The sequence below is a fragment of the Pelecanus crispus genome, chromosome 9 (assembly GCF_030463565.1).
Source record: "Pelecanus crispus isolate bPelCri1 chromosome 9, bPelCri1.pri, whole genome shotgun sequence".
NCBI lineage: Eukaryota > Metazoa > Chordata > Aves > Pelecaniformes > Pelecanidae > Pelecanus > Pelecanus crispus.
The window spans coordinates 13,855,506-13,999,282 of NC_134651.1; the positions used below are offsets into that span (position 1 = coordinate 13,855,506).

General features: G+C 48.3%; 2 protein-coding genes across 2 annotated transcripts; both read right to left on the minus strand.

Annotated features, from left to right (window-relative positions):
- Nucleotides 1–4,672: 4,672 nt before the first annotated feature.
- On the minus strand, nucleotides 4,673–79,611 carry P3H2 (prolyl 3-hydroxylase 2). The gene is made up of 15 exons (XM_075716555.1): nucleotides 79,159–79,611; nucleotides 20,258–20,404; nucleotides 19,108–19,297; nucleotides 16,163–16,294; nucleotides 14,845–14,987; nucleotides 13,302–13,391; nucleotides 12,769–12,809; nucleotides 12,173–12,267; nucleotides 9,144–9,271; nucleotides 8,450–8,545; nucleotides 8,206–8,356; nucleotides 7,559–7,676; nucleotides 6,956–7,031; nucleotides 5,908–6,048; nucleotides 4,673–4,765 (listed from the first exon to the last, which is right to left on the minus strand). Exons 1-15 carry the CDS (start codon nucleotides 79,609–79,611, stop codon nucleotides 4,673–4,675), a joined length of 2,094 nt encoding a protein of 697 aa, XP_075572670.1.
- Nucleotides 79,612–125,467: 45,856 nt separating this feature from the next.
- Nucleotides 125,468–136,178, minus strand: CLDN1 (claudin 1). The gene is made up of 4 exons (XM_075716505.1): nucleotides 135,956–136,178; nucleotides 126,700–126,864; nucleotides 126,131–126,215; nucleotides 125,468–125,664 (listed from the first exon to the last, which is right to left on the minus strand). The coding sequence occupies exons 1-4, from the start codon at nucleotides 136,176–136,178 to the stop codon at nucleotides 125,502–125,504; spliced, it is 636 nt and encodes a 211-aa protein (XP_075572620.1). The 3' UTR covers nucleotides 125,468–125,501.
- Between the last annotated feature and the right edge of the window lie 7,599 nt (nucleotides 136,179–143,777).

Here is a 143,777-nt window from a genome sequence, read left to right on the forward strand (position 1 = left end):
TGGCTGCTTGCAGGGTTTGTTGCTGGGTTTCCAAGGGTCATCAAAGCGGCTGTATTTTGGGCTGTCAGTCTAGCTCCTGGGAAATAAAGGGGACATACAAAGGTCCAACTACACCATATTTTATAAGCTTATCATGCCCCAGCTTGGAATCAATAGGCATTAGTCATCATGCAGTGGTGCTGCTGGAGACTGACTTGTCCACATGGTCCTAAGCCTCCACAGCAATGTTGGTGAGGTTCAGTTGCTTAAAATTAATGCCTTGAAAAGTCTCCCAGGCTAATGCCTATGGACATGCCCAGGTTTTTTTAGACTCTGGACATAAAGAGCTTTAGGTATTTCAGCCTTGACTGTGGATTCAGGAATTTGTAAATACCTGCAAGTCGTACTTTCAGGTGAGGTTTCAGGGATGAGCTTTTGGCTGAAGGGAAACTTCCAGAAGCCACTTGCAGTAAGGCATTTACAGCCCAAAGGGGCTCAGCTTCAGGCTTTCTACTGGCCCCCATTGGTGGTTCTTTCCTTGTACAAGGTATTTCCCATGCTCCTACCCTCTGCACAAGGCATCGGCTGCCTTGTTGGGCTACCGTGACCCCTGCTAGCCACTGCTCCCCATGCCTCGGTGCCTTCACTGCCGCCAGCTCTGCACGCTCTGCTGACACATCCCTGACTGCGAAGTGCAATGATTCATCTTCTCCTTAATGAAGGCATCCATTTAATCTGTACTTTTTCCTGAAACATTACTGAACTCCCCATTGCTGAAGGCATGCCTATGGCACAGACCAGGCTCCTCCAGCCCCCCCTGCAATGCCTAGCAGCAGCCCTGTGGAAAGGGCAACTAAACTTGGCTTGGCCCTGCTTGAATGTCAAAACAAAAAACAAAGCTCCTTGCTAGTAAAGATCCCCTGGCATTGAGTAACACTGTGCAGGGCTTCGCTTCAGAGCAACGGCCACACCCAAGCACGCGCACGCACACACACAGCCAACTCAGTTGTTAACTACTTTTTATTTCTATTACGTTTCCTTTATGAGTTCTTTTCTTTTTTTTCTCATTGAATGTCATAAATCAACCCTGCTAATCCCACCCTGCATATCTTATTAGTATTAGGAGGGGCACAGCAGAGTTAACAAAGGAACTAAGACACGGTTCAAGCATCTCCATCTCCAAACCACTCCCATTGCTGGTGATAGAACCAGGGCACATATAACAAATGGCCAACACGTAAGTAGGTTGTGGTTCCTTTTGGTGGCCAAGCCTTAGCTAGAGAAGCTCAGAACTGGCCCAGGAGCCATGAAGCTTGCTCTGAAATGCACATCAGTTTTATTCTCAGTGGTGTGACTTTGGGCACTGCCTCCTTGGGGAGCTGCTTCATGTAGGGGCTTTGGGAAGCAGCAATTACCAGACTGGCAGGGCAAAAGGGGAATAACCAACATGAGCCAAAGTAGCAGGAAGCAAAAATTTTAGTGGACCAGGTTGTCCCTGGGGGCTATTTGACCAAGGAGGAGTGTATACAGTTGGTGGTGGCTGTTGTGTTAGCTTTCTTTTTCCAGGGATGTTGGTGCCCTGCGGGCAGTCCGGATTTGACCCTGACAGCTCTGGCAGATGCCAGGCTGCTACATCAAATCTAAGAGTTAAAATTAATTTCTCAGAGGCCAAGCCACATTGGTGGCAACCCATCCCACTTGGATACAAAAGAGACTCAAAAGCCTACACTGTGTTTTGGTGCATGTCCCAAAAAGCTCTGCGACTTGCTCCTGCGAGGCTACAGTGTGCCAATAAACTTGGCAACCACCTCTGCTGTTGCAGCAGAAATACAGATCTACTTCTGAGCTAGACTTCGCCAGAGCAGAGAGCTGGAAAAACAAACAAACAGGAAAAGTGCCTTTGATTGCCTTTCTCTTTCCTTCAGCCTGGCATGGACCGCAGGCAGGTACTGGTGGCAGAGCTGCGTGGTGACTGGCACGGCCCAGGCGGCCCAGAGTCTTTCCCCTTCTTGGGGATTTGGGGTTCATGATTGCAGTTGAGTCCCAATATGCTGCGTCCTTCTGAGGCTGCTCCACCATTCCCCACCAAAGCTGTTGCTTCCCCAGGAGCCGGCCAGCGTCCCGCTTTGCTCCCCATCCTGCTGCACACCCCAGCATTGCACAGGGGCTGTGACACCCTCCTCCTGCTCTCCAAATTGCTTGAAATGTGCCAATGATACGTAAGTTATTAGGTGGCTGGATCTGTATCCAAGCAAAGGAGATGGACAGGCAGGCAAGAGTGCGCACACACAACCTTGCTTAATCCTGTCCACACCAGCGTCTCTGACGGTCCTCCAGCATGGGGAATGCGTGCATGTGCTCTAGGGATTGGGGCAGGAAACGCCAAAGGGAGAGGCACCATCATGAGACAAACCGCGTACTCCCCCAGTCTCCCTTTCTAGTACTTAGCGAAAGAAAGACAAAGACAGGCCCAGATGTTGTGTTTAGTTTATTTCCCCTGGATTTAGACACAGCTCTGGCTAACCACCACAGCAGCAAACGAACCATGACCGGTGCCAGCATCCCGCGCCTCCCCGCAGGAGGACCAGCTGGTGGGATCCCCGCAGCCCCGGGAGGGCAGGGGCTGCACTGAGCTGCTTGGAGGGGGCAGCTCTGCAGGATGCGCTCAGGCAGATGTGGTTGTCAGGGCGGGTAGCAGCACAAACTCACGCTGAAGGTGCAGGATGTAGGAGTCAAGCCTTGGATGCAATAGCATGGTGCAGACAGGACAACACAACCTGCATTTCAGCTCTCTAGCTGTCCTCCCCTTCTTCCCTCCAGCTTTTCCTCTGGCTCTTTTAAAAAAGAGGGGTTAAGCCGTTACAGAGGAGGCATTTAAACTGTGGGCAGTTCCCTGGGGAGCCAATAGGATCAATCTTTTCAACAGTCTATGAGGAAGGGAGATAGCCTCAAAGAAAAAAGCCACACTGGTGGCTCAGAAACACTGAGAGCTTTCTCTGCTGCAGATCTGACATTGGAGGATGTGCAGCAAATGACCCTTCTATCATTTTCGAGGTGGTAACAGTGCCCCCTTCACAGTCTGGGCATTTGTTTTTCCAAATGCACTGAGTTCCATTTTATCTTGCCCTGGACCAGCTTTTGAGGAGGTCTCTGCAGAAGGACCATCCTTCTCTCTGGCCTTTGCAGCCAGTGACTGGATGAGAAGAGGGTGCTGCTGAGCCTGTAAGATTCGGGTAGGCACCAGCTCTATGAACCAAGAGAAAAGACAATTCCCTATGGCAGATTTAAAGTCCTGGGAATGCTAAAGCTGGCAGAGGGGAGCAGAAAACGACTGAGAAAGTGCCAATGCAGCAGGGAGCTGAGCAAAGCTGCTCAGGGATGCAAACTCCAGCCAAGATCCCAACAGTGCTTTCTGGAGAAACAGCAGCCTTGCAGTAAATTCAACAGTAAAGATTGCTGCAACCTGTCTTTTAGGAACTGCTTTCTAGCAGCAGAAGCAGCTTTGGGTCAAAATAAAAGCTGTCCCTATGTCTGGAATGTGGGCAATTCTGTGACTTCAGTGCTCGTTCTGATTGAGATAGGGACTGCTCTGGTCCCATGCATGGGAGTTAATTTATTGGTGGTAGAGGGATGATTTACTAGCTTAGCAGTAGTTACTGGCATAGTAAATCTCTTGTGATTAGCAACACGTGCTTTCAATGCAACACCCTCAGACTGGGTCAGACATACTCCTGAGCAAATAGATGCTACCACACCATGAACATCTGCTGCTTCTGCACTGTCAGGATGGGACGATGCAGCCAGGACATCTGGAGTACAAAGCCGCACCATGATCATCCAACAACACAGCACTGGAACATCCCTGAGCCTTTCACCTGCTTCCCAACATGGACCTGGAAATGATGACTTTTAACCTTGGGTTTTACCAGCAGCAGCACTGGGCTGGAAGCTCAAAGGATGTGGTGTGAAGCAGTTTCTTTCACACATCCCAGGCCATTAGCAAGAACAGGGACAGAACATGAGTGACAGACCCTATTTCACCAGAGTCAGCTGCAAATTAAACCCCTTCTCACTTGTGCACAGCTCATGCCCCTGCCTAGCAGGTGAATTCTGGAAGCTCTGCTCAGAACTAATACCCAAACACCAGCTTTGCACGGCTACAGAGAGATATGCATTTTGCTAGGACATGGGTTTTGCTTTGGTTTTTTTTCCCTAAAAAGCACATTTCAAATGGTGAAGGGCTCTGAGATGGAAATAACTGACTTGTGCTCCAGTTTCCCTCAGGACAGCACTGCCCGTGGCTTCAGCCAGCACTTAGCAGGGGCAGGAAGACTGGTCAATTATCACAGCTGAGACATTTCTCTAGCAGAGGCTACAGAGAAGCAGCTATTTCTGGCTGAGGGAAAAAAAAAAAAGGGGTTCTCCAGGGGGGTAGAGTGGGCCTGAATAAGTCCTGAGAAGTGCTAGGGAAGGACAGGGAATCCCAGAGGCAGAGTCAGTGCCAGCAGGAGATGCTGGCACAGAGATGAGGGGTCCCAGCAAGAGCTGTGCTAAACACAGAAGAGGCACTCCTGAAACTCCACAATCATATTAACCTGTTAATTTATACAGTGGCTCTGTACAAAAATAGAAGGGTTCTAATAAGATTAACAATATTAAATAAATATTTAATAGAAAAAGTCTTTGGCCTAGTTCATAGCTCATCCTTTGGGTTGATACTCATTTCACTGGGTCCTAGATGCTCCTGGTCCAACATCGCGATCACTTCATCTGCCTGGATTCGCTCCTGCAAGAGGGGAAGGGAAGAAACCGTAACAGCAAAGCTTCAGTGCCTGCTCTCAGCTTATTCAGCGCAGCTCAGCCTGCTGGGAGGACCCACAGCAAGCAGTTCATCCAAGGACCAGCAGTGTAGTTGAGAGGACAGGGGACAGCCTGAGACTTGTGCGGGGGATTTCCTGACCAAAATTAATCAAATCACTTCAGAACTCAGTACCTAATTCCCTCCTCCCTGCAGGGGCTGCAATGCTTGGGGCAGAGCTGATGCATTGCTCTTCCCTTATCACACTTCACTAGCAGCCATTGCCACAGTGTACCCTCCTCCTGTCCCCTCCGCTTAACGTGCGTGTACCCTCCTCCTGTCCCCTCCGCTTAACATGCATTTCCAGCTCCCTGGGCAGGGCTGATCTGCTTCCACACATGCACTAAGCATGGAGGAATTTCAGCTAGTGCCAAAAAGCAGAGAGACAGTAAAGTGCATGTCTCAAAATAAGCTTCTCCCAAAACCTCACAGCCCACCTGCTTCACATGGCAAAGTGTTTTGCTTCCTCTCTCTTTCTGCATTTAGTTTTGCTTGGTCTTTTTATCTTTTGTTCTTATAGACTGGAATTACTATCAAAGGGAGACAGGGGCTGGTACACCAGGCTTTTAAAGCAGAATTTGGAGGTTGCCTGTTGAAAGGCACCACAGCCCAGATCTCCCAAGGCATCTAGGTGCCCAGACCCATGGACTTCAGGCTTCCAAACCACTTTTGAGGACCTGGCAGCGGCTGCACAGCACTCTGGCCTCTGAGCTGTGGATGGCTGTGGAGGACTTCCCCATTCATCAGGTTATTGCCACTAGGTGTCAGAAATGGCCAGCCCAGCCCTGCACAGAGCCCTCCTGCACCCTGCTCAGCACCCCACCCCAGCCCTGCACCCCACGGACCCAGGGTGATGGGTGCCCAGGAACATGACTGGCAGGGAAAACCATTTGGTCCCAGGGCCACCAGCTCATGTCCCTGTGGTGCAGCAGATGGGAACACTGCTGGGAGGCGGGGGGGGTGATGGGGGAAAAATAGATGTGCTGGGACTGGAGGCTGAAGATGGTCCAGGTTCCTCTGGGATGCTGGGTACCCCCCAGCTCCCCTCACATCATGATGGACGGACTCACCAGCTCTCTGTAAAGCGGGTCCAAGGTGAACCAGAGAGCCACGGCGCACCGCTGGCCTTTGGTAACTGCCTTCACCCCATGGGGGTTCTCGCCGCCTGATGAGAAGCTGATCATTCGCCCACACTTGGGCTTGATGGAGGCCTGTGGGAAAACAGGCGACACTGGGGTGGCAAGGAGCAGCAGGCTGCATGCACTGGCCATGTCTGGGCTTGTCATGGTCCAGGGCCTGGGAACTTACTGAGCATCTCTCTGCATCACCCCAGGACCCAGTGAGCTGCTCTGGAGGACATGCAGAGCTCTGGGCATAGCTGTAAAAATGTGTGGGGTAAATAGGGAGGTGTGACGCTTGGTCCTGCTGTGCAGACATTATGCAGAAAGGAGATGGTGGCATGGAGTCCTTGCAAAGCCTGCAGGTGACCACCTACAGCAAAACAGGGCCACGGCATAAATCCAGGGAGGTTCAGGCTAACCCTGGAATGGGCTGTGACACACCTCTTTCTCCTCTCTGTTGAGTCCACAACAGGTATCCTGCAGGACCTCAGGCAGAAGTGCCAACCAAATCAACCCTCTGGCACTGGTCTTAGGTAGATGCAATCTACCCTCCAGCATCTACTGGACTTCAGAGCCCCAGCATGGTGCCCAGATGCTCTATCCAACCATGGAGGGGATACCCAGCCTCCCAAACGGCCCCATGCAGAGGTAGGGGCTTAAGTCCAAGCCCCATCTCTGTCATGGACTAATGTCCACGACTGTGACCTGCCCTGGGCCAGACACTGCATATGTATAGAGGCATCGCTTCGTGTTTGGCCACGAGATGGGGTGGGAACTCAGCAGTCCTCCAGGCTGGGACGACTCTCAGCCATCCTGCTGATCTGCAGGTTTCCTCCTCGGTGCAGCCTCAGGGCAGGGCACAGAAGGTCTGTGCACCTCTGCCAGCAGGATTTTGTACGGGCTTTTTGCAAGGTAGAAGCCACAGGCTGCCTGGGGAAGCTCACAGCCCCAGCACAGGCTGCTGACGAACAGTGTTTGGTTCACAGCACCGACTTACCGTCACAGTTTTGGCATCCATCTCGGTGAAAATGAACTCGCCACCTTCGAAATCCGCATTCATGTACAGGAGGGCACTGGAGGAGGAAGTGGGAGACCCCAGTGAGGGGAGCAGCAGGGAGGGCTCGGGGCTGACCCCTGCCTCTGGAGCAGATCCTGCATCGCTCCACCGAGACGTGGGTAGGGGGGGACTGCTGGGCAGGAGCGATCCTGCTGTGGGGCTGGTTGGGGCCACCCAAGCTGCCCCCATTTTGGAGCCACAGCTGAGAACCAGCAGATCTCTCCTTGCCTAAGGAACCATTCTCAAAATGTCCCCTGGGTCCCAGCAGCTCTCATCCTCCCATTCTGCACCAAAAACACCTGACAGAGACAGAGCCCTGTGGGCCACAGCTGAGATCTCCCCACCCTAAAATATCACAGAGTCACTACAGTTAAACTCTGGCTTGAAGCTTAGCCACGGTGCTTGCTGCCACCAGAAACTACTTGCTGGATCTCACTTCTGCCATGGCTGGGATGTACCAGCTTTAGGTCTGTGGAGCAAGATTCCCTGCCTTGGGGAGGGTCCCCCAGCACCCTCGGGAGCAGCCCCCCCTTTTTTTCCTACCTGTAATCACGAAAGGTGTAGGCAGGAGGCTCCTTCCAGCACTCATTGGCCTCAGGGTCCAAGAGGCAGTTGTCAGCATGGATGGGGTGGCTCAGGTCGTTCCTCCTCTCCTGCTGGCCTAGGCAGGATCATGTGGAGCAATGGGAAAGGAGAAGGGGTGGATGAGATGGAAATGCCATGCTCTGTGGGGTCTGTCACGGTGGGGAGCCTGCCCTGACCCCACTCTGGGTGATGTTCACAGATGAGAGGAGGAAAGGAAAGGTTGGGGAGGGAAGGCAACATCTGAGGACTCAGATCTGCACAGCTCTGCTTGTTCCTTACTGCAGGGAAGTGAGATGGAAAGCTGGGAGGGGGGTGGAAAGGAGAAGGGACAATGAGAGGAGGCAAGAGAAGAGGGAGGAGAAAAGAGGAAGAGTTGGAGACATGAAAAACAAGAGACACCCCAGAAATGAGCTTCTTTGGGACAGCCCACCCTTTGCTGCTGTGGGGACGGTGACTTTGCCCAGCCCTTGGCCACCAGTTTAAGCATCAGGCAAAACAGAGCTACTCTCAGGCTTGGGTCCCCCACTCATAAACCCCCCCCATGGGGGACTGAACCCCTCCTGCCCTCCCAGCCCTGCCCTGCCACCGGCCCCCCCAGCCCTCACCAGAGAGGGCGGTGCGGCACACCAGGTGGGTGTAGGAGAAGTAGAGCGTAGAGTTCAGCATGAAGTAGGACTCGACGATCCTGCGAGCCTTCTCGCTGATGTCGTAGAAGAGCCGGGCGCTCTTCAGTGGGACGCGGCCCTCGTAGCCGTACTGGGCAAGGAGAAGGGGCGAGAGAGGGTCAGCGTTGTGTGGCAGCTGGGAGGGAGGGCATGGGAGAGGAGGAGGAGGAGGCAGGAGCTGTACCTTGAGGGCTTTGAGGACAGTAGCTCCTTCAAATCTCTCGTTTGGGGTGTGGGGGGAGGTTTTGCCCCTGTAACCATCTCCAGCCAACATGATCCCCTGAAAGACACAAACACAGGTGAGTGGTGAACTGGTTCCCCAGGAGAGGGGGAGCTGCAATGGAAGCATCTGGGATCCTCTTCCCCAAATCCCTCAGGGCTGTATTCACTGGGACAGGTGAGTTGGGTAGGAAGGTGCTGCAGCTCTCCATGAGCACGGTCCATTCTGAGGTGCTGGAAAACAGCCACCCACCTCCTGACTAGGGATGTTCAGGCACCCTCAGTCCCTTCCCAGGCTCAGCTGACAATAAATGAGAAGGCTGTCAGGCTTGTGGATGAGCATCCTTTGGGGTTGTGTATAACATGGGGCAAAGAGCTATTTGTGCACGGGCTCTGTCTTGCAGCATGTTTCTAAGAACAGCCCGAGACGGAGCAGCAGCTCCTGTGCTGCAGTTATGGGTGTCTTATGGGGATAAGCATCTGACTGCTCTCCACAGGCATCCTGGCATCTGTTGCAACTCTCAAGAGAGAGGCCTGAACCCAGAGCCTCTACAGGGGGTGAACACACATTCAGCTCTCACAAGCCAGATGCTGGGGAGAGCATCAGGCACTCAGCCCACGTGACAGTCATGTCCTCCCCAGGGGCATTGCCTACTCACGCTGGCCACTCTGTGAAGCTCTCGGCACTGCTCCTCCGAGATGACGTTATCCAGTAGTACTCGCTGGGTGCCATTCAGCTGCTGTGAGTTGTAGACAAACTTCACGTCACTGTAGAGAAGCGGACCCCCTGATGGAAAGAGAGACACAAAACAACCCTGCTGAACATGCCCTGGCCTCATTGACATCTTGTACTGTGGCTAAGGGCCAGCTGAAGTCATCCGGGTGTGCTGCCAGGGAAAGAGCTTCACAGCAGAGAGAGGACATCAGCAACAAAAGAAACAGAAGCAATGGAAACACCCAGAGATTAAATTAATTTGCTGCAAAAGCATCAGCATTTTCCACCTTCTCATTGTCTGCCTTGCAAACGCAGGGACCACAGCCTGAAAACGCCAAAACCCAATGGGACACAATGAGAGACATGGACACCAGCTAACCTGGCTCTCCTGCCCAGCAGCCAGCATCAATGGAGGCCATAAGTTTCCATTGCATTTGCGCTGTGTGGATCTTGCCAGCTTGGCACGCAAAGCTACTCTCTGCAGTTGTCACCAGTGGGGTTTTTTTGTCTTTTACACACATAGAAAACTTAATGCAGTGCTGAACTTGCAGCAAGCATCGCCTGTTCTCCACCAAGAAGAGGGGGTGGGAGTGGGTGAGCCAGAGGACCCTGAGGACAATCACCCTCCGCAGAGGCAAAGGAGCTGCTATGCCTTCCCTGCCATCCCTCACTCCCCCCTCCAAGCTGCCTCCCTCTGCCTGCAAGAAGCCAATGCCTTGGCTGTGATTTGGAGGTCCCAGGTAGCACCCCTGGGATGGGAATACAACTGTGGCTGGGTTTGCACATTGCTGGGCACATCCTGGTACGGAGTGACTGAGCCTTGTTACGTGCTGAGCAAACAGACAAGGAGAAGAGAGAGATTAGCTCTTTACAAAAAGGTTGGATCCATCCCCATCAAATTTGTGTGATCAGAAAAACATGGCAAGGCCACTAAATCACCATCTTCTGAAGCCTCTTCCCCTCATCTCCTCGAAGAGAGAGAATGAAAGAAATGGCAACAAGAAAACCTAAACCAGATGCTTCTCCAAGAGGAAGGTGAAATGCCTCTAAATTGTGGGAAAAATTATCTGTTGACACAGAGCCACAATAAAACAGAAGAAACAGAGCTGCAGAGCTCTTCTCACCATGTGGCACAAGGAAACTTCTCTGTTACACTGCTTTTACAATTACTACTTTTCCTGTCCTTTGAGGCACATTGTGTGTTTTTGTAAGGTCTCCTTGGCCTACGGAGGACACGTAACCCTGAGGGCAGAGCCCTGCCACTAGCCCACAACTTTATTTCTGAAGAGTTAGGTTTCGTGGAAACAAAAAAGATGGGACGTTCCTCATGTTCACTTTTCTGTTCTTGTTGCTCGATAATAGCATTTATTATAAATGCAGCTGCATCAGAAACAGGACTCTGATCCAAACTGCTGGCACACTCCAACTCAGGGCTGAGTTTTCCAGCTCAGATGTTGCTCTCCCCCAGCTGTAGGCACATGAGGGATCAACGTGGAAGGCATCACTCACCGCTTCCCCAGTTTCTTCTGTTCATCCCAGGGAACTAGCGGGGGCTGCCCTGTGCCGTGAACACTGAACACTTGTCCCACACCAGCAGTGTGCTCCCGCTGTCTTCCTCGTCCCCACTGCCTCTAAGTACCAGCAGAGAGACAGACTTGTTTCCCATGTGTATGCTCTGTGAAATACACCCCAGAGAAACCAGGGAATTCTTTGGACTTTTGGGAGTGAAGGAATTGGTGGAAAGGAGGAAGGGGGGAAGGAGAAAAGTACAGAAGAGTACAAAATTGTTGTACTCTTTTTTTTCTTTTTTCTCTTTTGGCCTTTTCTTTTTCCAAGTGAAAAGGGGGGGGGGGGGGAAGACAAGAGAGAAAGGAAGCATCTGGATGGACAAAAAAATCCCATTTTCTTTTTGAACAGTTTCAGTTTTCTTTGTAAACATGAAAACATTCTGCGACTAGACCAGAAAAAAAGCATAGAGAGAAGAAAAAACAGAGAAAGATGCACTCTGAAATTATTTGGTTATATAAGGCAAACAGGCCAACAAATATAAATCAACCAGCTCTTGGCTTAAGCAAGCTCTTCAGGATCTTCCTGTGGTATTCACCTATTTTATGTATGGCTAGAGAAGGGATAACAATATTCTGAAACAGACACTGAGCAGCTGGAGAGAACTTGGGCCGTGGAAAGCTGTGAAATTCCCAAAAAGCATGACCAACCATTGCATTACAGGGAGGTTTAATTGCCTGCTGCTGTGGAGCTGGCCTGCTAGAGACACAAGACACCTCCTGGCTTGAGATCCCCTTGTTTTGCAGCAAGGAGCACACTTTGGTATTCATCCACAATATAGTTTTTCAAAATTGTTATGGGGGAAATCTTGTCGTTAGTAGAAGATGTTATGATATTTTCTGTGGTTGCCAAAAATGTGCTGAAAACAGTTGAAATGCCTGTTGACAGGCCTTAAAACCAAGTGATTTGATGTAAGCCAAGACATGAAATCACAAGCCAGTCTGCAAACAAGAAAGGTTGCTAATATGGTGTGATCCAGTGCACTTAGCAAAGCATCAGGACTGGAGCTCCTAAAACCTCTTATCTCCAGCATCCATCTTTCTGCAGCCTGGACAACAGAGAACATTTTAATCTTAAAAGCACCTAAGGGAAAGACTACTGCTTGTTGGTGCCACCTTCCGCACGGTGAGGAGGACCCAGCCTCCCAGCTCTGCATCTCAGGTCTCTGCACTGAGCAGCTCAGCAGGTGGGAAAAGCAGGTGCAAGAGCAGAGCAGTGCTGGTGGAATCCACGGACCTAGAAATGCTGTGGCAGCATCAAAGACTTCTTTGTCTCTTAAACAAAACTTCAAACCCGCCCCCAGGTAGGATTGGCCCTCATTGCTCAGTTGCCAGCCTTTACAGTTTGCAGTCTCTAGCAATAGGGAAAAACCTTCTGATTTTGTTGAAACATCTTCATCAGACTTACCCTCCTTCCACTCTCGATCTGGTTTTGGCATGGGTTTCTTTGCCAGGGACAGCCGGGGCCCATCGTCTGGTTCACTGCTAATACTTGATGGGACACTGAGGAGCAAGATAGAAGAGGAACATCATGACTTTGGCCACAGGTCTCCAGTTCTGGGAATTGTGCTGGTTTGCACCCTTCGGAAACCAATACGTGAAAAAAAAAAGGGGCAAATTGGTATTTTGTACAAATGCCACAACTGTGCAAGTAGAAGCCCTCACCCTGTCCTGTGGAAACCCATATTTTTCTGGTAATGGGAACAATGTTTTCCACCAGCAAAGCACCAACACCAACAAACCTAAATAGCACCACCCGCCTCATCGACAAAGTTCCCTCTAGAACTTGAAAAATTGCTGGTTTTGAGGCACTCAGCTAAAACAAGGTGCTAGTGGGAATGTTTGTAATGGTAAGGGGCAAAGGACCCGAATTCTGCCATGACGGTGTGCCGGGGTGGATGGGCAGCACCCCCCAAGTGACAGGCTGGTACATGGGCACATCCCCTTCACCCTGCCGTGGGAACCGGCAAAGCTGCGGGTGCAGGCAGGGCAGCAGTGGCTCACCTGTGCTCATCCTGGCGGGCCCCGTACCTGTTCCAGTAGTTCTGCAGGAAAAGAGAGAGGTTGTGCTTCTTAATTTAATGCTCCAACCAAAGCCAAGGAGTGAGGCTCTGCCTCACATATGGGGACATCGGCCACCCTCTCTGGTGTGGATCCATCCCACACAACTGTGGGCAATTGCCTGGGGTGACCAAATGGAAAATTTACCCCAAACCCAAACTGGCATCTTACGATGAGTACAGGAGGCGGCCAGTTTGCCCAGCCCTCTCTGTCCCACCCCATCACCATGGCAGTGGCTGAGACACAGCCACACACCATGGCAGGAGAGCTGGACTAGGCTGTGTCTGCTTCTTCACCCCAGAACAGCTGCCTCCCTTGCTTTGCCATCACCCTTTTCCCATAGGGAACAAACCGGGCCAAGACCAAGCTCCTGAGTCACCTACATGGGACTTGCTTTACAGGAGAGAGGGCAGGGGAAGTTGGTCCTATAGCTGTGAACACCTAAAGGTCCTTGCCATAGCAGACCCAGGCATTACCGGCTCCGTGTAGGTGTATCCAAGGCCGGCTGCAGCCACCTGCAAGAGGTGAGATTCCAGCTTATGGCGCTGCAGCAACATTTTTGCTTCCTGAAAAGAAGAGGAGAAGGGGAATAGTTGCATGTGTAGTTTTCACAAGAGACAGTCAATGCACATCTGCTTCAACAGGGGTTTGCTTTTCACACAACACTGTAGACTCCTATGGGGCGAGGGATGCTTGGGTCATGCCTTGGAGCAACCCTGGACACAGGGCTGAGCCATTCACTACATTACAGAAGGGGAGGTGTTGAGCAACTCATTTGGGAAGCTTGAATCCCCAAAATACATGTGCATGCTGGCACAGAGTGCCAAGCACCTTGGAAAGCCTCTAAATATCTGGGCAAGAGGCTGACTGGAGAAACCCTGGCTGCAGAGCGGGGGAGGCAGGCTCAGGCTGGCAGAGCAGGGACCCTGGCTGAGCTGTGCCTCCACTCCCCATCTGCAACTCAGAGCCCATAGCCTGGCGGGGGGTGGGCTGCAGCATCACAGCCTGGGACGCACTCAGGGTGCTGGGATGGGGACCACAAAGCCCAGCCAGCTGGAAATAGTCCATCAAACAGGGGTTTTTTTTGAATGAAAAATATGTGAACAAAACACTGGGTTTTCTCCTGGAAAATTACTTTGCAAAGCAAAAAAATTTTTTACAGAAAACTTCAGAACACTAAAATGTTTTTGTCAACTTCAGTTTTTTCCTAGATTCATTTTGTGAGGAGAAACAACGATTGTTCTTGGCGCTTTTTATCATTTCCCTTTTCTTTTTTAGCATGTCACCAAATTCACCTTGATTTTCCTGGAAATCAAAGAATTCCCAAGGGAATGGAAAATTCAGTTCCTGGCCCCCCTGCTTATGGCACAAGGGGAATGAGCCTCAGCAGGGCTGTGATGGGAAGGGAGGAACTTCTCTTCTGCACTGTGAGAAAGGGAGCCCCAGGGCCGCAGATAAAGGGCTGCCTGGACTGGAGAGGAAGCCTGTCCCGCTGGGTGACTGAACACAGACTGTTTGGTTGCTTGACCCCAGCCTAACCCTGTGATAGCAAAGCTACTCCCCGCAGAACAGGCTGAGTGCTGAACTCCAAGCTCAGTGGCTTGAGGGTAACACTGACATCCCAGCCTCCCTTTGGGAAACGATTTCTCAGCCCTCTCTTAATGGAGGTTGCCCTCTGCTCAGTGCTTCATTGCATTCCTCCTCCGCATCTCCTCCAGAGCACTGAACGAGGGGAGGGTTTACATTGTTGAGGCACCCAGTCATCGCCCTCCCTGCCCTTGCTTGGGCTTTGCTAAGCTGAAGCCCCCATTTAAAGAAGCTCCTGCCCTCCAGCTTCTCCCCCACACCAGTGACTCTGCACTTATACCCTGACAATCAGCATCACCAGCTAGTCAAGCATCTCCACATCTGTTTTCAAAGTGCTCCCACAGTGGGAAAGCTGCCAAGCTGCTTTTATTTCCAGCTGATGCTTTTGTCAAAGCCTTCCACCAAGGGCTCTTAGGTGACGCTCACTCTCACCTTTCTGGGTTTGACGGTGTCTGGATCAACTGTACCTTCCAAGAGGCCCTCGTAATAACCTGCGTTCTCCAAGACATCTTCATCGTCCGGGTGGAAGAGGAGGTAGGACTTGGCACACTCCAGGGCTTTTGTGTAGTCACCAACTGGGAAGCAACACAACAGTTGTCAGAGGGGGCAGAGCGGGGCATGGCCCTGCCGGCTGGCAGTGCTGGGGGCTCACACGGAGCATGGCAGGGCAGAGCCGAGGAGGGGAGCCTGCAGAGAGGGAGGGCACAGCCTGAGCTCTCCATCAGCTGAAGGACAAGCCCAACGCTTCACGAGGCTCATTTGATGCAACTTTGTCTTAACTGCTCCGTTTCACTGTCAGGGAAACTGAGGCACAGAGACATGGCTCCTCTGTGGTCATGCACAGGTTGGGGATGGGATCCAAATGGATGAGCAGGGTGTGGATGCTGTCTGGCAGCAAAGTGCCTCTCTCATGTGCAGCATCTCTCAACGCTCCAGAGGTTTTTACCCACCACATTAAACTTCTAATTGGGAAGAGGGATAAAAAAGCCTGTACACCACACATGAAATGCTGCTGACTCCTCCAGCTTTCTTCCCATTGCACTGATGAATGAAGAAGCTTTAGGATTGAGTAGCAATTTTGATCCTCCCACATTCTGCCCTTTTCAGGAAAGAGCTCTTAGCACAAGCCTGACATAGCAGAATTCTGCCTTGATTTTCTTTTATGTAACAGAACATAATAAAATGCCATACAGGACCACACAACTGGCAATATTTTATAGCACTGCCAATTCCTGCTATTTTGCAATGTTGCCATCTCCTGCAACTTTACTGTGAATCTTAAAATATTTGGTAATTAGCAAAAATTGGCATCTTGGGATAAGCTTGGGCTAACTTCTATATCTGTTATATATCAACTTAGAAAATGTATCAATTGGTTCAGAAGAATGTGAAATATATAAATCCCCAGAACTCTATTATCAAAGGCAAATGAAAGGACCCTAAAAAAGCATGATTTATTTAAAGAATAATAATGTTTAAGGTAAAGGTTGGGCTTTTAAAACCTGACTGATGATTGAAAACACTTTTACAAAAATACTTAACTGTACATTTCAGTCAACCCGAAAGGTTTTCCTTTCAAAGAGACAATTTCCAATGTCCTTTGCTTCCTGACTCTTTCAGACCATGCCACTGTATCACTGTAGCACAGACATCATGGGGAAATATCCTGATTTCCACACAAAGCAATTCAAACATACAAAATGCAACAAAACTCAGCAAGTGCTAGGAGGAACAGAAAGACAGCCCTTACCTCTGTAATAGGCAAACTGCAAGTAGTCATAATGGAGCGGAAGGAAATTTTCGATGGGTGAGATACGGCCTGAACGTGTGGCAAGTTCTCGGACACAGTCGTGTTTGCAGGCCAGGACTTGCATGTAGTGATCTGCCAGGAAAAGAAGGAGAAGACTGTCTGAACTGAGAAGGATAGTGATGATGCTGAGACCAGGACAGACAAAGACTAAATCTCCCCAACTGAAGGACATGCAGCCCGTGCTGCTTTGGTCCTGCAGGTGACTGTGCACCTAGAGAAAAAGCTCAGGCTCCTTCCCAAAGCCAATGGAGAATTGCAGTCACATTTTTGTCCCCCTTGAGAAATGCCTTTCTCCTTCTGTCAACTGTAGAGGGAGCTTGAGCATCTCTTTTGTGTGCAGGGAGCTGCTGCTTCTGCCCAGGAAAGCTGGATGGGTGCAGGGACGTGCAGGTGGCAGGTAGCTCTTCAACCCCAAGAGCCAAACCAAAGGCGATGACACCCACAAAGCAAGTACAGATGTGAAGACAGGGTGGCCACATGTGCTGCCACACAAAAGCCATCTCCACACTCCCTTCCTTCAGCTCATCTTTAATCCTCTCCTTTCTGCAGCAAGAAAGCTCCCAAGGGCACAGGGAGGTTTAGATAAGAGGTATCGGTACAGCTTCTCAAGCATGGCTGAGCAAGGCTCCTGTGTCATGAGTCTGAAAGGTCTAAGGTGCAAATAGTGCCAGCAAAATCCCTGTGTTTGCTGCTTCTCAAAGATGAGATATCTCCCAGGGAAACATAAGCACGTGGTAAACATCGGCCATTAGCAGATAGGTTTCTTAGTTAGGGGGAGTCCACAATATAGGCGTTGTATCAGCTGTACAATTTCAAAGCCAACACTGACATATGATTCCAGTTTGGAGCCTTTGCGGCAATGTACTTACAAATCTACTTTGCTTGCTCTGTCTCTGTACACCATTAAAAACCTTAAGAAACAAACACAGGCTTGAAAAAAAAAATGTGCTCAGCTACCAAAGCATTTCTCAGAGCTGCCAAAAAAACAGCCTGAGGAATTTGAGATGAAATCAAGTGGAAACTCAAAACAGTCCCCATTTGCTCTGGGCAGGTAGTCTGAGCAGTTATCTGATTTACCATACACATCCAGGGTATTGCATTAAGGAAAGCAAGAAGGAAAAGGACATAAATAATTTTGTTGCAATTTAAACCTATTTAAGCATCCTAGACCTGGAATAATCCATCACTGAGAAGCACTGCTTTTTCTTCGTACTGTCAAAATGCCCTAGAAATAGGCTATATAGGCTGGAATCAATTCACTGAAATGCATCTGTCCCTGGGGTGGAGAGGTGAGAGCATTTCAACCCCATGCAGCAGCACAGCAAACCAGCCTGGGACTGAAAAGAGAAGAGAGTTATGAAAAAACTTAAACTCTCTTTTCTTGGTGTATTAGCGTTCCCACTCCCTGCTGAAACATCTGGGGCTGAGCACCCGTGGTCCAGGGGTAAACATTGAATTATGCTGCCCCATAATGAACCACTCCATTCCCTATAGGAAAGCAATTGCACTATATAGCTTATTTCCCTCTGTGTGCCCTCACTTCCCTGTTTCTTTGGGTGCCTGAACAGCCCTGGGTTTTGGAGTTGTTATTCCCAGGCATATCTGGCCAAGCCAAGTCACTGCACTTGCAGAGACCGTTTGGCTTGTCCTCACTCCCAGGTGACATGCTGGGCTCAGCACCACCACACCACAACCACGTCTGCACTCTGTATGGTCCAGCACAGAAGCACCTTCTCTGCTCGCTGGGGCTGCACTCGACTTGCACAGCACAGAAACAATTTAACAGAGACTAAAACCTGTTCGATGAGCAGCAGCTTTCAGTAAGAAGGAAGGTGGGTTTCCTTTGCCACTGAAGGCTGCTCTCTTGGAGGGCTTGATATGGCCCTTGGTGTTCCGGTCATGGCTTTAAAAGCAGGCATGATCAGCTGACAGTTATACTGGTACCAAGTCAGCCCTTGCAACACTCCTCATATTTTTTGCATGGGTAAATAGGCCCGACAAAGGAAGCTTCCCATCCGGTATGTTGGTGGTTTCTCATCTTAGTCATGTCAATTAGATTTCCTGTCTCGACACAAACAAAATTATGCAAAAACAAAAAACAATCTGCATCTGAGTGAAGTATTTTCCACACAAGAAGAAAAACTCCAGAGTTTGATGCAACTCCAAGACCGTGAGCAGATGAATAAGATTTCTGTCACCAAACTAACCTTAATATATTGGTCTTCTTTCCCTTACAACTAATTAAATGTAATCTTGTTTCTACTGAGAGCGAACCATTTTAATACCCTCTGGCTCAGAGCCACACATGCAAATCTGAATATTACATAGCAATGTTAAATTCTCTCCAGAGATTTCAGCGAAGATCATAATTAGGTGGGCCTTCACTAATGACAAATCCATCCCTTTGGACAGGGAGAAAATCTATGTTCTGAGCCTTTTTGGCAACTTTCCTGGCCATCTGGAGTGTGGCCAAGAGGACTCTGCTGCTCTCTTCATATGCACTAAAAAAACAGAGAAAATATAAACAGGGCCCAGCAACGTCTAGATTCCAGTGACGTATGTGAGACTGTGTACAGGGGGAAACCGAGGCAGTTTATGTTAAAGCACCTATACTTCCAGCTCTTAGAGAAAGCTGCAAATGCTCCACATATCTGGAAATGCAATTCTTCCAGCCCAGCTTCTATTCAGGACCAAAATGAGATGTTCTAGTCCTGTCCTCTGCATTTGCATCTTCTGGCCTTACAAGTGCCTCCTGCAGCATTACCCACCAGCAGCAGTGATGGAAGAGAAGACACTTCACCAAATCCAGCTGAAGGCCCAAACTCAATAATTAAAAATGTTGCAGGGCCAAGGGTGAGAACCCTGAAGATGCAAAAAGATCTCACCTGCAATAGCTTCATAGAGGCCAGCCTTATATTCCAGGTACTCATGCTCCTCAAATCTCTGCGGTCCCTCGCACATGATCTGGCAATCTTCATCCTCGGAGTAGTACCCTTTCAGCGCACGCTCCAGGAAGTCAATGGCCAGCTCATACTCCTCCTTGTCATAGTGCCTTACCCCGGCACTGTAGTCCTCCTGCAAAGTAGGTAGGCAGAAAACAAGACTGTGAGCAGGCTATGCTGCTCGGCCCACAGCATCCTGCCCTTGCCAGCTGCAGGTGATTTTCAAAAGAAGGTACAAGCAGGCAGGAGTAGAATGATCCCCCCGGTACCTACCAGACATAAGCGGTTGTACCAAACAAAGTTTAAGCCATCAATGGACTTTTGGACCAGTGGAACCTCGTAAACCTGCCTAAATGCTTTTCTGAACATTTCCGTACCTAGGGCATTCTCAGTGCCGCTGCTGGATTACGCATTATGTGAAAAACCAGTCCTTTTCTCTGTTTTAACTGAGAACTGCCAACTGTTTCTCTGTTGGGTAGGAACCCAACAGCACTGAATGCCAAGGGAAATGACTGCACTTGACCCAGGCAGATCTGTCTTAGAACCTCCATTAACTACACCAAATGGCCACTTCTCCTTCCTTGTGTCTTGTGAAATCAGAAAGTTGGGGGTGGCCCTGGCATTTGTGTTGGCCTTTCACTTTGGGGAGGTAGAAAGAGCTGACACTCTTCTGCCTGCCACCCTGTACCCTCACCAGCACAGTTATTCATGTGCATGTACCCTGCCCAGGTGGGAGAACCCAGCTCAAAAGAAACACAAGCGAGCCAAGATCTGTTTGTCAGTGCCCATGGAGGCATCCATCAAAGCTGCCCGCTGGTGTGTGTTCACAGCCACCGATTACCCTAGAGTTCCCTGAAAAGAAGGACCATGTTGGGGATGTAGCCATCAAGCAAACAGCAGAGAGTGCCTTGAAAAAGCAGGAGCTGGCTTGCCTTAAAGGAAAGCGCTGAAAGGGAGAGCTTGTTTTGCTGTATTGTAATACAGACCTCAGCAAGAACCTCCCCATTCATAGACATGGTCTCTTGGCCTCCTACACTTCTTCTCTCCAGACTGCCTGACATTGAACCTGGGCACCTCTTTAGCTCAGACTCACCATGTGCTGCTTGGCCTCCCGGTCAATCAAGCTGACCTTCCCTGCTGTGGTCTTGTAGTTCTCAATGTCCTGCTGTATCTCCATGTGCTCAGGGTTTGCCATGAAGAAGGTGTGAGCTGCATTTGCTGCCTCCTCCAGCTTGTTCAGCTGTAACAAGGTAAGAAAGACCAGCTGAGTTGGTGATGTAGGACAGTGAACACAGCAGTTTATGCTGCGCCCCGACACGTATACCTCTGACACCCTTTTGACACCACCGGGCTGGGCAGCGATGGGATAACCAAGGAAAACCTGAATGCAGAGGCTAAGGAAAACAGCTGAAATGAGAGGAAAGCCCAGTGTAAGGGAAATCGGAAGAGCCGGAGTTCCTGAGAGCCAGACAGGTCCCTTAATCTGTCTGCAACATGGTCTACTGGTGATGGGGTCCAGCCTCTTTTCCAGCTGCACATCCTCAGCTACTCCAGCCCCCTGCACAGCCCTGGATGGAGACATGCTCTCATGAGATATGAGACAGAGAGAGGATGGGAAAGCAGCTGCTGATACTGCTCTCTCTACAAGCGTTGGAGGCTGAGATATGTCCAGGCTAAGGGCTTCTGCTTGTAAATGGGGACTTGGGGCCATCTATTAAGCTCAGCTCTGCATAGGCAGACTCTGCTGATAGTGCCAGAGATATAAAGAGGAGTTTATCTTGGTATATCAAGTTACTTTGGATTTAGACATTCAGAACCCAGATAAGACATTAGTTTCACCCTGAAGAAAGCCTCCTAAACAAACAGAAATACTAGTGCTAAACACACCCACAGCAGCTGCTGGCAGTGCAGGGAGCAGGACAGATGTTCAGGTGAAACATCTGCATGACCTAGTAGGAGAGAGGTCACTTCCATGGCTAATGCACTTGCTCCTGAAAGAAAGCCAACACCACTGAGTACCAGCAAGGTGCAGAGTCAGGCCCCTGGGATACCTCTGCAGGCTGAGCAGGCTCACCCAAGCTTGTTAGCCAGGACCAGGCTAATGCTACCCCTGGCAAGGCTGTGTCCAAGTGTTTTCCTTGATAGCAAAGCCCACACTGAGCCCCGTGCCCCTGCTGCTAGGCTCCTCCTGAGGCACTGGAGCCAGCAAGCTCAAGCGTGTCTACACTACACTGCTGTCATGGTATGGCAGCTCACCTGAAGAAACCTGCACACTTACCCACCGGACAACCCGACCGGCAAAATGACAGGAACTGAAAAAGAGACCTGCAGAGAAGCATGAGCTTCACACCCTGTTATCCTACACCTGGGGCAGGGCAGAGAGGCCATGAGAGGTGAGGTGAGGTGAGGCCATGGCTGCCCTCAAAACCCTGCTCATCTCTGGGAGACAACAGCGGCTTCCTTTGGGCTCCTTAACACTGGATTAATACTTGGATGCACTTAATGAGCATCAACTATAGCTTGCCTTTCAGCCAAGCCATGAGAAACACCAAAAACCTCTTTCAGTGAGCCCTGTGAACTGCCTAGTACCCTGCATTTCTTGGGGGCTCAGAGAGGTCATACAAACACTCACCACCAGCCAGGCATATAATAAATAGTTTCATCTCTGACATATGATTATCTTCAGAGATGTGGCTGAACTGTCAGTTGTCTGAGCAGCCACCTCATCAGCAGGTTGCTTGTTACCTCTGCAGAATTGTTTGCAACCATCTTTAAAATTAAAATACACATCCAGTTAACACATGAACTCTTGTTGAACCAAGTGGGATTGACATCTGGGTGAAGTCATGGGGCCTTCTCCTCGAGGGATGCCCCTGCATACGTATATGCTACAGCAATTTTGCATGCGCGGCTTATGAAAGCTTTGTGGTGAAATACTAAGGGAAAAAAACGTGAAGGATTTGCTCAGGTCACTCAGTTGCAGCAACAGTATGGCAAAAAGTCTTTTTTTATGCCAAACACTGCTCTGAGATGGAATAGCCAGCATGGTGCAAGAGCAACAGCTTCGACTCAGCTGGACGAGAAGAGTCCCCCTGGAAGCACCGAGCCCGCACCAAATCACTTGGCAAATCTGTTCCTATTTGGAAAGTGGAGCTGTCTGCCAGCGTTAATAAAATACTCCAGTTGTTTAATTGGCAGAATGGTGCCTCCTTTCCTACCGCACATAAAGCTTGGCAAGACTCAGGAAACTACAGAGTGAAGACATGCACTATTTTTGCAAGGTAACCTTCCCTAATGGTGTGGACGGAGCGTGTTTCGGCTGCCGAGGAAGCAGCCAGAGCCCTTTGAATCTCCACTCTCAAACACAGTTTCCAAGTGGCAAGTATTAAAAAAATTACTGTACCAGGTTTCCTTTGGCTTTTCCTCAAAACAAGGTGGAATTAGAAAGTGCAGCAAGCTGCTGAAAACAATTTTTGCATTAAAAAAAGGAGATAGATAGATAGATGATAGTGATTGGGAGCCCAGCTTAAAGGTGTGGGAAGCAGGGAAGATGGGGAGCACAGCAGGACACACACTGAGCCTCCTGGCACACAGCGAATCCCCCAGAGAAGCGCCCCGCGCTTTCATCTGGGCTGTTTAGATTAGGATGAGTGCAAACACAGTCTGCAGAGCAAACAAGGGGGCTACCCTGAGTCAAACAGTGGCAAGTGGAGACATCACAGCTGTTGGAAATCACTGGCTGAGCTTGTCAGGGATGCCTGCGTGGTTCTGATAGGGAGACATTGAATGGGAGCAGACACCCAAATCTATCAAGGGGTTTGTGAAATTGGCACTTTTATATCAGACGAGCCGTTCCAGACACACTCTCACGTTGCTTGTTGGGGCATGAAGACATTTTGAAGCAGGTGCCTGGATACTTGAAGAGCTTTTGGAGGAAAAGACCAACCATTGCCGCAGGGCCGGACCCACACCAGGCGGGTGCTCTCCTAAATCCTGTCTGCTGCTCTGCTGTTCCAGCACAGCCAAAATTGTCTGTCCAGTTCCCAGAAAGGCCAGGGCAGAGCTGGCCAAAAAACCACGCATGAATACCCCTGAAAGGAAGATGAAAGCTCCGGTCAGACGGCATCTCAGCCTGATCCCCAGATCTGCCCTTTGAACACCAAAGCAATGCCCACAGAAACGCAAAAAATTTGCCTTGTGTAAACTTCAGAAGGTTTTCAAGATTAGCTCTGTCCTGACAACATATGCAGGGAAGCCAGCTTTTACTGCAAAAACAAGATCTATTCCAGTCCTTCACCTGGAGTTTTCCTAAGGACACCACTCTCCAGCACAACCCCTTGGCTTCCCAGCAGGTGAGCAAAATGACTGTAAGAATTTTTTATCCAGGACAGCACAAAAAAACCCCAAACCCCTTCAGTATAGAAATATTTTTTTTTAAAAAGACATTCCTATTCAGAAACATACTTCCCATATTGAAAAAGCTCGTCTCAACATAATCCCATTCTGGAAAAGCTCATTGCAGCTGGGCAGCATCTGATACAGGATAAAGGAGTGACCAGAGCATCTCACGATAGGAATTTTCAGGTCATGCTGAGTGTAGGTGGGACTGCCACTGCAGCCGGTAATTAGAGAGGTCGAGATGGGGCAAGAAGTTTGTTGGAGACTCATGAGCTGCTGACCTGATCCAGAGCACTGCTATTAAGCCACTATTTGAGCTACTCAGGAGAATTCCATTCTTCCACACCACACCACAGATTTCTATTCACAGGCAGCATCTTGCCTGTGCAGACTTAAAAGGGACCAAATGCATCTCAGCCATGGAACTGGTTCCTCAAGACGCAAGCTGCAATAGTCTGTTGTGGGATGTTCTTTTTTCCTTTGGTTCTAGATCCTTTTCAGAAAGCTGTCAAAAACTGTCACAGACCCTAGGATGGGCTTAGTTCTTCCTGGATAAAATCCACCCCTGCGAGATAGGAAGACTCTGATTTCTAGACACAACAGAAAATCCTTTTTCCATCCTTGAAACAAGGCTCATACTGTGTCTAGTCCTGCTGGCTCTTCACAGCAGAGATGACCTTTGGATTTTGCTAACTGCACTCAAAGCAGAACATTTCAACTCAACAGTTTTCAATTTATCAAGTCCCATATTTGCCTTAGAAACATTCAAGTAACGTAAGTAACACAAAGAAGCCAACAGCTGCTAAGTTTTGGGGAGTTTTAAGTGGATGCTTGTATATAAAAGCAAATTCCTAACTAGTAAGACACATTCAGAGACTAGCACTGACATTAATCATGAAACACTCTGGGGAAACTTTTGCCAAAACACTCTGAATTCGCAAGGAGCAGGATATTTTGGTGTTTAAAGGTCTGGACTGGGACTCAAGACACCTGGACTCAGTTCCTGGCCCTGTCACAATCTCACTGTGCAGCCATTGGAAAAAAACATTTTGTTTTCTTTGTGCCTGTTTTTCCATTGTTTTAAACGAATAACAATAAAAATAATAGCGTTTCTCCCACAGGGTAATAATTTTGTTTGTTTACATGGCAAGCAGCTCAGGGACCATAAGCATATGCAAGCATGTAACACAAAGGGATTCTGATCTTTGTACAACCATCACTGAATGAAAATCAGCAAGGAAAAAATGACAACTGTAGAAGCACAGCCTTAGTATATGCTCTAAGGTCTGCTTGTTCACCCCACGGGAATGAGATCGCTGGACTGTCGCTGCAGCTTTGCACCAAACCCTGTGTATTTCAGCCAGAGGACACACGAAAACAGAAAAACAGCACTGAGAGAGCCCCGGGAACACCCTGCCCATTTTGATCTTACCATGCCAAAGGCTAGAGCCAAGAAGGGGAAAACACAACATTTAAGTGCTTCTGGGTTTTGATGCTGAAAAGTTATTTTTTCCTCATTCAAATGTTAGGAGTGTTTCATTGCACAGAAAAACAGGAAAATTGTTTTAAGCAGAAAAACCTCAGATTAAAGAATTCCAGCAAATTGCAAATGCTCAGTTTCCTTCCCATCTGGGACAGTGCTCGCCTCGACTTCAATGGGACTGCGACTTCCAACCTGCAGTAGTGGCTTGGATTAGGGAGGCAGTTGAGAAAATCCTTTATGGAGCTTTCATGGGCTGCATGGTGAAACACATAATAAAATGTTAACAGTCCCTTAGTAGTTCATTGTCATTCTTGTACCTGTCAAACTATGTATCAGCCAGTAAACTCTGTGTCAAGCAATCTAATTTGTACCTGTAGGGCAACTGTCACCAACCTGCCATGGTTAGGAAGTAAACTGTCTTGTTGGAATACATCTAACTTGCTGTTTGATTTTATCACCACTTCGGCTGCTGCATCCCTCAAAGAGAAAAACAGAGGGATCACCTCACCGCTAATGCCCACCCGAAAACAGCTCAGACTGGCTCAGCTCCACGTGCAGGCACGTGCTCTGAATTCACACTTGCCCGCACTATTTGCCGAAGAATGAATTCTTACCAAAGTCTCTCTTGTGCCAAGATGCTCAGCTAGCTTGCATGAACCCCTAGCCCCTTCACTAGGGGATACACCACACAACAGCACCGTGGTTTTAGCTACAATGACCCTAAACTTGCAGTCCTTCAAGTTTGCACTCTGGTGCTTGGCAGTGGGGATAAAGAAGTGGAACAGGCATCGTGCCAGGTCTGTGAGACGAGCATTGCGCAGGTTTACAGTCTGCTCTCCCAGGCAGGGGCATGGTGCACCGTACCATCGCCGCTTTGCTTATGTTGAATACTGACATAGTGCCGTTTATGGGGGGAGCAGCTGTAGCCAGAACATCTACAGCTGCTCAGGTGCTCCCAGCTCACCCTGCAGTTTTCATGGCAAAAACAAGAATAAAAGAGGTCCAAAAGTCAGAGGATTTTAGAGAGAATGTAGCCAAAGCAATATTGATTCTGACTGCCTGAGACAAGGGGTCACAGGGCATGATATAACCAAGACCTCAGACTATTACTGATGATGAGTTCCCATTTCATTGAACGTATTATCAGGTATTGGCAACTGTCATGCATTCTCTGTGACTGTCGTAATCCAAACTGTTTCTATATTAAGGTATCTATCTTCAGCACCTAAGACATAATTTGAATTAAAACTTCTTTTTTGGGAGGGGAAGAGAAGTAAGGCTTATACATTGGAAAATGTGTCAGATCCCTCAAAACTCCAGCATTTCTTGCCATGCCAAGACTGGACCCACCTGCACATAACCTCCATTAATTGCTGAGTGCATGAGCCTGGCATGGAGCTTGTGAGAAAAAATTTCAAACCATTCAGCTGACCTAGAAACCAAAGTCTCAAATCTTCAGACAACTCCTGGTTTCCTGACAGATACTGGTTTTTTAAACTTTTCCATAGCTCCGCTGCTGCTGTGTTGTATCAAAGGCTTAGTGCACTGGGCTCTGCAGAGGAGGGAGGCTCTGGAGTCAGTAAGCACAGATAACAAGGGAAATAAAAGGTTCAGTGTCATGAAGGATTAATCTCATCATGTCTGCGCAGAGCTTACTGACTGGGCTAGTAGAAGCAAGTGGCAGTGAGATGGCTATAAATAGCATGTGACCTCATCTCAACTATTTTATTATTGCAAATATAGAAGGAAGAAATTCTCCAGAGAAGTTAATCAGGAAATTTTCCCTCTGCTGATGGGATCACACATTCACAGAAAGATGCTGGAGCTGTCTGCAACCCACATTGGCACCCACTGACCCCTCAGAAACACTATATCAGAGAGCAAGGTACGCATATGGCAGCAAAGGGCTTTAGCCAAGTGTAGGGAACAGGTACCAGGTGACGAAGATGTGAAACCTTTTAGTTCATTAACATACCATCCCCTGCTCTCCAAAGAGTTTACCAGTTCCTTGTCTTCCAACTCAAGATAAATAGGGTTGGTCCCCCCTCCTTGCTAATACTGTGACGGGGAGCGGTAGTGATGCCTTCCTGAAGGCTCCACATGCATCTTTTCAGAGGTCTTCTCCATTTTCAAAATGCAGACAACTTCCAGTGTGCTTTGGATGGTTCCTCTAAGACCACCCCAGCATGCCTCGCTGTGTGCTGCTGCTCACCAGTCACTCTAGTAGACCCAAATCCAAAACAGAAGAAATTTGGAGAACTGGCACAGGGAAAACTTCTCATGAGAAAGGAAACTTAGAAAGGATTTGGGTTTTTTTTGTTATTCCAACAAGCAATTTTTCAGTACACAAACATATGCGGATTGGTAGGTACATGGTCAAAATAGCTGACTAGACGTTGAATCAGTCTCCAGAAAGTGGCAGATACTTGGAAATTTAAAACTAAACTGAACAAACCACTTCAAGATTCTTCATGGAACAAATTCTTTCAAATAACCAAGAGAGAAATCAGATTCCTAATGAATCTCTCACTTGGGCCATGCTGGCAGTATTTTACTTAAGTGTACACGTGTATGTGCCGAGCAGGCTGACTCCATCCCCCACCTGAAAAGGCCATTTTGCATCAAGAAAGCAAATTAGACTGAGACACTTCTTTCTTTCCCTCTCTGATATGCTCCTCTTAAACTGTTCCCAAGCAAGTAAGGATGCAGATTTTCACACGTTTCTGGCTGTGCATTATATACTTCAGTGCACACAAGGTGTAGCAAATACTGCACAAGGAGCAGGGCATTACTCACAGCAAGGGACCTGGAAAACCACTTCCCAGCAGGAAAGGACCCTTCCCACATAAATCTAAACACACTGAGGCATCACAGGATTCATCTGCAGAGCAAGCAGTGGGGTTTACTGAATGTTCAATCTGACTGATTGTGAAAAACACCCTGAGCCAGATTTTGTCCTGTGTAAACACTCAGTTCTGTCTAACATGCTCTGATGACAGCTAAGTTGTGTGGGAAACAGTATTTTCAACAAGGAAAAATTCCTAGAATATGCAGCGTGGGCTCTCCTGGCAAAAACCAAAACGCCTAGAAATGGGTTTTTAAAGCTTGGGCAAGAAACCCTTGTAGATGGGATTCTTCCCTCTGTGGCAGGACACAACAGCTGAGATCACAGACAGGAGCTGGCAGTACATGGATTTCGGCACGCTACTCCGTACAAAAAAAAAGTCCCTTCTATCAGCAGATAGCTGGCCCCCTCCCTCCAGCTGCAAACACATGATGGCCACACCGCAGTCAGTGGTGCAAAACATCCTGCACCCTGGACCACGGGAAGTCTCTGAGCAGCTCTTCCAAAAGCTGTGTCTGGCTAGAATTGGGCTCCTTCTCTATTTTTAAGGATGCTAGCATAATTTGAAGGCTATGTAAGAGCTTCCCTTATAATTTTCCTTGGAAGAGGTGTGATGTATTCAGCCCTCAGGAATCTGTGCAGATGGTTACCCATGAGGCTCCTACACCCCAGAGTTTTCCTCAGTCAGGTAATTAGAGATGAGCCAGCGGCCCTTGGAGGTGAATAGCATGGGAGAAGCAATACACTTACAGGCTAATGGCAACAAGCAGTGCTAGATACTAGAAGGTGGGGGGTATAAAGCCAGCCAGGCTTTCCAGAGTGAAGGTTTTCTCATGCATGTCTTTCCTCCGGTTGTTACAGCATCCCTGTGGCAGCCCCAGTTGTTGCACACCTGGGGAAGTGTCAGTCAAAGATTAGCCTGTGCATTTTAAGCGAATGAAGTTGAGCAGCCGGAAACAAGCAGTACGTGACCCTCCCCTCCTCACAGACCACCAGCAAGAGTCCCGTGGGCCACAGCCTGTTAGACAAATAATGAGCTTTCATCTGATATATTGACTGATAACAGACAGAGAGGCAGGTGGTCCCCTGCAGAGAGTCCTGGAAATACCTGGGAGGAGAGAGGTGAATCTTGCTAACTCCACCGGCAAGGAGCAAGGGAGTCCTTTGCCCATGAGGGGAGGAAGGTCAAGGCAGGAATGCTTCCATCTGATTAAAGCTAAAACTGATCACATGCTTTTAGGGGAAAAACAGAACAAAACAAACTTGGCAGGCAGTTAAAAGGACTGGGGGGTGCATCATGTAAGCATGAGTCACAGGAGGAAGCAGACAGGGCACTCCCTCCAGCAGCAGAGATGCCATGGGAACATAGCAATATCCTACGTTTCCACAAAATCTTCCAACCTCAGGAACCCAAAGGCATTTGATTTGGGCCAGAAACAAAGCAAACTCAACTGTGATGAAAGAACTGAAGTGGTGACACAGATGGAATGGGGGATGCTTGGGAGAGGATCACTGCATGATGCTTTTGCACACAGTCTTACAGTGTCTAAGATCCTGACACAAAGTATAATCCACAACACAGAGTCATCGGCACAGAAACAAACTTAATAGTTTTTATTCTAAGGAGGATGAAGGCCAAAGCACGCTGCAGCACGTCTCTATCAAAAGACTTCCCATCAGTAAAGGATTTCATTAAAACAATGGCAACACACAACATCCTCTCCCAGTGAGGGGATGAGAGTTATACTCATGTGACTGAATTGATTAACAAATACTACACAAGCGATGGTGAATAACCTGGGGGCTGCGCGTAACAGGCTGATGCCATCCATGTGCTTACAAGAGTAAGGCAAAGCAGCTTTTTCTGGCAAACTTCTGGACATTGGTACTTCTGCCTGGAAAGGATCTATGGCATTTCTCTGGCATGTGTTGCAAGAATGCAGTAATGCAAGTTGGAGACTGGACCCAAAATTAGCAGACCTGTCACATATTTTCTGTTTTCCAGATTCTGTGCTTTTCCTGCTTTTATGTATCTTCCCTCTCTGAGACCCATCAAGCAGCAGCTTTACAGTTTAGATGTGAATTTTCTCTAGCATCCTGCCTCCCTAGACATCGCAGCTAGTCCAGCTGCACTGGTTGATAACATCAGGCACTAGGGCAGACTCCTAACCAAGCTGTCTCCACATTGATATCGCTATAGAAATAATTACTAAAACACTTAAGAAAAACACAACAGAAAAATCCAAGGCACAGAGAAAAATTCTTACAGCAGAAACTTTCCTCCCTTTCCAGGGCTTAGCAATGGCTCAGCACCTTTTAAAAGAGTCAGACATGATGAGCTGTTGAATGCCCTCCGGGAGCCAAAGTTTCCTGTGAAAATGCGTATGTTTGTCTGCTGTTACTCAACATCATCCAAACAGTGACTCTGTGCCCCTAGAAAACGCCTTTCTGAGAGGACGTGCTGATTACTCACGACCATCCCAGAGCCAGGAAGCCACACTGATCTGGTAATAAAATGACACTCCTTTTTTGCAGCCCTTTTCTGATATAAATAAGAGTTTTGTCAAATGGCTTATCTAAACCCTGTCCCAAGCCTGAAGACTGCCTCTCCCTACCTTTTCCCTGAGCAATAAAAAGGTCATCTCCTACAGAAGGTACCGACTGACCCTAACAGTGATTATGGTCGGTTTATTTTATTAACACCAGAGCGTTTGTTTGAAAAGCAGAGTCCATAGCCCTGAGGGTGGACTGCAAACAGGACCATGCTATCTGAGAAAGAGGTTGTTATCTCCCTCTGCCCTGAGCCACGATGGGACAGCAAAGGGAGAAGCAAACAAACCTTAAATCCCAAGGAGAAAACAGACTCATAGAATATTTATGCATCGTCCCCTCACACAAAATCCCTGACAGTCTTCAAGGAAATGTTTTTAATTACCATGCTTTTTCCAGACACAATGTTTCTGGAATATCTTTTCCAGGGCTCAACGAATCATGACTTGCAACTGCTGAATGCTTGGAAACCATCGTGATGGTGATGGACATTAGGGCACTGCAGATTTGATTAAATAAATCATCAGATCACCATTTCAATTCAACAAGCATGTTGCAAAGACTAAAGAAGATCTACAAATCAGGGGTGGGCTCTGTTGACTATGAGGGGAAATGACTGATGCCAAGGGGAAGCGAACTGAGTTTATGCCTTAGGTGACTTTGGAGAAAACTGCCATCTTTGAAAAGAAACTTGTATGCTGATCTGATAGATTCACCACTACTGGGCCAGCATTGAGGCACTGCATTTACTTTCTGCAAGGAAGCAATTCCTGTAGAGAAAGAGAGGGAAGTGAAAAAAATATCCATAGTTCTGCAATATAATCTCAGTTGGTCTGGAAAGCAAAGGACGGGTCTTACAAGGGGCACTACCTTTATGCACTGCCAAGCTAGTCCAGGCCAAAGGTTCATGTATCCCAGGAACCTTACTCCAGCAGTGGCCAGGGGTAGACACTTGTGGGCAGAGCGTAAGGACATGGCAGGTACACAGTGACCCTTGCACACAGGGTATCGTCAGCAAAAGCAGCAGCTTACAGGCTTCCTGAATCGGGATTTGCTTCTGGACCACTGTGCTTAAAAGCCGCTGATGGACCTATCCTCTGGGGAGCTGTGTAATCCTTTCTGGAACACATTTATACAAACTGCAATAAATAAGGGATTTGGGAGATTTTTAAGACATCAGTGTATTATTTTCACCAGAGTAGATGTGTGGCTGAGAAAGACCTACCACTAGGCTATGTTACAGTTTTCAGAAGATGTGGGGGTTACTGCAAAATGCACCTGCACACACATTTACACACCTGGAAGGCAAGAGCCATTGCAGCAGCACTGCAGACTTCCTCAGGTTCCTCCAACATTTGTAACACTAAAACTCCAAACCATCTGAGCATAACAGTAATGGGTTTTCCCACAAAAATGCATCTTCTGAAAGAAGGCAGATGAAACAGGGCAGGGGAGGGAGGCCGCAACCCACCATCTCATCCAGGACACTAAGAGCACATCAGGTCTCAAGGGTGCTCTCTTGGTGGGTAGGGTGAGTATGCTGACATGAGATGGACTGTGTTGATTTCACAGCATAGCAACTGCCGGACGTGTTCTCAGCAAAATCTGACTCTGCAAACTCTGGAGGATAGGTCCTCTTTCTTAAGAGCTTCTGGCTGCTGCAGCTGAGGTTGACACATGGAACAAAAGCACACTGAAGAACCCACCTTCATGCACTTCCACCTTCAGTTTACCCAGCACTACTGAAGAAACATGTATTTCATTTGGAGAGGATGTAATTCTACCCTTGCAAATGTGACTCTTACCCTACTCCAGCTCCCCAAACTTTGATGAGCACTGTTACTAATTTGAGAGAGGAATTACTGGCTTTGAGAGAAGAGTAACACCAGTCTTCAGAATGACACCTCCAACACTCAGCCCAGGGGCATGTTACAGACAGCATCCACTGCTGCTCAGGCTCTTGGTGCAGCTCCAGCGTCTCCTGTGGAGTTATACCAGGGCGAATTTGGCTCATGCTTGAGTGAGCGAGGCCACATCCCACTTGGACAATTGCCTCCATACATGACACACACCACAAGTCTCAGCTGGATTTGCCGCTTCTGAAATGAAAACACTTTGCTCGCTTTCCCCAGCCATAGCTTGGTAATCATTACTAAACACTTATCAACTAGACGGCCTTCATTTCCTGAGAGCCTGGACCTAATTACATCAGGAAACGCTCCGCTTTTTCTTCAGACACTGAGAAATGTTGGTTTCTGAGCCCTCCTCCTACAAAGTCAAACTTTGCTCTGATTAGTAGAGGGTAGGGGAGGGGAAAAAATGCAGTCAAATCTCAAAAGGCAAACTCCAGTGATTATTCACAGAGATGCCCTGGCTTCACTCTACATCATTAATAATAGCAATAAAATGTCACAGGTATTTCATCTCCCCTCCCTCCCTTGTTAATCTCAGCTGAGCCCTGCGAGGCCCCTGCAAAGAGGTATCATTTTCCCCAGCTTGCAGGTGAGGAGTCTGATGTCTTGCGGCAAATCAGAACCAGATCCTGGGGTCGCCAGCTCCTAACGCCATTCCTCCAAGGAGTGAAACAAGCCCCCTCAGCTCCGTTTCTTTATCACGACATTCAATCCAGCGGTGGGATGAAGGACCCTTTGCCAAATGCACTGCACACAGAGCAGCACTTTCAAATCCCTCCTTTGTGCCACGGGGCCAGCCGGGATGTTGAGTTACAATTGCCTGCTTGTAACAGAGCTCAGAATATCACCATCAAATCAAACTGATGGTTAGTGTATAAAAACCCCCTACGAATGCACAGTAATGGAGTGATAATGTCCGTAGCACCAAATCGCAAGATCTGCTCCAGCAGTGGCATTGGTTTTACCCTGTGAGCAGCCCAAGAGCTGCCACCCATCCCAGTGGGAGGCTGAGCAGCAGCCACCTACAGCAAACCTGCTTGAGGAAGAAAGGCAAGGAAGACTTGTGCTAAGGAGTTGTGCTTCTTCTGAACAAAGTTTCCAGGCAGTCTCACTAATCCTATTATCCTGGCTTGGGAAAGAGCCTACAGAAAGGCAGAGCAGAGCTGTGGGCCCTCCCAGTGCTGCAGTTTTCCCTTCGCAAGAGTTGGTGGAACGGCACAGGTAGAATGTGTCAGCTCCCAGTTTGGCCAGTGCACGTGTTGCCAAAGGGGTGACCCAGGAGGAAGTGGGCACGTGTCTCTCCTTGAGAGCAACCCAGAGATGTGCCCTTTGCAAAGGGCTGATCAACAGCACATCCCACATTTCTGACTCTGGGTTGCTCTCCTACCTTCATCTTTATTATTCCTTGCAGCCAAAAGCTGGAAATAAGACACAGACCTATTACCCTGGGCAAGAGCAGTCCATGGACTGGACTCCTGGGGACTGGTATAATCCAGAAGAGAAGCCAGAGCATCAGAGCCAGCACTTGCCATTGATCGCTCCAGCGTTGGTGACCAAGGACCAAACTGGAAACACCAAATGGCTTGAATGAAACAGCTGAGTTTTTCTGTACCACCATCCTCCCTGGCCTCTCTCACAAACACATTGCCAGTGATGCAGTTTATTTATGACCCACAGGACATAATGCACATGGCTTGGAGATTGCAAGCCTGTGCCTGTGTTTCCTTGGCATGCCTGCCTGGACTTTCCCTGCAGACCCAGAACACCAGGGAAGCGCTGCAGGCTCAGGGTGCTTGGGCAGAGCACCGCTTACCCCTGATATATATAAGGTCCAGACCCTCCAGCTTTGCCATGCTTGTAGCAACTTCTGTGGACCTTCAGCAACGTGGGCCTTCCCATTTCAGGCTGGCAGACGGCACTTTGGGGAGCGCCCTGCTTTGCGGTGGGGAAGAGCTCAGTCCTTGGGCAGGGAGGCTGCTGAGCCCCGACACCGTGTCCCACACGGGCTGCTGCTCAGGCACAGGGACATCTGCAACAGCTGCTTGCAGAACAGGACTTCAGAGAGGAGACTTGTGTTCACCACTGGAACAAACACAGAGACAAAATATACTGATATCTACCTCTGAGCAGATAAACACTTGGTCTGCACAGATTCCTGTACTGGGGGCAGATATGGATACCAGGCTGGACGCCAGCCACAACCTGGACAAACTTAAACACATAGTGTTCAGCTGCAACTTCTGACACCCTCATGGCCCTACTCACTGGAAACGCTGTAGAGACACACTCCTCCACAACCTTCTTCGCATCAGGGGCTCAAAAGCATCTGCGGTGGTGGATGATCTTCACTGGTCTCCTATCCAAGTGCTGGCTCCTCAGTTTCTCAGCTCTCACTAGCACCAGGAAGCAACATCCTAAAGGGTGCATGTGTCACTTGTAGGCACAACGCAGGTGTTTATTCCATCACTGCTTGCTTTGCTCTGCCTGCCTGAGACGGGGAAAGCAGCTGCTTGGTGCGGCTCCAGTGAAGGATGGCAGCCCTCCGGAGAGGGAGCCCCGCCAGCAATTGCGGGATGAACAGCAGCCCAGAGCCTGCGGGGAGCCGGACAGGAATATCGCGCAGCAGTGTACACAGGCGGTGGTGTCTCTCGCGGGGATGCTGGCAGGGATCCCCCCCGAGCACAGGCTGTTACTGCTCACAGCGCCGACACGTTCTGCATCCCGGCTGCCAGCTGCAGCCCCACCACTGACGTCACCCTGGCAGGCTGAGAGACGCTACCCGTCGTCTGGGGCAAAACCGTTTTCTAGTATGCAGAAAATGAGAAGCTGTCTGCCCTCGCTGAGGACACGGATGAAGTCATGCTCCTGCCAGAAGCCAGTGTTTTCCAAGCACTTCGGAAGGGAGTCTGGGTTTGTGCTTTTAATTCCTGGCTCTGGTTCTGACTTACTGGGAATTCCTCTACCAGTCACTAAGCATCTCCATGACTCAGTTTCCCTGTTAAACAGGAGCACGAACCTTCTGGCCCTGGCTGCTGGGAGGCTGAATGACAGCATTTACATACCTCGGATGACGTTTCAGGGCTTAAGACATTGCAAGATTTTTCTGTTGATCTTAAAATTATGCACCGGTCTCCTGTAAGAGCTCACTCAATCCTTACAAGTGGCTCTTTGTCACTGTTCCCATCCACACCCTGGTTCCTCTTTGAAAGGCAAATACCATAAAAGGCTGTTTATAGAGACTGAGATCTAGAAAGGAGAAGTCAAATAGGGTCAGGCTCACTACGGCTTTGCTGTCCTGAGCTGCGGCCAGGGAGGGGTGGGTTCCCGCTCCCTCTGCAATCCACGGGAAACAGCAGCCCATCTGTCCGAGCAGCCTCCAATGTGGGTGGGTGTCTCCTGCCCCTTCGCAAAGAACCGTTTCATCTCCAGTGGAAATAGCTAAGACGGAAAAGGCGGAGAGTAAGGGAATTAGGAAAATAGCAAGTGTCCCTAATCAATCATGCTTGGACAGTGAGGGTTTTATGTGCACAAAGACTTCGCTTAAATTCTTTTTTGCATTTATCCACAAGAAAGAAAAAAAAAATCTGGTGGCTAAGGAAATTGCCAGATGTTGATTCACCCTTGCTTTCTGCAAATGTTTCCATTTTGTTGAAAACCCAATTTGCAAACCCAGTAACCCTCAAAAAAGACTTTTGTTTTTTTTAGAAAGTAAAACCTGCAAGCAGCTCCAATGACAGCACATGATGTGAATGAAGGCAGAGGAACTCTGTCGTCTAGCAGACTTCATGCTGCTAACTTTTCCCTGGCCTGGAGCAGCAGAACCGTACCAGTCGCCCTCTTGCTGTCTGGTAGCAAGTCTGGGTTTTCCCTAGCAGGGAGAAGAGAATGCTTAAAGAAATAGACATGTCAGTGCAGGGATTTTTAAAAGAAAATATGGCTAACTATATTAATAAAACTTATTGGTAATGATCCTAATCATCATCTGGTTCACAAAGGTCCTTTAACTTGCTTAAAGATGACCCAGGGGCACAACTGAGAGGGGCAGAGACTGAAACAGAAGCCACAGAAGGCAGCGAGGTAGCCAGGATGCAATGGCACCCTGTGGGACTCACCCCAAATGCCTGAGTGGAAACCATAAGTCCTGAGAAATCCCATCACAACTAGTGAGAAGGATCTGCATCTCAGTCCAAAGAGTACAGTAGAGCAGCCCTTAGAAACAGCTCAGGGGTTATTCCCATATTAACTTTAAAAAGACATCACTTAGGAAATCATCTGTAACTTTGTGTCTCATCTCTCATAAGATCCAAAGCATGCTTGCTCAGCCTGAGTAATGTGCGAAACCTAGAGCCTAACCAGTAGCTCTGGCCTCCCAAAAAACCTAAACCTATGTTCTGGTCACAGCAGGCAACACACACCACAGACCATGCAGCGGACAGTGGGCTTCCCAGGCCTCGCACACCACCGCTCACTGCTAACAGCACCTCAGAGCATCCTGTGCTGCAGAGCACAGGAGCTGCACCACTTCCCAGCATTTCTGTTCTAAACATAAATTTACAGACAGCTATTAATGGATTAAATATGAGAGGGGAGACCAAGTCACAAGTCTATTGTCTCATTTACTCACTTATCTTCCTGGCACGTGCACCTATTGCATTTAATTTTGGTTTTGTTTTTAAAAAGAATCACTTTGGACTTACTTCCATAAAGTCCTTCTGTTTGATTTAGTACACAACAGCTGTTCATTTCAAGAAGCTGTTGGAGAAACATTCATCTGCTCCCAGCCCAGACTACTGTTAAAAAAGCAGAGCATACTTCTAAAATTAAAAAAAAAAAAAAAAGCTTTAAAAAGTACAAATATGAAGAACTTCTGACACATGTGTTTTGGTTGCTGCTGAGGCTAATTCAAAACATAAATCACCGCAGGTGTAACTTCACTGGAAACACACAGCTTTCCATCCAAAATAAATCTGGGCCACGGAATAAATTCCGCACAGCCTAAATGGTGACTCGGTTGGCAAACGGAGGCATGGACAGACTTGCATAGCTAGCACCAGTATTGCAGTCAGCCCTCTGGGTTATTATTTACAGATGCCTCCTATGATGACAGCATCCCTCCCCTCTTGCTCTTCGGGAGCACTTCCCTGGCACAGGATGCTCTTGAGCCTCTCCCTGCGTGGGGAAGCACGGCTCACCGAGCTGAAGCCGCGCCGCAAGCCCACGCAGCGGGGAACAGGGTGCAGGTCTCTCGGTTGCACTGCAAAGCCAGCAAAGCATGGCACAGCAGGGCTCAGCCCAGAGCCTGTTTCGGGGCCCAGGGCCGTACCCGCAAGCCCTCGAGGTCTGGCTGAGCGTGCTCCGCTCATGCTGCCAGGCTGCGGCACAGGCGCACACAGCAGAAACATCCCAGGAATGATGCAAATATAAAAGAAACTGGTTTCCAGTGACAGCAGCGCAAAGCTTTCTGGCTGCCAGACCACAAACAAGCTGGAGACATTTCCCTCCCTCATCTTACTTGACACAAGACCTGAGCCAAGCTCCTTCAGCAGCTCTCCAATGGGTTTAGCATGAGACCGTCCGTATGTCTGATTCCCAGTTGCACACAGACCTGTCCTTGCACTGGCAAGGTGAAAAAGCTCAGATTTAAGGGGCGCTGGCAGCAGCAAAAGCACTGTCTTGTGAGGAATCAGGAGGGATAATAGTGACCTCTGATTTTCCAGCAGCCCCAGGCTGGATTTTACAACAGCCCAACAACAGCAGCAGCAGCAGCTTTTGACTCCTCTGGAAAAAACAGAGATGCTTTGAGTGAAGCACCATGAAGGGCCAGAGCCCTAGCTGAGCTTCTCAATAGCCTGCGCACCTTGGTTTCGCTGGGTGCACGGGCAGGACGGGGTGGGCTTCTCACTGCAGTTCGAGATTCAAACTGTCCTTCAGGCATGGGCTGAGGGCTGCCCACTGTGCCTGGATACATCAAACCAGGGCTGCAAGGCAACTCCTGTATCTCACTCCTGTGCCATATCATGCACTTTTCTCTTGTGTCCAGCTGGCTTGCAAGCACTTCTAGTCCTAGGCTATGCAGGGAAAGAGGTCAGACTTACATGCCCATTAATTACACAGAAGAATAGTCCTCTTTATCAGCCCTCTGATGGAAAGGTTGTTACTTATGTATCTGATGACAGTGGTCCAAAGACCCAGCTCAGAGCTGGGCCCTCTATGCCAGCTGGCCAGTGCTTCTCTCATGCCCAAGTCAACTGGAGGCTTTAAGAAGCCCTCCACCCAGAGAGCTCATGAATGAGGTTAAGGGAAGGCATCAGAGACCAAGTCTAGAAGAGGAAGACAGTGAGGAGGAGAGGGATACAATAAAGCTTAGCTTTTGGAAAGCAGATGGGCCCAAATCATTCAAGAAGGCTTTACGATCCCTCAAGCAGGAAATAAGTGATGACATACTGTCATGTTGCTGTGTCAACAGCTGACACGATGCAACAGGATAATTTCACGGACTCCCACGTTATTTTAAAAGCTCTCCTCAAAACTGCAGAGCTAGGACAGAGAAGCCTCAAGCCTTGCAGAGCAATGGCTCTACAGAAGACCCGCTGCTGTGGGAGACCTCAGTCCCTTGGGAACCAGCCTGCACAGAGGAGCCGCAGCCAACTCTGCCATCCACAGAAGGCATCTGGGGTTCACCACAGACAGCTGCTGATACAAGACCAAAGCACCAGCCCCCCCTTCCCTTCCCCCCTCCAAGAAAACAGTACTCTGACCCAAAATGTGCTCAAAGGGTTCATTGTTGTCTGGCCAGCACACACAATGCTTGAAGCTAGCCTGGAAGTCCTCAAGGTTGGGGACAAAGTTCTGCATGTCTCAAGCAGGCTACAGCACTTCTGAGAGTCTCCTTTATCCTTAAGAGGGGCTTTTTGCTTACTTTTAACATTACGCACCAGAAACAAAACATTCCTCCCTCCTGCTGCTCTCCCTCTCTTTCTTGTCAGAAGCAGACGCTTGTATTTTCACCAACGCAATCGCCCAGCTGTTTTTCTAAGGGTCTGCATGCTTACTTTCTCTGCTTTTCTCCAGCAGTGCAATGCAGGAGCCAAATCCGTGAGGACTGGCCCACAGGGTCCTGCCATGCTGGAAACCAGGAGGGATATTTCCAGGAAACTTTGGATTTCATAGCGCTGCCAACTGGCACTGCGTTTCTGCTTCCAGCAGTGGGTTCGGCACAAGGCACATAGTCAACTATCAGCAGAAAGAACAAAACCCAAGTTCCCTACGAGCCTCATGGAAAGACTACCCTTATTCAGCCCAAATTCTGTAAAACCCGTTCCATCTCCAAGGAACAGCTTTGTTTACAATCTGGTTTTGTCTGCTGGCCCATGATGTTAGGGACAGCCTCTGTGTAGATGCATCTCCCACATGGTGTTGCTTTTCGGAGTGATCCTGCCTTTGGGAGAAGTTTGCTGGAGTTACCAAGTGAGCGTACACAACCCTCTCCCTTAAAAGCAACACATTAGGAAATGGTCTGGGCTCATACATCAGAGTAGGCATTTTTGCTTGTTAATCTATTCATTTCCTTGCACCAGCAAAGCCTTCTCCCTGCTCCAGGTTAGTGTTTCCATCCCCTGCAGCAAGCAGGTGCACACAAGCATCACCAGCAGGTCTGCTCTGAACCAGCCGCAGCGCTGCCGGCCAAAGCGGGAGGCAGGATCCCAGGCCATGGCTGTGACTCACCCTCCCAGCCCTGCCAAAGAAGTAGTTTTGGAGCAAGGAAGCAACAGGGAGACTTAAATTAGAAAGCTGGTGAAACAAAATGAAAGAAAATCCTCCTCAGCTCTCTTTGCCTGGGTGCAGCAGGGAAAAAGGGGAAAGTGTGTGCAAAGCATGAGAGGTGTCAGAGCACGGCATGGTGCTGCACCAACACAGACACAGGCTCTGGCCAAGCGACCTTTTCTTCTACGTGAGTGAAACACCCTTTTCAGCATTTCACCACCTGCTCTTGTGCAGTGATGACTGCGTCCGTGCTGCTGTTTGGCACACAGCATGCAAGCCGATGCACTGTACAGACATTACAACATCCTCTATAGGGTCCTGCTAACCACGCCAGTGCGGGGCGGGTTTCCCTCACTACCCTCTGCCGTAGAACATTAGAAGTAAAACATGCCCCAAATATTTCCCCCACCACTATATGTAAGGCTGAATGGTTTTGAGTCCACATACAGGTGCAGGAAAGCATAAAGACTCAGAACCTCTACAGTCAATGGCAAATCTCCTAGAGCTAAGGGGGACTCAAAATACAACCATAGGTCAAGTGGCCCAAAACACAGATGCTCCAGGTTTGCCTGTCCCTTCAGAGCCACTCCCCAAGCCCTCTCTCAATTTGGAAGATTAAATCCAGCTGTTTCTCTACATATTGGCTACACAGCTAGCTGCTGCGCTAGCTGGGCTGGCTCTCCCGCAGCAGCACAGACACAGGCACACAGAAGCAGACAGGGTGGTGCTCAGCCAGTGGCTCTGCTCCCCTCTAGCTCATGCTCCCGACTTCTTCAGCGCAGGGACCCTCCCGAGGAAGGGATGGCTGCCTCTGAGCATCACCACAGACAGGCAGGGTCAGGAGGGCCCCTACACACCTTCTGCCCTCTGTGGCCAAGGGTTACCTCCACAGCTTACTTAGTTATATCACATCTGCAGAGGGGGAGAGGGGAACTTCATAAGTTTCCTAGGGAGAAATCTGTATTTCTCTTACTGTACTATGAGCACTGTAATGAATGACCCTGACAAAACCCAAGCATGCATTTAGCTGGCAAGAAGGGGTCAGAGGTACAGCAAATCAGTGTGAAGCACAGCTCATAAATACTGATGGAAGAAATCTGAAACTAGGACGAGTGCCCTGCCCATAAATCATATTGCTGTGAAGCAAGCCGGAGGCATGGTGATGCTGGTTCAGGCTGGCATTAGACTTGTAAGATAATTTCCTGCCTTGTGTTGGTTTAAAGCAGACCCTATTTTTCTGGTCCCTCAGGCTGATGTCTGCTTAGGCAGGTTAAACATATAATGTGCTATTAATAAAGATTAGCAAAAAAGTAAGTCCCAGTGACTTGGACTTAGAGTCATCATACTGACCCAAGAGTCCACTGTGCTAGGACCCAGCCAGCCATGTCCACCAGCTCAGTGAGGACAGAGCTGAGAGCAGTGCCCGAGGCTGCAGTTGGCGCCGAGCATGATGCCACCCACAGCAGCACAGCTGTGGTACGCACAGTGCCAGGACACGTGCTGGTAAGCCCTAGGAGCTCTTCCAGCAGGACTTGGTCGCTTCAGCTCAGTGCCAGCGAGGACGATGCACAGAGCAAGCTCAGCCCTGGTTGGGGAAGTGCTGCGTCTCCTCACCTGCGCCAGCTCCCCACATAAATCTGGAACTCCAGCATTTGCCAGTATAACTTCTAGTTTAACATGCAAAAGAAACCACAACAAGCTAATTGCACCTCTAAGCATCTGCAGCCAGAGGTTCCAGCACAGAACCTCTCCTATTAATTCTCACAGCCAACTTTTAAGGTAAAAATCTGTTATTGGGACTGCTGGGAAATGGAGACAAATCACCTGGGTTGAATCTGTGAGCTGAGGAGAAAGCGGGTTTGGCCACGGGAATGGGCCTGGACCAGCTCTGAGCTGATGGAGTAAGCAGAGCCTTGCTTTTGGGGTTCACAGCCATTACAGGATACACATCCCAGAGCAGTTATAACCACAGCAAACCTGACCCCTCTTCCTGTGCTAATGTCCGTGATCCAGGACACCTCCTATAGGAAAATCCATTATATCCTGTCCCACACACACACTTTGCCCAAAAACCTTCTTTCCCAAGTTTGAGCCCACAGCTGAGATCTGATAGCCAAGTTAATAACGCAGGGAGGTGTCAGTTCAGAGCAAGGAGGATGACAAAGTCAGGCTCACTTTTTCCCACAGCCTTCCGTGCCTGGTAAGTGGGAACAGGAGGAGGATGCTGTGCCTCAGCCCTTGGGAAATCCCACTGCATGACCAGCCGGGCAGGCTGGATCAGCTCCCAGGCAGGCAGGGCAGATATTGTCAAGGAAAGAAAAGGTCTGATTAGGCCTTTCTACCACTAATAATATCAAAATAGCATATTGCTTTCATTGGCAGTCAAGCAGAAAATGAAACGGTGCAAAAAGGAGAAGCCGCAGGTGAAGTGGACTGGAATAATGTGGTGTCTGCAGAAACGACAGCCTTCAAGTGCCCTTAATAGTCGAGTTTTTCTCTTGCACATCGGGAGGTCTGTGAGGTACAAGCTATCAACTCCTACTCGCCACCCCATGGGAATCCTCCCACGCTCCTTTGTAAAGTGTTGCTGGTAAATTGGCAAGTGTCTCCTCCAAGCTACAGCAAGCCCCTGGGAAACGTGAGCCGGATGGTCCTCTCGCCCACTCTGGTGCGCTGGAGGAAGGACATCCCCACCTTCCACCTCCGAGAACCATTAAAGTGCACTTTCTTCAGCGCAAAGGGGAGCAAAAATGCTTTTAGCTGGCGTTTAACCCCAATATTGAATTGTGGCTCAAGAGTCTGACCCGTAGGCTCTCAGCTCCTAAATCAAAACCTGCAGAGGACATCTCCTTGCTGCTACACAGGATGACAGCTTAGACTTTGCCAGACTTCAATGCCTTGGCTCTCCTGCGCTGGGGTCCATTGCACCCCACCTGCCCCACAGCCTGGACAGAGCCTGGGCTCTCTGGGGCAGGGAGGGTTTGGAAACGTGCCTTTACACTGATTAACAAACTAAAGCACTGACCTTTTGTGACTCCCTGCTGCTATGGCAGCAAAAATAAATAAAAGCAGGAATACCAAAGAATTCATTGAAGCAACTTATTGGAACTGTCTAGAGTGTTCCTAAATTAACTTTTTTTTTTTTTCCCCCCTGCAGATCCTGTACAAATCCCAGAGCACACAATGGGAGGGAAGCAGCATGCATATGAGAGCACATACCTAGCAGGTACCCTGCAGTGGGGGATATGGGCTCTGTAAATCTTCAGGATGATGTTCCCAGCCCAGAGCTTCCTGAAAGCACTGAGCTCTTACCATCTAAACACACAAGCGTACTCATAGACAGCAGCAGGCATGTTGCAACAGCATGCAAACTGTGTACAACGTTTGTATAGACCTATATGCACTTATATACAATGCATGCATCATAACAAGGGCAAACTGTCTGCCTAGAGTCAAAGCTAGGCATAAAGGATCAGTTTAGAGGTGGTACGATACATCTCAGCTCCAGAATTCAAAGAGCTGGATAGAGTCCAAAGGTACTTTTCCTTTCTCCTCTCTGTGCTGTGTCTCCTCCCCCATCACCCTTACCCCCAGGAAAGGCTGCATATAAATTGTCTGCTAATTCACAAGAATAATGGAACAAACTGAGCTGCAGCAGGGCTTAACACGCTCCTGAGCTCAGCTGCCCTTCCACCCAAAACTAGCACCAGCAGGGCTCAAGAAAGCGACTGGAAACACCCAGGTTGCAAGGCTCAAACCTCAGCCTGCTTAGAGCTCTATTGAGCCAGCAGCCCAGCGACCGACGCAGGGGCTGGGATGGTGTGGGAAGGCTCAGGGCATGAACAACGCAAATCTGCCAGCCTTTGCAGGAAGGGGGTTACAAAGGGCCAAAGGCAGGGACACTGGTGGCTGTGGGTGAGCAGGATGATGGAGTTTGCAAACCCCTGAGCCCTCCCCTTCTCTGGGATGCTAAGACTGGGTGGCTTTTGCTGCTTTCAGTAGCCTGTGCAGAGAACAGATGCCTTTTCCATACACAAAATGAATTATTTCCTTGCTCTCAAGGAGACACTTCCCTCCCACACATCCATCTAGTTAATGTACATTTACAGCTTCTCAAGGGAAGGGAAAGACCAGGGACCCCCATCCCACCTCAGCTACTCGGCACTTTGCTTCCTACGAGAAAACAGCCCCTTTGCTGCTGGAGGGCAGCCCAGCAGAGCAGTTTCCTGGGAGGTGAATGGTAGCAATTGGGGCCAGGATTTGGGTCGAGCTGACTGCTGGCACCACTTCAGCTGGCTGTGCCAAAGAGAAAAAAAAAAGGGGGGGGGAGGGCTGGGGAGTTAATGTCATTAAGTATCTAACAGCTGGAAAATGTGAGCAGCCATTGTTTGCAGCCCCCCTACAGCTCCTCCTGCCAAACAAGTCTGCTGAAAGCAGCAGTAATAAAGTGTAAAAGCCAAGACTGGAAATACTGACTCCCCTCTCTGCCCTGCTGCTCCCACCAAGGCAACAGGATGGCTCTGAGTCCACCCCACCCCAGCTCGTAGGCCCATGGCTTCCCCACTCCCTCTGTCCCCTGCCCTCCTCCCCCCTTGCTGCTTTGAGGCAGCAGCTCCGGGATTCATGCTGAGAGGCCTGGGGAGGCCACAGCAGGAGCTTTCTCATCTTTCACCTGCTCAGAGCAGCTGTGCTCCAACTCCGCGCACAGCACTGATGTTGCTGCTGTCACCACGGCGGTGAGCAAACTGCTTTGAGCGCGGCTTCTGTCCCCGCTGAGCTACCGCGAGGAGGGATGGACCAAGCCAGCTGCACCCCACGTCACCAAAAACTGAGAAGCATTGCTCCTGCCCCTTCTCCCAGCTCCACTGATGGGAGATGCTAGAGACCCCAGGAGCTGCTGGCCACCAGCTGAAACAAAACTGGTCCTCTGCAGCCTGAGAAATACCTTTACACTGCTTCTTCAGTGTGCATGTTTAGTGTTGGCTGCATGAAAAGAGAAAGAAATGCACAGCTTAAGACACATGTATCATCTTCCACTAGCCAGCAGTGGCCAACAACTCTAGCAGTATCAACAGCTTATTTAACCCTTAACTTTCAGGCTACCTTCTCTTCTAGTACCTGAACCTGAGCCCATGCCACGTTCCCCATGCACAGGCTGGCCACTGACCTGGTCCCAGCAGCACCCTGAGCCTCCCTGAGTGTCAAACTGATCTGGTGCCATCCTGAGTGGGAACGTGCTGGAGGACACTGCAGGGAGAAACCTAGCTCTGGGGAGAAGATTTGATGGTAAGTTTTAGCTTTTTCCCTTTAAAGCTTCCAGAGGATTTTCATCAAAAAATCGTCACAGTCTTATTGCAAAAGTACTAAACTCAGGCACTGAAACTACATCCCACTTCACCTCCTAAAATGATGGGCAAACAAACCAAAGATTCAGTTCCAGGAGGTACTTTCAAGCAACTCCAGCTGCACAGATAGATATTCTGGGACTCCTTTTCCTAGGTCCATGTAGTGGGCTTCAGGTTTATATCTGATCACAGGCAGGCACCGGGCTCCACTGTCGCATCAGTCAAAGGACTAGAGGGAATTGCCACTGGTCCAGTTCAATGTACCCCACACTTCAACAAGAAATGAAGAATTGCCTTCATAGCAGCATGAGAATTAAAATTGACCTGTGTTCATACCTAGATGCTCCCTTTCACATCTTGATTGGGTCCTCCTGCATCACACATCAATAACAAACTCGCAACCTACCCACAATTTTTTCAATCCCCCCCCCACATGAAGGCAAGCAGCAGTTGCGAAGCAGCACTTCCAAGAGGTTTCCTTTTCTTGGTGGAAGCAAGCAGATTTGACTATTTTGTAATAACTAGCAGAAGAACAGACCTAAACCACATTGCCTGGGAAGGCATAACCACAGCTCCTTCCCTCTCACACCCCTGAAAACTCCTGTGGAAACACAGAGGACCTTGCATGGTGTGCAACTTCTGCATTACCAAAAGACATATTCCCTAGCACATCCTAAAGGAGACGGCAGGTAAAGGGATGTTCAGCTTAGGCTGAACCCACTGACAGGATACAGAAAGTACCCTCAAGTTTCAAAAAGTATCCTTAAAACACCTGATAGCATATCCACCTTCCAGGTTTCAAGCCAAACAGTGGTGTGAGTGATGATGTGATGGCCAGCCAGACACCCACTGCCGGTTGGTCACAGAGGAGGAATTATTTTTGGCCATGGCAGATTCTCCTCTGTCCTGCAAATCTGCTAACTGCTGGGTTCTTGGAAAAGACCAAGGTGGGATTATGCCTCTTCCTTGTGCTCAGATGCAGGTGCACATCCATTCTTGCATGCACCAAGGAACATGACTCTACTACAGCCCTCTAATTTGAAGGCTCAGTTGTTGTTTAACTGGAATGGCAAAAAGATGGGGTGAGAAAATAATTGAGAAGAAACCTAGTCTTTTTCACCTCATTGTGTCTCTGTGACCTGGCAGTGTCCTTTAGGAGTTTGGTGACCATGCTTCATAAGCAAGCAGTGTCCTGGAGTGATAACACACACACACACTGAGGTATCTCATTAGCTTACTCATGTGGGTCAAATCCTGTGAAACACTGAATGACACCAATGTCCGTTGACCTTAAGAGCTCTTTGCTCAGCACCTCATCAGGTGATACAACTGCAACAGATCTACAGCAATAGCACGACATGTACACACGCCCATGTACATGCAATAGCAATAACTGAGATCCCAGAGACATTAATTTTCTCACCGCTTCCCCTGCTGAGTCCCATACGCTTCCGCAATAAACACAAGGATTCTGATCAAGGCAATTCCCATGGGTATAAGCCACATTTTCCCTGGCATCTTCACTAGATACTCACTAACTCCAGAAAGAGCATCAGAGCACCTCACAGTAGCTTGTTTCAAAGCCTTTGTGCCTCCTTGCAGGCCAGCTGCCTTCCTCTCCCTTGCCTTTGTCCAACTGGGAAACACATTTAATTACATTCATTTATGTTCAAACAGGCCTACGGAAAAATAAGTGGATTAAAAGCTGGCCTGGAAAAATAATTAAACCCTATTGCGGCACAGCACAGCCAGCGTACTTGGGCTGCAATATAATGCAGGCAATGGGAATTCTCCCCTACGAGAGGCATTGGGAATTTAAAGTTGCAGCACAGCCAACCCCGCTACCTGCAATGCATTTAGCAGATGGCAGAGACCCACAGCCTCGTCTGTCTACCTTTGATCTTATGTTCTAGTCCTTCCTTCCAAGTCTGAACAGCCATTTAACCACTGGAGAGGCTCAGTGCATTTCTGCAGATGGATCTAAACTGTTCTCTGGACTCGAAGTGTAGTAGCTGTACATACTCCTCTCCAGGCAACGAAAGAATACACCCACTCATTCATACCCTCACTCACTTCACCGTCATCCCAGACCCACATATGGATATTCTGCTTGAACATGGCCTTTCCATTGCAGCAGACAGTTAATGCTATAAACAAGTTGACTGGGAGCTGGCTACTGAGTTTGAACATCAACACCTTCCTGTTTGCACTTCCCACTAGCAAGCGTAGCCAGGCCAGTGTTGCTCAGCCTCCAGCTTCCCAGAAGAGGACCCCACCGCAGGCAGCGAAGAGACCAAGACTGTGCAAGCCTTTCCTACCTCTAGACCTCAAAGTCCAGTAGCACAGGGTAGTAAAACACTACCAAAACACCCAAAAAACAAACCCAACCAACCAACCAACCAAAAAATCCTATGAAATTAGAGCCTAAGAGTCAAAATGGTGAAGTACCAGGCACGTCCATCCATGGGTGCAGAGACACCTGACTGTATGTAACACACACTAACCACAGACCTGGAAGCAGTGGGACTACTGCTCAGTCCAGACATCTAAGCAACACAACTGGGACAAAATAAGCACATTTCCAGGATGCTGTGCTGAAACAAGTTAAGTCCTGCCTGGAGCATTTCTCAGCTGAGGGCACAGCAGTATGCAAACACAGCTGTATTGTTTCCAGACCCATGCAGGTAACCCTGCATAGTGCCACACTGCTCCACACTGACTTGCTGGCCCAGGTGCTGGCTGCCACAGGACACCCACTTTCCTCATGCTCAAAGCAACCACGCCGAGAGCTAGAAACAAATCTCCAGGACTTGTTAAGCCCAATGCCTTCCCTCGCAATCTGTACCATACCAAGCTGCTGACTCTCGGAGTTGGCTCTGTGTGGGGAAGAAAAGAAAGGACAGGAGAAAGAAAAATTTGTAACAGCTTTTGCAGCCCAGTGAAAAAGTTCAGCAGCATTTGGCAGACCATTAAGTCCTGCACAAAACCACTTTGCTCCAGGCTTCCTCTGAGCTTTCCTCCTCCCAGCTTTGCTTGTCTCCCTTCCCTTTGCCTCCCTTTCCTAGCACAGCCAGAATGCAGAGCTGGCATGCTCTTTCATTTAATTAAGCAACAGCAATTAGGCAACACATTTTTAAGCGGTTGTCTCACAGCCAAGCTTTCTGTTCCTTGGGAAAAGGCTGGCTTCAGCACTAAACCAGCAGCTGTGTTCAAAGTGCCAAATCACTGGGTCAGAAAGAGGGAACTTGATATGTAAACAGCCTTGTCACTAATTACCCCATGCCTTTGAGTGAATTGCAGTGGCTTCCTTCCATTAGAGCCTTGACTTCCTCAGGGGCAGGGTGAGCAGGCAGGGATGCTGCAAGGAGCAGGAGTTTGTCTGATGGTTAAACCAGAGCCTGGGAGACGTAACAGGAACAGCCTCGCTGAATATTTAGTGTTGTACAAACCCAGCCACCAAAAACGAGTTACATGCCATGGTCCCTTTCAGCACAGGCTTGGAGGATTTACCGGTCTGTTCCACAGGCTCTGGGCTGACGTTTATCACAGCAGATCGCGCAGGAGAGAGGCTTTCCTTCCCAAGTCATTTGGAGCTGAATTCAGAGATTGGTCCTCAGAAACTCCTCAGGAGGGACCTAGCAGATCAGGGGGAAGGGGAGGACTCACACCGGCAGGGAATTGCACCCAGCTTTCCAGTGGGAGCCAGAGACTTCACGATCCACGTGGTGCTGAAAACATCTTACAAAATTCCTGAGAAAAATGCTGAGCAACCCTCACACAGACAGCATTCAGCAGCTGCAAAGTAAGCAATGCCTGAAGGACAGTGTCCGAGGCACCACGGCGGCTCTGGCTGTGATGCCCTGGGAAGCAGCACAGGTCCGCAGGCAGCACCACTGCTCTGTGTCTCCTTTGCCTCCTCTCCATGCTTTTGACTTTCACTGGGATGTAAGAGCAAAGCCATCTAATCTATGTGTTCAGGGAAGCCGCAAGCAAAATTTAAAACTATTTCCTGTTTTTTAAAAAAAAAAGTAATGGCTGTTGCTCCTCTGCTTCAATAAGGGCAAAGGTTGCCAACGACGGCCAGTAAATCCATCACACACATATGCTCCACTTCTCTCTCAGCTGAATATTTACAATTTCCGAAGTGCTGAACCTCTTCAAGCCATTCAGCTTCTGCTTTCATCTGTAATATCTATAGTGCTTCCAAGATTTTCCTGCAGATATCCTAGATTAATGAAGATCAGAAACTAGGTTTCAGCCATAACCCTAAAGGTCAATCACATCATTTTGCTTCAACATGCCAAACAGGCAAGAGGAAAACAAACATACAGAGTTTCCCAAAGGAAGATGAATGAAGAGCCCTGTCCCAAAGGAAAGCAAAAGCCCTAAACTAAGAAGGATAACTTAAAATTAGTAATTCCTATCTGTCTAGGTAGTGGCAACACATGCAACGCCTGGGTGCTCGCAAGATACACCAAGCTATGTGGGCTTTCCCTGTATTTCCAAGGGGTGGTAAAACATTCCTTGCTATTTTGGAAGAATGCCACCATAAAAATTTTGCATTCAAAATTAAATGCAGTTTTGCACACCTGAAGGGAGTTTGGCAGCCCCAGGACAGCCCCAAGAGGCTTCTTCCCAGTCCAGCCCACAACACCCGTGTTATGCTGAGAGCACAGCTGCCAGGGCAGGAATCCTACCCCAGGGAATGGGGAGGGCTTTACAGCCTGAAATTACTAAAACCACCAAATAGCAAGTTCTAGATTAAAAGTCACTTCACTGGGTAGCCCTGGTTCCACCAACGTGGGCAACAGCATGCACTGCATGTCCTGTGCTCCACAGGTTGCCCCATCTAGTACCCGTCTGGTACCGCTCCTTGGATTTGGTTCCCAAGGAGGCAATGGGCACTGGGAGCATGGAGGGCGTGCCTTATCTCTGAAATGATGGTGTGCAGACTCCCAGCTATCCAGGGGTGGGTGGGACATGCCCCACTATGTGCATTTCAAGGATCCATTACCAGCAAGGTGAAGGCAGAGCCACATCTCCAGCTATGAGACCAGCTATTTCTGCCCTTGCCACTTCTGCAGCCCAACAGGCTGTCACACTCCAAGGGAGATGTCAAAAGATCAAGTGAAGAGAAATATACGGTCACCAACAGTTCTACACATGAGTAACAGGGCTGGAGGACTGTCGTGGTTTAGCCCCAGCCAGCAACTAAGCACCATGCAGCCGCTCGCTCACTCCCCCTGCCCTGGTGGGATGGGGGAGAGAATCGGAGGAGTAAGAGTGAGAGAACTCCTGGGTTGAGATAAGAACAGTTTAATAATTGAAATAAAGTAAAATAGTAATGATAATAATAATATAATAATGAAGATGATGATGATAATAATAATAATAATAATATACAAAGCAAGTGATGCACAATGCAATTGCTCACCACCCGCTGACTGATACCCAGACAGTTTCCAAGCAGCGGTCGCTCCCCCCGGCCAATCCCCCTCAGTTTATATACTGAGCATGACATCATATGGTATGGAATAGCCCTTGGGTCAGTTTGGATCAACTATTCTGGCTGTGCCCCCTCCCAGTTTCTTGTGCACCTGGCAGAGCATGGGAAGCTGAAAAGTCCTTGGCTAGCACAAGCAGTACTTAGCAACAACTAAAACATCAGTGTGTTATCAGCATTCTTCTCCTACTAAATCCAAAACACAGCACTATGCCTGCTACTAGGAAGAAAATTAACTCCATCCCAGCCCAGGACAAGGATAAAGCACATCAAAACGAGTAATAGTGGTCTGAGGGGACTGCACACAGCTGGAAAGTTGAGTTTTCTTGCTGCTGCCAAGGCAGAAAAAATTCCAGCAACACTTGGCAGCTTCCAAAAGAGTCTCTTTTTCTAACCATTCCCATTTCCATCGACATGTGACTAGCAGGGAGAAGTCGCTGTGTGTCACCTCTCATGGCCCATAACCAGCACCCACTTCATTGCTCCAGACCCTGCGCAGAGACTCAGATCGCAATCCTCATAAGCATTGCTCAGGCTCTTGGTGCAAGATATGAAAGCATGCTCCAGGTGAAAGCAGACTATGGATTTAAATTACATGTTTGCAAGCTGTGTTTTCTCAGCAGTCGAAATAATCAAATATAAAGAAGCACCATGAGAGCTTCTCCAGGGACCTCCCTTTCTAGCCAGCCTTCAACTCTCAAAGCAACATCCCTCATTCCTAATTCATGTACTGCTTCATTGCCTTTAATAGCACTTTTCCCCAAATCTGCACTCTCTCTTCCGCCTAAAGCACTAATTTCCATTACCTCAAGAGGTATCAAATTCCAAACTTTTGCTGTAGCTTCAGGTTTTCACACTCTGGTTACAGACACCTCATTAGCCTCCCCCATCTGGTCCAGGCTACAAGGTGTTTGCTCTGCAACACGCCAGAATCAGTCAACACAACTGTCTGATTACATACAGGCTCCAAAATGTCTCATGTATAAAAAATAAAGAAGAAATTAAGCAGATGGCCTGCGGAGCACTGAGATTTGCAATTTTCTTCCTGGAAAACTTCTGGTAACCCCAGTTCCAAAAATAATACTAGGAATAACTGTCCATGTGGGAAGGAAGCATTTTGTAAAAACCTTTCATCTCTGTGTTCCAGAGGAGGGAACTGACACGTTAATTAGAACATACTGCTGAATGGGGTTGCTATCGCACACCATAGGGCAAAACCAAAGTGGGTATTTAAACGTTGGTGGCCAGCTCCTGATAGAAATTTACTGTGTTCGGGTTTTTTTCCCCAGGATCTTTTTTCAATCAACAAAGCAGGAACTTACCAGTTCAACTCTTCCATAATCCGTACTATCACCTCTCCCCTAAATCACTGTTCATCTCCTACTAAAAATTCTTTCCAACAGTTCTCACCCAGAATTTTATGCAGGTTTGTATCTGCCGTTTTTTAATAGGTATGTATTATAAGACTTTCCAAATATAATGAATTTATCTACGGCTACAAGCCTCATTTTACAAGCAAGGCACTGAAACACCGTGGAGCACAGGCGTGCACTTGGTGAGAACTTTGGTGGTTTACATGCAAGGGTTAAATCCAGGTAGTCGACACTCCAGCATGACACTGGAGTGTCCCAAAACAACCCAGGCTACATGTCACACCCACAAGTGCCCTCTTCCCCCCTAGGTTTCATTGCAAGCCAGAATTTACAGGAAAACCACCCTCCAGACCGGACCTCCTGCATGCACCCTCCTCTCCATGACTTGCCAGCACCCTCGGAGAACATCCATGGAGGACACCCATTCCTGTCCATCTCCTCCCTCAGTCTTTACCTAATGAGAGTGAAGGGCCCTTGTCATCTAATCCCTCTTTGTAAGGATGCTTCCTCATTTTGGAAACAGCATCTTCAAGTTATCACTGGCCCCTTCTTCCCGTACTCCAGCATCATCAGAGCCAAGTCCCCAGACACCGGAGTACGTTGCAGAGCTCACGTCCTCTTACGGAATTGCCTCTGTCTGTAGAGGCCACAAGCTGACAGCACTTGTTTGGATTCCTTTCTTGGATCAAACCTTGCTTGAAATACTGGATTTTCTCCACTTCTTCCACTTTCCTTCTGTAACATGAAGCAATACTTTTTCCCCTATAAAAACTGAAATTGGGAGCATACAACCTTAATTTCAAGGTATTTATAATTTTTGGCCCACGCAGTCTCAGCATCACCCTGCCAAGCATTACTTGCTGCTTGGAAGGCTGACAAAATGCTGTCAGCCATAAACAAATGAACTTTAACTCCACTACAGGACAGGACGGGACGGGACGGGACCAGAAAGGGAAGGGAAAGAGATAGGGAAAGGGAAAGGAAAGGAAAGGAAAGGAAAGGAAAGGAAAGGAAAAAGGACAGGACAGTTGAAATTCTATACTTTCTAACTAGAACTCTTTAACTCTGCTAAAACCAAATGCAAACAGAATAAAAAGGCTATATGTAAAGCTGTTCAAAATCAATACTACAAGGCGGTAGATGTATTAAGAGCAAATGGTATCAGACAACCTATCACTTTTGCTCTTTTGTGATGGCAAAGAATGATGACCCTGCTGCAGAGTCACAGCACACTTACGGACTGCTCTGCTATAGTCTATCGGCAGTTTATGGTAAGTATGAGGCCAGGATGAGGGGAAGACAGGCTATCAGCTCTCTTTGGAGTCCGAGATAACACAGTGAGGGACGAAAGGTGGAAAACACATCTCCAGTTTTCTAAAGAGAGCTCATCTAAGAGCTGTAGCCTGAAGGAGCACATATTCTGTGTGGCTTTATCCATAGACATGATTGTAATAGAGATGCATGGGCTGAGCTGCTTAGTGATGCTTACATCTGAGAAGGGATTTAGGAAAGCTGAAAGTCAGCTACCCAGTTTGGATAGTTGGAATTTGGCGTAGCAATCTGACCTATATTAAGTTTCCATCCACTTGAGTACTACTTGGAGGAGATTCTTAACCACTGTTCTTGTATCCTACGCTTAGTTTGTAAAACAAGTTAATTGACAAAGAATCTGAGTTACCTCAGAGGAGGAGAATGATGAGAGACTTCCTCTGTCTAGATCTGATAATTCGTTACCCAGTGGAGGCGAATTTGCTTGTAAGGGTGACCACAGGCAACTCAGTAAAACACTAAGGAACTCATTGTCTTCAACATTAGTTGCAGCTTCATGGTGCTGCGTAGCTGGCTCAGACCCTGTGCTATGACCTTATCCTGTCAACCAGCTCCCTGCAAGGCAGGAGGCTCCCCAAATGGCATCTGCTTCCAGAGCAATACCCTGCAGCTCTGCCCATGCTCTCTAGACCCCTCCTTATGAATTCAGCAGTGTTCTCCAATTTGATTGACAGGCATGTAGCATCTCCCATATCTGCTGTCATTGCAAAGCACACACGGTCATTGCACTGCACACCATTAAGCAAGGACTTAGTGCCATGAACTTTCTTGCCCTGGGAATCGGAGAATCCCACTGCAACACTGAACAACAGGAAGTATTAAATCAGCATCTCCTCTGTAAAAATACCGCAGGAAACCACCCACGGGACTCTGGCTCTTGCTCTTTTGGCCCTGAATGCAGCTTCCTCAGCAAATTAACCATCTCTAACAGGAAATGCTGCCTTTGTCCATCCTATTGCCTCCGAAACATCTGCTCATCTGAACATTCTGTCAGTGTTCTTGAGTAGGTGTCATGCCCCCTTGGTCTGTATCTGTGACAGATCTCTCAGTAGAAGAGCCCTTTCTACAAGCTCCAGGAAAAAATACCTCTTTAGCAGAATGTATTTTTAACCCAGTCTTGGACTTACAAACACAGAGGATACACCTGCACTGCAAATAATGAAGAATGTGGGCTGCTCTTGCAAACAGCGTATCTCACAACAGCATCAGTCTTAACAGTCCCATGGCAGGACACGAGCAGCAAGAAATGCAGAGTCTATGCTTTGGGAAAAGTGAACACAAGCTAAACAGAGTCAAGCAGAGTTGGGGAAAAGGAAAAAAAAAAAGAGAAAAGAGCTCTGTAAGGTCTGACCCAAGAGGGAGGGCTGAAAGCAGGGGTTTTCTCAAGATAGACTAGAAAAAACTGGGAGGGGAGCTGAAAACAGCCTTCAAATGTACAAAAGGCTGATCTATAAAAAGAAAGGTGATGAATAGTTCTCTATATTTGTTTATATAGGTCTATATTAGGGTCTATCCACTGGCTTAGTTTGTAGCATGTAAAAATGTTTATCTAGCTATCGGGGAAAAAAATCCCAACTCCAAGGATAGGCAATCTCCGGGACATTTTCCTTTCAGAATTTGGGATTCTCCTTCTCAAGAGGATTTTAAAAACACATAATCATGGCAGGTGGTTGGACTGGTAAGTTTTTAAACTGCCTTCCAACCCAACATTCACACGAATCTATGACTTTGCATAATTAATTTCAATTTCTAAAAGATCTTGAGCATCTTGAGCAAGTTCAGAAAATTTCCCAGGACATATGACTTGCCCTAGTTCTTAATGAATCACTGCAATTGGTAACTGCCCTTAATATTAGAAATAAGCATCCTGTTTGTGCTCTGATCTTGCCCAGTTTCAGCCCAGCAGACGCCATTGCGGGTTTGTTAGGTGGACCGCAGAGCCTTCTCCTGGCATTTTGATTTTCCCACATCGCCTTGTGACCCCTCCACCCCACCAACCTCCCCATCCTGCCTTCTTCCCCCACATAAATATACGTGCACATTTAGTAATACGGCACAGAAACCTATATGTCAATCATCTGCATGAAAGGACAATTTAAATAGCATCACCTACACAGTGACACTGCCCCCCCTTTTTTTTATTATTGTTTTTTCAAGAACTTCTCAACTTCTGAAGGACTTGAGTGAGTCACCAATAAATAAATACATCACAATGAGGGGCAACAAGAGGAAGCAGGAGGTGACAATTGCAGACCAAAGGCAAGGTGGCAAGTCTTCACACAGAGCATCATTACACTTTCAAGGAGGGGTGGATGGAAAACCTTTATGAAAGTTCAAAAGCAACCAGACAAATTCATAGAGGAAAAATCCAGTGGAGGCTCACACAGGCACAGACACCAACCTCAGAACCACCAGTTCTGGAGGCTAGGCAAGCATTTGAGGCCAGTGTCACAACATTTTCACTGTCTTCTATCCTTCCCTGAGTGCCCAGTGCTGGCCACTCTTAAGGACCTTTACTCTAACTGGATACAGCTGCTCTTGTCTCAGTTGCCTAAAAACAAAAAACAAAAACAAAACTCCCCCTCCCACCATACCATTAATCATCTGTTTTCTAGTGCACACACTGTTACTAAGAGTAACAACGGCAATAACAAAAAGTCTGGGACAAATACGTTTTCTCACTAGAAAATCCAAATGTCGTTTCTGTACTGCATGTCCATAATCTGTTATTGTGAGAAGCTTCAAAAGAGCAGAATTGCAGGGAAGAGTTTATGACACACCTGGTATGGGGCTCGAATTTATCTGGAAGGGAACTTAATTGAAACAGAAAAATCCTAATTAAGATTGGAATCCCTAACAACCTTCCCAGCACCCAAACAGGAAATTCCAGGTGAGAAACTGCTTCCCTTCCAACTTTGCCTCCTCCTGAAACCAGAAATCAAAGGAGCCCTGTGCTGGCCAGGCAGCATGTCACCTCCAGTTTCGTGCTGCTCCTTGGCACCCTACTGAACCCAAGAGTACAGACCAAGGAAAGAGGTAGATGAAAATAAGTCACTTGACTGACGTCATGGGTATCTCTGAAAACACACGATCAGAAAATCAATCCGTAGTGCAAGATCAGCGTGTCAAGCACAGGCAGGCAGCCACTCGTGCACCACTGCCTTCATCAGCCTTCTCCTCAGCTGGTACGTCAGGCTTAAGCCTAACTCACTGCTCTCCCCCAGAACACCCATAGAGCCTCTGATTGTTCCCTCATGCTGAGACATTTCAGCTAAAGCATCTATTGCGTGAGAAGCATCAACAAGTTGCTTGATGAAATTCAGATTAGCACTTCACACCTTTTAGGATATAAATAACCAAAGGAAACTCTGATTCATTCCAAAACACCCTAGACAATTGACATTAATCAGGGGATGATATACCTGTCTCATTCCCAATCCTTCACCTCCTCTTCTCCAGCAAGATAAATGGCAAAGAAAACAAACCAACACCCTCTACATTTTTCTTCTGCAAGGATCCAGTTTCCAGAGACCAGTCTGCCATGGCTATGAGCTGGAAAATAAACCAGAGCTCTGCTCTTTCTCAGGGGCCAAGAGGAAGAGGCTGTGTACAACCAAGAATGAAAAAGCCCATGACTCTCTACTTTTTCCAGGCTCCATTCCAAGCTTGTTGCTTATAACTGAGGTTATGAAAGAAGTATATCAACTCTCTTCCTGGAAACAATCTCTTTTGGACTAATGTCACAATATAGGCATCTACTAGCATCTTCCCCATCTGCCTTTCTGAATCGGCACCGCAGTAACTTCCCAGCCCAGCAAGGTTTCCCAGCTCCAGGTGCCACAGCAGCCAGCGCCACAGCCCAAAACATCACAGCCAGAAGGAGTCCTGACTCCCCAAGGTGGTAGCAAGAAGGCAATCAGCTCTCCAAGAGGCCAACACCAGCATTTGCCTCTGGAACTTCGGTGTGAGGCTCACAGCAACAGTCAGTGCTCAGGGCTTCTGAACACTTAGTTGCTCGCCTACAGGATGAGATGCCAAAGTGCAGGCTGCTGGTTTCAAAATCTTGTGACCAAATGGTTCTCAGTGAGGGTTTGGTCCATTCTGTGACTTTCCAGATAAAGCCATGTTGGTATTTCTACTCTGACCTATTCAATGTTGCTTCTGCTGACACAGCGCCAGTACAGCAACCCCCATATCCCAGTGAGGGGCTGTGAGTTGGAAGCAGTTCCTGGATTCCATACATCACAGGGTTTCAGGTAATGAGTTCCTGAAGCCATAGGATCAACCATGCTTCCTGCATGGAAAAGACATAAAAATCCAGGTCTTTCCTCTGCTCTTTCCCTGAAGGATGAATCAAGTCCCTTAAATTCTATTTTTGCCTGAAACCACAATGACCAACTGGGAGGTCTGCAAGGGTGGAAAAACCTGGAAAGTCTGAGATGCTACCTACATCATCTCTGGGCTGCATCTGCTTGACTCAGCAAGCTGTAAGGGAGTAAGACCAGCATCTGTGGTAACCGAGAGGCTCCTCCTCCCCTTGGAAAAATGTGCAATTGTGGCACAGCCAGATTCTTAGCAAGCAGTTTATTCAGAGGTGACAGGGAGGTGAAATAAAAATACTTTCCTTATCTAGCAGATTACAGCAAGACTTTCTCAGTAGGGAGTGTGAAATGTCAGCTGTCTCAGGGAAGCAGCTCCAGCAGCCATAGCTTTTATGGTAAAATGGTTTCATTGCCCTGTCTACTGCATAACACACTTGAGACAGCCAGAGAGGGACCCGGTGGCAACGTCAGCGTCCACTGAAAGACGTGGCAAACCTCCGTCTTGGGAATATTAAGGAAAGACCAAGAGTTGTTTCCCCCTCACACCCCACTTGCGGATTTGGTTACGTCTAACGAGAAGCACAGGGTGGAAACAAGTGGCTGTGCTGATGAACCAGATAGCATCTGGCGTGGGAAGGAGACACGGAAAAAACGCAACATGAATTGCAGGAGGCAATTCACACCTGTTGCCCCACAACAAGTTTAGATCAAACATTCACAGCTTGCTAATGAAGAGATAATTCTTGTCCACCTGCCAACACACACAGTTCAGCCCAATCCCCACAGTGCGGTGAAGCCTTCTTCCTTCTGCAGTTATCTGCAATGAAAACGTGTAGAGCAAAACCTCCCCACCTGTACATGAGTTTGAACAGCTGTACCTACATGATTAAAATTAATTTAAAAATGAAGAAAGAGGGATGGACTTCAGGTCACCAGAGAGACCCATACTGTCTAGAGCAGGGCACAGAGCAGCCCTGCTGGTCCATTTGCCATTCTGTCATACATGGCTTTTTCTTTTTTTTTTTTATTTTCTGCGGAAGGCAATTTACTGGGGCCTTTTAGTCTTCTAAACTGGATAATTCTAACAAGTCGTGGTGTGATCTGGGGCAAAGCACATGATCAAACTTCTAGCCTCTTCATATCTTTTAATTTTATTGGGGTGGTGGGTGTCTGATGCCCAGCAGATTCTGCCCACAATCACAAACAGAGAACAGGGAAATGTCATTCGTCCTTTCACCTTGCTGAACTTGTACACTCTCAGTAATTTATCTACCACATCAGTGCAAGCACTGCAGGCTGTTTGAGATGAAAGTCCATCAACTCCAGAAGTTTGTGCACCTGCTACTGGCTCTGAGCATCCCATTTGCTAGCATGGAGCAGAACCACACACTGGCTCTGTGCAGATTACACACGAAAAAATCATTAGCTGGAGGAAAAAAAAAAAGCCATCACCACCGTGAAAGAAGAAAGCTGTTAGATGAGCTTTGTGTGCTTATTTGCTCAGCCAAGGTAAGCTTCTTGCCTTGGACCCCCCGCAGCACAGACAGAAGTAACAGCTTTTTTTTCTCAGGACCGAGAAGTCTTCTCATCTTTTTCATATTCCAACAACTTTGTATAGGATATGAGCAAATAGCATCAATCATTTCTGCCTGATTGCTACCTTGCTGCTTAAGCAACAAATAATGTGATTAATGAAGCTCTGAAGCAGAAACAGAGGCTTTACTAAACATAAAACACCAGCTAAGCACTATGAACTTTTCTTAAATTCCATAAAAATGAAGAGCAGCTGCCTGGCACTGATTCCCCCAGCAGCAGTAACTGCAGCATTTGGAGAAACTCTGGATGCTTCTGAAAATAGGCATGATCTTGTGCCAAAGAAAATAATCCCTTAATTTTATAGGTGCATGAATAAAATTAAAAAAAAAAACAACAAAAAATGAGCGTGTCTAGGGAGACACATATAATGCATTGCCTGGTGTATCAAAAGGTCTTTTCCTTTGCCTCTCTCCAAGCGTCAGCAAGTGGAACTTGACCGGATTTAGACTGAGAGTTCAGGGGGTTCAAATCAGAAACCTTTTCACTTGATGTTCAGTTTGCCATTGATTTCAGTTGTTTGGGGTCAGGCCACTCAAAAAAAAAAAGGGGGGGGAGGCAACAATTAAAATCTTTCCCAATACTAAAGAGTCCTAGCAGTATCCCACAGCAAGAAAAGGTCCCCAGCACCTCTACGTATTGGCTGCTGGCAGAGGTTTGCCTAAAATTTTTAGGAGGAGATTTTAGGCTCTCTACATAGCAGGGGCATCCACTGTCACTGTTTCCTGGTGTGAAACCATCTGGGACAAAAAGCTAGGAAAAAAAAAATACATTTTTTGTTCCTGGGTAACTCTTCTGGTCTATGTTACCAGTAGCAGGAGGAGTCAGGTTGGAAGCAACCTTGATGGGGCTCAGTGGTGAACATGGGAAGGGGATGCTCATGCCGAGGAGGACATGTACCATTCTGGGGAGGGCTGAAGTCCCTCTGCCGGGAAATCTGCACCCAGGAGACAGAGTGATAGAGAAATCTTGTGACTGCCCATGCCACGATGCCCTGCTAACCCAGCGGTGAGTCACTGAAGCAACACATGAGCTTCTGGAACAACTTCTAGCGAGAAAGTGAGGAAAGCTCCCACCAGAGCAAAACACGAAGCTCTGGAGTTATTTAAAGCATGGAAAATACCAAGAATGGCCCATTTTGGGACTGGTCTTTTATAAGCTATTCTAAAGAAAGCACTGAATATCTTACTTATGTTGAAAATTATACAGGTTATCTTCCATATTTAGTGCAGAGTTGCACAGAGGTAGCCAGGAGACAAGACGCATTCATGCTCCGTCTTTAGCACGACTGCCACCCAGATCCATATGTGATCTTGGCCTTCTACCCTGTATTTAAACTACAACAAGCTGTGCTCTGCATTCAAGGAAAAAGAAAAAAAAAAAAAGAATCCAGACCTTTGTGGAGAAGGTTTCAGTGAAAAGGCTGGCTGCTTTTCTGTGGTTACTGAGGTAATGAAACTTCAACAGGGGCTTACACAATGTCAGAGTGGAAGAAATTCTAAGCATCTACTAGAAAAGTTTTAAGTTACTCAAAAGCCTTACTGATAGGATTTCAGAGCCAGCTACTCTATTTGGACACTAATGTGCAAGCAAACACGTCTTTCAAAACCACATGCGGCCAGGCTATTCATACTCCCAGTCTTGTTCCCTACCATTCATAAGTAGGAGTGTGAAGCAGCAGGGCAAATCAAATAAATGACCTCATTTCTCTGGGGATATGAGCAAATGTGAACAAAGAAGCAAACATTTAGAAATTCAGGATGCCATATTTTTGCCAAGTTTTCTTCCAGTGGGGAACTCTGAAGGATTCAAGGAATACAACTGCTGTCTTCTTTCCTAAAGCTCTGCGCCCATGAGTGGACATGAGTGCGTAGGGACAAGCAAGCTCTGAGACCTCCCAAATCCACAAGACTCCCTGCACAGCTCTGCGGAAGACATCACAGAGCAGTTTAATATACTAACACTTGTGGAACTGGATACAAAGACACATGTCTCAGGTAAAGGAGGGTTTGGAGTACTGCATCACATGCCAGGTAAGTGCATCCCTTTTGCTAAAGCAAAGGCCAAAAGCTCCTGGAAATCCTCAATTTGTAGTAGAAAGGGTGTTTATGAACAGGCTAAGATGCTCCAAATTGCTAACCTGGGAGCCATCAAAAGACCAGTCAGCTCTGTTGCGAATTTTCTTCTGTAACAATACATGTAACTGTAGTTCAGAAAAGAAATGTGTCTATGCTTGCTGCTGAAGACCAATGCCCTACAAAAGAAAGGTTATATTATAAATATGAAATCTTCTAGCAGGATCTAGAAAAAAAAAAAAATTACCAAATTTCAGACATAGTTCAGTGATGGAAAAACCTGACGTGCACTACCTGGGAGCAACGCTGGTTAAACCTCTCCGGCTACCTGGAGGACCTGTCCCTCCTGGGGGAAGGACCAAATCCCCCATGTGACAGTGCTGGCTTTGCCTGACACTTGGCACACAGGCTTTACAGGGGTGAAGCAAAGCTACACAGCCTTCAAAACTGTGATGCAGACAAGATACCTGACAAGTTAAAAGACACAAACAACAGCCATTTGTTTTGTGCAGGGTCGAGACCCTCTGAGACATTACCATCAGCTCCCTCTTTCCCAGCTGCAGCGGAGCCTGCCTGCCTGCTTCAGCCCCAGCATGAACTCTTGCTCCAGTTTTCTGCACAAAGTTGTTCAAATCCAACCTTTATGCAAATTCCTCTTTTCAAACCAAACCAAACCCATCACTACTCGTCCTCCTCAAAACTTGCTACAGGTGAGTGCCCCACAACACAACAGCATCCCCATGACCTCCTCTGGTTTGGCACAGGAGCCTGCCAAGCACATTTGACGCTGTGACTCATTTCCCCCAATTCCTCTGCCATTTCTGTTCCCTGCCCCACTTTTCTCACTTACATTTCTCTTTTGACTCTCCCATGGGAGGAAGACAAACTGAAACATGCTCCACAGCTGAAATTACAGTTCACTTCATGGATTTGAAATTAAGCAGAATATCGACTTTCCAAAAAACTCTCAATGGATGTTGAAATAATTATTTTTCCAGCAGTGATTTTTTTTTTCTTTTAAAGCAAAGCAACATGAAAAATAGATAAAAGTCTTGCTCCAAAGGGAGAGTCACTCTCGGCAACTCTCCTCAAGCAGCAGAGCTGGAGACAGGACAAGCTGTCAGCCCTGCTCAGCCCCACAGCTGTTTGGGCTATGAAGATGGGTCTAACTCTCCTTGCACTAGCTCGTGCTGATTGTAGGGGTTTTGCTGATGAGGTTCAGCAGAAAGAAACACAGAGGTGTGCAGAGCAGATTCCCAGGAGAATCTGTGGTGTGAAGATAGGATGGGATTTATGGCATGGTGTGGTGATGTGACAGACAGATGGGATTGGGTTCAGGACATTGAGGACCTCCACTTCACCTTTCATCCTCAGCCAGATGTGTCTTGCTCTGTGAAATGAAAGCTGTTTCCCTTGGACAAGGCAGCTGGCTTTCCAGACTCAGTCCAGGTCCCAACCAGAAAGTGTCTGTAACTCAGGAACCACTCCAAAAAAACCCCTTGAGTCACATTTCCTACAGTGATCCTATCAGGCTTTAAAGGCCCAAAACAAGGAGAACCATTATTCTGTAGCCTGGTAATAATTTAGGGCTCCCACTCATCTGAGATGCTTGATTTCCCCCAGATCCCAGGGATGTCATCAGGTTCTGAGGGCCCTTTAAACAGCAGCAGCAGCAGCAGCAGCTCAGGGAAAAACATCTGGAATAAAATATACTGACGGTCCCAAAGTCAAAAAGATCTCTGCAAAGGTAATAAGGAATACCTAACCACAAATGTTTGCTGTATGGAGTCCTGTGCCGCTGAAACACAGACACTGTACTGTTCCCTGCGAAGGAGCTTTACCAAACGGTCATGTGTGAAGCTGACCTGTCCTGGACCTGCATGGCTGTCATGTACGTCTCCTCTTTCATGCAGGACTGTTGTGACTGTCCGTACTGCTGTACGACTGGCTTCCACTGAGAGGACAGTTAGCTCATGCTCTGCTAATAAGCCAGGCCACTACTGACTCTGAGCAAACAACTTCCATAACTGGGCTTTTCTCTTGCAGTACAGGACATCTTTAATTAATCTGCTACTGTTTATGCATGCTATTCCTGTCGGAGCTCAGTTGCAGTGCACAGACATCATGCAGCACATCTGACACTCTCCAAACATGTGATGGCAGTTATGCCTTACAATGCCGAATGCCTGGTGTATCATTACTGCACATCAAACTCATTCCACAGATGGGCAAATCAGGGCATGGAGTGCTGGGCTGGACCAAACCCAGACATTTCTGTCCTGCCTCACAAACCGTTGCTGCTGGCCACAGCAGCACTTGTCTGGGTCACACACTCCCAAACAAAACACAGTTGGGACCATCAGGCAGTTGCTACGTATAAGCATGAAGTCTGCCAGATTGCACCTGAGCACTGCAAGGAATGAAAAACGCAACATGCTGGATTCAAAATACATGGTTCAACGCACAATGCAGTTGTTGTGCTTTAGAAAGTCATCAGGCATCAACCCAAGCCATTAGAACTGATCTAAGTCCACAGCAAGTATAGGTACCAACTCAGCTAACTCTTTGTCTTTCTGCATAAGCTCAGTCACACTCCCTTCCATTTATACTAACAACCTCCAGCTCAGTGCTTTCAGATTAAAGGACAAATACCTTTACATTGTATGTATGTCATTACACAGTATAAAACTGCAAGTTTTACAGCTAATATCATCAGATTTCAAATCCAGACACCTATAAGGACACTCTGCTAAATCCATCACCAACTTACAGTGCAGTCTGGCAGTCAGAGCAGTTGTCCTTAGGATGGACCAAGAACAAAGTGTGTAACTCAGGAGGCTCCAAGCCCTGCTATTTTCAGCAGCATTGGTACATACCTCTGCCTGAAATTCCCTAGCGCTGACGTCCTTCTGTTGTCACTGGTCACTGGCGGGACAAAGTCTCCACTTGCACTGAGCAGCATCGTGGCTCTGAAACAAGAGATAGCTGAGCACTGCTTCATGACTGCTAATGCTAAGTAAAAGCAGATCTAGCTCTCCATGCTCAGGACTGCTAAAGCACTAAGTGTATATAAGAGCACAGGGCAAAGCTTGCTGGCACATAAAAGGGAGCGTGTAGCACAGCCTATATCTACTACAGTTTTGCAACAGGAGAATCTACAAGGATAACCTCCAAAAGGCCTGATGGTCCTCCTGGCACATAGGAAACACCATGAAAAGAGAAGCAGCTGCTCCCTTCCTTGTCTTTCGCCAAACTCTACCTTTCCTAACCTAGGCCCCAAGAGCAAACAGAGCAAAATTAAATATGGTTGAGAGCTCAGCTGTCAGGGCTTAGCTCTTCTCCCCCAGTAGTAGAGGACAACCTCCAAACTTGCCATTAAGTAGCTTAAATAAGATGGACAGCAAAGCGGTTCATATAACACACTATTGACCCACCTGTACCATTGCACCTGGAAGCACTGATAGCTACACCAGTGGACTGCTTCCCTTGGCACAGTAATCCTGATCACTTCCCAAAGACGCTTCTTTCTAGGCTTGCGTACATTCTTACCCCAGTGAAATAATCCCTTACTCACGGGGCCAAGCGTTGCTGGCTCTTACACCTGAGAAGCCCCTCCTGTCTCAGGCGTGCAGCACAGGCAAACGTCAGTAGGGTTTTCCTGTTTGTCATCTCAGCTCCATGCATATCTGTGCACATGAGAAGAGCCTATGATGCGCACCTAGAGCATGCAAGAGCACAAGTGTCAATCCTACTTAGCAGGACACTGCTATTCGGCACAGGCTGGCTGCAATACCAAAGCAACCCCAAAGAGCAGCACAGAAGATCCCTAAGGACCTGGAGCCCTTTCTGAGCAGGGCTCTACCGCCTGACTCTGCTGGCAATTCCACTTGGGAGCAGAACTGTAACATCCACTGCATAAAATAACAGCAAAGGAACGGGAATGTTAACAATAAGCCTGAAACATGCAAACCTTTCCTATCTAATACTTCTCAAAAGCATCATGAAGGACAGTATGGTTTCTGCACTGCATTTTCCAAGATAACTGAGCGCACTGATTACTGGCAGGTCAGTGACAGCTTTAAGTGCTGTAACTTTCAAAGAAAAAGTCCAGGCAAATTATTTTTCAGGTGTCTCTACCTGGTTTGGTTTGATTCAAAAAACATTAGAGGCTAAAAATGGTTTACTTGGGAGTCTATAATCTAGCTACATTTCACAGCAAGGATCCAAAAATAGATTTGGAAAACAGAAGTTCACTGATTAAAATAACAGTGATTTGGAGTTACAAACACCACTGCAGGAAGCCTTGTGCTATGGCGCAAAAGTCGCTTTCCATTGACTGTTTTGTTGAACATCTAAAACCCAAACAGTAATCAGGCTGGAGTGAGTCTCCCAAGATGGGAAAATCTTTTTTCTTAAGCTCAGTCTTGAGCTTGGGAACATTCAAAAAATCACAGAATGATAGAATAGTTCAGCTCCCAGAGCTTCAGCTGTCACACTGGAGCGGCCAGCTGCCAAAACTGAAACTCTCCTGCACATCTCAGGCAGCGGGGAGCTACAAGCCTTGTCTGCTACAAACCACTGCCTTGCAGAGCGGCCTCCCCCAGGCACCTCCTCTCACGCTGCTCACTGCAGCCTTCCCATCATCCAGGCTTGCACTACCCACTCGGGCACTGGGGAACAACCAGGCACTGATGTCACATGTTGTGCCTTAGTTACACCCAAGTCATTGAGGCTACTGGAATGAGACCCTAATCCAGCATTAAAGCACTGAGTACGTATAGGATCTGCCCCTTTATACAGTGATGAGTCAGGTCTAGGGATGCTCAGGTCACAGCAAGAAAGATTCAGCCAGTTTGGGTGGCAGAGAGCAACCCCCAGCAGCAGGAAGGATGGCTGGGAAAGCACTACAGAAACAGAAGTGGCAGGAGAGCACGAGGATCATGCTGATGGGAGCCAGGGGTGCAACACCTTCAGCTCCCCCATGCAGGCAAAAGTGCTGCATGAAGCCTGCCCAAGCCAGGCTTCAGCTGTAACCAACTGAAGGCTACGGGCCAGGCATGGACATTACCTGGGGAAGGAGCTCTGCGGCAAACAGTTAGCTGCCTAGAGCTGAATAAGTGCCTAGTGGATGCACACACGGATAAAACACGGCACTGCTGGTCGGCAGACACCAGCCAGGCGGAGGGGACCACAGGATGCATGGGCAGCTCAGATGCAAGCAATTTGGAGAGGCACTGCTGGAGCTGACCACCTGATGCAAAGAGGGGTGGGAGCCTGAGGATGTCCTTTGCATCCTTACAACACACAGAACACGCTTGCAGAGAGCTACCAGAAGCTTGCAGCACAGCCTGGGCTGTACAGAAGAGACACACAGTTGACAGCCGCTGAGTGAACTCTGCTTCCTAAAGCAGCGCACTGCTGTTTTATTCGCTATTTGCCTGCCTTATAAAAGGATCCAGTCTGAAATCAAGTTTTATTAGCAGTACCCTAGTGAGCCAAGGTGGCTGGCTGGAGGAAGAGACAAACCTGAACAGGCAGTCACAGCCAGCGAGTCCGCAACTGACCCCGGAGAGCCGCCTCCGGAGAAGCAGCAGAGCCACCAGCATCTGGACACCAGGATGCAATGCTTATGTTAAAGGTAATGGAGTGAGACTGCCAACCAAGGGATGAGGGGAAGCAGCAGCTGCCAAGAGACATTAGTATTTTAAAGCAAAGGGAACAGAAGTGACCAAACATGAGAACAATTCAACTCTTTCTGTCAGAAAGCTGTGCTTGCCGTCAGGTGCCCTGGTCCACACCCATGCCAGTGATGCTGGTGCTGGGGGCTGTATTTTGGCCCATTCATCTCCCAGCTGGGCCCATTTGGAGACAACCTGGGGGGACTTAACCCCTTCTGCACCATGACGACCAGCCTCACGGCTGCACAGAGCTGTGTGAAATGGGTACCCTCTGCCTGCCCCAGGGGTGGGAGTGCTGGAGCAGTCCTGAGAGGCTGCATATCAGCTTCCCCAGCAGCCCACAATGGGGATTTGCAGTCACTGCAGCACCCCGAAGTGCCTATGCACAGCCTGCTGACTCTGCGCCACAGTAATTCATAGCACAAGATGCACCAGCACCACTCGCTCGAGTTGCAGCAAACCCTGCCCCAACCTCCTGCTCTCAGCAGGAGAGATCAGCAGGACTCGGGAACACCATCAAGCAATAAAAGCCCTTCCCAAAAGCGACATGAGTCCCCTCTAAACAAACGGCCTTCCCTCACCCACCCCTGGAGATCAGAGCATCTCACAACTCTTGTTTTACAGTCTGCAAACACTTCCCCACAATCAGTGCTGCTGTCCTGGTTTTGGCTGGCATAGAGTTAATTTTCTTCCTAATAGCAGGCATAGTGCTGTGTTTTGGATTTAGGAGGAGAACAATGTTGATAACACACTGATGTTTTAATTGTTGTTAAGTACTGCTTACACTAGTCAAGGACTTTTCAGCTTCCCATGCTCTGCCAGGTGCACAAGAAACTGGGAGGGGGCACAGCCAGAATAGTTGATCCAAACTGACCCAAGGGCTATTCCATACCATATGACGTCATGCTCAGTATAGAAACTGGGGGGGATTGGCCGGGGAGCAGCGATCGCTGCTTGGGAACTGTCTGGGTATCAGTCGGCGGGTGGTGAGCAATTGCATTGTGCATCACCTGCTTTGTGTATTATTATTATTATTACCATTATTATATTGTTATTATTATCATCACTATTTTACTTTATTTCAATCATTAAACTGTTCTTATCCCAACCCAGGAGTGTTTCTTGCTCTTACTCCTCCGATTCTCTCCCCCGTCCCATCGGGGCAGGGGGAGTGAGCGAGCGGCTGCGTGGTGCTTAGCTGCTGGCTGGGGCTAAACCACGACAGCTGCCCACATGTGAAACAACTCCTGTCCATTCTCAGCCGCTGCGACACAGAGACCAGCAGTCCTGGCAGATAGGATGCTTTGCAACACACCTGAAAGGGACATGGGTGAGGTGAACTCTCTGAAAATAATGGGTTTTAACTAATTCTAGCTTCCTTAAAACAGAATTATATTTAATAGAGACCTTAAAGAAAACCAATCCCTTATCACCTACCTACACATCTCCAAGATTATCCCTAGAAAGATTCTCAAGGACAGAATTAAATGTTTTGTTCAATGAAGCATCTCAGGAATACCAGTGCATAACAAAATCTACTTATCACACAGCTCTGTAAGAAACAAAAATGGGGACAAGACACAACGCATTTTCCTCCCCATCACTAAAATATTTTCCTCAATCACAGATACTTTGTGTGAGGCTGGCAGCCCTGGACAGGGAATTGTTTTCCAGCAGCAGTGCAGTGCAACGTACCGCAAGTCAGTGTTCTTTCTTTCAGACTACTTCAATGAAACTTTGCAGTTTCTCATCTGCTTCCAAAGAGACAGAGTAACTCAGGACGTGGATGCCCCAGAATAAATTTAAGCCTTAGAACAGGCAGTGCCTTGGCAAAAAACACTTTAAAAACAGAGCTTTCTTAAGCAAGGGAACCAACAGACTCTGCTTCAGTCCCTGGGCAGTCACAGCAACACCTTCAGCAAATATTATGAAGGATATTTTCCAAGCTCTTTCTCTCTGTACCACACTGATCTTTTCTGGGAAGGGATACGACTGGCTCCATCTTCAAAAGAAGTTGCACCCACAGCCCTGGGCTATGAACTTCAGTACATCTCCCCATCACACCCTCGGGAGTCCAGCCCTGACCTCAAAGAGTTGTGGGTTTATGCAGTGCCCTACCTGCAGTACTCTCATGCAGGATTTGCCCACCCTTGGTTGTTGCAGCAAAGCTGCAGGCAGAAGGCCCTCCAGATTCAAGTGCTCCTGCCTGTAACCTTGACAGGACACAGCACGGCCTCAGGCTCACCTTTCTACAGGGACACGATGTGAGATCAAGGCCACCACTGCAGCTGGTTTGGAAAAAAACATAGTGAAAAGCAGCATGTTGGTGCCTAACAACCATTTTTTGCGATTTTTCTGATTTTTTTTTTTTGTTTAAATTCCGTTGCAAAATCCCCATGTGCTGGGAGGGAGAGGAGCACATGCAAGACCCCGGGTGGCTTTGCACCAAAGAGGAGCAGAGGACCTGGCAAAGTGTCTCTATGCAAAGAAAGGAGCGATGCCACTTGGGAAGGTGGCAAGCAAAGGTTTGGCTCTGCCAGGGTAGAAACCCACCAGGCTTGTGTGGGTCAGCAAGCAGCCACGTTAGCATCAAGTGCCATTTATTGCAGCCACAGCTATTCCTGATGGCCGTGTCGTGTCCAGCCCCACTTACACCAGCTCTGTGCTGTAGTACCCGCACTCACAACGCTACAAAGAGCTCGGACACGCACATGCCAGAGAGCAACTGCACACAGCATGGTATCGCCCCGAACAAACTCGGTGATGGGAGAGAAGCAGCAGAGCACCTCGCACTGCTCCCTGGAACCAACAGCATCCCCAAAACATGCTTCTGATCTGCTACCAAATTTTAACTCCATACCCTAAGTATGCAATTTGCCGTAGTGGAAACAAGACTTTTTTAAAGGCGCAAATGGGAGCTTGGCTTTGGACCTAAATCCCAGGTTTTGAGCACTGAACGCATCTCCCATAGGAGCCCCTGTCATTCAGCACGTTCAAGGAAACTGTTCACTGCACAAATCTGATACTAGTGCCTTGGCATGAAACTCTGGGGACAGAGGTACGTTTTGGTGGTGCAGACAGTCCATTTCTGACAATGTCACTTCCTATTCTGCTCCTTCACGTATTTTCTGCCACCTCCCAGATCTTCTCCCCACCTTTACTAAAACCTTTAGCGCTCAAAGACAGAAATTTCTCCTGCCCATGGCTACCCCACATTTAAAACCTCCCGGCTGCCCTGCACCCCTGGTGCTAATGACACTGTCCCAAGCAGCCCGTCTGCAAACTCTGCCTGACCTGAGAACCAGCATCAGGGCAGGGAGCGGAGGGCGGTGGCAGCTGCCACCAGACCACCTCTCCAGGGGCAGCCTGTCACCTCCGTGCTGTGAGGGGACCCCTTCCTCGGTGTGACAGCATGGTCAGCGTGCTGTCCCGCACCCTATCTGCTTCCCATCTCAGCAGGCGCACAGACTCAGCCTTTCATCCAATCCTGAAAGAACGTGTTTTTCTTTTTTTTTTTTTCTTTTTTTTTTTTTTTTAAGTGAACAAGAAGCTACAGGCGAGTATTTGGTCTTCACAACCGATGGGCTGCAGCCAAACTCTGCCATATGTTCCAGCTAATACATGTGGGCTTTGCTTCCCATCCAAGAAAGGTAAAAAAGGACATTTACGAGCCGGGATTCAGCAGCAGCATGTGGGAAGGAAGGGGTGGGGAGGGATGCTATTTTTGTTGCTGTAATTATTCGGTGGCCAAATCCCTGACCCTTGACGTCAGCTCTGGAGGGTCTGTTTAACTGACCAGTTGTCATGGAAAGGAGGAGGACTGGTTGGGATGCACAGGCTGACAAGGAACAGCTCTTTGCTGCCTGAACCCACACACAGGCAGACCCCCTGCCTTCATTAGTCATCACCAGCTCACGGCCAAGAAATAAAAATGTCAATACCTTATTGCCGATACATTGGCTGGGAACAAAAGCATCCAGGCTACTTTGCACCCTCCTTCCTGCCATTGGTTACTGTTAAAAAGCACAGGCCAAATCCTGATCTCAGCTTCACCAGTGTAAAGGCAGAGAAACTCCACAGCCCTCACCTGGGTCACCCCGGGTTCACATCAATGTATCCAAACTCAGCCCGACCTCAGACCAGACTACACACATGGAAATATGCCATGTGCAGAGTACAGGAGTCCCCACTCCTCAGGAACAAACCCAATCACAATGACTAATTCATACCACCTCCAAAGCAAAAAGCTAAGATAAATAACCCCTGAATCCCTTGCTCCAGATGTCAAGCACTGCCTCGAGCCCTGAGTCCTGCTAGCAAGGCTCCTGCAACGCTCAGGAGGTTGGCAGCAAATGGCTCGGTTACTGACACGATGGTTTATCATTACTGCACACGCCATCCACGATGAAATCACCAGTTGTATGAGGAAATGGGAATAATCCTTGTCAAAACCTCAGGCACAGCTAGTGAGTACTGGTCATAAGTTTGCTAAGCAGGGCTAAATTGCATTGCTCATTCACATGCAGTTCATTATCAACTGCCATTAGTTATTCCTGTGGCCAAGGACAACAAAAGGACTCGGCAGAAGCCAAAGCAGAGCTCGCTAGGACATATGGATGAGAATTAACAGGCAGCGCAAAAAGCCATTTAACAAATCCCAGTGCAACCCAGCACATGGACAGGGCAGTTCAGCAGAAAGGCTCTGCCAAGGAGCAGCCAGTGGAGAAAGCTGTCATGAGATGAGTGATGAGCAAGGTGCAAAAAACCACAGGAAACTAAGGAGATAAAAGAACAGGGAAGGGGCAGGTTCCCAGGTTACAGCACAGCAGCAGGAGTCTGTTCTCCAAAGCCAGTGGGCTCTCCTGCACTATCGGTACCCAGTTTTTCCCGAGTTGGGATGTTAACCTAGTTCATGCATTGGGATGCCTTTAGATCAAGACCTCAAAAGATCCATTGAAATCCTGTGAGTCACAGTACTATCTTCTCCAGCCACGGCACCAGGGATTGCCAAGAAATAAGAGGAATCCAGGCTTACCTTTTTTTCTCCAAAAGATGTGAAATTTTGCAGGCTGGGAACTGCCGCCAGTATATTTTGGAGCCCTGGCATGACTGCATAGCTATGAGGTGAGAAAGAGGAATCTGGCAAGACAAAAAAAGTAGCCATAGCCATCAAATGGCTGATTACTAGCCCGTATGAAATTAGCTTAGCGGGTCTAAGACTAGTTTGTGCTAACTGCTTGTGTCCTGATTTGCAGCAGTGCTGAGCAGGGCTGTGCTAATTTACTATCAGTTGAAATGATGTGGAAATCTGCAAACACCATAGTTTTGCTTTTGGATTTGCTCTATTGAAAAAAAACAAACCAAACCAAACAAAAAAAAAAAAAACAACCCACCCCAAAACCCAGCAGAGTCACTACAACCATCTAGTCTAAACTTTTAGTACAGCACCAGCCCAGAGTCAAGCCCAAAAAGTCAAGACTGAGTTTCCTGTGAAGACAGTGAGGGAGTCCAGTGTAATTCTTGGTACACTGGTTTCAACTGCTAGCTCACTTTCACCACAAAAACATGTGCATTTGCTAGTGTCAGTATTGAACCACTGGGTCACCTCTTTCCCTCTCCGATAATACTTTCAACTCAAAATGAAACATTTTCAGAAACATTACAGTTGAAGTGGTCAGCAAGAACATGGGCAGCGGCAGTTGGGTCAGTGTCCTGGGTTTAGGGCAAGATATTTAGTCCTGTCCTAAACCCAGGACACTGACCCAGCCATCAAGACTCAGAGTTTTCCATCCCATAAACTGAGTTTATTTTTTTCTATGTAATTTTAACTTTCTGAGCACTAACATTTAATCTCTGGTGAAGACTAGGAATGCTCTCTCAGAAAATCTAAACAAAGAGACATTCCAAGACATTAGTTCTGGGATCTATTTATTTATCCAGTATCTGAGTAATATCAGTTCTCAAGATTAAGGATAAATAAACACTGTTAGTAGTAATAATCCAAATAATAATGATTATCTGACAGTTCTACTATATGGGATGTCTCTCATAAATCCTACGAAAACAAGACCAACTGATGGGGCAGACCTCACAGGACAGGTGGTGGCTGTGGTGAGAAATGGCCTCAGTAGGCTCCCACAAAGACTTTCTATTAGTGTGATTTTGCACATTATTCTGTGTCACTACCCATGAGACGCTGTAAGTGAAATCACCACCGTTCCCGCAAAGGCTGCGGTTCACCCCAGGACAGGACACTACTATCCACTTAAGCCCATGCAGCATTACAGCATAAAGGAAAACGGAACAAAACGTTCATGGAAAGTATCAACCCTTGAGTGAAACAAACCAAATTCTCAAAGCAACTACACTGGTGTGAATCCAGAGTTACTCCGTGATCCCTAGGTAGGTAATCCAGATGTCTGTCAAGGAAACAAAAGACTCTGGCCCAGTGCAACAGCGCAGAGATGGGCAGCAGCAAGTAGTTACTCGAGGTGGAAAGAATTTGGTGGAGATGTCTTAAGAACCATCCTGTTGTCTCACAAAGGGAGTTCATTACCTGGTGTGCAACAATCCAATCCACACACTGAGTTGAGATATCGATCTTTTTTCATTTCTGCACAAGGATGGGTGCTAGGTGGTAATTCCACAAAGCTAGCACACCGCAGAAGACTTTCTGTGCCTTATTTATACACAAAACTTACAGAGTTAGTAATCGTTCTTTTTACGATGATTGGTTAGTAATTACCATCCTATCTGCTCTTGGTCAACTATATTCTAATTAGCCTTGCTTGCTATGTAAATTAGCATGCATGCCCCTTATGGGTAGGGGGCCAAATCCTTTCAGTCCTAAATTGAGTCAGTGGTCGTGATCTCCCCCTGCCATAATTACCTGTCCCCCAGTTACTGTTATTCAGCAATCGTCCAGTTTTTCTCGCACCTGCTGGGGTAGGATGTTCCCTTTTATCAGGTTGTCAGTACTTCTTCAAGGTCTAGTTGCCCCAGGATGTCTTTGATTAAAGGATACTGAATGTTTGCTGCTGATTAGGGATGGTTAAGTGTCCTTTACTTGCCAGCTTACAAAAACATCTTGGCCTGATACGATGTTAGCTAAGTTTCAGAGTTAGTCTTCAACAATCCTGAGGCTTGCTACAGGCGCTCAGAGACAGATGCCCAAGCATGGCCGGTGATAAAGCTCACATAAGCACTGACACAAGACAGAACGACCAGCCTGGAGTGGTTAGAGGCCTGGTTTTATATACACAAGTCTCCTCCCTTGAGTTTGGATTCCCATAAATAGGGAGTTTTCAAAGGCAGAACTGGAATAGGGCAATAATCTGTATCACAAAGGCTTCTGCAAGTGTGGGCTCCCTGCTCTGTTTCAGTTTTTTTCTCTCCTGTGGTCTTTTATCAAGTTATCATTGCGTCTGTATTGCATTTCAGCAATCCTGGTGGCATGAGTGGGCAGGAGAGCACAGTGCAATGCAAGGACACGCTCCCAGCAGTGCCTCCAGCGCTGCCCCATCAGCTGCAGCATGGAAGACCCAGCAGAGAAGATAACAGCACAAAGTCAGTGTTCTCCCCAAACAAGACCACTAGAAAGATTAAGCTGCTCGTATAAAGTTTGTATGACCAGAAAAATATTATTATTTTTGGACCAGGCTGACTTGCAGGAGTCAACACCAGAACTGGAAGCGATGCTCTGTCACAGGGTTCCGTGGCAGACCATCCGCAGCAAGCTCCAACACGGCTACTGAGTCAGCAGCTCGCAGCCAGCAAACGCTTGCATAGCGTATATAGTTTTCTCCTTCTCCACTAGCTCTCAGAGCTAGAAAACCCCCAAAAAGGGTGGGTTAGAAACATCATGGCCTGCAGGCTAGGTTTTAACAGAAACAAGATGACTAAGGCAGCAAAGAGATGAGGATGTGATTAATAAAATATTTAAGATGGCAAAGACCCACACCCACCTGCCGAGCCTAGAGGGTATTTCACTGACAAAGACCAAGCAGCCAGCACACAGCGGAGAGCCACCAGCATAAGGCAAACTGCTCGTCTGCCCATGTGACATGACATCAGAAACCCACCAAAGGACCTCTTCTCTGCAGGCTGGAGAGCCCACTACATGCACTACAAGAGTTAAATCTCCTTCTTGTCCTCATCACTAACCTCACAGAAGGTTCTCATCACCTTCTGTGTTTCCACATCTTCTCAAAACCGATCCCTCTCTAACTGCCTCAGCTAGCTGTACCCAGTATATTTCTAAATTACCTGAAAACATCAGCTATCCTAGGAAAAGGAGGAGTCTTCCTGCTACAATACATATTTGGAAGCTGCAAAGAAGACTTGCAAGGCATTTGGACTTGGGCTGCTTGTTCAAAGCAATTTGTCTACAGTCACTGTAGAGGCTGCAGTCAACCTCAGAGGCCTGATCCAGAGACCAAAGTCCACAGAAACCTTCAGCTGAATGCACAAGCTGTCCCATGTCCTGCAGTGCACCACAGTCTCCCCTCACATCATGCTAGAGTCACCAAAAAGACTCTGATTGCATCTGTGAAACAGAACAGTGGTCTTCAGAAGACCACTGTTTCTATCTCTGAAAAGTACAGAGAAAAAAATAAAATTAGGAAATAATTTAGGGAACTGATAGCATGACATGGATTTAGAGGCTGATGGGACATGTTCTTACAGAGGGATACCGTCGGCATTTAACCTAACCCCATCACCACCTTCGTGCACCTCTGCTGTGCTCTGTGAAGGAGAATCTTGAGCATCTGCTCAGAAGCAGGAGCAACGCAGCCCCGGGCAGCCACTGCTATGGTCCAGTATGCAGCAAAGAAACTCCCAAACCTCCAATTCTAATATCAGTTTTCCACCATTTCACTGCAGAGACTAATTCATGTCGCCACAACTGGGTCACACTGTGCTGGTGCTTGCTCTGCAGTGGGAAACCAGAGGCATAGGCAGACCCCAGCCTGGCCCCAGGGCACACGGGGTGGCTCCGCTGCTCCAAAAGCGGCAAAGGCACACAAGGTGCTGGTCAACATTTGGCCTGTGCATCTGTCCAGCAGGATTAAAAGCCTTTGCTTTTCATACCCCACAGGAGTGTTGCAAGGATTAGCTCATGTTTATGCAGCACCATTTTTCAAAGCACTGCACAAGAGCCAAACCCTTCGATTTTTTTTAATCTATTCCTTGCTTTGTCACTCCCTCCTGAAGGGATGCGTTTCTCCCCTCCTGAGAAACAAACAAGCACGAGGTCAGCAGGAGTGGGAGGTGGGAAGCACGTTCCAGGCTGCTCCTCCTCTCTCAAACCACAAATGCCACCAACCTCTGCAGCCTGTCCAGCCTGGCACCCCACGCAAGTGCCCACCATCCAGGCCTCCCGACGCAGCCCAGGGAAGGGCCGAACATGATCCACAGCAGGATGTTTGACCTCATCTCATTTCCTTTCGGGTTTCAAGGAGCAAAACAGGGGGGTCAAACAGCCACCCCTGGGGCCGTGCAGCCTGCCCACGCACCGACAGCAAGGCTGGGGGGTTCTGCACAAGCCCCACTTTGCAGCTTCCCCTTCTCAGATGAAAAGCCAAGCAGATGCTGCAGCCAAGGTCTCCCTGGAGGGTGCGCGTGCCGATGCATCCCAACCCTCAGGGAACATGCCAAAGCCTTGGCACTCAGCCTTGGCACGAAGGGATGGTTCACATCCGAGCGTATGTAAGTGCTAGACATTAGACCTCGTGTTTTGTGCAAGCGCAGGCAAACCCGATGCAGGGCATTTTCTTCCGCGTGCAGACACTTTGAGCTGGATCAAAAGAGCAACCCTGGGAACAGAGCTCACGCACAGGCGGCAGCAGGGTGAGGATGTGGACAAACTACTACAGGTTGCTCTGCAGAACAAAGCTCATCAGAGCGCTGCTTACAAAACCCAAGAGCATCCAAAAGGGTTAAAGCAAAAGGTATTAAAAACATAAACAGCTCTATTCAAAGAGTACCTTCCCTTGGGTACAGTGCCCAAAACCTGGGCATCCATGCAGATAGCAAGAACATCCGCTACTCCATCAGAGAGCAGCAAAATCAAAGTGTTAGCATGAATATAAAATCTCTAGACGTTGCAAAAGCAAACTAACATGAGTCACATGTAACAAAAAACTGTTTTCACCACACTGCTTTGATAAGTTTACAATGTATTTTTAAATGAGGAAAATAAAAACCTCAGACCCAGCAGAAGCAGAAATGGGAGAATAGACCATATTTTCCCAAATCATCTGGATTTTTGTACATCGATTTCACTGGAATGGGAGACAAAAACCCATTCCCTAATTCCAAGGAAAGTTCTTCAATGAGCTTGATGTGAGCAAACCTTTGTGACTCTGGGAGAGGCTTTGAATTCAGAAGAAGAAATCACTTAATTTTTTAGCATGGCACATTTAGTGTCACTTCCCACAGACGGTGACATTAGACAGAGCACCTTTAAGGGTAAGGACCACAGGAAAATTCTGCCAGCTTCACTGGGATTGCATATGAGCCAAATTATAGTCCCAGTTCACTCCCAGGATTTCTTTCAGGAACTCAATGCAGCACACGGACACTAGAGTTTAAGCCAATGCAGTTCTAGTCCCTGACTAGTAAAAATGGCATTAAAGCAATAACATAAGAGGAAGTATAGAAAAAGCAACATAGCTATGATTTTCCAAAAGGTTTTAAAACGCAGTAGCTGATTTTGCCTCCTGCTGCTGCTGCTGTGTAAGCACTGGCACTGCCTAAGACAGATGTTTGCTTCTCCAACTGGAAATGGATCTCAGCAGAATCACCTCCCCATGCTCCGCTGTGCAGGTCTTCACCTATTAAGTTGCCTATAGCAACTAAAAGGTTATGAATGTACTCAAATAAAGCAGAAATCCAGAGGGAAATGTTCCAGAAATGTTTTAAACATTCAGCTTGGCATGAAATAAAATTCCCACAGTTCCTGTCCTTACTAGGCATGAACAGGAAGACTTACTACAGGTACCTGGCTTGACAGAACACAAGTCTTGAACTAAAAGAAAAATACCATTAACTGTCCTGGCATGGGTTGTGTTTTGGGGTTTTTTTTGTGTGTGTTGGGGTTTTTTTTGGTGTGTGGTGAGTTTTTCTTCTTCTTTTTGGCAAGGAAATTCAAAGAATAACATCAATTTACTCAGGGAAGGTAACGGCTACAAGGCAGAAGTTACTGGGATAAGAGGATGATACTCAAGATGTCAGCGGCTGCTAAATACTGACTGGACAGTGTTATGCAAAGTATCCCGTATCACACAACAGGACAAAGACCATCAGATACCAGTAGCAGGGGTTATATACCTCCCAGCTTTGCACACACTGCCAGCTCCTGGAACACAGCATCAGTTCAGTTTGTCTGAAAGGGAAACAACTCTGGCAGAAGGCATCGGGGTGTTACTGGGCGGGGGGAGAGGCTCTGGGGGCTTTTCTCTGCGAACTGTCCACGGAAGACAGACCATTTTCAGAATGACACTGTGTTACGCCAAAAGACAAACAAAACCATCACTCCCCCAAAACAGAAAACGAAACAGGAGCAGCACAGGTAAGGCAAGGCTGGACAGAGTCCGAGCTGCCATCCAGGATGCTCCGCGTCGGGAAGAGGCCGTGGCCGCTGGCCGTACCCAGCGCTGAGAAGCGGGGGGAAGACACCGTACCTGGGCGGCTGGGAGGGACGGAAGGGGGGGGACCGCACCTGGGGCGTTTTGGGAGGATGGAAGATAGCCTTTTGGAGGGGGGCGGCTGGGAGGGACGGGGCGGGGGGGAGCGCTGCCCGGGGGGGCGGGCGGTGCCTACCTGGATGTAGGCGCGCTGCAGGTAGCTGTAGGGCACCCTGCGCTGGAAGTCGGCGCGCACCTCCTCGGCGGCGCGGTGGCGGGAGGCGGCTCCCAGGCGCGGCTCCTCGCAGCGCCGCACGCAGCCGGCGCGCCGCAGCACCGAGCCGAAGAAGGGCAGGTCACCGCCGGCGCCCGGGCCCGGCGCCGCCAGCCGCACCTGCCCGCGGCAGCGCCGCCGGCACCGCAACCGCGCGGCCCGCAGCTCCCGCCGGCTGCGCAGCGCCCGCTCCAGGCACCGCGCCGCGCCCGCGAAGTCGCCGCCGTAGTACGCCTCCACGCCGCTGGCGTACAGCGCGTCGAAGGGCTCCAGCGGGCCGCCCTCCCCCGCGCACCCGCCGCCCGCCCGGCACGCCGCCGGCAGCAGCAGCGGCAGCAGCAGCAGTGCCGCCCAGGGCCGGCTCCCGGCTGCCATGCCCGCCGTACCGGCGGTGCGGGCGATGGGGCCCGGTGCGGCGCCGGGGTCCGCCCAGTGGAGGGGGGGGGGGGGCGCCGGGTAGTGGGGCTCGGTGCGACGGGGTCCGGAGGTCGGGCTGCAATAGGGGGCCGTGCGGGGGGGCCCGGGGGTCCACCGCGGTGGGGTCCGGGGGTCCGTGCGACGGGAGCCGGGCACCGTGCAAGGGATCTCGGCGTAGTGGGGTCCGGGGGTCCGTGCGACGGGAGCCGGGCACCGTGCAAGGGATCTCGGTGCGATAGGGTCCGGGGGTCCGTGCGACGGGAGCCGGGCACCGTGCAGTGGATCTCGGTGTAGTGGGGTCCGGGGGTCCGTGCGACGGGAGCCGGGCACCGTGCAAGGGATCTCGGTGTAGTGGGGTCCGGGGGTCCGTGCGACGGGAGCCGGGCACCGTGCAGTGGATCTCGGTGCGATAGGGTCCGGGGGTCCGTGCGACGGGAGCCGGGCACCGTGCAGTGGATCTCGGTGCGATAGGGTCCGGGGGTCCGTGCGACGGGAGCCGGGCACCGTGCAGTGGATCTCGGTGTAGTGGGGTCCGGGGGTCCGTGCAGTGGGGCGGGCAGAGCCCGGGGATCCGTGCAAGGGATCTCGGTGCAGCGGGGTCCGGGGGCCGCTGCGATGGGCTCCGCTGCGGCTCTGCCCTAGGCGGTGGCGGGGCCGCGGCACGGCTCCCTGCACGCCCGGCCCTGTGCCGCCCTCCCGCGCCGCCGGCACCTCTTAAAGGGCCCCGCGCCGCCGGCCCGGCCCGGCCCGGCCCGCCCCGCCCGCCAGGCCCCGGCCCCGGCCCCCGCCCCGCAGCGCGGTGCATGGGGGGGGGCGTGTACACGCAAGCACCGTCCGGGCGCCGCTCGGAGCATCCCCGCTCCGCGGCTCGCCCCGGGGCTGCAGGGATTTTGTGAATTACGTCGTGAAATTTAAATTGCCCCCGGGGTGATTTAAAGCGCGGCAGCAGCCTTTGCTCCTTCTTTTCCCTTCCGTGCTCCGCGCCTCCTCCTGCTTCCCCACGTCCCCGCGGCTGGCGTCGTGACTCGCAGGATGCGTGGTTTTGCCCCTCTGGGAGGCTGTTGCTTGGAGCCGTCTTTCGCTGGGTTCTCCCCCCCCTAGCCCCTCTTGTCTCAACAGCCTCTCGCCGCTGGGAATTCTGCAAATAAAACATCTGGGATGGGCACAGTGAGTGGCTGGTGAAGCCTTTTCAGCTCCCAGCTGTATGTTTGTCTCGCTTCCTCCAAGGCTTCTCTCTTCCAATGCTGCAAAGCCCTGGCCTGCCAAAAATCTTACTTTTTTTTTATTATTATTATTATTATTAATTTTAAGGCATTCTTGTGACAAGACATTTGGCAATGCAGCCTAGTGACACATGAAAAAAAAAAAAATCTTAGTTGGCATTTTAAATAATCTCACTGTTGAACACCTGTCAGCAAGAAGTTTTTCACATTAATGCAGTTAATTTGGCTGAAATCAGCTGTTCCTGAGTGAGAGGGAATGGGCAAATCCTGGATGCCATTAAGCGTTTTACTGTAAGCTGTTCTGGACTCGAGTACTCCAAAGTCCGTGTGTACAGCACTGTGCTCGGTAGGGTTTCTCACCAGTGATTGTGACCTTAGTTATTTCAGACATTTCAGGAATACCTCTATAGCTGTTGGCTATCTTTTCACACACTAAAATAGCTGCAAATGGGAGATGCTTGAAACCCACGGATTTTGTTATTGCATCAAGCCAGATGTTCCCCACAGTCATGCTGGGCTTTCCCCTCTGCTGCTTTAGTGGCTTTGATCAAATTGTGCCTCGTTTATGCTGCTGTGTCCGGGACCAGAAACAGGGCTCAACACCCTCTCTTTGGGCAAGTGATCAAATTATGGAGTCTGGTTTACAACAGTTTCACATAAGGGCAGTTTTTTCTCACATGGCTGGAGACCTACTAGAATTCTTGGTGAAGAGCTTTCCTATCTGGCAGATTTTATAACAATCTTCCTTGTTGCTTTCTTGCAAATTGGCACAAAATGTTTTAAAGGTTTGCGTGTCCCTCCATTCTTCTGCCCTGCCAGGCTGGCGTGCTGGGGAGAGCACTCATAACGGAGGAACCAAACACACTGAAGAGAGATCTCCAGAGGGAGAGGTACGTGCTGTAACCACTTGCCCATGCGATACGAGTTCTCAGGTCCAGATAAAGCCTTTTGCAAGGGAAGGGTTATCAGCACTCCTGGGAACGGAGGCGACATTACGGGAGGGCTACTTCAACGTTCTCAAGGGTCACTTGAGGATTTGCTGCCTAGAATATAAGACAGAGGTGCCACTAGTGACTGCACAAGTTCGGAGTGGGAGTCAGCTCTGCTGCAAATCACAGCGATAAAGCACCCAGCTCCTTGGGTGCACTTTCCGAAGGATGTACCTCAGATGATCTATTTGCAGAAGTACTGTATGTGATGCCACATTGTTTCCAAGTCAGCAACATCTGTGCGCGTGCAGTGATAACATTGAGGCCCTGTGTCGGAAGGAATGCAGAAAGTACATGAATGACTGGAGAGAATGAAGTCAAACAAAATGTTTTATTTCAGACAGTCGTGTTTTCTGATCCAGATGTTTCTTTCATTAAAAATCCTTTTTGAAACAGTAAAGAAAAGGTTTGTAGTTCTGACACCCTGCAGCCCAATTCTGCTGCACTTCCTCCAGGAGTTTCTCTGTAGGCACCCACTCACTCTTGGGACCAGACTGCCACTACCCACCCCTCTTTGCAGTCCTCCTGCCTAGGGTCATGCTTTCTTTGTTCACAAAAGTCTGTGCTTTCCATCACCTTGATGCTTTGTTGCTACCTAATTGCAGCAAAGAGCTCAAAAAGAGTTGCCACATAAAAGGCACTCGATCCAGGGGTCTCTGGGGCATTCCAGTGCAGTTGCTTGAGCAACCACCCTTCTTTCTATGCCCCTGCTCACTGCCTAAATGAAAAGGCAACTGCCAGATGGAAAGAAGTTTGCTGGTCCTCTGATTGGGGTTCTTGTTCTTGCAGAAGATCTGAACCACAACAATTCAGCAATGCAGCTGCTACAGCCAACAGCACACTAAGCAAGGTGGGCTTGCCTTATTACAGTTGGAAAGGAGCTGGGTTATAAGCCTTGCACGCATAAAGGCAGGATTTCACCCAGCAGAGCAGTTACTAGTTTAGGATGTTACAACTCTGAATCAGGCCCCAGGATGCCTGAGATATCCCTCATGCCTCTAATGAAAGGAATAATTCTAAAAATGTAACAACTCAGCCCGTGTTCAGATGTTGATCCTGGCCCCCGTGCAGTTGTTTTGAAAGACCTTTTCCTACGTAAATAGATTCATCTGAAGCCTTTTCTTTTTTTTTTTCTTGAGGAAAACTCTGATATGTGGGTCAAACCACTGATGATTTGGCAACAAGATAAGAGCAAATTTTAGAATGCCTTTCAAAATGGCTTTTCAACATGCACTTTACAAGCAGACCTAAGTTTCAAGCCCTCTCTGTTTCATTTGCAGGCTTCCCTTCATATTTAAGTCATGGACAAACTTTATAATTCCCAAATCAAACACAGGTGACCTCTTCAGCCTTGTACCTTGGTGAGAGAGCGAGCTTTGAATCAGATGGAAAAGTACAACATACCCTCACTGAAGGGCCTTGCTCCTTGCTCATGTACAAAAGCACAGGTTTATTGAATATATCAAAATCATGACTGAAGTACTTCATGATTTAGATCTGAATCCAGACCTGAATTCTGTAGAATGCTTCCATCTACCCATCACCTTTTTTATTCAAGGAGGGGTGGGAGTGATTGTGAATGTCAGTGGATGACAGGAGGTGAATACCAAATAAATAGATGTGCTGCAATAATAACTCTTCGTCGCATTTTGGGACTCTCCTAGGAAAAATCCATCATAAGAGTCACATAAAACTAGTCAAGTCTCAGGAAGGATGAAAGGATCAGTGACCAAGGAAGAATTTTCTCTGGAAATTATTATTCTTGCTACAGCAAGATGTAGCATATTGCAACAGAGCAGGATATTAATGGAGAGAATATGAGGTGCATGCTGGGGGTGCCATCCCATCTGCTCCAGGTTGTACCTGTTGTTTCTTTGCTGCTGACTTACAAAGCTGCTTCCCCACAGCTGTTCCACTGTACATTTGAGCCTGTCTCTGACACATTGCTCCAGATGGGTTGCTGACAACTTGAGGTCAGCACAGGTGAACAGGAGGTCTTTAATTTTTCTTCCTAAACCTCAACTTTTAGTTCCTTCTAGCAATATTTCTGTAGGCTCAGGACCTGGGAGCAGCTGACTATCCTTTTCGCCCAGAAATCTGACCTGTGATCAAATGCTGTATGTTCTTCTTCCCCAACACAATCGCAAGAACCTGGGATGTCCTCTGTCCTAGCAGGCCTCTATCCTGACATTTCTCCAAGGCATGTCCATTTCATATCTTCCTCTTTTTTTATTACTTCCTCTTGACATCTGCAGAGACATTACCTCTGCAGATGAACTGCAAAATGATTGCCAGCAAAGCTTTGCTTACAATGTTGCTCTAAGTGCATCACTCACTTGTGTATCCTTCCTCACATACACTGTCAAGGTCACCTCATATCCTCCTTTGCAGCATCTAGTAAAGTTGACTTGGCCCATGCAGAAGACACATGCTTGTCCACATCTTTCTCTGCTACACTCCATCATTAATACCAGCCTTGACAGCTCATTCTTTTCTTTGTCCTGGTCTGGCCTGTCTCTCTGCTTCGTTTCATGGGACTTACTGTATCTCTGCCTGTTTTGGACAAAGTTTTGTGCTCTAGAATTTGCCATTGCTTCTATTCTGCAGTACAAACCAAAAATAACTCCCCAAAGCCATCTCTGCAATGATCCCTCCATTGTGCCTCTCAAGGCTTTGAACATGTGCTTTAGTTTGCAGGTGCTTTGTGATAGACAGAAACCCCTGTGCTGGATCTGTTATAAAAACCTTAATACAAGAGCACAGACAAGTAGAGCACAAGGCTCGCTGTTGACACTCAGCAGAGAAATACAGTCATATAACTCACATAAGCAGAAGATTCTTGTGTCTTCCCATGTGTAGGCGACAATATAACTTTATTAATTTCAGGTGTCTATAAACTTTGTTTACTTGGAAACTTGGACAGCACTTTACTGCCATTATAAATTAAAAAACAATGGAAATAAAGTTCAAAAAGTACAAAATACACAAGCACAGGCACACCGGTGTCTTGGAAGGGTTGGGCACATGCCTGTATCTTTGAGCTTGGGTTCAAAATACCTCCATGGCCTATAGTTTTTAAGATGGCAACAATTAATAACACTAAGGAATTATTATATTGTGCTCTACATAGCACTTTTCCTACACTGACAACACAAAAAATTTTGCATGTTTAGAAAGAGCTGCTGTTATGAACAGGAAGGTACCTATAAATGACATAAACTGAGAAAATTTAATCATAGACTCATATGACACAGTTATTTTCAACACATAGTCTAGAGTTAATGAGATGTGTGAATGCTTTCATTGTATAACAGTCTGAACTTTAGCTGTAAGCTGTGGCAGTTTCAGTTTCAGAGGGTGAATAGGGTCCAATTCATGACTGCTGTAATTGGACCGAAGTCGGTGACATTGCCAAAATGATGGGTCAAGTGTAGAGCGTGTGCACGCACAGCCAGAGTCTGGCTGTAGCTCTAGGAGGTCCTACACACAGTGAATGGATGGGGGTGGGACAGGCTAGATGAAGTGCCCTGTTTGAGTAAGGTTTGAAGGACATGAAATTCATCTAGGACGGGTAGACCCAAAGGTGATGCTTCTCTCTGACGTGACTACAGTACCCTGTGGTGGTGTGTGAAGGGAGAAGAAAGACAGGGGATGGAGGGGACACACCACACATAGCAAACCTCCTCTTCTGCCCCAAAATGAGGTTGTTGGTGGAGATGAGAGTGTGTGGATTGAGTGGCCCAGGCTCCCATGCAGCCGGCATGGATGTTTGATGAGTCACCACCTCTCCAGGGAAGAGCTCCCCAATAAAACGATGACCATAAAAACCTTCGGGGTAAACATCTGGTGGATTTGACTCCCAGGTTTCCTTGTGCTGGCAGCTCTGTTGCCTGCAACAGGGCTGTTCATGCTGGAAGTGTGAGGACTGAGCTGCTGTTGAGCAACATGGGAGAATCACAGTTTGTGAAAGCAAGATGTGGCCACTGAAGTGGGACAATAGGGAAAATATTCAAGGACCCCTCAAGAGCTGTCTGAAGCAGTTTGTATCTTTTAGTGGAAACGTCAAATGAACCCCCATTAAAGTGAATATCAAATGTCAAATCAACCCCCAAATCCAGTATGGCCATATTTTCCTCTGCATGACCTCGTGCTTATCTTTCCTACACATTAACTCATAATTAACTCATAATCTGGGCACCTTGATGCATTTATTACTTTTATCATTCCCTTTATCAGTCTCTGTCTGGTCTCAAAATATCATTCAGCACTTAGAAAACACGTGAAAGCCACAGGGCTGCTGAACCACCTCAGGTAGATGCTGCATCCCACCTCGAAACGTAACCAGCAAACAGCAAGGTTTTATCCAGAGATCTTTCTCCCCGAGTTGCCCCACAGTGAGACTGGGTCTCCAAGAGTAAATATTTCCTTTCCCCACAGAGCAGTCCACATGAGCCAGACCCCGACTTATTGTGGGAAGAAATAAGAAAATATCAGGCAGAGGGAAGAGGCCTACTAGGAGGGTAAGCCGACGGGAGAGAAAGGAGACTTGTCGCATGGGGAAACCCAAGGTCATACCCATGAAATCAGAGGGGAGAGAGCTGCAGGGGAAGTCCAAGAGGCAGAGAAACTCCACTGAGGAAATGAAAAACAAATTTGGCAATGGTAGGACACATGCTGCAGAGAGGAGCTCCCTGGAAGGGGCATGACTGAGCACCAGCAGTGACAACAGGGAGCAGCCCTTGGCAGGACCATGGCAAACACCGGTGGGTCTCACCACCAGTGCCATGGCAGACAGGGAGGCTCTCATGTTGCCAGTCTTTCCCAGTTTTAATTTTTATGATACAGTGAAATGGCGGTGGGCTGAGAGACTATAGAATACATTGAGCTCTCTTTGGCTTCCCTGTGGCTTCCCTTTCACAGTCCATCTTTCTTGTACATTAATGCAGTTCTGACTAATCCGACTGAAAGGTGTAGATCAAAATCCACAGCCTGATCATCTGCAACACAAGGGAAACTGGAAGAAATGGTGTGCAGTTAAGTATAAGTCAGTGTAGCTGTGTACCTGCTCCCTGCTCTCCTCAAAGAGCTGCCCTGGTTAAAAGTCAGAAATTTCACAAGGGTGAAGTGATGTTGGGAGCAGATCATGGACACACTGCGCATGCAGAGATAGAGGCCCAGAGTTGGTTAAAACTAAATATACTCCAAAGTGCATTTGGCAGAATAATTTTTACTGCAAGGTGCTAGGTTTATATGGCAGTAGTTTTCATCCTAGAGAATCCTAAAATGCTCTGCTAATGCTATACGCATAAAACTCACTTCACTACAGCTGCTAGGCAGACAAGTTGCTGGCACACTGCTTCCCACCCAGATGTGGGAAGGGAATAACCAACCCAGTACATCTCAGCAAAATCCTGTCTTAAGGGAAATTACCCCTGGGAAAGGAAGCAGAACTTGAATTCTTAACATTTCGTGTAATATGTAGACCTCTGGGGATCCTAGTTTCTCCTCACAGATGTAATTCTGGAGGCAGAACACTGAAGACAACTGTGTGGCCCTGGGGCAAATGAGAGGAAAAACCAAGATTTCAGAGTTGGGCTGTGAGTGTGCAATGGACCAAGCCTGGATTTAGCTGGGGGTGTGTCCATAGCAGCTACTCTGTGGTGCTTGGTAACACACAGCAGCGGGGGTACCTCCTGGCTCCCAGCGCACAAGAAACTTCCCAACACTTGATCAGCCCCAACCAAAAAGCCCAGCCGAAGGGAATCAGGGGATTGAGGGTCTGTGGCCAGCCGGGGCATGCAGGAGATTGCATTCATCCTCTTACCCCATCTTTTGTACCTGTATCAATAACTGGGGAAGGCTGGACGCTGCACAGGTACTACTCAGGACCCTTCCTGCTAGAGGAAGGTCTGGGAGGGCTGGAAGGGGTGAGTGGAGGAAGGAGACTGGAATGGGTGGCTGAATAACGCCGTTATTTGCAGAACTGCTGCAGGCCAGTGGAAAACATTCACATTGAGAACAATTCTGCCAATCCAAGCAATGACATGTTCCCTCATTCCCTTTTCTCTTTCCTTCTCTTCCCCCATGGCCAATTTTTAGGTTTTGTTAAAGCTGAAGTAAAGCTGGACGAATTCCCCTGCAACAGCATATTTACTCTGGTTTCACAGTGGTATGAATTATAGAAAAGTTGGGTATTGAAACTGTGGGATATGGTGGAACAGTGGTGTAAGGATGCACTTAAGGTGTAAGAGTGACTCCAGTTTGCTCAAGATCAACACTGAAACCTGTGAGATCAGAATCTGCCTTGAGCTCCCCTGTGCCACTCTCTCTTTCCCTTCTAAGGGATGCCAAGCGCCAGGGACGCCAGCTGCACACCAGCCGGCGGTGGCACTGCAGAGGGTGACTGTAACATCAGCTGGGGAACATATGGCAAGAGCAGCAAATCCAGATGGTGATAATGAAGTGGAGAGGAGCAAATATCCTGTCTCATTGAAGTGTTCCCTATAATTAGAGAAATTGCAGAAGAGAAACACTGCTGAAGAATGGGAAGGGAAATTGCCTCTATGTTCCCTGTGGTGTAGTGCTCTGTGAAAGCTGATGTTGCTGTGATTAGCGGCTGCTTCTCCAAGGGGAGCAGGAGAAGGCTTTGGAAGGAGCAGATTCCCAACACACAAGGTGCTGTGCACCCAGGCAGGGAAGCAAACAGCCTGAAATCACTCAGGACAGAAGCAGCAGCTCTCCTGACTCTCCTCCCTGAGACCTCGCATGGGGACACCCTTTGCTAGGTCAGGCACCGAAGGCAGGCGCCCCAGCAGAGAGCGTGTCACTGGCACAGGCTGCTCACTACAGCTTCAGTAGTTTCTCCAGGGCCTTTTTTGGCTGAGGGTGGATTGGGGGGGGGGGAGCAGATCTCAGCCTTACTGTAATCACTAAAAATAGACCCTAGTGTGCATTTGCTCCCTCTCTCCTAGATTGCATTACCTTTGGGACTTGTCCAAAAAAAGATTTAGGAGGGTAGCCAAGAGGAGAAGATCTCTGAATACAGCAGCAGGGACTCCGTTTTCCTTAATTTTCTAGTTTCTGTAATATAGCTTCTAGTGAAAAATAAGTAAGCCACAGACAGTACTGCTTTTGTATCTGCTTCTTGCATTGAAGATCTCAGCTGTTAGAAATTAGAGTGCGGTTACTTCTTTGACCCCTGTAATTTCTGCAGAGAACAGTGATCTGGTCTCACAAGCATCCCCCTGGCCAAGCCTTCAGGACTAGGAGTGAAATTTGCTCAGTATGCCAGGCCAAGGGTGCTTTTTGAAGTATATGCCCAGAGAAGGAGAGCTAAAAGCTTCAGCAACCTTTTGCTGCATTAATTCATCATACTCCGACAAGCAGATGGCTCGAACAGGCTGGATCCTTTACAGAACGAGCAGGGAGGTTTCTCACGAGAAGTGGGATTTTAATGGCAAAAGAGATATGCAAAAGCTTTAATCTTTGTGCCAGGGTGCGTTTCTGTTTAAAAAGATTCTGACCTTATCATTTGTCAGGAAAGATTGCTGTGAACCTGGCTTTGCAACTGGCCGGACTGTATATTTATTTCTTTAAACAGCCTCTGTTGTTATAAGCCAGGAGGGTCACTCTGAGCAGCAGCTGCTGAAGAGGCTGGCAGGCGCTCCGAAGCAAAGGTCAGGAGAGCATTTCCAAGCAGGGTGTAGGGCATTTCCAAGGGATTAGAAGCCAGTTGGGTGGAGATGCAGTCCTAAAAAGCATCTCAGAAGGTCCTTGGCCACAGCTGGATGCTGATCTGGGGGTGCCTCATGCCAATAGGGCTAGAGCTGTTATGAATGAATACAAACTTTTGAAACAACGCATGCTTGGAAATGCTGGGTTTGATGGTTTTTGAAAGCGGCTGCACGAACAGCCCCAGAGAGTGTGTTTCCCCACTGGCTCACAGCAGTAACCAAGGGCAGCATTTCTATCATGCTTTTTGCCACCCTGTGCTTCAGGACCTCAGTTCAGCTGGCACCTGAAAAGGCAGAATTGAGCCTTTATTTATCAGTGGTGCCCCTGCTGCCCTACCAAACAGCAACACTGATAGTGCAAATTGCTGCATATAGGCAAAATATAAAGCTCAGGCTTCATTGTGGCATTTCCCACTGGAACAGCCAGCAGAAACCCTTTTCTGCCAAGATTAAGCAGGATGTGAGAACAAAAGGGGGTCTGTACCCCATTTTGAGCTCAGACCTCTTCTTGCCACTTTAGTGAAGACAGAACTTGAAACCTCTTCTCTATAGCAGTCCCTGAAGGGGCAGGGCAGAGCATCCTTATGGCTAGGAGGTCTGTCAGATGGAGCTCCAGGCAGGCTTTTGAAACTCAGGACCCAAATTGAGGCAAGACACATGACAGCACGCTTCTGGGGGAGCAGGGCTCTTACTTCCCTGCTAGCATCAGTCTCAATGGGACACAAGTGCTTGCTGTGACACGGGTAGACTCCAAAATCCTCCTTTGCCACTATGGTAGAAGCAGACAAGGCAACAAGAGGCCACTCCGAGGGCTCAGGGATGCTCTCAGCCCTTGGATAGAGGTAGGCAGAAAAGCCATTCAGAGGGCAGAAGGACAGAAAAGCCTCCAAAATTTTCTGAATGCCAGTGTAGAAAATGCCATCAAATGCCTGAGCCCTGCAGCAGAGCGGGTAAAGAGGCAAATCATTACATCAGATGGGGTCCTACAGCATTTCGCACAACCAGACAAGGCTCTAAAAGTGACAGAGCCCAAAGAGAAAAGAAATCAGGGACAATGGAGTATGTGATCAAACCTATGCCCCTTTGGAAGTCTTAATGAGTAGTCAGTCTGCTGTTTTGCAGACAGGAATGTACCTTGGGACAAATTATGCTGATACGTTACAGGATTTTCAAGCGCATCTTGTGCTAATTTTCCAAACTTCTGGGAAAAGGAGAGCATATGGGGGATTTTGTACCTAGTTAATTTTATGGAGTGCACTGAGTAAGGGTGGATTTATTTTCTGAGCTAGACATCATTTCAAACATTGCTTTGTGTTTCTTCATTGGGGACGCAGGGTACTGTTTTATTGCCTTGTATAAATTGCTTGTTGTTTTATTGAAGCATAAAAACACTTGGCAAGGCTACAGTGTCCCATTATCTTTCAATTGGGTGAGCAATAATTCCTTAAACAAACACAAAACCTTATTAAACTCTCAAATACCTAGAAATCAAAACAACTTAAAAACAGGGATGCCCAATATGCTGCAGGTAATGAAGAAATGAATGGGCTTTTTAACTATTGAATACAATTAAATGTGGAAAACCACCTTGAAAGCTAAAATAAAAGCAAGTCTGATGTTAGTGTTGCCTGCTCCTTGTTTTTCTTCCTGCTTCCATCTCTGCCTGTAAACACACTACATTGCTGGTTATTAGCTCTGACCAAATCTCAAGGAACTGCTGGTACTTCTGCTTCCAGACAAGCTTGAAGATACTAATCCAGTAGGGAGAGATGGGGAAGGAGAGGCTGGCAGAGCTTCTTGTGTTTGCTCAGCCCTTGGAGAGGGATGCGCGCCCGTGCTGGACCCTGCACGGGGGCTGTTGCTGGTGCCTCTTCATACACACATGGGATGGAGACCAAGTCAACAGCTAATCTCCTGCAGCATTTGTGCTTCATGAAAGCTGACCTCATCTCAGACAAGCCTCAGCACATTCATCACCAGGAATTTGTGAGTCATCCCTGGGAAACTTTTCTCCCTCTGCACTAACCATCTGAGTGGAACAGCTCATACTGCATTGGCCAGAGCTTGGCTGCCAGGTAGGCCTTCAGGGGATTTTCTCTTGACTTGCCATGAAAGCAGCTTGCCTATCAGGATCCTGCATATCAGTGGCACATGGAGAGGCTGTGCCCACAGCTTTTTCTCCAACCCCTCTCTTCCCAGAGAGTGGCATCCTGGTAGAGATGCAAGGGTCAGTCCCTAGGCCAGGTGGGATGGCTCATGGACAGCACAGCAACTACAGACACAGCCTGAGGAGAGAAGACAGCAAAATCCAGCTGTGATGACAGTGCTGAGGGTTGCCATTGACAGCAGGGTCAGTGCCAGCTAGCAGTGAGCAAGGGCATGTCGCCAGGCCTGTGGTCTTGGTGAGCCACTGTCAACTCCCCAGCTGCTTAAAAACTGCCACCACCTTTGGCTCCTGTCCTCAGCATGGCACATCACCAGCCGGAGGTTACATGGGAGCGAAGAAGCCCATTTTGAGCATCACTCCCCAGACATGAAGAGTCAGTAAGATCTACCAGGAGCCCAGTGCCCCAGCTGAAATGAAAGGCAGCACTGATTTTTCAAGCTCATGATGGTCAGATTGACGGGAACACCAAAGGTCTGTGACCCTCTTCCTCCCCCATAAATTGTGGCAGGCTCTGCAGCACATTAACCATGGCTTTGCAGAGGCCCCAGAGGCCCCCTGCCCTAAGAACAGAAGGTGCAGATGGAGACTGAAGAAGGACCTACGTAAAAGCATACTTCAGCTCCAGGACAAACTGAGCATTAGATTGACAGGAAGAGATGAACAAGCAAGTAGAGAACCTAAGGCAAGATAACACTGCCCATGTTACAGTGGGGGAGATAGCAAATCACACAGCCCATCTGCTGGTGCTAGATTTTCCCTAATTGGCGCTGTATCCATTGCACACAGAGTTTGTGCTTCCATGAGGGGAAACACTGCCTGCTAAAGGAGCCCAAGGGAGGTGTTTGGTTTTCTAGGAGGGCTTGAGCTAGCATGTTTATTTTAAGAGACAGCCTTCGATATTTGAACCCATTCCCATGGGCATCTGCAGAGAGGGCCTGCTCAGTCAGATGTCTTCCCCACATTTAGCATTTAGGAAAAAGGAGACTAATTCCTTCTTCCAGATAGGAGGATGGTGTGGAAGGAATTCAGGCAGCTGGAGGAAATGGCAGTAAAGGCGTTAGGAATTTTCATAAATCATCTGTGAGCATTTGGATGCTTCATTTTATGCTTATGCCAACATGCTCACTTTCTGGGCCAAACATCACTGATTTTGTTGGAGTTTCCCCAATGAGGCTTGGCCAGGAGAAAATGGGACCTTTTTTCTTTAACTGTGTGTCCACTTTTTCATCACAAAACATCACAACAACTCATTCTTCCCTACGCTGCACTCCCAGGTTTGCATGCATACAAACATTTCTGGGTGAATAGTGAGCTTCTGTGCTCAAGAAAGCATTACTTGAGGTTTGCATGTGTCCAGCTGAAAAGGTATGTCAAGGCTGAGTTCCCTCCCTGAACACAGAGCAGGGTCAATACAGAAATGGGCAGAATTAGCCCCAAATACAAGGGAAATCAGCTACCGGTGCCAGGAGCACTTCATCTCTCTGCAGTGGTTTGGCCATGGAGATTTCTGCTGCACTTGGCACAACAAAACTAGAGACTGAGACATTTCAGTGACATTCAGCAATCTGACACTGAGACAATAAATCCTTGCATTTGAGAACTAAGACTCAGCCTTTCTTCATATCAAAGGGGAAGCACCTGGGCAGACACCCATGAATATAGACCACCATCTTCTACCCCCATGCCTCCAACCATCCTATTTATCTTATATGTCTTACCTATTTTTTTTTTTTCTCCTCCTTTATCCAAACAGCTGGGAGAGAAAAGATCAAGGTGTCCCTCCCCTAAACATATTTTGAGCCAAATTTTTATATCAGTGCTACCTATTTATTTCAAAGTGGTTTCTGCTGATTTCCAGCACAGTCCATAAGGTCAGTGAAGCACAGAGTTGAGATCAGGTCCTCAGGGCAGCCACTTCCCCCTGAGGGACTGAGAGTTCGTAAGAGATAACCAGCACTGCCCAGTACCAAAATGATCTCTCATAGTGACAGGTGCATGTGAGAAAATTCAGACAGAACTCTCTAGCCACATGTAATATTTCAGTGACTGTATAGCAATCCTGCTACCACAGGACAAGAACCGGGCAGCTATGTTGGTTTACACTAGCTGTAGAGCTGGTCCAAGCATTAGATATATAGGTTAATCGTGCATCTCATCATGAGGCCAGGAAGCAACATAACCTATTATACACACAGGAGTTTTTAGAATATATGTGTTACGGCAGCACTCAGGACTTGTGCAAAGTGCTGTACAAATGCAGAATAATCAAGATCGCACAACATAAAACCAGAATGCAACTAGACACAGAAAAAAGTAGATAAAAAAGGAACATGATGCCTAAGAAAAACCCCACCAGCATTCATCTGATTTACTCACCACATTGATTGGCACCCATTTTCTTGGGTCTGCAGTCAGGTCTAGTTTCACAGGATGGCTGCTAGCTGGTGAGAGCAGGTATTTTGGTTGAGAGCATTGTGTAGGGACTCACCTCAGGGTGTTATTTAAATGCACAGACTAGGGACACTGAAAGGTGGAGAGCAAAATCTTTTTAGGAATACTTTTAGGATGAGACCTAACTTAGTAGTATAGCCATCAAATATCAAGTCTTAAACGAACAGTTTTCTATAGGGTTGTACCACAAAAGGAAACAAAGATCTTCCAGACTCTCTAAGGAAAATAAAGCTGCTGCAACAGGGCTGACTAGATTAGTGGCTGCTAACTGAAGGCTGCTGCTCTCTGTGCCACACCTGCTGTGATTACACAGTCTGGCATGAGCTGGGAAAAGGAAGATCATGGTTATATGGAAAAGTGTGCTACGTGCATCTGAGCTGGCAGGAGAGCACAGACTCAGGGCCAGGTCTCTGCATGAGCCTCTTACCTCTCTGGAGCACCATTCCCAGGACTCTGATAATGTTTGAGTAGCACTTTGAAGGTTGCAGGTGCTACATATGTGCTAAACGCTGTTTCTAATTGGAAGCCAATAGGTGTGATACTGCCTGCATTTGTGCCAAAAAGCATAAGGGTTTGCATGACTTCCACACTAACCTATAAATCAGCCCAGGCTCTTTGGGAGCTTAATGTGAACTTACTCAAAACTTGGCCTGCCTTTAGAGAAGGTGGGTGAAAGGTTTGCAATCCAGACTCATGGGTTCATGATGACAAACAAACCAAGGGAAATCTCCCTTTTTCCATTACCCCACCCAGTCCTGAGTAATGGAGAAGGGTTGCAGCCTCCAGCTGCCTTCCCTCCCCTTGGTCCGAACCTGGCATCTCAGGGTGGGGGGAGAGAAATGCACCCACAGTCAGTTATAAATTAGGTGGTTTTGACATTCATCTAGTTTACTAGAAAGCTGAAGAGACATCAAGATTGAGCCTGGCCAGGTTTCTGAAAGAGGTATAGGACCTCAGAGATCCACAGGATTAATGCAAGCCTGAGGGAGGTCAAAGAGCTGGTGATACTGAAGGCAAACCACAAATAAATGGCTTTATCACATCATGCAAGGAAGTTTTCTGTTCGTAAATTGGCTAAGCAAAACAAAGGATAATTTTTCTCCATCCCACAGTAATCCAAAAGCCTGGGAGTAATTTATTATGAAAATAAACTTAATGTTGTGCAAAGGTGGCTTCTTTGTGGGAGAGACCTAGTCAGGGCTCTCATGAGGAGAGGAGAAACAGAATGGAGACCCATCTTTGCAGACACACACCTAGAGTGGATTTTTAGGGTGAATATAGTGATGGAAGACTAATGGGTTTTATACATCTCCAGACAAGCAAATATTTTCAGGAGGCATAAGCAAAAAGTTTTGACTGTATATATTCACTGAATTGATCAATGGGCCACAGACAATTGTATAAGGTTCAACAAGGCCAAGTGCTGGGTCCTGCACTTGGGTCAAAACAACCCCATGCAATACTACAGTCCTGGGGAAGAGTAGCTGGAAAGTTGCCCTGCAGAAAAGGACTTGGGGGTATTGGTCAACAGCCAGCTGAACATGAGCCAGCAGTATGCCCAGGTGGCCAAGAAGGCCAACAGCATCCTGGCTTGTATCAGGAATAGTGTGGCCAGCAGGAGCAGGGAAGTGATTGTCCCCCTGTACTCGGCGCTGGTGAGGCTGCACCTGGAATACCGTGTCCAGTTTTGGTCCCCTCACTACAAGAAAGACATTGAGGTGCTGGAGCATGTCCAGAGAAGGGCAACAAAGCTGGTGAAGGGTCTAGAGCACAAGTCCTACGAGAGCAGTTGAGGGAAGTGGGGTTGTTGAGCCTGGAGAAAAGGAGGCTCAAGGGAAGACCTTATTGCTCTCTACAACTACCTGAAAGGAGGTTGTAGTGAGGTGGGTGTCAGTCTCTTCTCCCAAGTAACAATCAATAGGACAAGAGAAAATGGCCTCAAGTTGTGCCAGGGGAGGTTTAGATTGGATACGAGGAAAAATTTGTTCACCAAAAGGGTTGTCAAGCTTTGGAACAGGCTGCCCAGGGAAGTGGTTGAGTAGCCATCCCTGGAGGTATTTAAAAGATGTGTAGACATGATGCTTAGGGACATGGATTAGTGGTGGACTTGGCAGTGCTAGATTAACAGTTGGGCTCGATGATCTTAAAAGTCTTTTCCAACCTAAACAATTCTATGATTCTATGAATAAAAAAAGGAAAATATTATGAGACTGACAGTTGTACTGCCTAACACTCTGAAATTAGGGGGGATCAGAGCTAAGGCTGTTTTGCTTCCTGCTGTACCCATGAGATGAAGGCACTACAGGAGGCTTCCAGGGCATATTGTTCAGTATTTACTCCTTCTGCCTCCTTCCCCCTCAGCATTGTGGTTTGCTCAGACCCCAGAGTAGACATTCATGTCGTTTGAAATAATTTCGTGTTTTGTATTCTCCTCATTCTTCAGCATGCAGCTTCAGGTCTTATTCAGTGCAAGCATTTAAATATTGCTCTGAGGATACAACTTCACTTTAAGCTTTTCTCTGACTGTTTTATGCTGCCCCAAAATGCTGCTCTGCCATTCATTAATTTCTTTGTGCAAGAAGGAAATACTATTAGCTCCATGTTAGGTGTATAAAATTAATCCACACAAAATGAAGATGAAATATAGCAACAAATTTTGGTGTACCTTCTGAGGCATCAATATGCTGATTTTTCAGGGTATGGCATATTTAATATATCTAGGACACAATTTCTATTAACATCAGCCACATCAGTGAGCATCCACAAGCACCACCATCATCCTCAGCAAGTTCTACCAGAAGGTTTTCAGACACCTGTAACTCAGCCAATTTGGGGAAAGCAGCAAACCTCCCACTCAAGGTGGCACCTCTTGCCAAACCTCCAGGCCTGGGCAGCACTTTGTTTTCTCAACAAGCCAGAGACAAGAGTGCTCAAAACTATGTATGTGTCCCAAATCTTAGCCACAGAGAATAGGATAATTATAGCTGAAACTTTCCAAAAACACGGAAATGTCTGAGGCGGACAGACCACATGGAAACCTTTAGCTCAGAATGTGTGACAGAGTTGTAGAGGAAGGTCTTCTGCTGGGAGATGCTGCCCAGAAGTGCAAGTGGGCACCCAGCCCATGCCCTGTGCCTATGGTGCCTATAGGGGCAATGCCACAGCCATCACCAGGGCTGACCCTGCTGAGGGATGGGGTCTTGCATCATGGCTAAGCTCTGGCATCTCTCTCAAGCCAGATGTTCCCGCACTACTGCCCCTTGCTGAGACAGAGCCTTGACAAGCATGGTTAAACCTCATTAAAAGCAGCATGAGTAGGAGGTGGCAGTGGAGGCCCTGTACAGCCTCTGTATTCTCCTCCACTGATGCTGAACAGAAGGCCGGATGGATTATTTTCAATATCAACAACTATTTACTGGTCTGGGAGGGACTCTGCAGGATTGCAGCACAAGCTTTCTTGTCACAGCATCCAGTCCCTGCTCCAGTGAATAATGAAAGAGCAACAGCCAGAAAGAGGGAGAAAAAATGCAGCGTAGCAGAGGCTGGTGTGCAGCACGCTGAGCCAGGGCCACCGCTCCTGGCAGGGGCTGTGCTGGGTGGCCTGGTGTCCAGCTACTGTACTACGGGAGATACACAAAAGGTTGTGCTGGACCAAGGCCTTGGCATGGATTTAGAGGGGCTGTAGGACTAGACATGCCATTTTGCCCTGAAATGTAAAACAACTTCTGGCCATTTTTACTCATTTGAAATAGCAAGTGTTTGAGTGCTGGGCAAATTCCAGGTCAGATAGCATCATTATGCCTAGTTAAATGGTCATGGTGTTTTTTAATTAAACTCATAATTCTTTTTGATTGCCCTCTCCAGGCTTTTGTGCAACATCATCAGACACTAATAGACAAGTGTGAGATGGGATGTAAAAAGCTCTGAGATCCCCACAGCTATGCTGTAATTGTCATTGCTATGGTACCTTTTACAGCCAGGTTAACTGTCACTAAATCATTTGCACAGCAGATGTTGGCTATTCTGACTGCAAGCAGGTGCATCTGCCAGGATGGTTACTCTTCTCCAATGAAATCTGAAGGATGGTGGCTCCAGAGCAAGGGTAATAAGCTGTTAGGAGTCCAGCTTGGACCGTCCTTGCTCTGGCTTGCCTAGAAGTATAGAGAAAAGACAGCAAAAATTAAACTGGTGGGTGGGTATGTATATAGATCTCAGATCCATTGATGGCACTTGAGTCCAGAAAGACAGAGGTTCAGCACAGTTTCCTGCACAGTATGCATCTTCATTACCCGGGGTCAATGCTGGGTTGGGTAGGCCCATCTCATGATCCACTCAGTCACCGGCTTTACTGCTGGGACTGCCCTCAAGCAGCCAGGTTCGTTATTATTCCCTGGGCAAGGGGAGCTGCTGCATGGCACAAGACTGAAACCATCAGGCTTATTTTGCAGAGCAAGCACTTGACTTCTTCCTGATGATGGTCTTACACAATGGTTCCCTTGGAGCTCCCCAAGGACAGGCAACTCAGGACACCATAAACACAGAGCACTTGAGATAGCCCTTCCCCTTCCCCACCCTGGATGGATTGCAAGTAATCTAACTAATGTCCAGGCACTGTGAGGTTCACGGCACCGCTTTCTAAAAGAAGCCTGCTTGATGCATGGTACATTTGGGGCTGTGGAAAAATTTATGAAGTGTGCTGTGCTTGACAGCTTTTTCCAGGAGGGCTTTGAGTCAATTTTCTTCCAAGAGTCTGCATTCAGTTATAGTTCGGAATATGTGATCTCATGGTGTTTGTATTTATACCTCTCACAAAACCTTTTTTACAGCATCAGTATCTATAGGTTACTGTGAGGCACCAAGTGAAGTCATTGTAAGGTCATGCACAGGATACTGCCTCCTACATGGAGCACATCAGTTTGGCTGCAGGATAGCTACAGCTGAAGTTACTTTCTGTAGCTATGAACTGAAGAAATACAAGCAAGGGATATTAAAGTGATGAAATAACACAATAAAAAGGGAAAACATGCTACGGGGAAAACACTCCCCTGGCTGGGGACAGCTATAAGGATTTGATAATGGAAGGGGGCTTTTCCATCACCTATTCCCACATTAGGAAAACGTGTAGTTCTATGAGCAACAAGCTCAAAGGGCTGTTTCTTTCATGACTTCTTTAAAGAGCCCCTGATGTCTCATGAATGAACAAAATTTCCATACCGAGATATTTCTGTATCTCAACCAAGATTCCTAAGCTCTCCTGGGAACATCACCCCCATCATGCAGGTGACACCCTTGTTACCTATCAGTGTAATAGGAGGAGGCAAATCAGCTTCATGCCATGCAAGAGGTTTGGCTCTTGCATGGAGGGCTTTTCTTCCCTCTTCTCAACCCATTTTCAGAGGGAAAAAAGTAACCTCCTTATTGGAGAAAGGGAAAGCATGGCACAGACCAGAAGAAAAAAAGGTGCAGCAAAGGTTTGAATCTCAGCCTTTCACTCTGAGGTTGCAACCTTTCCTGGGTAGTTGAGGAGAAGACACAGCCTCTGTGAGTCCAACATGTGAGCTGGTGGCAGGAAACATCCAAGATGTGGGAAAGAAGCATCCCATGGGCAGTGTGGAGCTCCTGGAAATCTCCACCTCAGAGGTCCTCCAGAAATGAGCTCTGCTGCATACACAGCTGCATGAGTCTGCGGAGTGGGACTTGGACCTTGCTGTGCCATAGGAGTGTGATAAACATAGGTCTTTTGGGTAGTTTGCTGGATAAGCTTTTTGCTCAGAACAGAAATATCAGGTTGTCTGACCCAGGCTGCATATTCCTGTAACAAACTGAGGTTAAGAAACACCCTGATTTCCAAACCAGTCAGTGCTCTAAGGTGACTCACAATGCTCTGAATGCCCAGAGCTTTTAAGAAAAAAAAAATCCTTTTTTCCTCTTTTTCCTGCACTCAGGACTTTTTTTTTTTTCATGAAAGACACCTAAGTGATAACACAACCATTTCCAAAGCTCACTGCTGCTGATTATTTTATCCAGTGGAAAACCTAAGCCCTCTTTTACTCACTAGCTCAGATGCATTCCAGCACCCACTGGAAGTGGTAGTAGCTTTCCCACTGACTTCAGTGGGCACAAAATATTCTCAAGACTGGAAACCCTAAATTACCTGCATCTGTTCTGCACATTTCTGAAGCCTTCCAACTACTAACAAGACCATCATGTTGCAAGAATAAGTACAGCTATGTGAAACATTAGCGAGATTGTGTGTCGGTCTAAAACCTGGTATACTCCAGTTGATTGGAAAACTGCCATAAATAAATCAGGATTTGGCCTCAAGTGTGCTGAAAACTAAGGCCAGGTTCTTCAGCATGCTGCATGCGCAAGGAGCAGACCTTGGCTTTGCGTGCACGGGATAGTATTATTGAATGTTATGATTTCTGTAGGGAGGGGAGTTTGAATGCTTCCCACCCACCTTGTCCTCAGTCGCGTGGCTATGATGGGTGCAGGGGGGAGAAGGAGGATACACCATCCTGTAAACTGGAGCAGTGGGGGTGGCTTCCCTTTTCTCCTTGGAATGGGGAGTAGGACGAGAATGGGAGTATAGAAGTATTACAGAGACAGTATAGGACTATATCGGGAGTATTTGGGGAGTTGCTGGTGGATGTGGAGGGTAGCAGGCAAGCAAGGAGTCTGTATTACAGAAGAAATTTGGGATGCAATGAGATGCAGTGATGGGGGGGGGGGGGCATGGCAGGAGAATGAACCACTGGAGAGAAGTTATGGTCTCCCTGGTCTTTCTCTTCCCTAACTCCTGCCCCAGCTCCCTGTATCCCCACCCTGCTGCCCTCCTCCCATCTCTTCCTCTGGGGCTGGAGTGCAAGGGAGGATTGCTGAAAACTGATGCCAGAGCAGAGGAGAGACAAGGATGGCCAAGAGGAATGTGTGAAGGTCATGCTGGCTGCAGGCAAACCCAAGGGGACACAGAAAGCCTAGGGTGTCACAGGCAGGAGATGACCATGAAGGAGACCTCCCCACTTCTAGGTGTAAGGGTGCTTGCCCAGGCTCCCATCCTGGGAGAATTTAAGGCTCTAAAAAATAGGATCAAAAAATACCAGCCCATGGTAGGAAGTCCCTCCTTTCCCCTTCCCATGCACTTGTCCCACCCAGCACTGCCCCATCCTGCCAGATTGGTAACATGTCCAGGAGACACGCTGCTGCCCCTTGCATCCCCCTGCTCTCTGGTATCTCATCCACTCCCACAGAAACACAGCGGTGCCTTGGTACTGAATTCATCCCCTCTTGGAGGAGTAAGATGACTCCTTGCTGCCTGGGAAGCGTCTCAATTTAATAGGGAAATATAAAAAGGAAAATTAATTTGGTGGAAGGATAAAGATTAAGTTTGCGTAATTCTTGCGTAACAGAGCTAGATGCTGTATGAGGCAAACAAAACCCGAGGAAAAGAGGAGTGATAGCGCAGGCGAGGCAGAGAGAGGTTGAGCCTATTTTGACATCTGAAGTTACAGCTGGCAGCCTCTTGAAAAGGCCAGTCAGCATTTTGGGGACAAAGCTGCCTGGCTGTACTGAGGAGGCAGAAAACATGGTTTGAGCCCAAAGTTACGCCTTTTATTGACAAGTGTCAGCTCAAGGGGATTAACAGGATACAATACCTCCCTTCTGATTCACTCGCTGGCGTTTCATTCCCTGCAAGGCGGGTAAGCAGCCGCCCCTGCGTTCAAGCAGGGAAGAAAGGGGCAATGGTAGGAAGGTCAGCTGGCTCGCAGGCGAATTCCTCCCTCCTTCCTCCGCACGGTCACTCAGCTAGAGGCTGGGTAACAAATGCCGGGGACCCAGCAGAACAAAGACCGGCTGTAAGCAGCACACATGGGGTTGTTTGGGATACGGTGGACTTTTGGGACTCTGGGCTTCTTGTAGCTGAGGGCACAGGGCTCTGCATGGCAGGATTTTGGGCTGAGGGCCCTGTAACCCGGGCAATAGCTTCTGTTCCCCTCACAATGATCCATCTTCGCTCTATCAGCGCCGTACCGAAGAGGTGCCAAGATCATACCACCATCTACTGGCCTTTCCTCACCGCACAGCTGCTGCAGCAGTGCTGGTGGGTCCCTCTGCAGCCCGGCTCAGCCCGGCTAGCTGCCTCTCCCTAGGCACCCTCCTGGCTCCTTGGCAATGCCAAGAAAGCCACCCTGCCAACTGCACGAAGCTGTCCCAGGGCTAGTAAGCAGCTCCAGATCCCTCGGGTTTCTCAGAGACAGAGATTGTCTTTAGTCTGTTGGCTTTCCCAGCTGTGTGCAACAGCTGTTTTCCCATCGCATGGTATCACATGGTACCTTCCAAATTGCCCTCTTCTAGTTTTGAAGCAATCAAGGCGCGCTCTGCTCCAGACTGTACTGCTTGGAATTACCATGTGTGAAAGTGTAAGTGGATTGATGCTATTTATGTGCTTCTTGCCAGCTTACTCGGTATAGAGAGCTTGTGAACCTGAAGGTGAAGCCAGGCCAACAGCAGCCCAGCTGTGCCAAGAAAGGCACCAGGCTTGGTCCAGGGGCGTGAAATCTCACGCATTGGTCTCTGCATCAGACAAACGAGCTGATGAAAGAATCACGTTTGACTGCTAAAAAAATGAACAGGATCATGGCAGTTTATTTCACGCAGACTGGTCACATCAGCCCTGACAATATCATATACACAAAAGGCTGCAAAAACTCTTCTGGGAGTCTTAAAGAGTGTAGTCAGCTTTAAGTTCTCAAATGAAGTGAACATTGCTTGTCTGCGTGGAAGGCAGTAATATTAACATGGCATTTCAGATGTCTACAGCACTTTGCAGGGATTAACTAGTTAATCCCCATAACAGCTCTAATCAACCTTTGCTGAGGCATCATTTTACATATAACAGGTGGTGGGATTTCTCCAAACCTAAATTTCAGAGCCAGCAGCTCCCAGACTCTGGGCTGGTGGTCAGTTTAACTGTCCCTACTGCTGTCTTCTCCAGGTGGATGGATGAGCAAGGGCTGTGCACGTAGGCACAAAAGATGGGGTGCAAAGCACTTGGCTGGCTGAAAGGAGGGACCATGCTCATGCTTTCTTAGGTAAATGGGATCAACACACACCCCATGAGCAGCCCAGCCTGAATGCTTTGCTTCAAACTGAGCTGGAATCCGGATGAACTGACCATGTCTGGCTCATTTCGTCAGCTTTGTTTTCCTGTACCAAGGAAAACTGTTGAGTTAAAAGCCTTGTAGGCCAGTGCTCCTGTTTATCTTGTAATCTTGTACAACAACAGCAGCCACCATGAAATCTAACTTGACAGTGAGTCAGCCCTGGGCTGAGGAGCCTCTTTCTTCCTGGGCAGTTTTTCCACAGTCTGCTCCAGTATCTCGACATTCTCACCTGTGGAGAGTCTGCCGAGCTCTGCCACAGACATCTCAGGGCAGGTGCCTTTCACAACACACAGCAAACTGCACACAAATTGCATATGCAAGCCCCACGCTAGGTTTTATAGGATTGCTGTTAAAAAGCTTTGCATTGCTGTTATTAATAATGCAAGACCAGAAGCCCCCTCCTCAGTCATGGCTGCTCCCAGTATATTGGTTTTAGTTGCAGATGAGCATGTTTAAGGTCTTCCCGATCTTCATATCCCCTCCTTGTAGAGTGCTAATCAGATCATACACTGCGTGGGTCAATGCAGTAACCAAATGGCTGTGGTTTCAAAGGTGTGCAGAGCCACCACCACAACCATTGCAGCCACCAAAGGAGCAGTGAGAGCTGCTCCAGTCTTTGGATGATGCGGGCTCTCCCTTTGACCACCAGTGGGCAAAGGGACCGGCCACAGACCTGCACGGAGCTGGGAGCAGGCTGCCACAGTCCCCTGCGTGTCCTGAAGAGCACCAAGTGAAGAGGGACACCAGGATGATGAAATGTTGTTATAGGCTCTGGCTTAACTGTGGACAGACTTTGCACTGAGGCCAAATGCACCTTCCTGCCTGCTCCAGGGACAGTTGCATGTGGCAGGGGGTAACATGGGCAGATGGGGACAGGAACACCTGCCTGTTCCTCAGACCACCTTCCCAGGACTTGCTGCCCATGGCTTTGTGGTCCTGTTTCTCCAGAGAAACCCAGCAGTGAGCAGAACAACTGCTGGAAAGTTTAAAAATGTGGATGTCAGCAAATGGTTCACATCACACCAGCCTGTGTCCCAGCAGGGACTGGAGCCAAAGACAGGGCCACACACGCTTCTCCTCCTCATAGCTAGATGATGAATTTCTCCTGTGTCCCAGTGAAATCCTGTCTCTAGGGAAGATCTGAAGGAGGATAAGAAGGATCTTACAGACTTCCTTCAGAGTCTGGAGGGCGAAGCATCAGAACACACTGCGTGGTGGGGCAGACAGTGGGGCAGCCGGTGGAGCGGCACCCCGGTGCCGCAATGAAGGGCAGGAACCCGACGGAAAGGGCCAGACAGCAAGGGGCTGTGCAAGCCCAGCATGACCAACGCAGCCTGGCTGGAAATCCAGGCTGCGGGGAGCTGAGCTCTGTGCAGGCACAGCCTGGGCTGAGCACCTGCAGATGGAGCTGCGAGAGCGGCTCCCGCGCAGCAGCAGCCAGCGGGCTGCAGGCAGCACCCGCCCTGCCTGCAAAGCGTGGGTGGGTGGTGGGTGAAGCAGGCAGCAGGGCAGGGGTGGAGGGGAGCACATAGACCCTCACCTGGCTGCAGAGTTTGGCACAGGAAGGTCGGGGCTCACCAGGCTGGGAGTCAGTCTTTGTGTTTGGAGGAATCCGGCAATGCTTTGCAAGCGGTTTTGTAGATAGGGTAGGAGAGAAATCCTAGCGATAGTGAGAAGAGGCCCTGACAACAGCACAAGTACCCAAACAGCAGCCACTAACCCAAATATCAGGCTATTTGCTTAAAAAACAGGCTGAAATTCATGTTCTGCACAGTTTAAGGCAGGGAGTGGGACTACCACCACAAGGAGCTGCAGAGGCAGCCTTCGCCTTGCCAGGCTTTTCAATTAGCATAAATACTCAACATCCACTGACCCAGAAATACTGACCCTGTCCCCAGGGTCTGGCTACCGGAGATCCTGCTAGACTCTCCTTAGATTTGTCTTTTCCTGCAAAAACTCCTTCCTGACCCGTAGAAATTTTCCCAAGAGAAAAACCTAAATGCCACCTATTGCCATGAAACACTCTGCAAAGTTTTCCAGTTTTGTGGAAAATCGTTACCATGCGCCTTTCTCCTGCACAGCCTCCCCCAGAGCAGCAGCTGGGGCAATGCCCCCCCGCAGCTGTATCACACCCTAGGGAAGACGCAAGGTTCCCCATACATCCCCCCCCTTCCAGCCCCACAGCCCTTCCCAAGGCAAGGCCAGCGGCTCCAAGCACCTTGGGGTGCTCCAGCAGCCTCTGCCAAAGCGCTTCCCGGTGGAGTGCAGTTCTCCGGTGGCTCGGCTGGCTGCACTCTCAGCTCCGCTTTTGAAGCGGGAGCGCTTGAAGCAGAAACTCATCTCAGAGCCATCCAGGAGCAGCAGGTTCCTGCATTCTTGGCAAAGGAAAAAAAACTTCTGCTCAGCAAGTGAGCAGAAGCGATGGTGGTGTGAGCAGAAGTGGGGGATGTTCAGCTTTAGCTACCTGTGTGTCAGTCCGGGGAGGTTAACATCAGGGTGCTACGGTCCCTGCAGAGTGCTCTGCTGGCTGGTAAAACAGTCTCTCTAAGCCATTACACCCAGAAGACAGCCCATCCCTAGGCACCCCTCCCGGATCAGGTGTTGGCCCCATTTCACCTGAAAAATGTCTTTTTATTGCTGCTGTTTAGTGTGAGAACAGCCAGGAAGGGTGGGGGTGTAGAAAGAGGTGGTCAGCAGGTGAGAGAGAAATGCTGTGATACAGAACATATCCACAGCCCAGCTCATCTCTTTGCCAAGCTCCCTGCAACCCCCCAAGCCCGTTTCCTTGCCAGCAGTGGCAGGATCCTGCTCCCCACGCGACGCGAGCCCAACCCGTGGGTTCAGTTCCCAGGCTCAGCTGCTCTGAAGTGACCCCGTTCCGCGGGAGGGGGCTGCAGGATCCAACTCTCCGGGAGGCCGAACAAGGAAAGCCTTTCTTGGCAAGGGAGAAAAAGGACCTGGGAGGCCCCCTCAGCTCAGGTGACCCACCCGACCCCTATTGCAAACAGCAATAAATCCTCCTGCTTCCCCGCCACAGCATTCCCGGGCTCTCCCCCTCTCACTGGAGCTGGGCCTGGCTCTGCAAAGCATGTCAGTGCTGGCCAGCATTAGAAGGTAAATATGCAGCTGGCTGACTTATTTATCAGAGGGGTTTTCTGGCTGAGAACGGAGCTGACTTTAACCAGTGCATAGCAGAGCTGAGGACAAGCTGGCTGTTTGGCTCTGCCAGGCTGCCTGCAGGACCGGTTCACCCAGATCTTGTTATCTGGCTTCATCAAGGCTCAGTGTGGTCCCTGCTAGGAGCCCCGGGGGGGTGAGCCTGGCACCAGGCACTCTCATCCTGCTGCCAACAGCCTGGACTCACTCAGTCTCTCTGCACGTGCTGTTAGCGGCGAGAGGTGCATTTCCAGCGGGTGCAGAAGGATGGGATGTTGGGGCTGGCTCCTGCATACCCCATGGATGGGGTACCTGCTCAGCAAGTCTTTAGAGAAGGGTTAACTTGATAGAGATTGACTGAATCTCCGTATCTGTCCTCAGAGCCTCTCATACCTCCGTCCCTTTGTGGCAGAAAGCTGGGAAACGATCTGCCACATTTCCCTGCCTCCTCTGGCTCTTCCCCCAGCTCCATTCCATCACCCCAGCAAGGCTGCTCCCAGTGTCCCCACATTTTGCCTCCTTCTCACTCTACACCTTCACCAGCCTCTCGTCCCCAGCCAAGCCTCTGGGTACTCCTTCCTCTCCAAATCCCCCCTTCAGTGCAGCCTGTCCTGCCTCCTCCCTTCCAGGATCACCCCCTCTACCTCCTCCCCATCCCAAGTCCTTTCTTGCTGGCTTGGTTCTCTCTCAAGATAAGCCTGCCCGGGAGGTATGAGCATCCATCTGCTCCCCACGCAGGGGAAAGCCCTCTGGCAGGGCTGTTACCTTGGCTCCCTGCCACACAGAGTCACAGTTTTGGTTAGCCCAGGGCAGGGAGAGCCCATGGGTGCCTCTGCCAGAGACCAGGGAGGTCCAAAAGCTCCCAAGCACTCTGCCTGCAATTTATCATAGGTCATGGGTGCCCAATACCCTGGAAACCTGGTGTTTTATATAAGTGATTGCCAATTGTCACCACGGGGCTTACCCATAGTAATGGCACAAATAGGCTGGGGTCCCCATGAATCACAGCTGGTGCAGAGCTCAGCTCCTCCTCTGGCAGACGGAGAAACAAAACACACAGATGAGATCATGTGGATAAGGGTGACACAAATTTGTTCCTGCTTCAAGGTGCCAAGGGATCACCCATGCAGGAGGCAGGGTGCTGCCCTGCATCGCGGCTTCTGCCCTGTCCCGGCACCCACAGCACGAGCTGACCGCAGGGAGGGTGCAGCGTCCTGCCGCGGGTCTGGGTCTCAGGGGCCATCAGCAGAGGGTGCAGATGGTGGGGCAGGTGACACTCCGTGCAGGCGGGCAGCGGTGGCAGAGCCTGGCAGGGCAGTTTCCAGGCAGAAGCGCTGCGACCCATGCGGCGCTCGGGCAGAGCGTCAGGCAGCTTGGGTGAATCATGCCTTCCTCCCAGTTTCTCCCCATCGATTACGAAAGGAGCCGAGATGGCTGCCGCAGATACCCGTGTGTCTTACCCCCACCCTCCCTCCGGCTGCCGTGGGCTCCGTTCTGCTGCAGCAGCCACCCATCACCCTACAGTGATGCACCATAGAGGCCCAGGCCACGGAGGATTTGCAGCCCTTGGAATAGAGACCCAATATCTCAAAGATGTTTTTAAGAGGTTTCTGGCATTTTGGTTAAGCAACATTGCTACCTGCATGGCATAGTTTGCAGTGCAAACAGCGCAGAGGGACTGCTTCCTCTGGAGCTCCTGCTCCAGGGAGCCAGAACCTGCTAAAACTCACCAAAATTCCACTGTCACCTTTTTTTTTCCAGCTTGGTCCTTAAGTCTTGACTGCCCCATGTCTAGCTGCGTCCCACCCAATATTCTGAGACTGAACAATATTATCCTTGGGAATGTTAAACTCAAATACATGAGAGTCACATGTAGTTAACCTAAATAACAAGCTGAGGGCTTCCAAGAGATACTTCCTCACCAGCCCAGCCCAGCTACCCAAGATGTGTGTGCCTCTGAGTGATCACACAGGGTAGCATCGGGATATTTGCCATCATCTCCAAACCTTTCTATTAAACCATCTTCTGGGGCTGCAATGGTTCATCATGGTCCTGTGTTTTAAACTGGAAACAGTCTTGGCTCCTGTACAGGGGAATATTGCAGCCAGGGACATATCCATCACCTCTTTACTCTTGTGCAGTGCCTGCATTCGAGCTGGAGCACCCCAGTGCTCAGATACCACCCCACCCCACCCCAAACCCCCCCCAATCTGATATTTTTTTCCTTTTTCAAAAGCCATCAGTTTCCACTGGCAGAATATCCCACTGGTTTAAGGCAAGACCTGTGCTAAGAATTACTGTTTAGAGGGTGCCAGCTCTCTCAGTTGCTCCACATTTCAGTCAGGAATGCCCTTCTTTTTTTTCTTTTGTTTTTTTTTTTTTAATTTCAGGAATGTTGTAAGTAAATTCACAGCTGAACAACAGTGGGAATGGAAACCCTCAGAGCTGAGGGCTGCCGGCATCACAGGTACGGTAATTCCAAACTGATCCTCCTTTGTGCTGATAACAGGCCTGGCTATTGTTTTCCTGAAGTCCACATGTCTGAAAACACCGCAGGCATAGATAATTGCAGTGAACATGTGCTTTTGAATCTGTTTCTAAAACACGCCTGGGATTTAAGCTTTTTTAAAATCATGACCCTGATTCTGCTTTTTTCAAACTCAAAAGCAAAAATTCCCTTGGCTCAAAATGAAGACGGGCCTAGCTCTTAAATACAACTTACAAAGGGGCAAACGTGCCCTTCTTTTTTTCTTTTGTCTGATGAAAGAACAAAGCCTGAAAGTTTTCAGCATTTCCCCAGCTGCTTTCTTCCTCCCCCCCCCCCCCCCCCCCCCGCCCCCTTTGATTTTATTTCCTTTTTTAGCTGTAGAAAGTCGGATCTTATCTGAAGTGACTGGACAATTTGAAACTCCCACTTTTGCTATTTTACTCTGATGATGATGATGCTCATTTAGGTTAAGCTTTGTCTTTGGCTATAGCATAGGGTTTTCTTTTAGCTTTTGGTTGGGCACTTGGCTCATGATGGCCATCCTTTCATCCTTTCATGTTGTGTCACTGGGCAGCCAAGACTGCAAACTTCATACAGCTAAAGAAAGAAAATGAGTGAGGGATAGCTTAATGAGCAGGATGCTCCCATAGGCTGTTTTCTGGTGAAAATCAAGGTACCTTTTGGCCTCTTTGTTATGTAACAGGGTAGCAGAGGTTTGGTGACTGTTCACTTGGGCTCTGAACCTTCATTCTACTTTTGCTGGATGTGAGCTGTTGCTCTGCAGTCCCTTCATCATCGATACACCAGCAAAGCACATGACACACAATGGAAAACGGGAAAAATCCTGAATAATTGCCCTCCAGTAAAATTTTTTTTTGATAGGACACGAGAAAGGAAAAAAAAAAAAATTACTCTATGTCCCTGTGTCCCTCTTCCCCATCTCCTCTTACACCCAAAAAGATTTTAGCCTGGCTGAGGTATGACATGCTCACAGTTACGCTATCATGGAGCTGGCTCGGCCGGGACAAACGTGAAGTTGTAAACACGTTGTTACTCGGGGCCTAATTCCTCTTGGTGTAACGCGGCTGCACAGCTGGTGTTTGTATCATGGATCCTTCAGCTCCTTGTGTCCCAGCTTAGAGGGATCATAATTACATCTCACCTTACCGATCTTTTCGCTTGCCTGCCTTGAATGGCTTCCACAGACCTGCTCAACTTGTTTGGCTGCTGCTTATTATTCAGCACAAGCCCCCACCCACTGCACTTTCATGTTTGTGTCTAAAAGCCACAAAGGGACATTTTTTGAGGGGGAAGGTGAGGAGTGTTGGCTCCTGACTGGACCCCCGGCTCTCTGGACTCCTGGGGCCAGTTGTGGGGCAGAGGTGAGTTGTATGCTCAGTTCAGCACACAGAGCAAGGACAAAACAGCAGCTGGCTCAGTAAGAATGAGTCACTCCATTTCAAAATATGGAAAATTTAATGAGATGCTTCCTGAAACTTGAGTTTGCTCCCATAAAGCACAGGAGCAAATGCAAACCAGAATAAAGCAAGAAGATAAGGTGAGGGTGTAGAGACTCAATCAGAGATGGAGCCCAGTCCCTTCCTGCTCCCCCTCCTTCTAACTCCAAAGTGGGTATCGCACAGGCAGCGCAGGCAGCACTGATGGAAACAACCTCTCTGGGTGAAACTTTGCTCTCTCCAATGATGCCAGCTCCTATCCAATGTGGAAAAGTTGGGTTCACACCGGCCCTTTGAGCAACATGGCTCTGACACTAGCAGTGAGAATTCCCTTGCTGAACCCAGGGCTGCTTTTTGACTCTGAGCTTGATCCTATCTGTTGCAAAAGGACGTTGTATGTGTAGAGGAACATGCTAAGGGTTAACTTTGCATGTGTAGAGGAACATACTAAGGGTTAAGAATGATGCAGATTTCAGACCACTCTGATTCTGCATGAAGAAATGGCTGCGCAGCTCCACAAGCAGCAGTGAAATGGAGGAGGCTCTTGCAGCAGGCATCTTGCTGTCTTAGACAGTATTTGGTGTTGCCCTTTAGACAATGACCCCAGCCTAAGGCAGCAGTTAAGCTTGCCCTCAAATCCATAAATCCTAGAGTGACTTCTTCATCGAGTGTCTGATTCACCTGAGTCTGAAGTCACACCATGATTTAAGAGGTGCTCCTCAGTAAAGCCGAATGGGAGAGTTGGGCTGAGTCAGCCACTGAGACTGCTGATCGACTGGTCTCAGCTGGTGGGAATGGGCTAGGCTCCCAGGCCATAGATCCTCACTCGAGGGTGTCCACGTACCCAGCAGGATCCCAAGCTTTCACCAAGCTGTGCCGAGGTGCCCAAGAGCTGAGGCCCTGCAAAGGAGCAGCTCAAGCTGGATGCCCTAAAGGAGAACTCATGGGAATTTCCCCAGCCTCTGCCCCAGGCGTGCTCAAAGCTGAAAATAGGGCCAGCGTGAGCAAAGGCAGCCTGTGCAGGTGCTGGCAGTGTCCACGTGAGAGGCGGAAGATTTAATTCATGTTCCTGCTCTGGTCGGTTTGGAGGCTGCAAATGTCCTCCCAAGGGAGTGCCCTAGCCTAGGGCTGGTGGCTGTTCTGGGTGGCTCCCTGTCCTCCAGTCTGGCCAAGGTGTGCCTGGGTGTGAAAACATTCATCAGGAAAGATGGGACTTGGACAAGACTCCCGTGCTCCTGGTGAGTCAATCTCACTCTGGACATCTGAGTCACTGTCGTGGTTTAGTCCCAGCCAGCAACTCAGTACCACGCAGCCGCTCGCTCACTCCCCCTACCCCGATGGGATGGGGGAGAGAATCGGAGGAGTAAGAGTGAGAAACACTCCTGGGTTGAGATAAGAATAGTTTAATAATTAAAATAAAATAAAGTAAAATAATAATAACAACAATATAATAATAATAACAGTAATAATAATATACAAAGCAAGTGATGCACAATGCAATTGCTCACCACCCGACAACCGATACCCAGACAGTTCCCGAGCAGCGGTCGCTGCTCCCCGGCCAACCCCCCCCAGTTTATATACTGAGCATGACGTCATATGGTATGGAATAGCCCTTTGGTCAGTTTGGATCAACTATTCTGGCTGTGCCCCCTCCCAGTTTCTTGTGCGCCTGGCAGAGCATGGGAAGCTGAAAAAGTCCTTGACTAGCATAAGCAGTACTCAGCAACAACTAAAAACATCAGCATGTTATCAACATTCTTCTCCTACTAAATCCAAAACACAGCACTATGCCTGCTGCTAGGAAGAAAATTAACTCTATCCCAGCCGAAACCAGGACAGTCACCCAAAGGCTCAGCTCCAGCAGGTGCGATCCCTCCATTCCCGCTCCCCACCTGGTGCTGCTGGGCCAACACTCTCGCAGGAAAATGGCTCCATGGCTTCTCTTTGGGTGGCTGGATACAGGCGTATGAGGGGAGTGGGGATCATTAAGGTTTCATCAGACTTCTGAGATGCTGGCGTTGGAGCAAGCCTGAGCATGACTGAGCGAGGCAGTTGGGACAGCAAATTCCAGGGGAGGAGAAACTGCACTAGAACAAAGGAAGTTTGTCTGAGGACAAAAACAGAAAGAAAAGTCCTCCTTGTTGCAGCTCTAAGAGAGAGATGAAACTGTTTCTAAAGGTAGGCGAAGCTCCCTGCCTCGCAGCCATCCCTCATTTGTCACCCAAATTACACTGAGTCCTGGGGCAGCACCTACCTTTATTAAACTGAGTTATTTGCATCCAAAAAGAGTCGTTAAAAAAGAAGGTTAAGGCAATGCTACTGATCTTGTTCACCTGACCTCCTTTAAGATTACAGTCTGACTGTGGATTTTATTTATGCTCCTCTGGCATTTGATTCCAGTGGAGTTATACCTACCTTGCCATGGTGTAACTGAGCTGATAATCAGATTTATCAATGCAAAGAATATACTTCCCCGAGTGGTGCCAGCAAGGAGCTGTGGCAGAGGCAGACGCAGGAAGCCTTCCTCCACCTGGACTCTGCTGTCAGTGCTGCCAGCTCAGCCTGGCGCTGTGACCAGGCAGCGTGCCCTGCCTGCTCCCCGCTGAAACTGCTTCTGACCTGAACAGAAAAGGCGAGAGTCTTTCTGGATGACTCACAACATTGAATATCATGTTGGGAAATGAGCAGTTTAGATCAGTAAATTAGCTTGCTTTTGGTTTTGGGAGTGACTGTGCTGTTGGATGGGGATCAGGGGGACAACGGATGGTTTGTTTATCTAAAACGAGTAAGGGCTTAGTCAAAGTTTTGGTGGCTGATGAGAGTCCAGAGTAGGTAGGCAAAGATTGCCTCGGGGCACTTCGAGATCTGAAAATCTGATGGTATTTTCAAATAGTAACACTCTGGAGAGATTGGGATAATTTCTGAGTTTGAAGTGATGTGAGAACCCAAATGAAACAGGGATTCACCACTATTATTGTCAGAAGCTCGTCAACCACATTTAGGACATTTTAGCTCAGAACTCAAGAGCTTTCTATTCTGCAGCTGGGAGTTTCTGTCATCAGAACCAAGCGAGACCCTCTCCTAATGGTGCCCAATATACCCCTTCCTGCACTAGTTTACAGAAAGGTAAATGTGTTACATCTTTGATCTGCTCCTTGCTTAATTTAATCTAGATAAAAGCTGGCTGTAGCTTATTACTGTTTACTCAATGGTAGCTATGGACCAGATCTAGTTTGAATACAGACCTCAACCAGATGAGAAAAGGGATATGATGACAAAAGTAGCTGTAATAGCAAGATAAAAGGAAAACCTCTTCCCTTCCTGTATTGTTACAACAAACAAATGGACTTAGCCTTTTTCCCAGTGAGAACCCCATATAAAAATAACAGAAACTGCCCCACAAATGGCAGCAGTCCCAAGCTTTCGTTACTCTTCTGATGCCACTAGAAGCCTTTTCTAAGCAGATGCTGTGATCTTCTCTAACTTTCTGGCATTCACCCTTGCAAAGTTAGTCCAGTGTGTATATGTCACCTACACACATGCACACTCGCACAAATACACTTTTACTCCTGCAGGTCCTAGAACAGATACCCATTCTCCACTCTGTCAAGCAGTTAAACTTCACCCTGCTGGCAGGCTGCCTGCGTTGGGCTGTGCTATGTTACACTGACACACATGCGCAGCATTTCCAAAAGGCAGAATTATCCTGAGAGTCTAACTTTACCAGTCAGCTTAAAATTTGACTGATCATCTGTAACAGAATCTTGCTAACTGGTTTTTACAGATGAGTAAGAATAGATACTGCTGCTTTTTTTAATTGCTACCATCAAGCTTAATTGGATGTTCAAGCTGAATGAGTGTAAATATACAGAGGCGGGTGTGGGAATGTGTCCAGATTGCACCCACCGCATTCTTCTGGTTTTCTCTGGAAGTAGATATCATCATTATAGTAACCATCCTTAGCCATCCCACAGGTTTTGGGCTGGATGGAGCCCAGAGCCTCCCTTCCCCACCTGCCCTGGTCAACCAGAGATAATGTGTGGGAAGCTGTTCCTCTGGTCTGAGCATACAGCAGCCTCCACAAGCTTGAGTTTGCTGCCTTTTGCCAGAATTAAATCCACATGAGAAACATCCACCAGGAGAAAAGAGGATTGCACTGCCAAGGGGGCTCCAAGGAGCATGGGGAGGAAGGGAGTTGGGGCTGAGTTAGTGGTGTTAGGAACAGACCCCTGTGCCATGCTTGTGGGGAGGGACACCTTGTCGCATCCCGAGCTGGGCGTTATGGCACGTCAGTCAGCAAGTGCACCAGTGGTCTCCACAAATATGTGTGCCACCTATCCCAAGAAGAAAAAACAGATGCTGACAGAAACAGCCTTTCATAGGAAATCACCTCAGTTGCTCTTGAGAGGAAAAGGCACGGCTCTGAGAGGAACCTTTCTAGTCTCAATTAGCTGCCTTGTGAGTTGTTTTGCAGATGAATTCCAGGGGGAGAATTTTTTTAGCTTTCATCAGAATTTCTTCTGAACTTCTTTCAGTTCTACAAAAAGTGAAAACTCAAATGTCCTGCAAGAATCTTCCATGGAAAGTCATGGATGATGTAATCACTGCTTTTGTCTCCCATTTGTCCAGGAGCTGTGAATCATAATCACCCATGTCACAGGGGAGCCCCAAACAAGCCTTTCTCTAAACCTTTTCATGGAAATACTTGCACTGCTTTACTTGCACATCTCCCCTCTGGCAAGAAGGGAGCAGGACATGCCCTGCACTTCATGTGTCATCTGCAGCTGCTCTGTAAGAAATGCTTAACTGACCAAAACAGGGATGGGACTGTGGTCAGTCCTGGGACCCTATGTGCTTTATTTGTCCCATCATTTCCATAGGTATCCCTTCTTTAACATCAGTAGGAACAACCATGTTGCATCCTGAAGGGGAATCCAGGTGCTGCAATTCCCAGTGTAGGCTCAGGGACACTGAAGGCAATACTGCCTGCTTCACCAGAGCTATTACTGCACTTAGGTCGTGCATGAGCAAGTTGATTTAAATGTATATATTTGGTTCTGTCCCACTCAATACATTATTTATCTTTTCAAGCTCTGACCTGTTTGTACAGCACTTGGCAACAACTAAACTGAAGCCACTGCTCTGTGAGGGCCTGGGGAACGATATCATTTATATAACACTGAAGGAATTGGGGTTAACAGAGCACCAATGGAAACCTCTGCCAGTTCCCGCGCAGAGTGTATCACTGCCCCTTTCACACAGCATGGATTTCATTATCCAGATGAATAATAGGAGGAAAGGGAGGGCTAACTTCTGAAAGCCAGGACCTAGATAAGCAAGTTTGCCAATATTAGGAGGGGGTAAGCTGGCTTAGAGTAGGTACTTTACGAATCAGTTTGAATTCCCTCCACAGCCCTTGTGGTTTTGGGTCCAAGCAGACAAAGCAGTGCAATCCTTCAAGTGTTCTCAGTGTTGACACACACTGCTGAGCTCTGTGTATGCCAAGATAAAAAGAGGCAGCCTCCACTACACCATTATTCAGTGCTAGACAACTTGATTATGATGGAAACAATCTTTTGCAATATTGACATTGTGATCTACAGTAACAAACAAGTTATAAAAGGTCTGTCACATTTTGAACTACTGCTATGGCTGTAATTATTGTTTCAGATTGAGTTAAAAACACCTGAATTGTCTTTGGAAAAAGGTTCATGCAAAGTGTGATTCAATAAGAGCAGATTTCATCTGCTCCTAACTTGGGTCATGATGTCACCACCTTTCAAAGCCAGCCTGAGCTTGGTTCTGGGGAAAAACTGCAAGGAAATTCCTATTAAAGCATGGTCTTGTGGTGATAAGAGCTGCTCTACGTCAGGACTAATCCATGCCTTCAGCAGAATTAGGTGTGTGCAAGGAAAGCTTGGTCGTTTCTCTGCAGCATAAAACACCAGACAGAGTCCAGTTTCTGAGGAATTCTGCAGAAAGCCTGGGAGGTTTGCCGGTCTGCCATGCCCTGGGGCTCACCAGTGCCAAAAGCATGGTCCTATCCCACCACTCTGCTTTTCTCCCCTGCCTCTGAGCTGAAGCCCTGCTCCTTGCCTTCTGCTGGTCTGACCACCATATGGCAAACCTGGCAGAGAACTATTTGCTCAGCTCAGTGTGCTCCAGAGATGGCAAAAAGGAGGCAAGAGCACATGGCCAATGAGGATGGAGCAAGGGAGACCTCCCCCTTTCCAGGGCAGCTCGAGGACAAAGTGGCCAGTCTTCATCCTGTGCCTGCACCCAGAGCCAAGTAACTCATCACAGCTGGTCAGTCCCAAACCAACACACACAGAGCTCCCCGAGTGCATGGTGGATTTGTGGAGGAGGAGGAGAAGGAAGGTTAGAGCACCAGCTCAGATGACAGGAGCCTCAAGTTCAAAGCCTCATAATTCTGTAGGCACTTCCCTTGATTCCAGGGATTTAAGGTTCAGGGCTATAGTTTGCCTGCTGCTCATCTGTAAGCAGAATGAACACACTGTCCTAACCCACCAGGCTTCTCTGAGGATGATGAAGACTTTCGGTGTGCAGATAAAACTGTAAAGAGCCATGTAAGTCCTGTGGAGATAAATACCCACTCGGGAGTTGGCTTGAATTTCAGACAAGCACTTTCTCTATCTGCAGGGCTTAGCCATGCAGACTTACCCTGAAACATGAAGCAGACAGCCTGGAGCAGTCCCATGAGCTCAAGTGCTGCATATGTGTTATTATTAATGACAAATCTGCTAATGACAAACAATTAATTATTAATGACAAATCTGCTAGGCAAATGGGGAGGTGTGTTTGAGCCATGACAGTGTTGTATCCCAAAGTAGGACCAGATCACAGAGCAATAATTATTTGCTCTTGGTGCAAGTCTGTCTGTCCAGTGTCCATGCAGGGTATATCATATCACCCTGGCACTCCGGTCTGTGCCTTGAGACCATTTGTGTTATTTCTGCTATCGTTGGTACTAACAACGATATCCTCACCATCATTGTCTGGACCCAAAAAGCAGCAGTTAGGGGAAAGGCTGTAGGTGGGGGATGGAGCTTTGTTTTTGACACTGTCATCAGTAATTTGGGGCCAGTTCCAAAGCTTTAGGGAAATATTGCTTGATCCAGTGCTAACATTTTGAGTCTAATTAACCTGGGCAATAGCTCTTAACAAAGAGCCAGCATTACTGCAGCAGATGCCAGGCTGGCACATCCTAATTGGCTCTGGAGGGTTCAGGGGGCTGATCCCACCTCATGGCAGCCCCAACAGCTCAGCCCTGGCCAAGCTACTGCCCCGTTATTTTCACAAGGATGGTCCAGCCACAGCCCAGTGTGGTGTTGTTTTTCATGTTGATGGAACATACCGCAGCTCCAATGTGAGCGAGCACGTTAACATCAACAGAGCCTTTTCCCCAAGCTAAACATGTTACGGCATCAGCAAATTACAGGGCACTGTAAATTAGACTCCCTCTTGTGCAGGCTCTGCTTGCTGGGCCAAGGCCACATCCCTCCCTTAAGGAAGGCGGCAGCAGCAGAGGGTTTCGTTACTCCTCGGTCTTCCCTGCTCCTTGCACAGGGCTGAGTGCTTGGGCATGGTCACATTTCTGCTCATGTTCCCAGAGAATCCATCCCATGCATACTCTCCAAAGGATCCTTTTGTGATGTTACACCGTGCTAGTGACCAGTAAACTTCCACAACGGAGACAACCCATAGATCTGGGTCAGTGGTAGGGCATTTTTACTAATTAAAAAAAGAAAAAATGCACATAGGAAGGGACTGGCTTCCCCTTGCTGTCCCCAGTTTCTGAGCACCTGAAGTGAGGAATGGTTCAAACAACTCCCCAGAGTACCTGATTTGAAATCCTGGAGTCAGGTAAACAAGCAGACCTGGCTCGGTGACAGATGTGTTTTGGCCAATGTGTTTTTACCAGACCTTTTCTAGAGAACTGCAAAGTGTGGAGAAATGCTATTGCAGGTCTGGGAAAAACAATAATTAAAATGAACTGTTGAGCTCTTTTCACTGGAAAAAACAACAAATGCAGCCCACACTCTCCCATCCCCCTTCCCGCAGCTGGCAGCTTTGCTCGCAGGAGTAACCCGGCTGCACGGGCTCCAGCTCTGGTCGCTTGTGGCAGGTCTCTGCCAGCTCCAGCATCGAGGCTGTGCCACGCACACCTCAGTGCAGCCACCCCTCCAGGAGCTGCATTTAAGAAGAAAAGCCCTAAAAAAAGCAGCAAAAGAGAAGTGCACACAGGTAAAGGATTATTTACAGCTGCTGCGTGGGGAGCGTTACACAAGGGGAGGGTGGAGCATGTTCCACTGCCTTTCCACGGCTTGTGGGCAGAAAAGCCTATCACCACCATGGTGTTTCTACTCCCCCAAGATGAAGTTAATGCTGTTTACCTTGTAATAAGAATGCTATTTCTTGTTTTTTTTCCCTTGGCTGAGCTTGTTTTCATGGCTCCCCTGCTGCTCTCCTGCTGGGGGAGCTGGCTCTGAAGGCAGCCAGGAGTGCTGGGCTGGGAGTACCAGCATCCCATCCCTCCCACCAGCTGAACGTTGCTGTGTGGTTCCCAAATTAAAAATCAAAGCCCTTGCCTGCAGCAGGAGGTGAATCCATGGCAGGAGAGAGCACTAGTACTAGCACTGAGCAGCTCTCACATAGCTGGGTCTTTTCTAGGAGCTGGGGAAGTAGGAAAGCTTGGCACTAGCTAGTCCTTGTTGTTCTTCCTTCCCTGCCTCCTGCAGGGTAGTCTGTCTTTTTTTTTTTCTTTTTTTTTTTCATTAAAAGCCACCTGCAAACTATAGGGCATTGGCAAAGACTGTCTTTGTACCCCTCAGTCCTGGGGATCCTTACTGGGAATGCAGGTGGAGGTCCTTAACTGTGATGAGATAGCTTGTTCTCAGCCCTGATGTGAAAATGCAGTTCTTTTTGTATGTCAGTCACATCCTTCACCTTCCTGGACAAGCATCAGTGACGTACCTTTCACAGGTATGGTATTTTGTGATGTGGTAGGTGAAGTACAAAAATATCATGGTAAGAACAGGACTTGTGCAATGTCCCAGACAGAATGTGCCACCAGCTCATCTAACCCAGCCCGGCTGTGCCACTCAGGAACAGCTTGGTATGGTCAGATGGACCTGGTGATGCAAGGACTTTGGAAAAGTCCTTCCTCAAGGAGGATGACCTGGACAACTGTAGAGAAGAAGGGCAGGAGGGAAGCAGAGCCCTGTTTCAGAGCAAGGCAAAAACCAAATACACAAAAATATCTAAATACGGGAAACTTAACAACAAAATTCATGTTCCTGACATGAAACCTGCTCCTGGGCCTGGCTTATGAACCAGACAGGAGTGGAGGGGAGTTTACATGCCTCGAGGCAAACCCAGTGGATCGGTTGCCTAGTACTCAGCCCCCAGCCTGGGCAGGACCCACCAGCTGGTGTCCGCTTGCAGCCCTGTGGCAGCAAAGCAGAAGCACCCACAGGTTCCCATGGCCAGGGGCTCCTGGTGTCTCCAGCAGGTCTCTGTAGGAAATGCAGACCCTAGAAACACCAAGTCCCTGACGCAGTATGCTAGGAATCCAGGCAGGGCTTTTCTGGAAAAGCTGTAGGAGTTGGGATGTTTTCCAATTGAGCACATGAGGCTCAACAAAGGAGTGTTTTTCCCTTTCTGCTCAGTGATGCAGATGCCACAGCGTGCAGGACTTCTGCGGGAACTGCAGACAGGGTCAAAAGCAACATGCTATAGAAGAGCAAGCTCCTTGTCACAGACTAGACTTCTAGAAGCAGGGAAACGGCAACCAGGCAAATTGAAGAGCCAGTGGGATTGGAGGAATGAAGAGTCTAATGAATGGGGATAATGAGAAAATCATTGCAATGCTGTTTGTGTTGCAATCAATGGGCCAGATTTGAAAGCTCAGGTCAGTTGCCCAGTTGGATGCAAAGCCCCAGCTGAAACACATGGTTGTTGTGAGTCTGTGGCTGATGGGGTAAACTGTGTCACTCTCTGAAAAATGAGTGCACCTGGACCAGGTCTGTGAAGAGCAATCCTATTCCTCAGGGACCTCTGCAGCAACAACAGACATCTGAACAGAGTAGCCGAGAAGGGCAATTTTTCTTGAATATAGTGGTGGGGCTCATGGAAAGTTTAGAGGGACTTTGTGAGAGGCAAACACTTCATAGGTGGGGTATAAGTAGTAAGACTCATGGAGGTTGAAGGGGAAGGAGGAATGAAAAAGCCTCAAGAAGAGCAGAGAGAAATGCAGTCACAAGCAGTGATAAGCTCCCTCTGGAGATGCAGGTAAAGACATCCGAGTTCCTGAGGTGGCAAGGTCTGCTATCCTCTATCTTATCTCACAGTGGCCATTCCTGTGGGCAAGGAGGGAGGCACTTGCACCCCTCTGCTCTGTGTGACACCAGCCATCTCCTCTGCCAGTTGGGGGGTAAACAACATTGTAGGGGAGAAATCCGGATAGCATACGCACGCACAGAGGTGCTACTTGCCGGCAGGACCGTTTGGCCACTTGTGAGATCTTACATTGCAAGATTTGACTGCAGCCCAGCCACTGTGCAAAGAGATGAGTCTGCAGGATGCCTTTTCAGGTACATGCAGGTATAAGACCCTGGAAGATGCTGCTACTGTTGGCATCTTTTAGATGTCCTTTGTGAAAACACTGAGATAATTCTACATCACTGTCAATTCACTGGCTGCCCCAGAGTTATTCTGTATGTCTCCATGCTCAGGACAAAGGCTCAAGCTGTTTCAGTCTGGTTATGTAAATCCGCTACATTCAAGCAACTTCAGGAAGTTACTGGCATTTCTGGGGTTTGCTCTTGAGCAGAGGTGCTACATTAACTTCTTTCCCTCAGTAATGCCATTATTTCTTCTTCTGCCTTATATTAAAAAAATTCTGAGCTTGTATGAATATTTCACAAACATTTCTTATCACCAGCTCTATTGGTTATTTCTGGGATCTCCATTGTCAAGAGTTTTCAGTGCTTCAATACACTATATCTATGTGCTCAGAGCAGTACAGAAAACAAAGGCAGATTTATTATAAGAAGCTCATGTGTAAATCAGAAGCTGAATCTGATAAAGGCATTAGCATGGACAATTTCTTAAAATTATAGAGTTGGAGAAGCCAAGAAATCCAACAGGCTGATGCTATTTGAAAAACATCTTGAGCTCCGTTACTACTTTGAAATATCTAAGCAATATAAATGAGCATGTAATTCCAACTGACAGTGAAGTTCCCTGCACAGTATACACAGCTCTGGCACCATGTGAATAATAAATATGGTGTGGAAGAAGATGCCAAGAAGCAGTCAAAGTTCCCATTGTCTGTACAGACAAATGCCATCATTTCATTGCAAGATGGCTTTAGCAGCAGGAATGTCAGTCACATGCAAGACTTGAAATCCAGTAGGAAACTCTCCCCCAACTTTCAACCCATATTACTCCTTTTCTATGCAACCTACAGCAGAGATGGCCAAAGGGCTGTAGAAAACATGGCCAAGTGGAATTGCACGATTGTGCATGAAAGTCAGGGAAAAAGGGTTGGAAAGCTCCCTCCCAAGCAGGGTCAGGGTCATCTCTCGAGACATCAGCCCTCCAAGAAATACTGACCCTTGTCACCACTGGACAGGAATTAGGATCATGAACCATATGAAATCACATTTATCCCCAAACTTCATCCTCGGCTTTCCAGCCAGCTTGCTGGCAAGCCACAAACCATATCCAAATGAAAGTTTGGCTGTGAATTTTGTCACTTTAAAGTATAGCAAAGAAACAAGCTAGCCTCTGGCTTCTTCCTCTGTGCTGGTCTCTCACACAGATCTGCATCTCCCAGTGGGCTATTTTTGCCAGCAGCCGAGAAGTCCTACTGACCATTTGGTGGGATTGCTTTTCTTCCCTGTTCTTCTGCCCAGGAAGCTTCAGAGTGGAACTTGCAAAAGTCCTTGGAGAGGGAGTGAGCATGAAAACATGGGAAAAAAATTAATCTCAATTGAAATCCTCTACTAATTGACAGGTTAGAATAAGAATGACCATAGACCCAAAACTATGCCAGGCAACCAGTCTGCTCCAGGCACTGCAAGCTCACTCAGCCAGCCACATGCCTGGCAGTTTTGCTCTGCCAGCTTTACAAGGCCTAATGAGCACTATTCCTTTTGTTTGTAATTACAAAAGCAAACATCCCTTGGAGAGTGAGGGAATAAAGGCAGCAGCTCCTTGACTGAGCTTAAGAAATTGTTTTCAATAAAGTTTGCCTCTCATCACATGTACTTGAAAATATGAAAGGGATGAACACAAGAGCCCAGGCAAATGGAAAAAGGTTTCCAGGCCAGGTAGAAGCAAGGGCAATAGAGCCTTGCTACCCTGGGGAGATATCAGTGCAGGTTAGAAGAGACCATCCCCAGCTGGAACCATTCTCTACCTGGCCTGCAAAAATTGGTACACCTGACTGGTTGTGCTCATTGTCACAGCTGGGAGAAGTACCCTTCCCCAAAGGGGCTTTAGAGTGAGCTGGATCCTCCCATGGCCCATCTCTTCATGATCCTGTTAACCCAGAAACATCAAGGAATTGCATGAGACATAGATCAGCAGGTTTCTCCCTCTGGAGGCAGAGCACCTCATGCAGATAGCCACAGCTTGTGCATACCCTACTCCAGATAAAGCTACAGAGAGCAAAACCCTGCTGAAACACAGAGCACCTCTCCTGGGAGCACCTTGGCTCCACACCCCATCCCTTCCCCATTCCTACAGCTCCCACTCCCCTGCAAGGGAGCCATCAGCCTTCCCCCTGCCCCTTCCTGCTCCACCCAGGGTGCAGCCAGCCTTGCAGAGGAGCAGACCTTCTGGTTCCTGGGCTGCAATCCTAGCAAATTATGGGGGAGTTCCTGCCAGAGGCCACAACTGCCTGAGTCACTGCAGATCTGTCCCCACCTATGTCTGCTGTAGATCCACACAGCTAAACAAAGCTCCATCCTGGCAGGCAGGCTCCCAAAAGCCCAAGCCCCCCTCTTCTCTTCCATGCACACTGTCCAAGTTCTGCTCAAAGACAAGAAATGAAGTAATGCAGTCTCATTTTCCTTAAAAAAGTCCATTTATTGAAATTGTTTAAACACTTTATACAAGTTCCCAATACAAGCGTCTGCTCCCTGGCTCAGGGTTAATGCAAATACAAAAGCACATACTTCAGCAGCTCTTTAATGTGACCTGAGCTGCAACCTCCTAAGACAAGGTCTCATAAGGCAGCTGCTGTGCACGGGCAATTCCCCATGGAGAAGTGGAAGCCACGTGACCCAGCTCCAAGTACAGGCCAACATCAACTCAAGCCTGAAGCAAATGCTCTGGTTGGTTTCTTTTAGTAACTTTTTGATTTATGTTGCAGAGAGTCAGGTCAAACAGGGGTACAAGGCTTATACAAACCACCAACATCATGGTTGTACATCGCTCAGCCCCAGAGGCTCTCCCTGCCTACGGAAGGAAATAAAGAAATCCAATGCCTCTGAACACATACACAATTATAAAACCTGGTCAGAAGCAACCAGTTTCCTTCTGTAGAAAGAGCAAGATTGAGCTTTGGAGAACTGGTACCATCTTTCTAGGAATTACAAGCCTTAACTCCAGACAGCCTCAGCCAGCATTAGTCAAACACCAAGTGACTGACTGGGTGTTTCAGAGGAAGGGTTGGGAACCTTTGATGAGCTGCATTTTTTTTTTTAGCTATGACTTAATATGCAAGGATGGATTTTTATCTTTAAAATGCTAGTTTCTTCCTCTTTGGTGAGCTTGGATTAAAAGAAAATGCCATAACCTTTGGGTCAGTTTCCTTGAAATTTGCCTTCATATCATCACTGAAAGTGTTTACAAGAAAAAAGACAGGATCAAATGGCAGCATGTGAGGTATCCTTGGGGAAACATCATGGAGCAACAGTGCATTCAGTTTGGTTTAACACATTTAGCTGCATAGGGCAAACTGAGATTGGTAACTAAGCCCAAATGAGAAAGACCTAAGGAAATAGAAGAGTTTGTTAAAAAGTGGCCTGTAACACACAAGGGGATAAAGCTTCAAGCTCAGTTAGGTACTAGGGTGGGAACATGAGAAACAATCACTGGCAGCGCTCAGTGTCTTAAGGAACAGCAGCAACAGCCCCAGAGACACCCAGTGAAAACAGAAGGCAATCGTCTGTCTTTAGCTCCTCCCTGGCACCAGGGAAACCTGCAGCTGTTTTAGGTGTTTCCTAACCTCTGCAGTTATGATTTTGCAGCCTGTGGCTCAGACACAATCAACTTACAAGATCTTGTCAAAAAGAGTGATGACATACAGTTAAGCCAAGCCATCTTACACTGCATCTTCTGTTGGCCAGCAGCATGTGCACGGACAGTTACAGATTTCAATTTAAGTAACAGCAATTTAATTGTGTCTGACCCTTTGCCATGCCAATCTGCACAGAAAGGAGGGTGCTGAAGATGATGCCAAGATGGCAGCACAAGAGCATTTTAGATCTCTTCAAACATTCCTACATGTGAAGTCTTTCCCTAAAATTATGTTTCCCCTTAAGCTATTGGTTTCATCACTTTGTATATTATATATGTTCCTTTAATTTCTACACACACCACACTGGGCTCTAACTTAATGGGATATGGGACTGAATTGTTACCATCTATTTTTTTTAAAAAAAACTAAAAAAAGCACCAACAGCCATCTAAAAAAACCAGTATCATTTTTCCCTTTTACTCCCAAATACTAAACTTAACCCAAGCTTGGAGGTTTCATCTTTCCAGTGGCAATACCTATGAACCTAGGCTAGCCTTCCTTCATGGGCTGGGAGAGGAAGGAGAAGTTATGTCCAGTAGCAAAGAAGATTACAAAAATATACACATTTTTAGGAGAAGAGGAATGTAGAACCTAGAGTCTGAACTCTGCTCAGGACAGTGGCATTGTAGCATCCTCTCCAAAATGCTTTCACTATCAGTGCTTGTGGTTCCTCTTCTTTGTTTCATTATACATAATCCTTCCCTGTGGAGGGGGCATTTTTTGGATAGCCTCGGGTGGGTGGATATGAAGTTTCTCTCCGTGGACAGGAGCAACAGAGGAAGGCTCCCCCCAGCATGGCCAGAGAAGCAGCTGCCCAGCCAATGAAGAGAGCTGATCCAAACTCAAATCTGGGGGAGAAACAAGGAAGAAAGTGAATACTACAAGTAGTGCCTCTGGATTACAGTGTTAGCATGTCCACACAAAGCAGAAGGGAGCTGAAACTGGGATGGAAGTGGCTTCCTGCAAGACAGCAGTTTAGAGCAGCCTGAGACTCCACTGGCCCTCAAAGCCCAGAGTTTTACACACTCGGTTAGTCCAGTCCATCAGCTTACCCTGCACAGCTGCAGCAGTGCCAAGCTCTGTTCAAACCATGCTTTCAGCATTTAGTGGGGGAAAAAACACAGAAGTCAGTCTTGGCTTTGTTTTAAGAGCCACATGGATGATGAGATGTGGTCCTAATGCTCCTTCTGCACAGCATGAAGCCAACCCAGCTAGCTCAGGAAATTCCCTTCTTTGTTTTGAGCCACTGCTACTCAAAACTAAGCCCTGTGAGCGTCTGTCATGCTATACTAGTTATATCAAATGCGTCAGTACCTGGTGTTGACAGGGGTGAAAGGGTCATAAAAGGCCCGAGCCACTCTGTTGCCATACCATGACGTGGCCACCAGCGCTGCCAAACCTGCACATGAAGGAAACACAATGTCATGCCTTAAGAAAGCCAAAACAAACAAAATCACTGCAAAAATTGTGTGTAGCGGAACCAGCATCCGGAGTGATGCTGAGCTGCTGCTACCCTGGGAAGATTTGAGCTGTTACTTAATGCTGGTTGGGACAGAAATTAAGAAAAGATTTGAGGTCACCCAGTTACATTGCACTAAAAGCAGGACTGCTGACAGCCTTTCACTGAAGCAGGGCATAAAGGTCAAACTCAGCTCTGCTAATAGAGATGGAAGGCATGCAGTCCATATAGAAAGCATAATGCTAGTGCCAAGAGACCTATTTGATGCCTCAGATAGCCAGCAGCTACTGTGCCAAAGGAATTCCCAGCCCAAAATGCTCTTGGAGCAATGACAGCAAGCCCTCCCCATCCTCTCACATCCTATGCAGGATAAATACCATTTAGGAAATGGCACATTTAATAAACACATCTGTATGTTACCAACCGGCAATGATGAAGATCACCCCACCAAAGACAGCCATCCGCATCTTCTTCACCTGGTCATCTTCCATGCACTTCATGCATTTCATGCCAGTCACAGCAACAAATACAGCGATGAGGCCCAGGAGTATTGCAGCCACCATCAAAGCCCGAGTAGCCTGCAGACTGCCTAGAAGACATCAGGATTTGAGTTACCACAAAGAAAACTCAAGATACAAATAGAAATTCAAATTACTGGGCTCAGTAACCATGTGTCAAAATGTTCTACTCCATGTTACACAGGATACAACCAAACAAGACATTCCTTTTTAGCTTTAAGCTCCAAGTGACTGTCATGCATCGGGATCAGAGGACTCTCAGCCTCTTCTAAAATGCATGGCAAACAAGGGCATGCAGCTCTTTGCAGGAAATGACCTGGGAATAGCCCTCAGACATCTTTTGTTCCTTGACATTTGAATCCCAATTGGAAGGGCACATCTGTTTATCAAAAGAAGTATTCAGATTTAGGCTCTATCTTGACAAAGCATTTAGGCACATGTTTTAATATGAATAGCACCATACATATGAATAGTAGCACAGCAGACAGCAAGGCCCCTTTATTGCTCAACACTTCCAAAACCTGTCTCATACAAATACCTCAGTGCTGGTTTAGATATTTGTGTTAAATCCTCAGTTTGAGTCCCAGAGGGTACAAAAATACAAGTGCAACAGAAACAGGATTTTCCCAGCCATGTGAAAAATAGGGGGCTTTTTTCTGCCTAAAATATTTAGCTTATTAGACTCAAAGTTATTCAAATGTTCTAAGAGTCTCCTGTGCTTTTGAAGAATTGGAGCAGAGAGAGATGCCTCCTATAGAATAATTTAGGTTGGAAAAGACTTTTAAGATCATCCAGTCCAACCATTAACCTAACACTACCAAGTCCACCACTAAACCAATTAAGGGTAGAGTAATAATTAATCTCATGTTTCCTGGCTTGGTGGCTGGATTAGTTTTTAATGAAAGTAAAACTAGGAATCATTACGGTTGGAAAGGACCTTTATGATCATCAGTCCAACCATCAACCCAACACCACCACACACCTACTAAACCATGTCCCAAAGTGCCACATCTACACGTTTTTTGAACACCCCCAGGGATGGTGATTCCACCACCTCTCTGGGCAGCCTGTTCCAATGCTTGACCACTCTTTCCGTGGCAAGGGTTGTATTTGCCTGGGTTCTCAGCAGACAGACTCGATGTACTTTATCCAAGATTTGGCTTTATATTAACTCATCTGAAGGCATAGACACACAAACCATATGTACATGAGCTACAGAATTCAGATTTTCTTGGTATCGATGGAGAAAGAAAACACCAATATAAATTAAGTCCTTACTAAAAAACCTCGGGTGACAAAACACCTGAATAGCAGTGAAATAAGAGCCTAAGCTTTATTGCCTGGCAAATCAGGTTTGTTTGAACAGCATGGATTTTAATATACAGTCCTGTTAAGATCTGGGAACAAACAGGGCTGGTTAATCAAAGGAACAAGCTCCCAGGAGCATGCTGTAACCAAGGCAAAAGTGTCCCCTGACACAGAAGGTTACCTAGCAGTGACACAGGTAGAGTTTTAGCAAAGTATCACCAGAATCTGTTCCCAAGTCTGGAGTTCACCCCTCAAAGCACACTGACTGCATTCTGCTAGAGCTCTGCAAAGCACTTCAAGCTTGGACAACTGCAGCTGCAAGATTTAAGCCTACAGAGCACCTGCAAACTCAGTCAGTGCTCAGCACTGGTATGATGAACCCATCAGAGCCTGTGCTACAACAGGCTCTTTGGTTCAACCTGAAACACAGACAGGAGTTCAAATCTGATACTGGCCAGGAGGGTAGCACAGCTGCACATCTATCCTCTGCAGCTTCTTTACTACGCTTTGTCCCATGGCACTGCTTGCGCAGGAAAATTCTTGTGACCCACACCAACAACAGGCTATCAGGCTCCAGTTCTGCTTTAAACCAGAGCTGGACCAGCCACTATATATACAAACCTTATTGTTCTGTAAATAGATTATGAAACCAGTTAAAAACATTACAATAAAAAGGCAATATTCAGAGCAATAGGAAGTAACACTTTCATTAGAGAGTCTTGGCTTCCTTGAGAAAAACCCCACCATCAGCTTGACTAAATGCCATCTCTCACTTCCTTCAAAGGAGAAGGGTGACACACCTCCCCACCGCCCAGGTGTTAATCAAAATACATCTGCTGCATTGAATACAGAAACCCATTTACAGAGCCACTTATCACATTAGCATAAATCACAACAGCAGTATCCAAACACATTTAAGAGATGCATCTCCAAAGTCAGATTACACTCTAAAAATAATTTCTAGCTTACATAAATTATGCTAGCTTTCAGACAGACTTCAGCTGACAGGTTACCACCCAGACAATCAATTCAGCTGACATACATTTAAGGCTAAATTGTACATTACAGCAGCAGCTCTGGAGAGGCCAATGGCTGGACAAAGTTCATCCTTTGCATGAGAAAGGACATTTTCTGCAGAGGTACCAAATCTGTTTCATCAAGTCTACAGTAAGTTGGGCTTAGTCTTGCTGCAGAAGAAATTACTCTATAGGACAGGATTTTGGAAGAGTTCTTTCATGAGGCTGAAAATATGAAAGGTTATCTTAAACAACTAGAAAACTAGTTATAAGGGTGGCAAGAGACCTCCTTTCACCTTCAAGCACAGTACTAAGGGAAAAACAGAGGAAGATGCTTGCAAAAGTTTCTGTGACCTCAAAAGACCCAGTTATGAAACCTGCTGAAATCTCAAGATGTACTGGTATTAACTGGATGCTCACAACGGCGTTGCAGAAGCAGCCGAACAAAAAGCAGCATTGTGAGCATTTTGCAGGGCTGCCCGCTTTCAGTGGCAGACCCTGGAGGAACATCTGGTGTCCTCACCCCCTGCCCCTTATCCATGGCTCCATGGCATAAGAGGACAGAGGCATTTAGGAAACTTGTAGTAGGACAGAACAACAGGTTGGAGCATTTGATGAACAGACTGTCCCTTTATCCCAACAAGCTTTAATGTGACATGACTGTATTGGCCAACCATCCTCCCCTCTGTCTGGCCTGGCTGCCCTGTGCTCATAGCACCTGCTGGGAGACAGCACTTTTGCCTTCCTAACACTTTTGCAATGTGTGCAGTACACTGACTGCAGTTAATCATCATACAACCTGTTAGTTATTACATACACATTAACAACCATGTTGTCAATAGAAGCTGCACATCCAGAGGCTAAGAAAGCTAGTTTAATTTAGTTCTTTTGTTCACATGGGCATTTCCAGGTGCTTTAAAAATCCCAAATGATATAAGTATAATATTGTCTTAACCTGCTAAACAGGACTGGCTACCAACAACAAGCAGAAATACTCTACAGCAATTTAACTTTTTACAACTTCTCTCATATTAGAGGGAAACAGGATTTCCCCCACACTCCTTGCTTCTGCAACTGTCTCACTAACAGGAACAGGCAGTGCAATGCTTGTAGCCTCCCACACCATACACCATGGCTGTTGGAGCCCAGGCAGTCTCACAGCCCTTGGGAGAAGAAAAAAAAAAAGTCCTGCACAAGGCAAGATAAACTGGCCTGGCACCTTGTCCTGGTTTTGGCTGGGATGGAGTTCATTTTCTTCCTAGTAGCTGGTATAGTGCTGCGTTTTGTATTTAGTATGAGAATAATGCTGATAACACACTGATGGTTTAGTTGTTGCTAAGCAGTGCTTACACTAGTCAAGGACTTTTCAGCTCTTCATGCCCTGCCAGTGAGAAGCTGGGAGGGGGCACAGCCAGGACAGCTGACCCCAACTGGCCAAAGGGCTATTCCATACCATATGACATCATGCTCAGTATAGAAACTGGGGGGAGTTGGCTGGGGAGTAGCAACTGCTGCTCAGGAACTGGCTGGGCACCATTTGGCAGGTGGTGAGCAATTGCATTGTGCATCACTTGTTTTGTATATTCTTTTATCATTATTACTATTTTCATTTTTTATCCTATTAAACTGTCTTTATCTCAACCCACAAATTTTACTCACTTCCCGCCCTGATTCTCACCCCTATCCCACTGCAGGGGAGGGGGGAAAGTGAGTGAATAGCTGTGTAGTGTTTAGCTGCCTGCCCGGTTAAACCACAACACACCCAACAGCAGCTGTCAGATGACAACAGTATTTTGTCAATATAAACCACTATGGACTTGGAAGCCAAGCCTTTTTATTGCTTGTCAGTAATGAGATACCTGGCCTGAAAAGCCTATAGCAAGAAAGTAGTGAGTACTGAAGGACAGAGGCTTAAAACTACTGAGGATGGTTAATAACAAATGTGAATTCTGCAAGCCATAAAATACTAAGTCCACAAAAATTACATAGCAGCTCACACCTCTTCCACATCATGAAACCCACTTTTTTAAAACATGCTAACAGACAGATCTGACCTATTGTTAGGGGGTTTGGACACAAACTACATGATGCAGTTCATCTGAAGCCTACATAAGACTTTTTCCCTCCCCCAACTATCATTACCTGACACAAAAGTAATTGGTGGCAACTGCTTAGTTATAAAAAAGCACTTCAGTAGTATATGTTTGCGGTTATTTTTCTGTCATCACATTTCCTTATTTAGTCTGTTTATATCATCTACATTATAGAAAAACTATTGGGCAAGTGCCATGGGATTTTTGTAATGCAAAATTGCTGTAATAGGTCTGTGTGCAGATTATTTTCTGATAGGGATGCTCATTGAATGCCTTGTTTGTATTTAAACTATGGACTTTTTCTTCCCTTCCCATGGGCCTCCATGCAACCAAGTGATGACAGAATACACGTCAAACAGATGCTGTGCAGCTCCCTCTGCAAGGGAAGTTCCCCAGGAGTTATGAGCATCCCTGTAGCATAGGAAGCATGTTACACCATCCACCTCCAAAAGAAGTCAGCAGTCTTCAAAGCCTTCCCATTGGGGTTTCATGAAAACTGAATGCCCTTGAAGGAGCAGGATCTGAGATCCTGCTGTTCTACCCTGCCAGCATATGAAAGTTACTTTTGTGCAGCAGGCAAGGGAATGAAGATCTGAACAAGCAATAACAGCTACAGAGGTAGCCAGCAAGCATCTCTGGACCCAAAAGCCTGCTAAGGGCTTGGAGGCGTTCAACCCCCTTACCAGCCCCTGCAAAGACCCTGCACACCCATCACCATCCGATAGTCCAGTCTGGAGTCCTTCAAAGCACCTCCCCACAAGTCTAGAAGGCTGTACAGAGGAAACTGGGCTGCATGCAGACTCAGACAGGGTCATGTTTCTTGCCAAAATGGGAAGGCTAGCAACTCCTCACTGCATGTCCAGTGGAAAAGAGGTAAGTTCAGTAGGCAACGGTGGCCTTGTACTCTGCCTACCCCAAAGCAAATAAGGTTCAATGCCATCCTGCAGTCACTCAAAGAGCAGAGGAAGCTTGCTGATAAGACAGGCAACACATAGTACCACCATTGCCAGATTCCTGGTCAGAGGAGACCTGGGCAGCCTGTTTTCCCACAAAGCCTGGAAATTCCCTTACCAAGAGATTTAGTAACACATAGTAACACTAGCTACTAAAGCTGCTTAGAAGCTGCTTGTAGAGCAATAAAGCCAGTGTATTGCAACAGACTCCCACCCCCTCTTGCAGACACAACAGGGCACCGCACAGGAACAGCCTCAGTAGCATTCCAAGTAACCCTCTACCTTGTCAAAGCACAGCACAAGTAAGACTGCTTTATCACTCAATCATGATTTTTCATGAGGAAGGAACAGAGATTGAGAAACATGGGAGCAAATTAACCCTTAACCCACATGAAAGCACAGATACCAGCAGGTTCTACCTGCTTACTCCAGATGTAAAGATAGAGAGCGCTGACCAACTATTTGGAAACATTTGTCCCTCCTGCTATAGCTTCATCCCCCCTGCTATAGCTTCGTCCCTCTCTGGGCCACCCTCCCAACTCCCCCACCATCACAACAGAGCAGCAGTAACCTGAGCATGAACCCTTCCTTCACCCCACCCATCCTCTTCCCCAGCTCCTGGAACAGGCTCAGCCAGGGTGGTAAAGATGTAGGAGGGAAGATTTCACATTTCAGTGATGCTGTTTGACCCACAGGGCATCCACACCCTTGTTTATTTTCTGGGCTAGGGCACAAAGGCTCATTGTGGATGTACTAGGTTTGGTGATGAAGTGGTAGATGAGTTTCAGCTTGTCTCAAGCACAGAACCTCTCCCAGCAAAACCAAACATGGTGATGAGTATCTTCAGCTACAACAGCCTAGACAGGACCCAAAACAACCTCTGCTCTGAACAGGAGAGTGTGGTTAGGTGGGGCTGAAAGCTTCCAGAGACAGGTACCAGGAGCCTTTCTCCCTCCAGTCTGAGACCTCAGGAGCACAAAGCTGAGCTAAGCTCCATGGACGATGCTGGAGGGCTACAAGAACAATGCTGAGGCTGTGCAACAAAGCCTTGTTGCAAGGGTGGCTTTTGTTGCCTCTATGTCTGCATGTGGCCACGCACTGCTTTTCACGTAAGCCAGCAAAACGCAGCCTTTCTATTGCCTGAATAGGAGCACTGACATAAGCCCTCAGCTGAACGCAGCTGCGGGAGAAGCGCCAGCACGGGTGCACACCAGCAGTGTGGCCACACAGGAAGCTGGATGCCCCTCAGTTGGCCAACAGTGCTCAGCAGCTTGTGCCAACCCCATCTCTGACATGCAGCATCAGTCCAAGCAGCCAAACACTGACGATCTAGAGGAATGGCAATAGCTACCAGGTACCCAAAAGCTTGCTGGCAAAGCTTTCCAGCAGTCTCACAACCATGAATTACTGCAGGTGTGAACAGACTCAGTCCTTTCTACAGGGACAAAGTAATTGCAGATCTGAGCCTCTCCCATCTGTGCATGAGGCAATGACGTGTGGCTCAGAGCATTCAGGGCACATGAAGATCTGGCAGGAAAGCACAGGCAGGCAGGAGTTTTTCTGCCCACATAGCTGTACCACCTTCACCATGACAAGCGAACACAGTAAGGGAGCTCTTACTGCACAGCTGCATCTGTCCCAGGGTGCACCTGTCCCAGGGTGCAGCTGTTGAATTGGGTATAAACAGGGGTTTTTTCACACCTCCACCCAAAACAGCACTGCTGGTGCCTCCCCAAGACTATGTGGCTCTAAGACCTTGAAGGGAGACCAGGCAGGGAAAACCAGATTAGGCATATGTCCCTAGGCATGATCTACTTTCAAGCAGGAAGGTGCAACCTAGGCAAGTTGGGGTACCAAAATAACAAGCAGTCCTTTAGCCAGCCCTCACTGGCTTTTCCAACGAGGAAAACATCCCCTGCGATTTCCATATTTCTTGGGCTTCCTGGGAATTTTCAGGCAAGCATACCCTGCAGGGCCAGGGGCTATGCAGGAGCACAAAAGGCCACCAATAGCTCAGCCTCGGTCCCTGGCACCTCACACCTCCCTCCCCTGTAGCCCGGGAAGAGAAGAGCCCTTTTTGTTCACAGGACAAAGGTGAGGGGAGCAGCTGGTTTTTTCAGCACTCAGCCATGAACGGGGCAGGTCTGGAGGTCCTGGGGCAGGTTTTTAGCCTGTTCAAGCCAGGCTCCGCATCTGATTCTGCAGGCAGGTCTCATTTACAGCACAATGGGCTGCAGCCACACAGCCCCCAAGGCAAGTTTACCTTTCGCAACCCATCCAGGGGGTGGCTGGAGATTCCTCAGCCCTGCTGGCATCTTCGCCCCCCACCCCCAGTGCGAGATAAGAGGCTTGAAGCTGAGCTCGTACATAATTACTATTCAAACCGCCCCGGACTGTGTGCTTAGCCCAGCCCTGATTATCCACAGCCTTGCACCCTCTTAGTGCTAAGTGGGTGCACATCACTCTTGAAGGGAGTAATTTGCACCTCTACCAGCTGCAGGGCCCACGGGTGTTGGGGGCAAGGGAGCAGGAGTGATTGATGTAGGCTAGCAATGAAGGTGGGGCCCGGGCTTCACTGCGTGACACACAGGAAGGGTTGGTGGCAATCGAACTTGGGGATACTCCCAATGGTCCCCGGTTTATGTGAAATTGCCTGCCCATTCCTTTGGGAAAGAGGTGACAAAGGTGGTAATTATTGTATTAATTAGGGAGGGATGAAGGTGTTCCAGGACACTCACTACTGGACTCGGGATATTGAGAAAGGATTTTTTTTTTTTTTAACCCCCTTGGGTGTCAGTGTAAGTTATATGCTCCAGCGCTCTAGAAACAGCTCTCACTGGGGCTCCAGCTCGGCGTGCCCACCCCCAGCGACACCCCAGCAAGCCAGGCTGCAGTTCTTGCAGGCATGAGATGGCTCCGCCGTCCCAGGACAAGGTAACAAACCTAGATATTACCTTGATGTACCGGTCTGCCTACAAACTACAGGCAGTGCTACCTGGGCTAGAGTCCAGCTCACCTGCCAGCCCTTTGCTTAAAAGCCCCACGGGAGTAGCAGCGACTTTCCCGGAGAACAAAAGACCAAAACAGTCAAACGCAAAAAGAAAAGGATCCGTGCTCGAAAAAACCACTTCAGCACCGCTGATGAACTTTGCTTCCTGCCGAGCCGTGCCCAAAGACAGTCCCCGTCTGAACTTCTACAGCCAAAAGCTCTTGTTCGCAATCACGGCGCTTTCCCGAACACACGTGGAGGATCAGACCCTTCCCCTCCCGAGACGGTTTTTTTTGGGGGGACGGGCAGGGGGCTGCGGGACGGCTCCGGCTCCCTCCCCGGTACTGCCCCGCCGAACCCCCGCCCCGGGAGGCAGCACCGCCGCGGGAAGCGCTTCAGCGGGCACCGCAGAGCCCCGGCGGCCAGTCACTGGGGGAGCCACCCCAGCCCCGGCGGGGAGAGCCACCGGGGGAACCCCAAGAGACCCGCATCTGAACCCCGACGGGACGGCGGGTGACCTCGAGCGCTGCACCCCCAGCCCCGAAGGGGCAGAGACGTCGAGGCACCGGCACCCCCCGCGGCACAGGCACTGGGGGAGACAGGACCGGCACCCCCAGTCGCTGCACTGCAGCCCGAGCCCCGCCACAACCGGCACCAGCGTGGGGGTCACGACCATACGGGAGCGGTACCCTCAGCCCCAACCGGGGAGGCATTGGGGCGGAGGGGATGACCCCGACGGGACGGGCACCCCCAGCCCCAACAGACGGGCACCCCAACACCCGCACCCCCCAGCCCCGACTTACTCTCCAGCTTGAGCAGCGAGTCGTACACCTTGCACTGGATCTGCCCCGTGCTCTGCATGGCGCACGACATCCACAGCCCCTCGTAGAGCGCCTGGGCCGTGACGATGTTGTCCCCCGCGTAGGATGCCATCTTCCACTGGGGCATGGCGGTGCTGATGATGATGCCGATCCAGCCCAGGAAGGCCAGCACGAAGCCCAGGAGCTGCAGTCCCCCGCTGGCCATGTCTGCGCGGAGCCGGCCCGGGGCGGGGGTGGGGTGGGGTGCGAAGGGTCGCGAGGCAGCGCCGCCGGCCCCGCACTGCCGCCCGCGCGCTGGCCCGCGCGCCTTTTAAAGCCGCCCGAAGGGCGCCCCCTGGCGGCCGCGCCCCCGCCCCGCCCCGCGGGGTTTTCCGAGGTGGGACGCGGCCCCCCGCAGCCCCCCGCAGCCCCCCCCTTCCTCCGCCGCGAAGCCGCGGGAGCCGCCCTGGCTGCTGCCGCTTCATACCCCCACCTTCCTCTCTGGGGCGCAGCGTCGGGGGGCACGCCGACACCCCGGGGGTGAGGGGGGCAGCAAAATGCCCCCCCCCCCCAGCGAGGAGTGACCCCCTCCTTCAGGGCTTCGCCCAGACCCACAGCCCCTGGGGCCCACGCTCCCCCTCACTCCCTCTGGAGAAGCGGCTGGTGGGACTGGCCTTCCTGTCCCCCCCCGGGGCGCGTCAGGGGATGCTTTGGCACCCTTGGAGGTTTCGGCACCTCCAAAGGGTGCTCTGGCTGTGCTCGTGGGTCTCCCGCTTTCTAGAGCTGGGGGTCCTGAGGTCATGACCCCATCTCGCTGCCTGCTGCTGTCCTTTGCCACCCGGAGCTATACACTTCCCTTTTCGGCGAAGAGGCCCTGCCTGAGCCAGCGCGCCGGGGGGCAAAGGTGGCGATGGGGCTGTGCCCGCGCCGCTGGTGCCCCTGTGACCCCCGTCCCCCACCCCCCCGCCACCACGGCACGGCGCGGCCAGGGGGGCATTTCCCACCCGGCAGACTCAGTGCCCGCATCCCCCGGCACGCTGCACACGCTGCAGAGGGAGCAATAGAGAAGTCATGGAAATTATCAGTACTATGATTTTAAAGGGCTTTCAAAGAGGCAGCTGAGCAAACACTCATCATCCATGCACAAATGCTGCCAGGACCCTAAATCCAAAGTTTTGAATCTAATAAGGACGATGTGCTGTACATCTTTGCACTACTGGGTCTCTCTGAAAGGAGAAATTTCGATTTTTGAATGCTTTAGTGGTTTACTGAGGTTTATTGAACAAGGGGATTAGAGACCAGGAAGGAGTGTCCTCTTTCTTGGGCGTGTATTTGCCCAGTTACTATAGTTTCCCTTTCTGCTATGTGAATATTTGAATATTGACAGATGCGGACTCAGAATAGGCAGAGTGAGGAAATATTGTCTCCTTCAGAGGGCCCGGGGAGCACACGGCATGGCCCGGGTGGTGCTGCCCGCCCTCACCACGGGCTGGATGGAGGGGACGTTCAGCCTGGACCTGCTGTAATCCCAGGCTCTGGGATAAACAGGTGATAATTACTGATAAAGGTCCTGCTGGAGGTAGGGATAGGGTTGTATTGTTTTGACACCGTGGTTTGCTGCGTTCTGATGATTTAGGAGATTTTGCTGGAGCTGCTTCCTGAGATTTGCGAACGGACAAACAGACTCGTGATTACCTGACCAGTCCTGCGCAATGCCAGGGGGGTCAAAGGGGAGAAAAGCAACCGCAATCTCGCCACACCGGGCAGAGACAAAGCCAGGCTGGTTTGCTCTGAAAACACTTGCAGCTGTCGGTCCCCAACGTCCGGGCAGCAGTGCTGGTGTGACGAAATCCATCCTAGTTACCTGGTAGCAAACTTTTCCAGTCATGTCCTTTTTCACTTGCAAAGGAATTAGGGGGCTGTGAATCTGCAGCTGAAGAAATGGTGTTTCCCTGGGTCTTTGTGGGCTCTGGTTTTATAGCTTTGGAAGTGAAGAGGAAAGCAGCAAAATTTTCTTTGGTAATGCAGAGATAACAAAGTAGATGCATCTCTCTGCGTATTCATCAAGAACTCTTCTACAGGGATTAGAGAAACCAGGGTGGTGCTGGCTGTTGGAGCTGGTCCCTGGGAGGAACAATTCCTTGCCCGATGAAGAGGCAGGGCAGAAACCCACACGAACCTGAGGAGAGCAGGGTTAGGAGTGTCTGGATTTGATCACTGATGTCTGGGTAGTCATATCAGTCTGATAATGTCCGTCTGCAAAGGAATGTGCACTGTTCCCAGGTGCTTCAGAGCGCTGAACTGACTAACCTCTCTCCTGACCCTCCTGCCAACTCCCAGATAGACCAGGCAGCTCCTTGCTGATTCCTGCAGTGTGAGGTCAGCTCTGGACAGGGATACAAGTTCCGAAGATGCTTTAGCAGATTTAGATCCTTTTGCTACAGGCTCCAAGCAGCCGAGAGGGGCAACAGAGATGTTTTGTGTGGGAAGGACTTGGGCTTTCTACTGAACCTTCTAGGAAAGTACAGGGTGGAGTCCTGGGTGGCAACGATCCGACTGCACTTGCACTGGGAGGGACATCAAGAGTGGTCTTGAGGAGATGCATGTAGCAGGCATGCAGGCATGTGTTGTATGTTGTAGCACTCTGATCAGGCTGCTGGCTCTTGGAAGGAGTGCAAACTATGCACACCTCGTACTTGGGAAAAGCTGGGCTTAGGGTGTGTTCCTGAGGAGCTGTGCAGCCATCCCATTGCTCCTCTGTCCCTGATGGGTGCTGCACTGGGCAGTGTTACTGGGTGAATGCATGACAGAGTGGCCTTGGGTCAAACAAAGCCAATGAAAGGCAATACTGATACACCCATGTGCTCTTGGACCTCCCATAGTCCACGCAGGCTGCAGCACAGGCTCTTCCCTGTGCCTTTGTGTACACTTTCTAGGCACAAGTTCTGTGCCTGCATCTTGCTTTGTGGAAGTGAGAGCTTGTAGACAAGTTGCTCGTGTCTCTGACTATTGAACACCCTGGACAATCCATATAAACACCTCATGCCCAGAGTCCCAGCTTCATGAACACCCAATTTGTATTTTGCTTTCCAGGGACAATTTGAAGTTGATACTTATTACTTATGTTTCATGAAAGATTTCAAAACCCAGCAAATCTTTCTATGGCCATAAGGAATTTGCAGAGCAAGATAAACTCCACTTTTCCCCTTGATCACTCATCAGTGTTCTCAGCACTCTGGAATTTGCTGAGAATTTTACAGCATCCCTAAGATCATCAAGTCTCCTATTCTGGATTTCTTTCCTTCCTTTGAGACATGAAATATCTTCTTTCTTTTCTTTAGATGATTTTCTGCACTGGTTCAATGGGCAAAATAAACCCCCTCTTTAGTCAATAATCACTGCCTTTCCTCCTTTGCCTAAGATTCTTTTTTCACTGGAAATCCCAAAGAGTTTTCACTCTATTTTCACCTATTTTTTCCACCTGACTTTTAGGGAAATACCATTCCTTCAGACTGTTAATCTCAGCTGAAAGACCTGGGTTTATCCAAGATGTTGCAATCTCTGTATTCTTTAGGCTAAAGGTACTCCAGTACTGACAGTCCTTAGTGACTGGCTTGTTCTTAAGCAAACATGTGAGTCTTCATTTTTTGCCCTTTACAAAGGCAGGATCAAGTGAGAAGAGGCATGTCTATAGACAGTTACTGAAATCAAACTGGGATGTTTTAGTCCGCAGGTAGACGGACTCCTCTAATTGTTCATAGAGATTGTCCTCGTGTGCAACAGTCCTTGCTGCACTGAGCAAATGCTTAACACCTTGGTCATGCCTCTCCTTTGGCTGCTGTTACTCAGATGGGCAGCCTCACCTCCGTACTCAGCAGAGATTTGTGCTCTGTGGGTAGTAAACAATACCTGTTTCCTTTTCTGGCAAAACCAAGCTTTAACGCTTGCCAGGACTTGCAGGTGAGCAGCCTGGTTTCCTCTTCTCTCAAACATTTCTCGGGGAAGGTCTCACTGTGCGATGCCTGTGTTTGGAGAGCATGGGGTTGCCTGTGATCCTCTGTCGCAGCGTCCCCTAATACTGGCCCCTGGGCTGCCCTGAATTAATCCTTGAGCTTAAACTGATGTATTAGGGGGAAGCATCTCATTCTGATTATAAGTTATTATAAGTAGGGGCAGGTGTGCAGAGCAGGCACAGCTGCACGATGCTAGTTTCAGAGTGAAGACACAAGCTCCACATCTGGACCAGAAAATGGGTAATGGCCAGACAACATCATCCCAGCCCGGTGTTTCTGGTGGCAGCCAGTTGTAGAGCCGAGGAATAACACAAGCACATAGTGACAGTAACCCAAAATGCATTGCAGCCCACCCTGAATATATCCTGAGCCAGTACCAGTACTTTTAACTTTGCTGACTGGATTTTTCCTCCATAAATTTAGCTGTTTGTTTTTTGAAACTTCTGGCACTTGCAGCATCCTGTAGCAAGTTTTGCAGGTTAAGTCTGTGTTTCACAGGAAAGCACAACAGCTTGTTTCTTTTCAGCCTTATGCCTTGTTGTTTCATTTGATGTCCCCAAGGTTCTGGGGAAAAAAAGGGCAGATTGCTGGGACCACATGCACTTAGCTCCGGTTTACATTGCCTAGAAAAAAACCTTAAAATTACTTTGTTGTTTATCTGCAAGCTGCTTTTCCTTCTCTCTCTTCCACTTACTCCCCCATCCATCCAGAGAAACACCCCTGCTGAACCTTAGCTCCAAGCACTGTTTCACAGGCAGCGCCCAGATAGATGTCAGGAGGATCTAAGACGGCTGCAAATCTTCCCTAGGATTAGTCAGGGATTGTGTCCAACCCCGTCTGCAGTGAGGGGCAGACGTTGTGTTTGACCATGGTAGCAGCTGAAGCAGCCAAAGATCACACAGCCTGCAGGGCTGCAGAGCACAGCAGCACAAAGAAAGCTTAACCCTTCATCAGCTGCTCACTATTGCAGGACTGCCATTCAGTACAAAGTTTTAAAAAAGGTTGTTGTTGAAGACCTGCTCCAAATGACTTATTGCCTACAAGGCAATGGGATAGCAAAGAGCACGAAAACTGGAGCTTTTCCCTGCACACCCAGATTGAAATCTCCATTTCCAGGAGGAAAGTTCAGATTTCCTCTTTGGAATTGAAATTTATGGTTGATGGAGGCAGCATCAGTTAGACAGACTGACTGGACTTATTTGATACTGACTGCGCATGGGGAATATATTGTGAAAATTGGATTTTAAATGGGCTGTATAGATTATTCCTTCTCAAATGTTGGGGGTCAGAAACAGCATAAACGTCTCTGTGTTTGGTCAGCAGACATGACCTGGAATTCCTAATCTGCTGGAGATAAACCAAGCTAATAATCAACCCTCTTCTTGAGGTCATTCAAACATTCATGTTTCCTCACCAGCTGTAATAAAGCTACAGTTTTGGGAGTAGTTTCACTCCACTCTTCACATGATGGATTTCATCTGGCTGTAGTTAAAATGTGCTTATATGTAACACACTGAAGTTGCATGAGGCTGGAGGCTGGCTGAACTCCTGGTTTCTCCTCCAAACCACCCTCTGGTGAGGGCTCTGGAAAGGACTGTGTGTCCTCCCCGGCTTGTCGGTTTTCACCTGTTGCCTTTGTTTTTCCTCCTCTTCTGAATCAGCAACCCACAAATGACCACAAGGCCCAAGACTGTCCCTCAGAATGCCCCAAAACACTGAAATCATTCCTGTCCATAAACAAGTGGGTTTGGCATGTGTAAAGCTGCTCCATGTGTGTCATTACCCACAGCTCTCAGATCGCCAGGCTTGTCTGTGCAAGGCAGCAAGCTGCTGAGAAATCAAGGTGGTCCTGCATTTGACCGCTCACGTGTTGTTTTCCAAAGTGATACTGGAAGCTCTGATAGAGATTCCATGGCATGAAACCCATCCCATGCAGGCCAAGAGGTTTGACCCATACGGTAGGATTTATTTTGCTTTCAATTCTTCTATTTTAGGATTGTTCTTTCACTGGACATTCTGTACCAGAGGCCAGATAAAAAACAGAAGTCAGACACAATCAAATTAATGGAAACAATGAGTTTCGCAGTACTAGAGACGTAATGGTGGGAAAATCAGGGAAATGGTGGGAAAATCATTACTTCTGCATGCTGTCACTAGAAGGTAGCTCTATGTCATATCATCAACAAATGTCTTTCTCAAAATGTATGAAACTAATCATGGTGTCAGATGATGGTACAGGTGTGGTGGGGCATCTAGGGAAGAGGTTCAACAGTGAAGTGGCAGGTGGAGAGCGTGCCTTGTTGGAAGGGTCAACAACAAAGTGTGGCCACTTTCCCCACCATGTGCCATTAGGGCCAGGTGGAGCACGGCAGCTTCTGGTTTTGGAGTCCCAGGGCAGGAGAGGGGAAGCAATGAGAGTAAGTGAGACCCAGGCCTGACTGAGAGGGAGAGGGAGGCAGATCCATGTGTGTGTGAGTGTCATACTCAGTGCATGACCCATGATAGATGTGCACCAAGGTCCTGACAAGATACAATTCATCCCTAGTACCATCCATGAAGAGTTTTCTGAGTGCAATGAGGAAAACATCTCTCAGATCCTCCAGGAAATGGGCTCTGTGAAGACCTAACCCTTGGCATCCAGCCATCCTGTTTGCTCTCACCATGTTCCTGATGCCTCCAAGGTCTTGGTCCTTGTCCTCCAGGGACCAGTTACAACAGGGATCACATTTCTACCCATATCTCACCAAGTCTCCACCAGGGACTCAGTGATGGCTGGTATCTGTGCTCAGGTATGAGCTTGATGGCCTAGTTATGGAATGAATTTCCTGAGACTGGCAAGAATCTGATCACCTTCAGGATCACCACTGAAAAATTTTCCTCTTTGGAAGAACCTCAGGTCGTTCTTCCTGAAATCAGATGAAGGAAGGAGGGGGCATTGGAATGATACAACTAACAGATAGAAAGAAGAAGAGAAGATACCTAATGACTAGATCTGAAGTCCTCTGCAGGAACTGCTGTTAAGCCAATTCTGAAGCCAGAGTTGCCTCCACAAAGCCGGAGTTACCACCATTTATGTTGCTCACCCAGTGAGCAACTAAGCCATCAAGTTCAAGTACCTGTGAGTCTGGCTTTGGGGCAATCTTCATGCCAAGGAAAAGCCCAAGCTGTATTCAGCATTTTAGAGATTACTCAAAGATTCCCATCCCAGGGTATGGCTATGTCTCACCTTTTTGTGCCTGGCCCACAACCTTTATCCATTTCCTCAGCCCTTATGACATGTCAGATAATCAGTGCTGGGAAGATAAAGTGATGCAGGATCCTTCCTAGAAAGGCCCTACCATAAACTGCTGCAAGATTTGTAGATCACATTGTTCAGGGGCAATGTGAAGGCTAGGAGATGAGGTTTCAGGTCTTTTTTGGGGTTGCTGAAGTTAGTCCCTTCCACATATTGGTAGGAATTCCTCTGGGGATCCATAAGACCTAACCTATTTGGGATGTACTTGGATATTGGAACAATTCAAGATACACAGATTACTGTGCTGTGGGAAATCTTATGACAGGCCAGAACCGGTGAACAATTGCTCAGCATCCTCACAGATAATGTTGACCCTGCACAACCATCCTCCAACAAGTAGTCGTCTCTGGAAACTAAGAGGAGCAGTAGGATGGGATTTGTAAGTATTGATATTCAACATGCATCAGTCCCCTTTAAGATACTGAAGTCAGAGCCAGGTAGTTCTGAACCATTCAGTAGCTGCTACAGTGACACACATGGCTGGATTTTCCAGTGGGGAGCCGGGTCAAACATTTAA

Coding starts and splice junctions, on each gene's coding strand:
- P3H2 (XM_075716555.1), bottom strand. CDS start 79,611: ATGGCAGCCGGGAGCCGGCCCTGGGCGGCACTGCTGCTGCTGCCGCTG. Junction 8,546..9,143: donor AGCTTCACAGAGTGGCCAGC/GTGAGTAGGCAA, acceptor TGTGTCTTTCAG/GGGATCATGTTGGCTGGAGA. Junction 6,049..6,955: donor TGGATGCCAAAACTGTGACG/GTAAGTCGGTGC, acceptor GTTTTCCCACAG/GCCTCCATCAAGCCCAAGTG.
- CLDN1 (XM_075716505.1), bottom strand. CDS start 136,178: ATGGCCAGCGGGGGACTGCAGCTCCTGGGCTTCGTGCTGGCCTTCCTG. Junction 126,865..135,955: donor CTCGCTGCTCAAGCTGGAGA/GTAAGTCGGGGC, acceptor GATGTCTTCTAG/GCAGTCTGCAGGCTACTCGG. Junction 126,216..126,699: donor GGTGATCTTCATCATTGCCG/GTTGGTAACATA, acceptor CTTCATGTGCAG/GTTTGGCAGCGCTGGTGGCC.